Here is a 144,179-nt window from a genome sequence, read left to right on the forward strand (position 1 = left end):
CTCTCTCGATTTATTGGCCTGTCATGCAGTGAGCAGTACAAGCTTGGACTTGGTAACAAGACTTTATTCACCTTACAGCTGGAAGTTCGTTCCCTTTTACCAACCCCGCCCTATTTCCCCCACACCCCAGCCCCTAGCAACCACTTTTCTACTCTGTTTCTATGAGTCTGACTTTTTTTAAGATTCCACATAGAAGTGATTCATTGATTCCATGTGGTATTAGTCTTTCTCTGTCTGGCTTGTTTCACGAAGAAGGTATCCTTTCTTGATGCATCCTGACTGCATCCTGAAAACAGCCCCTTGGGGCTGTGCAGGGGCTGCCTCTCCAGGCCCCTAGGTGGTATCCATCCCACGCCCTCCCCTCAGTATGTTCTCTCCCCTCTGGTCTCAGACCAAAGGATTCACCCAGGAAGACTGGGTTCAAGGAGGCTCCCCAGGCCTCTTAAGCTGCAGTCCCTGGAAGCAGTCAGTGGGGCAAGGCCCTGGGACACGATGATGAGGTTGAAGACACTTGGGGGCTGATCAAGGGAAAAAATATGACCACGAGGGAAGCAGTTGTGCTGGAACAAGTGTGCACATGAGGAGAAGTTCATCACGGTATAGACCGTGAGAGGCTTTTGGTGAGTGGACCACCCTCCAGAAGCGGAGGAGAACAAGGGAAGTCCCAGGGATTTGGGACTGGGAGAGGGGCTTACATGGCTCAGAGCGTGGTGAGGAGCATCCGGGTCAGAGAACTCCAAAGGTCACTTGGGGTCTTATAACTACCAGGCTCTATCTCATCTACAGCTGGCAGACGTGAAGCGAGCCACGTCTCGCAGGGTATGCAAAGTAGGCAGCCTCTAAGTGGCTAGAAATCTGCTGCTTTGGGCTCTATTTAAAATAGCTGGATGTGTAAAATTTTGAGTTTCTCACTGGCAGGCTTTGGGCAGGTCTCAGTCCTCAGTGAAGAAATAAAACACCTAGCGACCGATACGCAGGCTGTCTTTGGCCCATATATGTAACACATGAACTGAAGGAGGAGAGAAAGGTTTTTCCCGATGGCCTTGCCTTCAGGCACAACCTTGACACAGGCTCCTCTCAGATAGTAAATGAGGGCATCTCATTATGGGTAATTTCCACCCTCGGAGGACTACGAAGCCTGCTGTTCAAGGTCGTTCATGGTCTGGCCTCTGCTGGCTCTTAAACTGGCTGCGAAGTGTTTAATGGCTCACTGGGTAGCTAGTCTCCTTAAAATACAAATTTCCTCCTATTATCCCACTTGAAAACCTTAATGCTCCCTATTGCCCACTTTGTCCTACAAACTGGGTGGCTTAAAACAACAGAAATGTATCGTCTTACAGTTCTGGAGGCTGGAAGTCCAAAATCAAGGTGTCACAAGACTGCTCTCTCCCTGCGGACTCTAAGGAAGGAGTCCTTCCTTGCCTCTTCTGCCTTCTGATTTTTGCCGACAATCCTTGGGTTCCTTGGCTTGTGCAGGCATCACTTCAGTCTCTGCCTCTCTCACCACATGGCTGACCTCTCCCTGTGTGTGTCTGTGTCTCTTCCCTTCATACAGGGAACTGGTCATATCAGATCAGGGTCCACCCTTACTGACCTCATCTTAACCTGATTACATCCACAAAGGAAGTCACATTCACAGGTACGGGGGTTAGGACTTCAACCTATAGTTTTGAGGAACTCAACTCAACCCACTCAACCCATAATACCAAGTGGCTAACTTCTGGTTAAACATATGTGGTGGAAATATACAGGAGCTTCCGTAGAAAAGGAAAGAGCATGTGGGTTCCTTTGCTCTTTCTCTGTCCCCTCCTCCATCCTGCTGCCCAGGACTTGGACTCGGATGTTGAGGCCACACAAGGCGAAGCAGCAACCCGGAGGGGCTTGGGTTCTTCATGGTGTGGAGCATGTTTCCAGCCCTGGACAGTCAACCCGGACTTTAAAGAGAAATCAGGGATTTCCCTGGCGGTCCAGTGGTTAGGACTCGGAGCTTCCACTGCTGGGGGCCCGGGTTCGGTCCCTGGTTGGGGAACTTAGATCCCATAAGCCATGGGGCATGGCCAAAAAAAAAAAGAGAGAAATCAATGCCTCAGTGTATTGAGGGTTTCTATCACTTGCGGCAAACACAGTTCTGATCAACACACTTGGTGCTGTCCTGGACTTGTGGCTTCTCCATGAGGTTTGGTTTCTCCTTGGACTTACCAAGGGGAAGTGAGCACGGGTCCTTCTGCTTTTACATCTTCAGACTAACTTGGGGATTCTATCACATGCTCCCTTTCTCAGGGACACTCACCTGCGCCTGATCTCTCTGTCTTCTTTTTTTTCTCCTTTCCTCAGTCAGAGGGTCTTAATCTCTCCTAGGTCAGGAAAAAGGTATTCTCTTACATTCATCCAAATCTATGATTTCTGCCATAAACTGCCTGCTCTGAGTCCCCTGGGGCTTTGACTTTTGAGATTCAAAACCGTTATTTCATTATGTTGTCTCAAAGATGTAGCTTAAAAGTCAGAAATCTAAAAGACACTTTTGTGTTGCTGTAGCCCTCTGTTTCTGGGTCTGTGAGCCCAGAATGCTGTAGCTGAGGCCCCAATAGGGGAAGGATCACAAGGGACCAGGGATGTCGAGGAATGAAGACACGTTTTCGAATTTATCAGCTATGACCCAGCCATGTGAGCATTTACCTAGATAAGGTGCCTGAAAATGCCAATACTGGAAAAAGTCTTAAAGAATCTCCCCCCAAAGAAGAGTTCTATGTTCAAAAAGTTTGAGAAACACTCAGAACTTTTTTTCAATTGAAGTATAGTTAATTTACAACGTTGTGTTAGTTTCAAGTGTACAGCAAAGTGATCCAGCTGTGTGTGTGTGTGTGTGTATATATATTCTTATATTTTCCATTATAGGTTGTTACAAGATATTGAGTATAGTTCCCTGTGCTATACAGTAGGTCCTTGTTGTTTATCTATTTTACATATAGTAGTCTGTATATGTTAATCCCAAACTCCTAATTTGTCCCTCCCCCTTTCCCCTTTGGTAGCCATAAGTTTGTTTTCTATGTCTGTGAGTCTGTTTCTGTTTTGTAAATAAGTTCATTTGTATTATTTTTTAATATTCCACATATAAGTGATGTCATATGGTATTTGCCTTTCTCTGTTTGACTTACTTCACTTAGGATGATAATCTCTAGGTCCATCCATGTTGCTGCAAATATCATTTTTCATTCTTTTTTATGGCTGAGTAATATGCCATTGTGTGTATTTATATACCACGTCTTCTTTATCCATCCATCTGTTGATGGACATTTAGGTTGCTTCCATGTTTTGGCTAATGTAAACAGTGCTGCTGTGAACATTGGGGTACATGTATCTTTTCAAATTAGGGTTTTCGTCTTTTCTGGATATGTGCCTAGGAGTAGGATTGCTGGATCATATGACAACTCTAGTTTTAGTGTTTTTTTTTTTTTTAAAGGTCAAGTTTTTTTTTGTTTTTTGTTTTTTTAATTTATTTATGGCTGTGTTGTGTCTTCGTTTCTGTGCGAGGGCTTTCTCTAGTTGTGGCAAGTGGGGGCCACTCTTCATCACGGTGCGCGGGCCTCTCACTATCGCGGCCCCTCTTGCTGCGGAGCACAGGCTCCAGACGCGCAGGCTCAGTAATTGTGGCTCACGGGCCCAGTTGCTCCGCGGCATGTGGGATCCTCCCAGACCAGGGCTCGAACCCGTGTCCCCTGCATTGGCAGGCAGATTCTCAACCACTGCGCCACCAGGGAAGCCCTTAGTTTTAGTTTTTTAAGGAACCTCCATACTGTTCTCCATAGTGGCTGTACCAATTTACATTCCCACCAACAGAGTAGGAGGGTTCCCTTTTCTCCACACCCTCTCGAGACAGCATTTATTGTTTGTAGAGTTTTTGATGACGGCCATTCTGACCAGTGTGAGGTGATGCCTCACTGTGGTTTTGATTTCTATTTCTCTAAGGATCAGTGATGTTGAGCATCTTTTCATGTGCTTTTTGGCCATCTGTATGTCTTCTTTGGAGACATGTCTATCTAGATCTTCTGCCCATTTTTTTGAGTGGGTTGTTTGGTTTTTTGATATTGAGCAACATGAGCTGTTAGTATACTTTGGAGATTCATCCCTTGTCGGTTGTTCCGTTTGCAAATATTTTCTCCCATTCTTGGGGTTGTCTTTTCATTTTGTGTATGGTTTCCTTTACTGTGCAAAAGCTTTTAAGTTTCATTAGGTCCCATTTGTTTATTTTTGTTTTTATTTTCATTACTCAAGGAGGTGGATCAAAAAAGATCTTGCTGTGATTTATGCCAGAGAGTGTTCTGATTATGTTTTCCTCTAAGAGTTTTATAGTGTCCAGTCTTACATTTAGCTCTTTAATCCATTTTGAGTTTATTTTTGTGTATGGTGCTTTTACATGTAGCTGTCCAGTTTTCCCAGCACCACTTATTGATGGCCATTCTGACAAGTGTGAGGTGGTACCTCATTGTAGTTTTGATTTGCATTTCTCTAATAATTAGTGATATTGAGCATCTTTTCATGTGCCTATTGGCTATCTGTACGTCTTCTTTGGAGAAATGTCTATTTAGGTCTTCTGCCCATTTTTTGATTGGGTTATTTGGTTTTCTGATGTTGAGCTGCATGAGCTGTTTGTATATTTTGGACATTAATCCCATGTCAGTTGCTTCATTTGCAAATATTTTCTCCCATTCTGAGGGTTGGCTTTTCATTTTGTTTATGGTTTTCTTCTCTGTGCAAAAGCTTTTAAGTTTGATTAAGTCCAATTTGTTTATTTTTGTTTTTATTTCCGTTACTCTAGGAGACAGATCCAAAAAAATAATGCTGTGTACACTCAGAACTTTTAATATGCACTGTGCAGTAGATAGGGTGCAGTATCTGCTAAATGGATCTTGTATCTTTCTCCCCAGAACCCTTTACAAACACATTGAAGCACACGAAGGTCTGTCTTCTAAAACGCATCTCTACATAAGTATATGCGTGTGCGTTGCTGCAGGGTGTTCAGGAGGAAACATCAGCTGATACAAATGGTGGCCTCTGGGGAGCCAGGGTGGGAATTAGACTTTCTCTTCACGAGACAGCTTTTGCTGTTCTAGGCTTATGTTTACTATGTGCATGTGTTAAGATAGATACAATAAATCTGTGGAAGCTTAGATGAGCCCAAAGCTGGATGTGCAGTTGACATCATATTTAACTGAATCTTTCTTAGGAATGACAGCTGCCACCCTCCCCTTGAGAGCCAGACTAAGAAATAGCCCTCAGAAACTCATCATTCAGCCTGACGTAAGAGTAACATTGAGGACGCTATAAAATAGAAAAGCAAAAGCAAAAACGAACACCCAAAACTGATTTAACTGCTTTAGTGTGGAACTGGATCTGCCACATTTTTAAAAGCTCTGATGTGCAGCCAGAGTTGAGACCCATGGGGACTGAGTGATATTTAAGACGTGCTCCTTTGCGAACCATTCCCCTGTGTTGGGCAAGGCACTTGGCACGGGGAATCCAAAAGTGAGTGAGACTCAGTCTCTAACTTCAAATGGCTCCTGGAGCTGGAAGTTGCTTTTTATCTTAGAAAAGAATTTTCCAGAAAGAGCCTCCTCCCAATCCCCTTAGCTTCACTGCTTGTACTGGGGCTGGGTTTGCCCAGAGAGAGCCTCGGAAGGTAAAGAGCTTTGGGTCACCTGGAACCCTGAGGGCAGCCTGACCCGTCCAGGCACTTCTGAGAGCCTCTGCATTCTAGATCCCATTCTCAGGCCTAAGAACTAAAAGGGGCGCCCTGGCTTGTATAACAGCCAGATCCAGATTTGGCTGTAGAAAAAAAGTCTTTCCGATTGCCAGCCCTCTACAATTTTTAGCATCCCAGATGCAGATTCACCCAGTCCTTTTAAATTTTTAAAATTAATTTAATGTAATTTAATTTTTTATTGAAGTATAGTTGATTTACAATGTTGTGTTAGTTCCTGATGTACAGCAAAGAATCTATGTATTCTTTTTTGTGTTCTTTTTCATTATGGTTTATTACAGGGTATTGAATATAGTTCCCTGTGCTATACAGTAGGAACTTGTTTTTATCTATTTTATATGTAGTAGTCTGTATCTGTGAATCCCAAATTCCTAATTTATCCCTCCCCCAGCCCCTTTCCCATTTGGTAACCATAAGTTTCTTTTCTATGTCTATAAGTCTGTTTTTGTTTTGTAAATAACTTCATTTGTATCATATTTTAGATTCCGCATTATAAGTGGTATCACATGGTGTTTATTTTTCTCTAACTGACTTACTTCACTTAGTATGATAATCTCTAGGCGCATCCATGTTGCTGCAAATGGCATTATTTCATTCTTTTTAATGGCTGATTAGTATTCCATTGTAACAATATACCACATCTTCTTTATCCATTCGTCTGTCAATGGATAATTTAGGTTGTTTCTGTGTCTTGGCTATTGTAAATAGTGCTTCTATGAACATTAGGGTGCATGTATCTTTTTGAATTATGGTTTTGTCCATATATATGCCCAAGAGTGGGATTGCTAGATCATATGACAACTCTATTTTTTGTTTTTTAGGGAACCTCCATACTGTTCTCCATAGTGGCTGTACCAATTCTCATTCCCACCAACAGTGTAGGAGGGTTCCCTTTTCTCCATACCCTCTCTAGCATATATTAATTGTAAATTTTTAAATAATACCCAGTCTTTTTTTAAACTCTGGCAATGGAAAAATCATTTCATGGGTGAAAGCATTCCGGTTTTGGACAACTCTAATCCGATCTTAAAATGTTTATCTTGAAATAATTGCAGGCTTGTAGGAAACTGCAAAACTAGTCCAAAGAGCCTCCTGTACCCTTCACCTATCTTCCCCCAGTAGTGACATCTTATATGGGTGTAGTACAGTATCAAAGCCAGGTTACCATTCTGGACTACAGGTCTTACTCAGTTTTTATCACTTAAAAACAAAACAAAACCAAACACTGCATTCATTTGTGTGTGTGTATGTTCTATGCAGCTTGATCGCCTGTAGAAACTCCCATCACCGTCACCACAATTAAGATACAAAACTGTTCCACTGCTGAAAAAAACTCCCTCCTGCTGCCTTTTTGTATTCACGCCCACCCCCTCCCCCTCCCCTTCCTGGAAACCACTAATCCATTCTCCATCTCTAGATGGAGAATGTTACATAAATGGAATCATACAGTATGCAATCTTTATTTTAAAGATAACACCTTTATTGACATATAATTCACATACCATGCAACTCATCCATTTACAGTGTTCAAGTTCAGTGGGTTTTAATCCATTAAAAGAGTTGCACAGCCATCACCACAGTCAATTTTAGATACTTTTCATCACACCCAGAAGACACCTTATACGCATTAGCAGTCACTCCCTATTTTTCCCAAACCCCCAGCCCCCCAACCACTAATCTACTTTCTGTCTCTATAGATTTACTTATTTGGGACATTTCATATAAATGGAATCATATAACGTGTGGTCTTTTGCGACTGACTTCTTAGCATAATATTTTCAAGGTTCATCCATGTTGTAGCAGCTGCAGGACAAGATTAAACTGGTCCCACTCTGTCAGTAACAAGATACTGAGTTGTTTTTCAGACAACAGAGCAAAACCATAAATTATGCAAAGCATGCACGGAAGAGAAAATTTTGACCTCAAATAACACCTGGAACCAAAGTCCTCTCCCCCCAGCCCCGAGAACTAAACTGTGGGGACATGACTGGAACTTGAACACTGGAACCCTTTCAGAAATGAAGGGTCCATTGCCCAAGAAGATCCAGTGCCAAAGTCTCCTACCATATCTTCCCATAAATGCCAAGTTCCAAAGCCCTCCAATCGAAACCTGCCCTGCCAGCGCTTCTGCTTACCAATCCATCCTCCCCTAACTTATAAAAGTTAGACTGGGGCTTCCCTGGTGGCGCAGTGGTTAAGAATCCGCCTGCCAATGCAGGAGACACGGGTTCGAGCCCTGGTCTGGGAAGATCCCACATGCCGCGGAGCAACTAAACCCGTGAGCCACAATTACTGAAGCCCATACAAGAGAAGCCACCACAATGAGAAGCCCGTGCACCACAACAAAGAGTAGCCCCCACTCGCCGCAACTAAAGAAAGCCCACACGCAGCAACGAAGACCCAACGCAGCCAAAAATAAAAATAAACAAAATTTAGTTAATTAATTAATTAATTAATTAAAAAACCAAAAAACTTTGACTGAATCCCAGATCGAGGAGACAAATTTGACCCATGCCTCCTGTCTCCTTGCAGGTTTATGTTGCGATAAAGCCTTTTCTTTTCTTTTTTTTTAAATATAACAACTACTATTAACATTAGTTGAGCACTTACTACTGTTACTACTACTAATATTTATATAATACAATTTCTTTAACATCTTTATTGGAGTATAATTGCTTTACAATGGTGTGTTAGTTTCTGCTTTATAACAAAGTGAACCAGCTATACATATACATACAACCCCATATCTCCTCCCTCTTGCGCCTCCCTCCCACCCTCCCTATCCCACCCCTCTAGGTGGTCACAAAGCACCGAGCTGATCTCCCTGTGTTATGTGGCTGCTTCCCACTAGCTATCTATTTTACATTTGGTAGTGTATATATGTCCATGCCACTCTCTCACTTTGACACAGCTTACCCTTCCCCCTCCCCATATCCTCAGTCCATTCTCTAGTAGGTCTGCGTCTTTTTTTTTTTTTTAATCAGTCATCAATTTTATACACATCAGTGTATACATGTCAATCCCAATCGCCCAATTCAGCACACCACCATCCCCACCCCACCGCGGTTTTCCCCCCTTGGTGTCCATACGTTTGTTCTCTACATCTGTGTCTCAACTTCTGCCCTGCAAACTGGTTCATCTGTACCATTTCTCTAGGATCCACATACATGCGTTAATATACGATATTTGTTTTTCTCATTCTGACTTACTTCACTCTGTATGACAGTCTCCAGATCCATCCACGTCTCAACAAATGACTCAATTTCGTTCCTTTTTATGGCTGAGTAATATTCCATTGTATATATGTACCACATCTTCTTTATCCATTCGTCTGTCGAAGGGCATTTAGGTTGCTTCCATGACCTGGCTATTGTAAATAGTGCTGCAATGAACATTGGGGTGCATGTGTCTTTTTGAATTACGGTTTTCTCTGGGTATATGCCCAGTAGTGAGATTGCTGGATCATATGGTACTTCTATTTTTAGTTTTCTAAGGAACCTCCATATTGTTCTCCATAGTGGCTTTATCAATTTACATTCCCACCAACAGTGCAAGAGGGTTCCCTTTTCTCCACACCCTCTCCAGCATTTGTTGTTTGAAGATTTTCTGATGATGCCCATTCTAACTGGTGTGAGGTGATACCTCATTGTAGTTTTGATTTGCATTTCTCTAATAATTAGTGATGTTGAGCAACTTTTCATGTGCTTCCTGGCCATCTGTATGTCTTCTTTGGAGAAATGTCTATTTAGGTCTTCTGCCCATTTTTGGATTGGGTTGTTTGTTTCTTTAATATTGAGCTGAATGAGCTGTTTGTATATTTTGGAGATTAATCCTTTGTCTGTTGATTCATTTGCAAATATTTTCTCCCATTCTGAGGGTTGTCTTTTCGTCTTGTTTATGGTTTCCTTTGCTGTGCAAAAGCTTTGAAGTTTCATTAGGTCCCATTTGTTTATTTTTGTTTTTATTTCCATTACTCTAGGAGGTGGATCAAAAAATATCTTGCTGTGATTTATGTCAAAGAGTGTTCTTCCTATGTTTTCCTCTAAAAGTTTTATAGTGTCCGGTCTTACATTTAGGTCTTGAATCCATTTTGAGTTTATTTTTGTGTATGGTGTCAGGGAGTATTCTAATTTCATTCTTGTACATGTAGCTGTCCAGTTTTCCCAGCACCACTTACTGAAGAGACTGTCTTTTCTCCATTGTATATCTTTGCCTCCTTTGTCATAGATTAGTTGACCATAGATGTGTGGGTTTATCTCTGGGCTTTCTATCTTGTTCCATTGATCTATGTTTCTGTTTTTGTGCCAGTACCATATTGTCTTGATTACTGTAGCTTTGTAGTATAGTCTGAAGTCAGGGAGTCTGATTCCTCCAGCCCCGGTTTTTTCCCTCAAGACTGCTTTGGCTATTCGAGGTCTTTTGTGTCTCCATACAAAGTTTAAGATGATTTGTTCTAGTTCCGTAAAAAATGCCATTGGTAATTTGATAGGGATTGCATTTTATCTGTAGATTGCTTTGGGTAGTAGAGTGATTTTCACAATATTGATTCTTCCAATCCAAGAACATGGTATATCTCTCCATCTGTTGGTATCATCTTTAATTTCTTTCATCAGTGTCTTATAGTTTTCTGCATACAGGTCTTTTGTCTCCCTAGGTAGGTTTATTCCTAGGTATTTTATTCTTTTTGCTGCAATGGTAAATGGAGTGTTTCCATAATTTCTCTTTCAGATTTTTCATCATTAGTGTATAGGAATGCGAGAGATTTCTGTGCATTAATTTTGTATCCTGCAACTTTACCAAATTCATTGATTAGCTCTAGTAGTTTTCTGGTGGCATTTTTAGGATTCTGTATGTATAGTATCATGTCATCTGCAAACAGTGACAGTTTTACTTCTTCTTTTCCAATTTGTATTCCTTTTATTTCTTTTTCTTCTCTGATTGCCATGGCTAGGACTTCCAAAACAATGTTGAATAATAGTGGTGAGAGTGGACATCCTTGTCTCGTTCCTAATCTTAGATAAAATGCTTTCAGTTTTTCACCATTGAGAATAATGTTTGCTGTGGGTTTGTCATATATGGCCTTTATTATGTTGAGGTAGGTTCCCTCTATGCCCACTTTCTGGAGAGTTTTTATCATAAATGGGTGTTGAATCTTGTCAGAAGCTTTTTCTGCATCTATTGAGATGATCATATGGTTTTTCTTCTTCAATTTGTTAATATGGTGTATCACATTGATTGATTTGCGAATATTGAAGAATCCTTGCATCCCTGGGATAAATCCCACTTGATCATGGTGTATGATCCTTTTAATGTGTTGTTGGATTCTGTTTGCTAGTATTTTGTTGAGGATTTTTGCATCTATATTCATCAGTGATATTGGTCTGTAATTTTCTTTTTTTGTAGTGTCTTTGTCTGGTTTTGGTATCAGGGTGATGGTGGCCTCATAGAATGAGTTTGGGAATGTTTCTTCCTCTGCAATTTTTGGGAACAGTTTGAGAAGGATAGGTGTTAGCTTTTCTTTAATCCTGGACTTCTGTTCGTTGGAAGATTTTAAATCACAGTTTCAATTTCATTACTTGTGATTGGTCTGTTCACATTTTCTATTTCTTCCTGGTTCAGTCTTGGAAGGTTATACCTTTCTATGAATTTATCCGTTTCTTCCAGGTTGTCCATTTTATTGGCATAGAGTTGCTTGTAGTAGTGTCTTAGGATGCTTTGTATTTCTGCGGTGTCTGTTGTAACTTCTCCTTTTTCATTTGTAATTTTATTGATTTGAGTCCTCTCCTTCTTTTTCTTGATGAGTCTGCCTAATGGTTTATCAATTTTGTTTACCTTCTCAAAGAACCAGCTTTTAGTTTTATTGATCTTTGTTATTGTTTTCTTTGTTTCTATTTCATTTATTTCTGCTCTGATCTTTATGATTTCTTTCCTTCTGCTGACTTTGGTTTTGTTTGTTCTTCTTTCTGTAGTTCCTTTAGGTGTAAGGTTAGATTGTTTATTTGAGATTTTTCTTGTTTCTTGAGGTAGGCTTGTATAGCTATAAACTTCCCTCTTAGAACTGCTTTTGCTGTATCCCATAGGTTTTGGATCGTCGTGTTTTCATTGTCATTTGTCTCTAGGTATTTTTTGATTTCCTCTTTGATTTCTTCAGTGATCTCTTGGTTATTTAGTAATGTATTGTTTAGCCTCCATGTGTTTGTGCTTTTCACGTTTTTTTCCCTGGAATTCATTTCTAATCTCATAGCGTTGTGGTCAGAAAAGATGCTTGATATGATTTCAATTTTCTTAAATTTACTGAGGCTTGATTTGTGACCCAAGATGTGATCTACCCTGGAGAATGTTCCGTGCGCACTTGAGAAGAAAGTGTAATCTGCTGTTTTTGGATGGAATGTCCTATAAATATCAATTAAATGTATCAGGTCTATTGTGTCATTTAAAGCTTGTGTTTCCTTATTAATTTTCTTTTTGGATGATCTGTCCATTGGTGTAAGTGAGGTGTTAAAGTCCCCCACTATTATTGTGTTACTGTCGATTTCCTCTTTTATAGCTGTTAGCAGTTGCCTTATGTATTGAGGTGCTCCTATGTTGGGTGCATATATATTTATAATTGTTATATCTTCTTCTTGAATTGATCCCTTGATCATTACTTAGTGTCCTTCCTTGTCTCTTGTAACATTCTTTATTTTAAAGTCTATTTTATCTGATATGAGTATAGCTACTCCAGCTTTCTTTTGATTTCCATTTGCATGGAATATCTTTTTCCATCCCCTCACTTTCAGTCTGTATATGTCCCTAGGTCTGAAGTGGGTCTCTTGTAGACAGCATATATATGGGTCTTGTTTTTGTATCCATTCAGCAAGCCTGTGTCTTTTGGTTGGAGCATTTAATCCATTCACGTTTAAGGTAATTATCGATATGTATGTTCCTATGACCATTTTCTTAATTGTTTTGGGTTTGTTTTTGTAGATCCTTTTCTTCTCTTGTGTTTCTCACTTAGAGAAGTTCCTTTAGCATTTGTTGTAGAGCTGGTTTGGTGGTGCTGAATTCTCTTAGCTTTTGCTTGTCTGTAAAGCTTTTGATTTCTCCATGAAATCTAAATGAGATCCTTGCCGGGTAGAGTAATCTTGGTTGTAGGTTCTTCCCTTTCATCACTTTAAGTATATCTTGCCACTCCCTTCTGGCTTGTAGAGTTTCTGCTGAGAAATCAGCTGTTAACCTTATGGGAGTTCCCTTGTATGTTAGTTGTCATTTTTCCCTTGCTGCTTTCAATAATTTTTCTTTGTCTTTAATTTTTGCCAATTTGATTACTATGTGTCTCGGCGTGTTTCTCCTTGGGTTTATCCTGTATGGGACTCTCTGTGCCTCCTGGACTTGGGTGGCTATTTCCTTTCCCATGTTAGGGAAGTTTTCGACTATAATCTCTTCAAATATTTTCTCTGGTCCTTTCTCTCTCTCTTCTCCTTCTGGGACCCCTATAATGCGAATGTTGTTGCATTTAATGTTGTCCCAGAGGTCTCTTAGGCTGTCTTCATTTGTTTTCATTCTTTTTTCTTTATTCTGTTCCGCAGCAGTGAGTTCCACCGTTCTGTCTTCCAGGTCACTTATCCGTTCTTCTGCCTCAGTTATTCTGCTATTGATTCCTTCTAGTGTAGTTTTCATTTCAGTTATTGTATTGTTCATCTCTGTTTGTTTGTTCTTTAATTCTTCTAGGTCTTTGTTAGACATTTCTTGCATCTTCTCAATCTTTGCCTCTATTCTTATTCCGAGGTCCTGGATCATCTTCACTATCATTATTCTGAATTCTTTTTCTGGAAGGTTGCCTATGTCCACTTCATTTAGTTGTTTTTCTGGGGTTTTATCTGTTCCTTCATCTGGTATATAGCCCTCTGCCTTTTCATCTTGTCTATCTTTCTGTGAATGTGGTTTTTGTTCCACAGGCTGCAGGATTGTAGTTTTTCTTGCTTCTGCTGTCTGCCCTCTGGTGGTTGAGGCTATGTAAGAGGCTTGATGGGAGGCTCTGGTGGTCAATAAAGCCTCTTCTTTCCTCAAAAGCCACTGCCACACTATTGGCCTCTATGCACATCCGGCAGCAAGCCTTTTGCTCAGTAACATTGTAGCATGTACTTCATTCCTTTTTATTGCTGAATAATATTCCCTGTATGGATATAGCACTTTTTTTTTTAAGTTCATAATCTTAATTCTAATATGTTTTTTTAAACATCTTTATTGAAGTATAATTGCCTTACAATGGTGTATTAGCTTCTGCTTTATAACAAAGTGAATCAGTTATACATATACATATGTTCCCATATCTCTTCCCTCTTGCATCTCCCTCCCTCCCACCCTCCCTATCCCACCCCTCTAGGTGGTCACAAAGCACCGAGCTGATCTCCCTGTGCTATGCGGCTGCTTCCCACTAGCTATCTATTTTACATTTGGTAGTGTATATATGTCCATGACACTCTCTTACCCTGTCACATCTCACCCCACCCCCTCCCCATATCCTCAAGTCCATTCTCTAGTAGGTCTGTGTCTTTATTCCCGTCTTGCCACTAGGTTCTTCATGGCCTTTTTTTTTTCTCTCCTTAGATTCCGTATATATGTGTTAGCATACTGTATTTGTTTTTCTCTTTCTGACTTACTTCACTCTGTATGACAGACTCTAACTCCATCCACCTCATTACAAATACCTCCATTTCATTTCTTTTTATGGCTGAGTAATATTCCATTGTATATATGTGCCACATCTTCTTTATCCATTCATCTGTCGATGCACATTTAGGTTGCTTCCATGTCCTGGCTATTGTAAATAGAGCTGCAATGGACATTTTGGTACATGACTCTTTTTGACCTATGGTTTTCTCAGGGTATATGCCCAGTAGTGGGATTGCTGGGTCATATGGTAGTTCTATTTGTAGTTTTTTAAGGAACCTCCATACTGTTCTCCATAGTGGCTGTATCAATTTACATTCCCACCAACAGTGCAAGAGTGTTCCCTTTTCTCCACACCCTCTCCAGCATTTATTGTTTCTGGATTTTTTGATGATGGCCATTCTGACCGGTGTGAGATGATATCTCATTGTAGTTTTGATTTGCATTTCTCTAATGATTAATGATGTTGAGCATTCTTTCATGTGTCTGTAGGCCATCTGTATATCTTCTTTGGAGAAATGTCTATTTAGGTCTTCTGCCCATTTTTGGATTGGGTTGTTGGTTTTTTTGTTATTGAGCTGCATGAGCTGCTTGTAAATCTTGGAGATTAATCCTTTGTCAGTTGCTTCATTTGCAAATATTTTCTCCCATTCTGATGGTTGTCTTTTGGTCTTGTTTATGGTTTCCTTTGCTGTGCAAAAGCTTTTAAGTTTCATTAGGTCCCATTTGTTTATTTGTGTTCTTATTTCCATTTCTCTGGGAGCTGGGTCAAAAAGAATCTTGCTGTGATGTATGTCATAGAGTGTTCTGCCTATGTTTTCCTCTAAGAGTTTGATAGTGTCTGCCCTTACACTTAGGTCTTTAATCCATTTTGAGTTTATTTTTGTGCATGGTGTCAGGGAGTGTTCTAATTTCATACTTTTACATGTACCTGTCCAATTTTCCCAGCACCACTTATTGAAGAGGCTGTCTTTTCTCCACTGTATATGCTTGCCTCCTTTATCAAAGATAAGGTGACCATATGTGTGTGGGTTTATCTCTGGGCTTTCTATCCTGTTCCATTGATCTATATTTCTGTTTTTGTGCCAGTACCAAACTGTCTTGATTACTGAAGCTTTGTAATATAGTCTGAAGTCAGGGAGCCTGATTCCCCCAGCTCCATTTTTCGTTCTCAAGATTGCTTTGACTATTCGGGGTCTTTTGTGTTTCCATACAAATTGTGAAATTTTTTGTTCTAGTTCTGTGAAAATTGCCAGTGGTAGTTTGATAGGGATTGCATTGAATCTGTAGATTGCTTTGGGTAGTAGAGTCATTTTCACAATGTTGATTCTTCCAATCCAGGAACATGGTATATCTCTCCATCTATTTGTATCATCTTTAATTTCTTTCATCAGTGTCTTATAATTTTCTGCATACAGGTCTTTTGTCTCCTTAGGTAGGTTTATTCCTAGATATTTTATTCTTTTTGTTGCAGTGGTAAACGGGAGTGTTTTCTTAATTTCACTTTCAGATTTTTCGTCATTAGTGTATAGAAATGCAAGAGATTTCTGTGCATTAATTTTGTATCCTGCTACTTTACCAAATTCATTGATTAGCTCTAGGAGTTTTCTGGTAGCATCTTTAGGATTCTCTATGTATAGTATCATGTCATCTGCAAATAGTGACAGCTTTACTTCTTCTTTTCCGATTTGGATTCCTTTTATTTCTTTGTCTTCTCTGATTGCTGTGGCTAACACTTCCAAAACTATGTTGAATAATAGTGGGCAACCTTGTCTTGTTCCTGATCTTAGTGGAAATGGTTTCAGTTTTTCACCATTGAGGACAATGTTGGCTGTGGGTTTGTCATATATGGCCTTTATTATGTTGAGCAAAGTTCCCTCTATGCCTACTTTCTGCAGGGCTTTTATCATAAATGGGTGTTGAATTTTGTCGAAAGCTTTCTCTGCATCTATTGAGATGATCATATGGTTTTTCTCCTTCAATAGCACTTTGTTTATCTATCCATCACTTGATGGACATTGGGGTGTTTCCACTTTTTGGCTGTGATGCATAATGCTGCTGTGAACATTTATGTACAAGTTTTTGCATGGATGTATGTTTCCAGTACTCTTACGTATACACCTAAGAGTGAAATTGTTGGATCATATGATCACTCTATGTTTGACCTTTTCAAGAACTGCCAAACTGTTTTCCAAAGCAGCTATACTATTTTACATTTTCACTAGCAGTGTGTGAAGATTCTAATTTTTCCACATCCTCACCAATACTTATTATCTGTCTTTTGGATTATAGCCATCCTAGTGGGTGTGAAGTAGAATCTCATTGTGGTTTTGATTTGAATTTCCCTAATGACTAAAGATATTGAGCATTGTTTTTTTTTTTTTTTTTTTTTGGCTTTTAAAAAGTCTTTAATTTTATTTCCATCAGAAGTATGTGAGACTTCTAGATTCGATATAACCTTGCCAAGCCTGCATACTATATATGCATATATATGTATATATGTATGTATATATATATATATTTTAGTGTAGTTGATTTACAGTGTTGTGTTAGTTTCTGGTGTACAGCAAAGTGATCCAGTTATATAATTTTATTACAGGATATTGAATATAGTTCCCTGTGCTATACAATAGGACCCTGTTGTTCATCCATACTATATATAATAGTTTGCATCTGCTAATCCCAAACTCCCAATCCATCCCTCCCCCACCCCATCCCTTGGCAACCACAAGTCCGTTCTCTACGTCTGTGAGTCTGTTTCTGTTTCGTAGATAAGTTCATTTATTTATTTATTTACTTACTTACTTACTTTACTTACTTACTGCACTGGTGGCTTGTAGGATCTTAGTTCCCTGACCAGGGGTCAAACCTTGGCCCATGGCAGTGGAAGCGTGGAGTCTTAACCAGTGGACCACTAGGGAGTTTTGTGTCACATTTTATTTTTTTTAATGATTATTTATTTATTTTCTTATTAGTCTTCCATTTTATACACATCAGTGTATACATGTCAATCCCAATCTCCCAATTCATCACACCACCACCACCCACCCCCTGCTGCTTTCCCCCCTTGGTGTCCATACATCTGTTCTCTACATCTGTGTCTCTATTTCTGCCCTGCAAACCAGTTCATCTGTACCATTTTCTAGGTTCCACATATATGCGTTAATATACGATGTTTGTTTTTCTCTTTCTGACTTACTTCACTCTGTATGATAGTCTCTAGATCCATCCATATCTCTACAAATGACCCAATTTCGTTCTTTTTTATGGCTGAGTAATATTCCATTGTATATATGTACCACAACTTCTTTATCCATTCGTCTGTCGATGGGCATTTAGGTTGCTTCCATGACCTGGCTATTGTAAATAGCGCTGCAATGAACGTTGGGGTGCATGTGTCTTTTTTTTTTAAATTTTTTATTTTTTTTAATGCTGTTCTTGTCTGCTTACATTCTTTTTATGTATGTATGGCTGTGTTGGGTCTTCGTTTCTGTGCGAGGGCTTTCTCTAGTTGGGGCAAGTGGGGGCCACTCTTCATCGCGGTGCGGGGGCCACTCTTCATTGCAGTGCATGGGCCTCTCACTATCCTGGCCTCTCGTTGCCGAGCACAGGCTCCAGACGCACAGGCTCAGTAATTGTGGCTCACGGGCCGAGTTGCTCCGCAGCATGTGGGATCTTCCCAGACCAGGGCTCGAACCCACGTCCCCTGCATTGGCAGGCAGATTCTCAACCACTGCGCCACCAGGGAAGCCCGCATGTGTCTTTTTGAATTATGGTTTTCTCTGGGTATATGCCCAGTAGTGGGATTGCTGGGTCATATGGTAATTCTATTTCTGGTTCTTTAGGGAACCTCCATACTGTTCTCCATAGTGGCTGTATCAATTTACATTCCCACCAACAGTGCAAGAGGGTTCCTTTTTCTCCACACCCTCTCCAGCATTTGTTGTTTGAAGATTTTCTGATGATGCCCATTCTAACTGGTGTGAGGTGATACCTCATTGTAGTTTTGATTTGCATTTCTCTAATAATTAGTGATGTTGAGCAGCTTTTCATGTGCTTCTTGGCCATCTGTCTGTCTTCTATGGAGAAATGTCTATTTAGGTCTTCTGCCCATTTTTGGATTGGGTTGTTTGTTATTTTAATATTGAGCTGCATGAGCTGTTTATATATTTTGGAGATTAATCCTTTGTCCGTTGATTCATTTGCAAATATTTTCTCCCATTCTGAGGGTTGTCTTTTCGTCTTGTTTATGGTTTCCTTTGCTGTGCAAAAGCTTTGAAGTTTCATTAGGTCCCATTTGTTTATTTTTGTTTTTATTTCCATTACTCTAGGAGGTGGATCAAAAACTATCTTGCTGTGATTTATGTCAGAGTGTTCTTCCTATGTTTTCCTCTAAAAGTTTTGTAGTGCCCGGTCTTACATTTAGGTCTCTGATACATTTTGAGTTTATTTTTGTGTATGGTGTTAGGAAGTATTCTAATTTCATTCTTGTACATGTAGCTGTCCAGTTTTCCCAGCACCACTTACTGAAAAGACTGTCTTTTCTCCATTGTATATCTTTGCCTCCTTTGTCATAGATTACTTGACCATAGATGCGTGGGTTTATCTCTGGGCTTTCTATCCTGTTCCATTGATCTATGTTTCTGTTTTTGTGCCAGTACCATATTGTCTTGATTAGTGTAGCTTTGTAGTATAGTCTGAAGTCAGGGAGTCTGATTCTTCCAGCTCCATCTTTTTCCCTCAAGACTGCTTTGGCTATTCGGGGTCTTTTGTGTCTCCATACAAATTTTAAGATTTTTTGTTTTAGTTCTGTAAAAAATGCCATTGGTAATTTGATAGGGATTGCATTGAATCTGTAAATTGCTTTGGGTAGTGTAGTCATTTTCACAATATTAATTCTTCCAATCCAAGTCATTTTCACAATATTGATTCTTCCAATCCATTTTCACAGTATTGATTCTTCCAATCCAATCCAACATGTATATCTCTCCATCTGTTGATATCATCTTTAATTTCTTTCATCAGTTTCTTATAGCTTTCTGCATACAGGTCTTTTGTCTCCCTAGGTAGGTTTATTCCCAAGTATTTTATTCTTTTTGTTGCAATGGTAAATGGGAGTGTTTCCTTAATTTCTCTTTCAGATTTTTCATCATTAGTGTATAGGGATGCAAGAGATTTCTATGCATTAATTTTGTATCCTGCAACTTTACCAAATTCATTGATTAGTTCTCGTTTTCTGGTGGCATCTTTAGGATGCTGTATGTATAGTATCATGTCATCTGCAAACAGTGAAAGTTTTACTTCCTCTTTTCCAATTTGTATTCCTTTTATTTCTTTTTCTTCTCTGATAGCCATGGCTAGGAGTTCCAAAACTATGTTGAATAGTAGTGGTGAGAGTGGACATCCTTGTCTTGTTCCTGATCTTAGAGCAAATGCTTTCAGTTTTTCACCATTGAGAATGATGTTTGCTGTGGGTTTCTCGTATATGGCCTTTATTATGTTGAGGTAGGTTCCCTCTATGCCCACTTTCTGGAGAGTATCATAAATGGGTGTTGAATCTTGTCAGAAGCTTTTTCTGCATCTATTGAGATGATCATATGGTTTTTCTTCTTCAATTTGTTAATATGGTGTATCACATTGATTGATTTGCGAATATTGAAGAATCCTTGCATCCCTGGGATAAATCCCACTTGATCATGGTGTATGATCCTTTTAATGTGTTGTTGGATTCTGTTTGCTAGTATTTTGTTGAGGATTTTTGCATCTATATTCATCAGTGATATTGGTCTGTAATTTTCTTTTTTTGTAGTGTCTTTGTCTGGTTTTGGTATCAGGGTGATGGTGGCCTCATAGAATGAGTTTGGGAATGTTCCTTCCTCTGCAATTTTTGGGAACAGTTTGAGAAGGATAGGTGTTAGCTTTTCTTTAATCCTGGACTTCTGTTCGTTGGAAGATTTTAAATCACAGTTTCAATTTCATTACTTGTGATTGGTCTGTTCACATTTTCTATTTCTTCCTGGTTCAGTCTTGGAAGGTTATACCTTTCTATGAATTTATCCGTTTCTTCCAGGTTGTCCATTTTATTGGCATAGAGTTGCTTGTAGTAGTGTCTTAGGATGCTTTGTATTTCTGCGGTGTCTGTTGTAACTTCTCCTTTTTCATTTGTAATTTTATTGATTTGAGTCCTCTCCTTCTTTTTCTTGATGAGTCTGCCTAATGGTTTATCAATTTTGTTTACCTTCTCAAAGAACCAGCTTTTAGTTTTATTGATCTTTGTTATTGTTTTCTTTGTTTCTATTTCATTTATTTCTGCTCTGATCTTTATGATTTCTTTCCTTCTGCTGACTTTGGTTTTGTTTGTTCTTCTTTCTGTAGTTCCTTTAGGTGTAAGGTTAGATTGTTTATTTGAGATTTTTCTTGTTTCTTGAGGTAGGCTTGTATAGCTATAAACTTCCCTCTTAGAACTGCTTTTGCTGTATCCCATAGGTTTTGGATTGTCGTGTTTTCATTGTCATTTGTCTCTAGGTATTTTTTGATTTCCTCTTTGATTTCTTCAGTGATCTCTTGGTTATTTAGTAATGTATTGTTTAGCCTCCATGTGTTTGTGCTTTTCACGTTTTTTTCCCTGGAATTCATTTCTAATCTCATAGCGTTGTGGTCAGAAAAGATGCTTGATATGATTTCAATTTTCTTAAATTTACTGAGGCTTGATTTGTGACCCAAGATGTGATCTACCCTGGAGAATGTTCCGTGCGCACTTGAGAAGAAAGTGTAATCTGCTGTTTTTGGATGGAATGTCCTATAAATATCAATTAAATGTATCAGGTCTATTGTGTCATTTAAAGCTTGTGTTTCCTTATTAATTTTCTTTTTGGATGATCTGTCCATTGGTGTAAGTGAGGTGTTAAAGTCCCCCACTATTACTGTGTTACTGTCGATTTCCTCTTTTATAGCTGTTAGCAGTTGCCTTATGTATTGAGGTGCTCCTATGTTGGGTGCATATATATTTATAATTGTTATATCTTCTTCTTGGATTGATCCCTTGATCATTACTTAGTGTCCTTCCTTGTCTCTTGTAACATTCTTTATTTTAAAGTCTATTTTATCTGATATGAGTATAGCTACTCCAGCTTTCTTTTGATTTCCATTTGCATGGAATATCTTTTTCCATCCCCTCACTTTCAGTCTGTATATGTCCCTAGGTCTGAAGTGGGTCTCTTGTAGACAGCATATATATGGGTCTTGTTTTTGTATCCATTCAGCAAGCCTGTGTCTTTTGGTTGGAGCATTTAATCCATTCACGTTTAAGGTAATTATCGATATGTATGTTCCTATGACCATTTTCTTAATTGTTTTGGGTTTGTTTTTGTAGATCCTTTTCTTCTCTTGTGTTTCTCACTTAGAGAAGTTCCTTTAGCATTTGTTGTAGAGCTGGTTTGGTGGTGCTGAATTCTCTTAGCTTTTGCTTGTCTGTAAAGCTTTTGATTTCTCCATGAAATCTAAATGAGATCCTTGCCGGGTAGAGTAATCTTGGTTGTAGGTTCTTCCCTTTCATCACTTTAAGTATATCTTGCCACTCCCTTCTGGCTTGTAGAGTTTCTGCTGAGAAATCAGCTGTTAACCTTATGGGAGTTCCCTTGTATGTTAGTTGTCATTTTTCCCTTGCTGCTTTCAATAATTTTTCTTTGTCTTTAATTTTTGCCAATTTGATTACTATGTGTCTCGGCGTGTTTCTCCTTGGGTTTATCCTGTATGGGACTCTCTGTGCCTCCTGGACTTGGGTGGCTATTTCCTTTCCCATGTTAGGGAAGTTTTCGACTATAATCTCTTCAAATATTTTCTCTGGTCCTTTCTCTCTCTCTTCTCCTTCTGGGACCCCTATAATGCGAATGTTGTTGCATTTAATGTTGTCCCAGAGGTCTCTTAGGCTGTCTTCATTTGTTTTCATTCTTTTTTCTTTATTCTGTTCCGCAGCAGTGAGTTCCACCGTTCTGTCTTCCAGGTCACTTATCCGTTCTTCTGCCTCAGTTATTCTGCTATTGATTCCTTCTAGTGTAGTTTTCATTTCAGTTATTGTATTGTTCATCTCTGTTTGTTTGTTCTTTAATTCTTCTAGGTCTTTGTTAGACATTTCTTGCATCTTCTCAATCTTTGCCTCTATTCTTATTCTGAGTTCCTGGATCATCTTCACTATCATTATTCTGAATTCTTTTTCTGGAAGGTTGCCTATGTCCATTTCATTTAGTTGTTTTTCTGGGGTTTTATCTGTTCCTTCATCTGGTATATAGCCCTCTGCCTTTTCATCTTGTCTATCTTTCTGTGCATGTAGGTTTTGTTCCACAGGCTGCAGGGTTGTAGTTCTTCTTGCTTCTGCTGTCTGCCCTCTGGTGGATGAAGCTATCTAAGAGGCTTGTGGAAGTTTCCTGATTGGAGGGACTGGTGGAGGGTAGAGCTGGCTGTTGCTCTGGTGGACAGAGCTCAGTAAAACTTTAATCCACTTGTCTGCTGATGGGTGGGGCTGGGTTCCCTCCCTGTTGGTTGTTTGGCCTGAGGCGACCCAACACTGGAGCCTACCCGGGCTCTTTGGTGGGGCTAATGGCGGACTCCGGGAGGGCTCACGCCCAGGAGTACTTCCCGGAACTTCTGCTGCCAGTGTCCTTGTCCCTTAGTGAGCCACAGCTGCCCCCCGCCTCTGCAGGAGACCCTCCAACACTAGCAGGTAGGTCTGGTTCAGTCTCCCCTGGGGCCACTGCTCCTTCCCCTGGGTCCCAATGCTCACACACTACTTTGTGTGTGCCCTCCAAGAGTGGAGTCTCTGTTTCCCCCAGTCCTGCAGAAGTCCTGCAATCAAATCCCGGTAGCCTTCAAAGTCTGATTCTCTAGAAATTCCTCCTCCCGTTGCCAGGCCCCCAGGTTGCGAAGCCTGACGTGTGGCTCAGAACCTTCCCTCCAGTGGGTGGACTTCTGTGGTATAAGTGTTCTCCAGTTTGTTAGTCACCCACCCAGCAGTTATGGGATTTGATTTTATTGTGATAGCGCCCCTCCTACCGTCTCATTGGGGCTTCTCCTTTGTCTTTGCATGTGGGTATCTTTTTTGGTGAGTTCCAGTGTCTTCCTGTCGATGTTTGTTCAGCAGTTAGTTGTGATTCTGGTGTTCTCGAAGAGGGTGTGACAGCATGTTCTGCTACTCCGCCATCTTGAACCAATCTCTGTGTGTGTCATATTTTAGATTGCACATATGAGTGATATGATATGTATTTATCTTTCTCTTTCCGACTTTACTTAGTATGATAATCTTCAGGTCCATCCATGTTGCTGCAAATGGCATTATTTCATTCTTTTTTATGTGTGAGTAATACTCCATTGTATATACATATACCACATCTTCTTTACCATTCATCTGTCCAGGGACATTTAGGTTGTTTCCATGTCTTAGCTCTTGTAAATAGTGCTGCTATGAACGTTGGGGGGCATGTATCTTTTTGAATTATAGTTTTGTCTGGAGATATGCTCAGGAGTGGGATTGCTGGATCATATGGCAACTCTATTTTTAGTTTTCTTGAGGACCCTCCATACTGTTTTCCACAGTGGCTGCACCAGTTTACATTCTTACCAACAGTGCAGGAGGATTTCCTTTTCTCCACACCCTCTCCAGCATTTGTTGTTTGCAGACTTTTTAATGATGGCCATTCTGACTGGTGTGAAGTGGTACCTCATTGTAGTTTTGATTTGCATTTCTCTGTTAATTTGTGATGTTGAGCATCTTTTCATGTGACTATTAGGCCATCTGTCTGTCTTCTTTGGAGAAATGTCTGTTTAGGTCTTCTGCCCTTTTTTTTTGATTGGGTTAGCTGTTTTTTTGGTATTGAGCTGCATGACCTATTTGTATATTTTGGTGATTAATCCCTTGTTGGTTGCTTCATTTGCAAATATTTTCTCCCTGTCTGTAGGTTGTCTTTTCACTTTCTTTATGGTTTCCTTTGCTGTGCAAAAGCTTAGAAGTTTAAGTCCCGTTTGTTTATTTTTGCTTTTTTAAAAAATCTTTATTTTATATTGGAGTATAGTTGATTTATAATGTTGTGTTAGTTTCAGGTGCACAGCAAAGTGATTCAGCCATACATATACATATGTATGGTCAAAGGACACACATAGTTTGAAAGAGAGGAGATGGAAAAAGGTATTTCATGCAGATGGAAATGACAAAGTGGGTGTAGCAATACTCATATCAGACAAAATAGACTTCAAAACAAAGACCACAAAGAAAGATAAAGAAGGACAATGAAACAGAGAAGGAGTCTCTTGTAGGCAGCCTACTGTAGGCTCTTGTTTTTCATCCAATCTGCCACTCTGTCTTTTGACTGGAGCATGTAGTCCATTAACATTTAAGGTAATTATTGATAGATATGTATTTATTGCCATTTTAAACCTGTTTTCCAGTTGATTTTGTATTGTTTCTTTGTTCCTTTTTCATTTTGTTTCTCCTATTGCAGCTTGATAGTTTTCTTTTGTATTATGCTTGTGTTCTTTTTGATTTTTGTGTATCTATTGTATGTTTTTGATTTGTGGTTACCGTGTTTCTCAAGTATGTTAATCCCTTCCTATGGCGACTTGCTTTAGACTGATAGTCATATAGGCTCAAACAGATTCTAAAAAAACAAAATCTACATTTTCTTATTCTCCTCTCCGATGTTTTATGATTCTGATGTCCTCTTTTACATCTTCATGTTTATCCTTTCGCTGTTCATTGTGCTTATCACTGCTTTCACAAAAATATTTTTATTTTTATTTTTTTAATTTGTGTACTGTCTAATTTGAGTGATTTAGTTTCCAATTGTGATTTTCTCTTTCCCATAGATTCTTGCTGCTTTTCTATTTAGAGAAGACCTTTCGATATTTCTTTTAGGGTAGGTTTAGTACTGCTGTGTTTCTTTAGTTTTTGCTTGTCTGAGAAATTCTTTCTCTCTCCTATTCTAAATTATATTCTTGCTGTGTAGAGTATCCTAGGTTGCATATTTTTCCCTTTTAGAACTTTGAATATGTCTTACCACTCCCTTCTGGCCTGCAACGTTTCTGTAAAGAAATCAGCTGATGTCCTTATGAGGGTTCCCTTGTAATTAACTGTTCTTCTCTTGCTGCCTTTAGAATCCTCTCTTTAACTTTTGCCATTTTAATTACAATATGCCTTGGTGTAGGTCTGTTTGGGTTCATCTTGTTTGAGACCCTCTGTCCTTCCTGTGCTTGGATATCTGTTCCTTTCTTTAGGTTAGGGAAGTTTTCAGCCATAATTGCTTCAAATACATTTTTGATCCCCTTTTCTCTTTCTTCTCCTTCTGTGCCCCATATTATACATAGATTGACATGCTTTATATTATCCCATAGGACTCTTATATTGCTTTCATTTGTCTTTCTCTCTGCTGTTCTGATTGGTTTATTTCCATTATTTTATCTCCCAGATCACTTATTGATTCTTCTGCATTATTCAATCTGCTATTCATTGCCTTTAGCTTAGCTTTTGTCTTGGCAAATGAGTTTTCTAATTTTTTTTGGCTACCCTTTATATTTTCTAGTTCCTACAGTAATCTGCATTTCTACTGGTAACATTTCTTAATTACTTCAGTATTTTCATTATCTCCCTTTTGAACTCAGTATCTACTAGACTGAATAGTTCTGTTTCATTGTTCTTTCAGGAGAATTCTCTTGATCTTTTAGTTGGGAGTTGTTCCTCTGCTTCTTCATTTTACTTACATTTCTCTGACTCTATGAATTTAGGAGAAACAGTGATCTACTGTGGTCTTAAAGTGCTGTTTATATGTGGGAGTGTCCCTGTGTGGCCTCCGTGAGTCTAATATTTTTGGTGCGAGGGCTGTTTTTAGTAGGGGTGTCCGCTGCATCTTTCCTCAGTGTGTGCTGGCCATTATCCCCTTGATAGGGGGTTTGACTGGTGTTTTGATGACCACAGCCTGCACTGGCTATTGAGCAAGTCCTCCTCTTTGCTCTGTGGTTGTCACAGCCCTGTCAGGGGCAGGGTCTGCTTCCCAGCTGTTGGAGTAGAAGCCTCCACATCTGTTTCTGAGCTTCGGTTTGAGGCAGGAAGGATTGGAGTGCTCCTGCTGGGACAGGAGCCCCAAGGATTCCTCCGCTGGAGATTTCCACCCAGGAGTATTTTCTGTGCTGTCACCTGACACCTGTTGTGTGGACTCACACAGGACACTGTTGTTTGCACTGCCCTCAGCCTCACCTCTACTGTGGGGATGCAGGCAATTGGCCTGGGTGTCCCTCAGGTGCTGTGTTCCCATAGCCACCAGCACTGATCTGTAGGCGCAGATCCCCTGAAGTCAGGTATCAGGACCACAGGAGTCATGCACCTGGATTTGCTGTGGGAGCTGTGGAAGCAGCCCAGCACCCAGCCCAGCCTCCAAGTGTGTGTGCCCACAGAGCCCACAGCTGCTAAGGCCAGACCCGTCCCAGCCGAGGAAACACCCATAGTCCACTTGGATGTCCCACAGGCACTGAGCTTACAAAGCTGCTGGTGGTGGCATAAATCCATGGATGGCATGCTGTGGCGAGAGAGCTCAGATTTCAGCCCTGCTTCCTAAGTCATGCGGCCCCTCAGCTCTGATTTCAGCCCCGCCTCCATGTGTGGGCCAGCCCCTGGTGCTTGACTGATCCCAAAGCTCGTAGAGGTGGCACCATGCCAGCTGAGAGCACGCTGAGACATAGGCTGCTATGGAGGACCCCGCCCCTCCCTTCGTGTGCCCCTTAACAATGGTGCTTCGCTTCTGTGGTGGGCCTGGTCTTCTTCCACCTAAGCCACCAGTTGCGGCCTGTGCCATGCTCTAGCCCCTTCAGGCTGTTTCCATGCAGCCAACCCTGTCCTCTCCCTGGGTCTGTCCTCTGAAGCCAGAGTTTCAGCATCCCGCCCCTGCATGCACCAGCTGATGTGAGTGTCAGGCTGGGGAGTGCAGACAGGTGGCACGGACCCCCTGTGCAGGTGTCGCTCTCCTCTGCCTGCCGCAAACCGGCTGTTGCACTCTCCTTCCAGCCTCGGAAGCTCCCTTTCTATCCTGGCTGATTTCCCTTCCAGTGAGGGGCCTTCCCAGAGTGCAGGAACATTTCCTCTTTCACAGCTCCCTCCCAGGGGTGCAGATCCTGTTCTGATTTCCTTTTCTTTTTTTTTCTTTCATCCCACCCCTTATGTGGAGATTGCTTGCACTTTTGGGTGTCTGAGATATGCTGCCAGTGTTAAGTAGCTATTCTGTGAGAATTGTTCCACATGTAGATGTGTTGTTTTTTTTCTAATTTTTTTTTTTTTTAATATTTTAATTTATTTTTGGCTGCATTGGGTCTTCATTGCTGCGCACGGGCTTTTCTTCAGTTGCAGTGAGCAGGGGCTACTCTTCATAGCCCTTCTCATTGCAGTGGCTTCTCTGGTTGCTGAGCACGGGCTCCAGGTGCACGGGCTTCAGTAGTTGTGGTTCACGGGCTCTAGAGCGCAGGCTCAGTAGTTGTGGCGCATGGGCTTAGTTGCTCCGCGGCATGTGGGGTCATCCAGGACCAGGGCTCGAACCCATGTCCCCTGCACTGGCAGCTGGATTCTTAACCACAGCGCCACCAGGGAAGCCCCTGTAGATGTGTTTCTGATGTATTTGTGGGAGGAGGTGAGCTCCATGTCCTTCCACTCCACCATCTTGATTCTGTCTCTGAGCATCTTTTCATGTGCTTATTGGCTATTTGCATTTTTTTTTTTTAGGAAAAAAATGTTTTTGGATCTTTTGTCCATTTTTTTTTTAAATTTTATTTATTTATTTATTTATTTATGGCTGTGTTGGGTCTTCGTTTCTGTGCGAGGGCTTTCTCCAGTTGCGGCAAGCGGGGGCCACTCTTCATCGCGGTGCGCGGGCCTCTCACGATCGCGGCCTCTCTTGCTGCGGAGCACAGGCTCCAGATGCGCAGGCTCAGTAATCGTGGCTCACGGGCCCAGCTGCTCTGCGGCATGTGGGATCTTCCCAGACCAGGGCTCGAACCTGTGTCCCCTGCATTGGCAGGCAGATTCTCAACCACTGTGCCACCAGGGAAGCCCCTTTTGTCCATTTTAAATTGGGTTATTTGTCTTTTATTGTTGAGTTTTTAAAAATATAGTCTAGATGCAAGTTCCTTATCAGATATATTATTTGCAAATATTTTCTTTCATTCCGTGGGTTGTATTTATGCTTTCTTGATGGTATTCTCTGAAGCACAAAAGTTTTAAATTTTGATGAAGTTCAATTTTTTTCTCTTTTTTTTTTGGTGTGTGTGTTATAGCGTAGAAGGCTTTGCCTAATCTAAGGTTATAAAGATTTACTTCTCTTCTAAGAATTTTGTAGTTTAGTTCTCACATTTTAGGTCAGTGATCCATTTTGAGTTAATTTTTGTATATAGTATGAAGAAGGAATACAGTTTCATTCTCTTATTTGTTGCTATCCAGTTGTCCCAGAACCATTTTGTTGAAAAACTATTCTTTCCCATTGAATTGTCTTGGCACCCTTGTCCAAGAGGGATTGACTATAAATGTGAGGATTTGTTTTTGGACTCTCAATTCTATTCTGTTGATCTATTTGTCTGTTCTTATGCCAATACCACAGACTTGATTACTCTAGCTTTGTAGTAAGTTTTGAAATCAGGACTTTTTTTTTTTCAAGACTGTTTTGGCTATTCTGAATCCCTTGAATTTACATATAAATTTTTAAATTTTTCTTTATTTTCTTTATTTTTTTGGCTGCGTCAGGTCTTTGTTGCTGTGCACAGCCTTCTCTCTATTGGTGGCATGTGGGCTCTCTCTAGTTGTGGTGCATGGGCTCCAGGGCACGTGGGCTCCAGGGCACGTGGGCTCCGTAGTTGCGGCGCACGGGCTCCAGGGCACGTGGGCTCTGTAGTTGTGGCGCACAGGCTCCAGGGCACGTGGGCTCTGTAGTTTGCGGCACGCGGGCTCTCTCATTGAGGCATGCGAGCTCAGTAGTTGTGGTGCACGGGCTTAGTTGCCCCGCGGCATGTGGGATCTTATTTCTCCGACCAGGGATCGAACCCATGTCACCTGCATTGGAAGGCGGATTCTTTACCACTGGACCACCAGGGAAGTCCCTGTCATCTGTTAATCTTCTTTGGTGAAGTGTCTGTTAGGGTCTTTGGCCCATTTTTAAAATTGGCTTATTTTCTTATTGTTGAGATTGCAGAGTTCTTTGCATATTTTGGATAACAGTCCTCTAACAGGTGTGTCTTTTGCAAATATTTTCTCTTGGTGGGCGATTTGTCTTCTAACTCTCTTGATAGTGTATTTAATTTGCATTTCCCTAATGGCTAGTGATGATGAACATCTTTTCATGTGTTTGCCATTTAGTGAAATATCTGTTTATGTCTTTTGTCCATTTTCTAATTGTTTTTTTGTTTAATGTTGAGTTTTGAGAGTTCTCTATATATTCTAGTTATATGGCCTTTTTTGGCTACATGTAATCATATATTTAAGAAAATTAATTTCAATTATGTGCATAATACATGATTGCATTCTTCATTTAAAAACGAAGATAAAGATAGATAAAGTTTAAACCCTCAAATCCTTTCCCTTTTCACCATCCTCTCATGGGTAACCATTATTACGTATTTCAGGTATATCCATCTAGATTTTAAAAAAAATAGCTTTCTCAAGATAAACTCAGAGCATGTATATGGTGTTGTTCGTATGTGGGTTTTACAAAAAAGTTGTAATGTTTGTATCGTGGTGCAAGATGCATTTTTGACCCAAGAATATTGTAGAGATCTCTCTGTGCTGATAAATATCTCTAGTCTGTTCGTTTGAACTGCTGTATATAGCATTGATGGTCTGACTATGTTAGGTTTATTTAGCCATTCCTCAGTTCCTAGACATTTAGGTAGTTCTCAGTGTTCCTTAGTAAATAATGCCACAGTGACCCACCTTGTGCGTGACTCTGGGCACATATGCAATTGTTTTCTTAGAGAGAGAGAGAAAAAGGGAATTTTGTGAATATTGAGGTGTGTGCTTTTTATATTTGAGTAGATCCTGCCATATTGCCCCCCCAGAATGTTTTTCCCCCCACCTTGGCCAACAACTGCATATCTTTTGACTATAACACCCACCCACTATTTTGTATCCCAACTGTCTACCAACTGCAAAGAGGAGGGATATCTGAGGTGGGCCTTGAACAGGAGTGGGATTTAGACATGTTGCTGGTGAGAGTCACACTTATTGAGTGCCTTCTATGTCACAGGGTGTGTACCCACACGCTTTCGGTCCATCCCTACTTATTAGGAATTGTCATTGACTGGAGGAGACTAAGGAGGCATGGAGACTAAGTTCAAAGCGAATTCTAAGGTCCCCTCTAAGCCGACTTCTAGGGTCCAGGAAAACCATCTAAGTAGCTTTCCACCGAATCGGCGTCCTTCACAAAGATCAGTCCATAAACAACAAACAGATTTGGCATGTGATGGTGCAACACTCAGGGCGATGGCCTGCAATTCCTTGCACTTCCTCCGTAGAGAAGCCCTCTCCCAGCAAAGGCCCAGGAGAAGTTAGCTCTCATACCTGCTCCTTTCTCTTCCAATTCAACAAGGCTTGACTCTTACTTTTTGGCTGTTGCGAACATTTTGCCCTTAGGAGCATTTTCTAACTGCTAGGAGCTTGTGAGCACCTAAACGCTTCAGCTGTTTGCTTTCCTTGGAGCTTTTGATAAAAGTGATCTTGTTTTTCTGTCAGATTAGTTGTGCAAGTTATCACGGGTCTCAGGGCCTCTCTTCAACAGATTTTATTTTTTGGCCGTGCGGCTGGAGGGATCTTAGTTCCCCGACCAGGGATCGAACCCGTGCCCTCAGCAGTGAAGTGTGGAGTCCTAACCACTGGACTGTCAAGGCTTCCCTTAAACAGACGTTAGATGCTCTCTGGGCCCCTCTCTCTCCCCAGAAATGGTGCTTCTGTAGGGACTGAGAATACAGACCGCTGAATGTCCCTCCCCGCCCACCTCCTGTCTATAGGCAGTTGTCCACAACAGCTGCACTCAGGGCTGCTTGAGCAAAGGACTCGGAAATTATTTTGCAGTTAAAGAAATACGGGAGGAAGGTTTCTGGCCTGCCAAAGAATGCTGCCTCTTTACTGACGTTATGGAAAAAGCACTGTTAAGGCTGACTCCAGAGCTGAGCTCTGCACAAGGTTTTCCTTCCCGCACTTGATCTTTCTCTTAGCAACCAGGCTGTAAGCGCAAGAGGCCTCTTCTGTTCATAGCAACCTCTGCAAACTCTCTGAAGGCAATCACTGACTAGGTGGCTGCAGCCTTGGGGGAATCCTGGATATTTCCCACAATAGTACGGGCCACTGAATAATTAATTCTAGTCTCCACTCTACTCCTCTGTGCAGTGATTCAGAGCATGGACTCGGGAGCCAGACTTCTTTGCTTCCAATCCCAGTTAATAATTTTACCAGCTTTGTGGCCCTGGGCAAGTTATTCAACAGCTCTATGCCTCAGTTTTTCCATCTGCAAAATAGGGGCTAAGGACAGCACCTACCTCACAGGGTTAATAATAGGTTAAAAAATATAGGGAGGGCTTCCCTGGTGGTGCAGTGGTTGAGAATCTGCCTGCCAATGCAGGGGACACGGGTTCGAGCCCTGGTCTGGGAAGATCCCACATGCTGCGGAGCAACTGGGCCCGTGAGCCACAACTACTGAGCCTGCGCGTCTGGAGCCTGTGCTCCGCAACAAGAGAGGCTGCGATAGTGAGAGGCCCGCGCACTGCAATGAGGAGTGGCCCCCGCTCGCCGCAGCTAGAGAAAGCCCTCGCACAGAAACGAGGACCCAACACAGCCATAAATAAATAAATAAATTTATTAAAAAAAAAAAAAATAGGGAGTTCCCTGGCAGTCCAGTGGTTAGGGCTCTGTGCTTCCACTACAGGGGGCCCAGGTTTGATCCCTGGTCAGGGAACTAAGATCCTGCAAGCCGTGCATGGCGCATATAGAATACACTGTGTGTTTGCTATTATATGAATTTACAAACATAACAAATAGGGGGTCTAGCCCCGTGTAAGGAGACCTAGACTTAATCTCTAATTCTTTAAAAACTTCTTTTCCTTTCCTTATGCATGGAACACATAGGTACTTTCTTCAGTGTGAATGTCTGTACTTGTCCCAAACTCACGTCTGTCCTTCCATCTGTTGTATTCCCAGCAGTGCCCACAGTAGGTGGTCCGTAAAAACCTATCGAAAACTAAAAGGGCATGAAGGAAGACCTCCATTGACCTGCCACTCTTCACTTCCAAAGTAATTTGCTAAAGGGGACTTGGGTTCTCCATTAGCTTCAGGTGCAATTCAGACTCCTTAGCCCATGTCAACCCTTAGGACTTCATGAGCTATCTTCCCCGCCTGTGTGGGCAGCCAGGTGAATCTGCTCTAACACTGGATTAAATAAAAAGGATTACTTTGAAAACTTTAGAGGAAGTTTTGGTAAATAGTTTTACTCTTAGGGCAGTTAGATGAGGTTGCCGAATTTTTTTACATCCTTGTCACAGAATTTTGAAAATGACATTCCGATTCACTTTGAGACGACTTAATCTAAGCTTTGTTTGGTACCTAACATTTAACATCATGCCCATTATTGGTGTTAAAAATGGGTCCACACAGTGAGATTAAAATGATGCCATTTAGAACTTAAATGTGTTCATTCTGGCACTGCTTATGAGTTAAGTAGGAAATTAAAATGAATTGGATTTTGAGGGGTTGTGTTCAGTGTTGGGCCAGATCGTTTCTAACCCACAGGCCGTGTGATGATTAACAGGCCACTATTTCCCAGCAGACATCAGATGAGAGAGAACGGCCCGAAGTGTGATGAAACGGTAGGGGGGTGGTTTCTCCTGCCACAATTTGGAAATTCAAGCATCCCTGGAGATCATTCTGATTTAGAAAATGAATATAAAGCTGCCACCTACCCACTCTGGAGTGGAGTAGTATTCTAAAAGTAGTGTATACATTTGTGACTTTCGCGACAGCAGAAGAGAGTGTCTTCCGTGCAGTTCTGCACGTGGGGCTCCTCCATTTCTGAGCCTTGATTAAACCTGAGCAATGATGATCCTGACTGAGGAAATCTGGCACAGAATTCTTCTCACACAGAAGTCCTTCAACTAATGGCTCAAAAGATTTAGTTGTAGTCAAGTCTCTGGTAAGGATGCCCAGGTTGCTAAATCTGAATTTTACATGTTATATTGTAAACATCAAGTAACACCACAAACATTTAAAAAAAGAAAGTTTATTGGTCTTTAAATGGCTCAAATTGCAAATAAACCAATCGGGTAGTGGCATCAGCCTAAGACATGTGATGCATCTTTGTCATTTGGCTTCATAGCACCTCAGTACCCAGGAGAGGAAAGGTCTTAAAGCAAAGTCACAATGTTAGTGGTTAGGACCCCTGGTTAAATGAGACTGCAACAAGTACACACGGAGATCGCTGGGCCCACGGGGCCGCGCTTACATTGGTAACTTTAATTCTGCACATGGCACAGCCTATGAAAAATATGAAAGATGTACATCTCAAACCCTTTAAGGACAAATATTTAATATGACAAGCCGGATGTAATATCTAAAGAGTTCAGTTCCTAAATAGCCTATTTTTGTTAACTTTACGTACACATCTGTCACCTGGAACGCTTGAACACATCTTTGACTTGCTGAAATTAGGACTGAGCAAAAAGAAAGAAAAACTTTGTTGAATCAAACTGTCCTAGTCCCATTACAAAGAAAAGAAAAATCTGACAGTGGTAAGTTTCCCATTGAAATTATGGCCCTCCAGCGGGCACGCCATACAGTGGGGACACAGCCTACTGTTTGGTGCCAGACATGTTTTCTGCACTATCCTCGGGTTTGGTTTGGTTGTTCGATGTTAACTTCAGGAAAACGTAGAAACAGTGTTCTTCATTACGAACACAGCCTACAAATAATCCCACTAACTCCCGTACAAACTGTAACCTCGGGAATACAAATTTAGAAGTTAACAGATGGTGAGCACGACTTCTCCGAAGTGTTCTAGTGCAAAACGCGTTAGCACTGTCCACGCTTTTCCTGTGCCCTGCTCCAAGGAGATCAGAATCTTAACACAAGCTCACCACCTGCAGAAAGGGATTTCCAGGGACCAGCATCTTAAAGAAAGAGGGTTCACTGAGACATAACTGGTACTGAATGCTCATAGTCTAAAATTATCTTACAAGTAGACACTGGTCCTTCATTTTAAACTACCTTACACTTAATTAAAAGCAATCAAGAAGCTCTGGAACCTTACTTTCAAGAACCAGAGTATGGCACACAGTTTAAATTTGGACAGACTCCTCCCAGTAATTTCTTGAGAATCTTCTATACAAAAGTTGTCCTCCATCCTGACATATATTCTCTCACCAGGACACATGGGCAATGGGCCCACGGCAGAGTGAGGACACACCCAGAATGATGTAAGTGGGTATCTTTAGGTTTCTAAATTAAGGCATATTAAAAAATTTCCATGTACAAGTTTACACCACTTTTCTAAGTTAATCACCGGGTAGTTAATGCAGGTTCACAGATGAATTACTCTCAATTGAACTATATGCAACAATCATGCCAGTAACTTTTTCTTCTATATTTTGCATAACAATGGTTAAAAAAAAAGTGGTACAGTTTAACTATCATGTTCACAATTGTCATTTGTCAAGGCAGTAGAAGACCAAGACATTTTAAAATGATATAAAATTTAAGCTTTATAATAAACCAGAGGAAGTAGCCTTTCCTCCCATTGCCCACCCCCATCTCACCTCTTGATAGTTCAAGAAAGACTGCCAGCAAAACACAAGTGCCCACGCTACATTCAGGACTGTGATACATGTAGGCAATTATGAAATAAGTTGAACTTTGCTTCTTGATGAAGCCACATTAATTTCTTTTTTAAGTGAATTTGACTTTCAGTGCAGTTCCAATTCATGCTTTTAGAGATACATAACAATTTCCAAAATGTTTAAGTAATTTCAGTCAATTGAGCCTTCAGTGGCAAAGCTTATAAATTATATTTCTTAGTATGGTCAAGATAGATAAGAAAGGAGTTTGGGCTTTGATTATAAAATGCAGCATCTTTCTCTTATTCTCTTGGCTAAACTTTTCCTCTTCTTTTTCCCATTCTTTTCTTTGCTGTCTTCCATCTTTCTGGCTCGAATTTCCCTCATTAAATCAAAAAATACCTAGAAAGAAGAAAATAGGATAAATAAACCAACTAGATCATATGTGCCTGGAATTTCTCTGAATCACAACAGTAAACCTTGGGAATGTTGTATGAATATTTAGGAGCTGTTTGGGGAGTACAGAGAGAGGAAAGCACCTAAGTAAAGCCTGCTTCTCCAAGTATATTGAGAAAATGGGAAAAATGAATTTGGTAAAATGTGTTTACATAATATAACATAATCTTTCCATCTGAATTTTCAAGATAAAAATGAAAAAAGCACTACAAGTGAGGCTAGCTCCAAAGATACAAAACTCAATGGATTACATTTGAGTAATTTATAATTAGTAATGTATTTTATCAATTAAATTTTAAAGTAATTTGTGTTTAATAAAATTTACATTTAATAACCTGGTTTTCTTCAGCCCTGTTTTAAAAAACAGCTGTGGAAAATGACTGCTTCCTTTATCGTTCTGATACCAGGCACTAGAAAACAATTTTGTCTGTTGCACTATATTTGAGGATTTATCAATTCTTGTTTGATGTCTAGAAATTGGCAAATAATGGGAGATATTACCATAATAATTTAAAAATTACTACTGTAACAATTCAAAAGTTCAATATCAATAACAAATGTCTGAGTACACACTGAGAAGGGCCTAGAAGGATGTGGACTCACACTGTACACAAATAGTCATGAGTGTGTGGATGATGAGTGGATGAATAACTTCTATGGGTCACACTTTTGCATTCTGGATTAAAAAAATGATTACTTCTAGAATAAAACTTGATAAGACTAAAAACAGACAAATTCAAGAAAACTGAAATCATATCAAGCATCTTTTCTGACCACAATGCATAGAAATCAACTACAAGAAAAAAACTGTATAAAATAACAGAAACATGTGGAGGCTAAACAATATGCTACTAAAACAACCAATGGATCACTGAAGAAATCAAAGAGGAAAGCAAAAAATACCTAAAGACAAATAAAACGAAAGCATGTAGCAATAACAAAATATATCTTGTATACAAAATATAGAAAAATCTCAAACAACCTAATCTTACACTTAAAGCAACTAGAGAAAGAAAAACAAACAAAACCCAGTTAGTAGAAGGAAAGAAATCATAAAGATCAGAGCAGAAATAAATAGAAACAAAAAACAACAACAGAAAAGATCAATGAAACTAAAAGCTGGTTCTTTGAAAAGATAAACAAAATTGATAAACCTTTAGCCAGACTCATCAGGAAAAAGAGGGAGAGGGTTCAAATCAATAAAATTCGAGATGAAAAAGGAGAAGTTACAACTGATACCACAGAAATACAAAGGATTGTAAGAGACTACTACAAGCAACTATATGCCAGTAAAATGGACAACCTAGAAAAAATGGACAAATGCCTAGAAAGGTACAATCTCCCAAGACTGAACCAGGAAGAAACAGAAAATATGAACAGACCACTCACAAGTACTGAAATTGAAACTGTGATGAAAAAACTCCCCACAAAAAAGTACAGGACCAGATGGCTTCACAGGCAAATTCTATCCAACATTTAGAGAAGAGTTAACACCTATCCTTCTGAAAGCATTCCAAAAAGTTGCAGAGGAAGGAACACTCCCAAACTCATTCTATGAGGCCATCATCACCCTGATATCAAAACCAGACAAAGATATCACCAAAAAAATTACAGGCCAATATCACTGATGAACATAGATGAAAAAATCCTCAACAAAATACTCAGCAAACTAAATCCAACAATACCTTAAAAAGGATCATATACCATAATCAAGTGGGATTTATCCCAGGGATGCAATGATTCTACAATATCTGCAAATCAATCAGTGTGATACATCATATTAACAAACTAAAGAATAAAACTATATGATCATCTCAATAGATGAATCTGATCAAAAGCTTTGTCTGCACCACCGATTTATGATAAAAACTCTCCAGAAAGTGGGCCTAGAGGGAACATACCTCAACATAATAAAGGTGGTATATGACCAACCCACAGCTAACATCATACTCAATGGTGAAAAGCTGAAAGCATTTCCTCTAAGATCAGGAATGAGACAAGGATACCCACTCTTGCCATTTTTTTTCAACATAGTTTTGGAAGTCCTAGCCACAGCAATCAGAGAAGAAAAAGAAAGGGAATCCAAATTGGAAAAGAAGAAGTATCATTGTTTGCAGATGACATGATACTACACATAGAAAATCCTAAAGATGCTACAGAAAATTACTAGAGCTCATCAGTGTTCAGTAAAGTTGCAGGATACAAAATTAATACACAGAAATCTGCTGCACTTTCTGCAATTTCTATACACTAACAACGACAAATCAGAAAGAGAAATTAAAGAAGAAACCCATTTACCATCACGTCAAAAAGAATAAAATACCTAGGAATAAACCTAAGTAGGCAAAAGACCACAACTGTAAGAGGCTGATGAACGAAATCAAAGAGGACACAAACAGATGGAAAGACATCATTTTTCTTGGATTGGAAGCATCAATATTATCAAAATGACTATACTACCCAAGGCAATCTACAGATTCAATGCAACCTCTATCAAATTACCAAGGGCATTTTTCACAGAACTAGAACAAAAAAATCTTAAAATCTGTACGGAGACACGAAAGACCCCGAATTGCCAAAGCAATCTTGAGGAAGAAAAATGGAGCTGGAGGAATCAGACTCCCTGACTTCAGACTATACTACAAAGCTACGGTAATCAAAACAGTATAGTACTGGCACAAAAACAGAAATATAGATCAATGGAACAGGATAGAAAGCCCAGAAATAAACCCACACACCTATGGTCAATTAATCTATGACAAAGAAGGCAAGACTATACAATTAAGAAAAGACAGTCTCTTCAATAAATGGTGAAACTGGACAGCTACATGTAAAAGAAAGCAATTAAAACATTCTTTATCACCATACACAAAAATAAACTCAAAATGGATTAAAGACCTAAATGCAAGACCGGATACTATACAACTCCTAGAGGAAAACCTAGGCAGAACACTCTGACTTAAATCACAGCATTATCTTTTTCCATCCATCTCCTAGAGTAATGGAAATAAAAACAAAAATAAATAAATGGGGCCTGATTAAACTTAAAAGCTTTTGCACAGCAAAAGAAACCATAAACACAATAAAAGACAAGCCACAGAATGGGATAAAATAATTGCAAACCATGTGACCAACGGGATTAATCTCTAAAATTTACAAACAGCTCATGTGACTCAATATCAAAAAAACAACCCAGTGAAAAAATGGGCAGAAGACCTAAACAGACATTTCTCCAAAGAAGACATACAGATGGCTGAAAAGCACATGAAAAGATGCTCAACATTGCTAATTATTAGAGAAATGGAAATCAAAACTACATTGAGGTATCACCTCACACCAGTTAGAATGGCCACCATCAAAAAATCTACAAACAACAAATGCTAGAGAGGGTGTGGAGATAGGGAACTCTCCTACACTGTTGGTGGGAATGTAAATTGGTGCAGCTACTATGGAGAACAGTATGGTGGTTCCTTAAGAAACTACAAATAGAGGTACCATATGATCCAGCAATCCCACTCCTGGGCATATATCCAGAGAAAAACATGGTTCGAAAGGATACATGCACCCCAATGTTCACTGCAGCACTGTTTACAGTACCCAAGACATGCAAGCAACCTAAATGTCCATCAGCAGATGAATGGATAAAGATTTGGTACATGACAATGGAATATTACTCAGCCATTAAGAAGAATGAAATAGTGCCATTTGCAGCAACATGCATGGACCTGGAGATTATTATGCTAAGTCAGACAGGGAAAGACAAATATCACATGATATCGCTTAATGTGGAATCTAAAAAAATGATACAAATGAACTTATTTGCAAAAGAAACAGACTCACAGACTTAGAGGATGAACTTATGGTTACCAGTGGGGAAGGGTGGGGAGAGGGATAGATTGGGAGTTTGGGATTGACATGTACACACTGCTACATTTAAAACAGATAACCAACAAGGACCTCTGTATAGCACAGGGAACTCTGCTCAATACTCTATGATAAGCTAAATGGGAAAGGAATTGGAAAAAGAATGGATGCATGCATATGTATAACTAAATCACTTTGCTGTATACCTGACACTAACACAACATAGTTAATCAACTATACTCCAATATAAAATAAAAATTAAAAGAAAAAAGAAAACAAGGACTATCAGACTAATGGGTTGAGTTAAATGCATGCAGGACCAACAGGAAAGGACACGGATAATTAAAGAAGGGGAAGACTGAGCATAAAAACTCAGAAAGAATGCAATGTACTGAAACACGTGGGTGACAGTTCAAACCCCATGAATTCTTGCCCCACTTTCTGCAGCTTGATGGCCTGGAGACTGGGGATTTTGGAACACCTCTGCTTCAAGTCCACAGCTGACCAGCCGGGGCAGGAAGCCTCCAAACTAACTACGTGTGATTAGCAGAAAACTCCCAGTACTGCTTTCTGATGTGAATACATCACTGCAGAATGGATATTAGAAGATGGGATTTCTAATTTTAGATGAGTATCTGCAATAAACTGCTAAACGAATCCCTATTGGAAACCACCAAGGTCATCTTAACTAGCAAACCCAATGGGAAACTTTTAAACTTTACATCAGCTAACTTAATGAATTAAGGTAAAGGAGGCCTTGTTTCAACTGCCAAGTGGAAGGAAATAAGTAATTAGGAGTAAGAATGAAGAATTGGTTTTGATCAACTCAGACAAATGATAATCCCAAAAGTACAGAGCTTCTTCCAGCTGTTTAAAAATACACTTTCAAAATTTCTTCTCGCCCTCATTTCCTCCCACCCTCTTTCCTCCTGTCCCCTTCTTTCCCTTCCCCCCATTTCCCCCACTGGCATGTACAGAATTTGACTCTTCTAATTCCAGAGTAGAGATCACAGGAAATCCCTGTCCTCACGTAAATGAAAGTGAAACAAAACTAGACAGACACAGACTCAAAATGCTTAGCTCAGAATACTTACAGTTGAAAAAACATATAAAAATTATTAGAAATGACAAACATCTCTCTTAAAGCATCACAGGCCGTTAGCTTTAATTGTAAACCTTTGCCTTCACCAGTTTCTTCATTTTAAGTACTTAACAGCCCCTAGTTCACAACACAGACAATACTAAATTTTCAAAAGGACTAAAGATCTACTATAAAGGCCAACACAAAAAGGAAGCAAAAATTTTACGTTAAGTGTTTTGTTTTTTACTTTTATTTTTGGCTGTGTTGGGTCTTCGTTGCTTGCACGGGCTTTCTCTAGTTGCAGCGAGCAGGGGCTACTCTTTGTTGCGGAGCACGGGCTCTAGGTGCGCAAGCTTCAATAGTTGTGGCACGCGGGCTCAGTAGTTGTGGCTCACAGTCTCTAGAGCACAGGCTCAGCAGTCGTGGTGCACGGGCTTAGCTGCTCCGTGGCACGTGGGATCTTCCCGGGCCAGGGCTTGAACCCGTGTCCCCTGCATTGGCAGGCGGCTTCTTAACCACTGCATCACCAGGGAAGCCGTAGGTAAGTGTTTTTTAAGTTTAGGATGGGAGAGCTTTTCTAATGAAGCCACAGAACCCAGAAGTCCCAAAGGAAAAACACTGACAAATTTGACAACGTAATCTTTAATGTTTTTTCCATGGCAAAACGTAAAAATCAGCAAGTTAAAAGACATGGTATGGGGACTTGCCTGGTGGCACGGTGGTTAAGAATCTGCCTGACAATGCAGGAGACACGGGTTCGAGCCCTGGTCCAGGAAGATCCCACATGCCGCAAGGCAACGAAGCCCATGCGCCACAACTAAGCCTGCGCTCTACAGCCTGCGAGCCACAACTACTGAGCCCACACTCCACAACAAGAGAAGCCACTGCAGTGAGAAGCCTGCGTACCACAACGAACAGTGGCCCCTGCTCACTGCAACTAGAGAAAGCCCACGTGCAGCAACAAAGACCCAACGCAGCCTAAATAAATAAATAAGACATGGTATGGAGCAAATCAATCAGTGTGATTCACCACATCAACAAATTGAATAAAAACCATATGACCATCTCAATAGATGCAGAAAAAACTTTTGATAAAATTCAGCACCCATTTATGATAAAAACTCTCCAGGAACTGGGCACAGAGGGAACATACCTCAACGTAATAAAGGCTGTATATGACAAACCCACAGCTAACATCATACTCCATGGTGAAAAGCTGAAAGCATTCTCTCTAAGATCAGGAAAAAGACAAGGATGTCCCCTCTCACCACTCTTATTCAACATAGTTTTGGAAGTCCTAGCCATGGCAATCAGACAAGAAAGAGAAAAGGGATCCAAATAGGAAAAGAAGAATTAAAACTGTCATCATTTGCAGATGAACATGATACTATACATAGAAAATCCTGAAGGTGTTACCAGAACACTACAAGAGCTCATCAGTGAATTCGGTAAAGTTGCAGGATACAAAATTAATACACAGAAATCTGTTGCATTTCTATACACTAACAACGAAAGATCAGAAAGAGAAATTAAAGAAACAATCCCATTTACCACTGCATCAAAAAGAATAAAATACCTAAGAATGCAACTACCTAAGGAGGCAAAAGACCTGTACTCCAAAAACTATAAGATGCTGATAAAAGAAACTGAAGACAACACAAACAGATGGAAAGATATAACGTGTTTTTGGCTCAGAAGAATCAATATTGTCAAAAAGACTACACACTACCCAAGGCAATCTACAGATTCAGTGCAATCTCTATCAAATTACCAATGGCATTTTTCACGGAACTAGAACAAAAAAATTTTTTAATTTGTATGGAAACACAAAAGACCCTGATAGTCAAAGCAATCTTGAGGAAGAAAAATGGAACTGGAGGAATCAGGCTTCCTGACTTCAGACTATACTACAAAACTTCAGTAATCAAAACAGAAATATAGATCAATAAAACAGGATAGAAAGCCCAGAGATAAATTGACCATAGGTGCGTGGGTTTATCTACAACAAAGGAGGCAGGACTATACAATGGCGAAAAGACAGTCTCTTCAATAAGTGGTGCTGGGAAAACTGGACAGCTACATGTAAAAGAATACAATTAGAACATTCTTTATCACCATACACAAAAATAAACTCAAAACTGATTAAAGATCTAAATGTAAGACTGGATACTATACAACTCCTAGAGGAAAACCTAGACAGAACACTCTTTGACATAAATTGCAGCAATATCTTTTTGGATCTGTCTCCTAGAGTAATGGAAATAAAAACAAAAATAAACAAATGGGACCTAATTAAACTCAAAAACTTTTGCACAGCAAAGGAAACCATAAGCAAAATGAAAAGACGACCCACAGAATGGGAGAAAATAACTGCAAACCATGTGACCAACAGGGGATTAATCTCTAAAATTTACAAACAGCTCATGTGACTCAGTATCAAAAACAAACAACCCAATGAAAAAATGGGCAGAAGATCTAAATACACATTTCTCCAAAGAAGACACACAGACGGCCAATGGGCACATGAAAAGATGCTCAACACCGCTAATTATTAGAGAAATGCAAATCAAAACTACAATGCGGTATCACCTCACCCCAGTCAGAATGGCCATCATCAAAAAGTCTACAAACAATAAATGCTGGAGAGGGTGTGGAGAAAAGGGAAGCCTCCTACACTGTTGGTGGGAATGTAAATTGGTGCAGCTACTATGGAGAACAGTATGGAGGTTCCTTAAGAAACTAAAAACAGAGTTACCATATGATCCTGTAATCCTACTCCTGGGTATATATCTGGAGAAAACCATAATTCAAAAAGATACATGCACCCCAGTGTTCATTGCAGCACCATTTACAATAGCCAAGTCATGGAAGCAACCTCAATGTTCATTGACAGACGAATGGATAAAGAAGATGTGATATGTATGTGTACACACACACACACACACACACACACACACACAGAGGAATATTACTCAGCCATAAAAAAGAATGAAAGAATGCCATGTGCAGCAACATGGATGGACCTAGAGATTATCATACTAAGTGAAGTAAGCCAGACAGAGAAACATAAATATCACTTCTATGTGGAATCTAAAAAAAAAAAAGAAAGATACAAATGAACTTATTTCCAAAAAAGAATGAGACTCACAGACATAGAAAATAAACTTATGGTTACCAAAGGGGAAGGGGTGACAGACAGATAAATTAGGAGATTGGGATTAACATATACACACTACTATACATAAAACAGATAAGCGGGAACAGTGCTCAGAGCTTTCTGAGATGCTCTATGCAGTTATAATCCTCAAATTTGGCTCGAATAAAAATTTCTATTTCTTTTGTAGGAAAAAGAAAAAAGACAACTAACAAGGACCTACTGTATAGCACAGGGAACTATACTCAATATTTTGGAATAACCCATAAGGGAGAAGAATCTGGAAAAGAATATACATGTGTATAACTGAATCATTCTGCTGTACACCTGAAACTAACATGATATTGTAAATCAACTATACATTTAAAAAAAAAAAAGATAAAAAAAGATATGGTATGCATTAGGAGACACTGTCCACAACAGACATAGTGGACAAAGGATTAATGTCCTTAATATAAAGCAGACTTAGGAATCAAAAAGATAAACCCCCCATTAGATCAATGGGCAGGAGAAAGTAATTTCAGCGTTCCCAGAAGATCTACAAACGGCCAGTGAATCAACTACAAGACGCCCAGCCTCAGTAGTAATCAGGAAACACAAAAGAAATGATTTCCCCATCTTGGTGGCGACATTTAAAGGCTCCTTTAATTGGTACTGACAAGTAGTGGGGAAAGGGTTTCCTCACACTCTGTTGGTGGGAGTGTAAGGCAGCCTCTCTGGAGGGTGACTTGTCATTAAAATTTAAAATGCACCCTTGCTTTTAGTCTTGTGTGTGTGCACGTGCACACAGTTCACTGCAGTATGTTTGTAATAGCACTGAAGACAATCTAAATGTCGCTGATAGGCTTTTTTCATAATTCAGCCATTTTCCTAACTATGGAACGTTTTGTAGATTTTAAAAAGAATGTGGTATGTCTATATGCAACGAAATACAGAACATTCTTTATCACCATACACAAAAATAAACTCAAAACTGATTAAAGATCTAAATGTAAAGGAACTACAAGATCTATTTGTTGTGAAATTTAAAAAGCAAACCACAGAAATACACTATACATACACATATACACACACACAAATCCTATTTATACAGTTGGAAAACAAGCAAATACAAACTTTCCCTTAGATTCTTTTTTGTTTTTCCCCTTAGATTCTGTATGCCTGTATTTAAATGCAGGCAAATGTCTGGAAAGATACACACGTGTTAGCAGTGGTTACCTACAGGTAAAGGAGGTGAGTGGAATCTGGGTGGAATGACAGACTCACTTTTCCTCCTTATACTTTTCCTCTGTATCACGAATTTTTCTTTATACAATGAGCATACGTTCATTGTATTACTTGTATAAAGAAAAAAATTAAAAACATTTTCAAAAACAAGACACTACATTTCTAACAAAATTCTTTCCCCAACATAAAATTGGCTCTCTTGACATAATAAATCATACTTTCATTTTGACATCTACTTGCCTAATTTCTTTCCATTTCCCCCAAGATGTTCCTTAAAATTAAAAGCAACCTTGGAGTTGCGATTTAAAGAGCCAGAGCATTGAGCTAGAAGGGTACTACAGGGCCATCAAGTGACCTGGCACCCAGTAAGGACCCAAGCAGCTTTCCCAGATGGTCCTCTAGCCTCTGAGTGATTCCTCTGTGACAGGCCAGGCCTCAGCTCAACAATTCTGATGGTCATGAAGCTTTTTCACAGGGTAGTTTTAAAATCTGCTTCTTTGAAACTTCTACCCAGTGGTCTATCTGGAATCCTGGTAAGGATAAGGCATGGGCGTTTAAAAGTCTTGTGGGAGCTAGTATTTGTTTTCTGTGACAACACAAGATACCTCTCAATTTAATAGAAGGAGACAATGTTAACACTTAATCCTGGAAAATCTGATCAGACTTCTGGTAGTGGATGACACACAACATGGGAGATGCCACAGGTATTCCAACCATTGTTTTAAGTAAAAGAGAGAGGGAAGAACATTGGCTCCAGAGCCGGCCACAGCCAGAGCCAGCAGATGCCACTACAGCGGTGACATGGTGAGCTTGAGCCAGGTGTGTAATCTCTCCACACCGCCGTTTCCTCATCTAAAAAGGCGCCATGAGAGGAGTATCTATGCTTCATAGGGTTAAAGATAAAACAGTGAGAGCTCGCCACAGTGGCTCTTGCAAGCACTGAAGAGTATTCGCTCTTACAACTATGTATTACATCATTGCCTCAGCAAACAAACCCAAAAAACAAATATAATCCAAACGTAACCAAATTTAAGAAACTGAAGAGTTTGCTGCAAGTTACTTTTCCTTAGCCACTGAGGTACTTTATCTGGTAGCCACTCTTCAGGACACAGCAGTGAAAAATGCATCTGTCTGTGACTTAGTTCTCTGGTGGCAACCACAGGTACTAGAATCTTACATATTCCCCTGATATATACATACATGTGTGCTTGTGTGTGTCTAAGTGTGTTTCAAACACAGATGGCAGCAAACTACAGACACTGTTCTGTACTTTGCTTTTTCATTTACTGATGTTGAAGATCATTCCATATCAGCACATCTAGCTCTACCTTCATTTCTTTTCAACAGCTGTACAGTATTCCATTATATGGACGCACCATAATTTAAAGCAGTCTGTTACTGGACACTTGGATATTTCCCATTTTTGCTTCTACAAATAATGCTTCAATGACTATTGCTGAACATACACTTATGCATGGATGTATAATTTTATCCGTATAATAAATTTTTAGAACTTGAATTGTTGGGGTCATAATTTTGATAGATAATTGCCAAACTGCCCTTCCATGAACATATGAGAGTTCCTCTTCTTCCCATACTCCTGTCAACAGTATTATTATCAACCTTCTTGCTTTTTTCCAACTGACAGGTAAATATGTCATTATATTTTAAAATTGCACTTCCCTTTTTATAAGTAAGACTCATAAGCCTCTATGCAAGTTTAAACGCGATTTGCATTTCTTTTCTGTGACAGGGCTATCTGTTTTTCGACCATTATTTTCCCATTGGGTTGTTGGTCTTTTTCTTACTGTCTGGTGATATCTCTGATAATGCACACTACCGTACTTTCCCAGGGCCTCTGATGCCAGCAGGTGACACTACAGGACTGCTTCAAGCCTCAGAGCTTGGACAGTTATTGCTCCCCACTCCCCTTAGATCACGAAGGTTTGTTCTATAACCTGCTCAAGACATCAAACAGGAGGAAACAAAGTATACATATGCTATGACAATCTTCATTGGTGCCTTTCAAAACCCCAAACATGCTGAACCTTAAACTATATTTCATTAGTACTTTAAAAAACATTTGCCATAACTTTAGAGGAAACTGGTCTACTCAGTAGAAATCTTATAGCAATTTGTACAGATGTCTTGGACTTACAGGAATCTGACTGTGTGACTAAAAAGAAATCAATCAGTTTAAGACAGTAATAACACTGTCTTAAAACCTACAGTAAACAAGCAGAAAGAAATCTCTAAATTTTTAACATCATGATTTCTGGATCAGGGTTGCGAATCTTCAGGCACAACAGACCAGCTCACAAGCACCTGCGGCCACCTAGGGCAGTTACTCCAAGTGTGCCGCGCCGCCTCGTCTGCACACCCAGGAGCCAGCTAGACAGGCAGATTCTCAGGTCTCACCCCAGACCAAGCGAATCAAAATCTCTGGGGAAGACCCAGGAATCTGTGTTTATCAGGCTCTATAGGCAATCCTCCTGCACGTTAGTTTTTGAGAGGCACGCAGTAGAGCCTAGATACGCGGGGGCTGAAAGGGCCCCGCCTGGAGGGCTCTCAGAGCCTGTGCTGCCCCAGCGCAACGGGCAGGCTTCCTGAATACTGATGATGGCGTCCCGCAGCCGGATGAAAGGCACCTGGGAAGGCTTCTAGGAACGAGGTAAGGGTGTTCTTCACCTGGTCTCCAGGAAGGGCCAATCTGAACACAGTGTGAAGATGAGGGGAGAGGGCACAGGAGCTCCCCTTCCACTTGGGGGAGAACAGAGGCTGAGGGTGGGGAAGGCAGCTGTGCTGACAGATTTCAAAATCCTCTCCCCCGGGTCTGGGAGAACTTAAGTGAGGCTGGGCAGGTGTCAGCTCAGAGGACTTACATAGTTCCTTCTAGATTCTCCAGCCAATCAGGATAAGGAAAAAAAAAAAAAAAAAAAAAGGAGGGATTCAGGTCAGGAATCTGTCAGTGCTCTGAAAAAAAAAAAAAAAAAGGTACATCTAGCTGCAGTGTCTCATGTTTTAACGCCTCTCGGGAACCTAAGGACAAAGTGAAGTAAGAAATTCCTAACACGTTGTACTTGAGCATTCAGGGCCGATAAAAAATCAACACGTATTAAATCTCTATTCGAAAGTCTCACAGAATCTCTAGACTAAACAGAGCCGAGTTAAAGCAAATCAACCTATTTTTAACATGACGTGGTAGTAGAGCCACCTTTTACCTTGTCAACATTAGCTCGCGTTTTAGCAGACGTTTCCACGTAGTTAACGTTCCACTGATCGGCTCTGGTTTTTGCCTCTTCTACAGAAACCTGCCTCTTATCTTCCAAATCTGATTTGTTTCCAACGAGCAGAAACGGAACATTCTCATCTTCCTTTACTCTTAAAATCTGCTCCCTGGATAAGAGAAAATGAGCAAGAAATATTAACGTTATCTCTACGTGTTAAAATAACAAAACACGCAATTAGCATTTATTTATGTTTCTATACAATAACAACTAGCTCATTTATTACACAGTAGGAAACAAGCAGCACTTCTTCCTTTTTCTACCATCAATGATTTGAGCTCCACATTCACTTCATTCGGAAAAATACACCAAAGAACAGTATAAATATGGCAGTAGACGTACGAAGTGAATATCAAATGCGACTTCCTCCGAAATGCTTTTTTAAAAATAAACTTTTTATATTAGAATGATTTCAGATTTACAGAGAAGTTGTGAAGATAGGACAGAGAGTTCCCATATACCCCACATCCAGTTTCCCCTACTGTTAACATTAATGTGGTACACTTATCACAATGTATAAACCACTGTTGATACAAGTATACCTTGTTTACTGCAATCTGCTTTACTGTGCTTTGTAGATACTACTTTTTTTTTTTTTTAACAGACTGAAGGTTTGTAGTCACCCTGCGTCAAGCAAGTCTATCAGCGCCATGTTTCCAACAGCATTTGCTCTCTTTGTGTCTCTCTGTGTCACATTGTGGTAATTTTCGCAACACTTCACACTTTTCCATTATTATTATATTTGTTATGGTGATCTGTGATCAGTGGTTTCTGATGTGACGACTGTAATCATTATTGGCATTTTTGCTTGAAGTGATGCTCTCTTTAAATAGAGTTCGAGAGGCTACTACAGAATTTTAGAATAGGAAAGCACCTTTACAAACTGGTCCAACTTCATTCTTATCAGAAGGAAAGTGAGAATGAAAAAACGTAACAGAGCTTTCTAACATTTCTATCAAACACTTACTAAGCACTACAAGTTGTAGGCCAGCAACTGTGCCAAATAGGGGTACTAGGGACACTGAAATGGATAAGAAGAGTTTTTACCATATCAGGAAAAACACATATAAATCAATCTCATATAAGAGTGGGGCGAGTGTGCTGTTGCAGCTGTGGTAAGCATACCGCACACACACACGAGGGAACGACGGATCCTGCCTGGGTGATGGGAGGCCCAGGAAGGCTGCCGGGAGGAGCTGACAATCAGAGAAATGCAAATCAAAACTGCAGTGAGGTACCACCTCTCACTGCTCGGAATGGCCATCATTAAAAAGTCTATAACAAACGCTGGAGGAGGCGTGGAGAAAAAGGAACCCTCCTACACTGTTGGTGGGAATGTAAGTTGGTGCAGCCACTATGGAGAACAGTATGGAGGCTCCTTAGAAAACTAAAAAGAGAACTACCATATGATCCAGCAATCCCACTCCTGGGCTTGTATCTGGACAAAACTCTAATTCAAAAAGATACATGCACCCCAATGTTCACAGCAGCACTATTCACAATAGCCAAGACACGGAAGCAACCTCAGTGTCCATCGACAGATGAATGGATAAAGAAGATGTGGTATATATAGAGACATATATAGATATATATACACACACACACACACACACAATGGAATACTACTCAGCCATAAAAAAGAATGAAATAATGCCATTTGCAGCAATATGGATGCAACCAGAGATTATCATACTAAGTGAAGTCAGAAACAGAAAGATAAATACCATATGATATCACTTATATGTGGAATCTAAAATATGACACAAATGAACTTATCTACGAAACAGACCCACAGACATAGAGAACAGACTTGTGGTTGCCAAGGGGGAGGGGGTTGGGATTGGCAGATGTAAGCTTTTATATGTAGAACGGATAAAAAAACAAGGTCCCACTGAATAGCACAGAGATCTATACTCAATATCCTGTGATAAACCATAATGGAAAAGAATATGAAAAAATAATGTATATATATATATATATATATATATATATATGTATAACTGAATCACTTTGCTGTACAGCAGAAATTAACACAACACTGTAAATCAACTATACTTCAATAAAAAAAAAAATTAAAAAGACAGGAGCTGACACTGTGCTATACTTTGCAGGTCAGACCGTGTGGAGTGCCTACTAGAACCATTCAGACGATCTCAAAAATGGCTTTCCTATTGTTGGTCAGTTAGTAGGAGCACTTTTTATTTACGGGAGGGGCAACCATTCAGACGATCTCAAAAATGGCTTTCCTATTGTTGGTCAGTTAGTAGGAGCACTTTTTATTTACGGGAGGGGCAACACACTGGAGGTACAACAGACAAGTAATGAATGATTCACTTATTTTCTGTAACAGCAACAGCCCAAGATTCTTTCTCTTGGCATAAAAATACTTCACTCCCTTGAGATACCACTTTGGCTTTGGTGACTATGGTGACAAAATGTATTCCATTACTCAGAACAGAATCTGCTACATAATAAGCACTCAAAATATTTTTTTGAATGAATGAATAATCACTGACACTTACGTAACTTTCAACATGTCTCCCAGGATTACAAAACTCCCTTTGCACTTTATCGCACACAAAACTCCTTCCTTATAGAAGCCAACAAACTTAATGTTACGAATAAATTTACATTTTTAAAGTTTCTCAATGACATGCTTTTTTGCAAAGGAGGTGCTTTTGGAATCTTTTAAGTTCTTGAGAGTTTCATGTACACATAAAAAGGAATGCTTTGTGTAACGCTTGCTTCAGTTTCTTGCTCAACCACCAGGAATGACCTCTTTCCTCATCTGTGGAAACCCTTCTTCTCCTGCAGGGTTATCTATCTCTTGAAGGCCTCCCAGCTCCTCTCCTCTCCTGGATCCTCTGTAACCATCACTGGCCACATCTCCTACTTTGTCGCTAACTTACATTTGGTTTCATGACTTATTCAACTCAGCTGCGTGAATCTTGAAAACAGAGGATATATCACATGCTGCCTTGGTGTGCCCCACGCCAAAGCAGACAACACAGAAATAAAAATATACAAGTAAAGAATGCTTGTGATTATGCATGCCGTCCTTACGAGACGACTCAAGAACTTATTTATGCTATATTTCTCTCAAGTATAGAGAGGAAACCTCTCCCCTTTACCAGCCCCCCGACCCCGCTGCCCAAAACCAAATGGAGGACAGATTTTGATTACGCAAACAGTAAATAAGATGTAAAAAAAAATACTGCATAACAAAGCCTTGTGTGCCAATCTATGGTGGTATTATTTCTACTACAAGTCCGTGCTGTCAGTGAGGTGGATGGCAATGTGCCTCCTGGGCGTGACACAGGTGCTGAGACACCAGTGACCAACACAGCAAGAGTGACAGTCTGGGCCAGAGATCCATTATGCAACGCAAGCGTCTACTCTTACGGCAGCAGTAGTACTGTGCTTCAAAGGGAAATACTTCAGAAACGCGTGAGGAGAGTCTGGGTACGGGTGCTGCCACAAGCTCAGGCTCCAGTGCCGCTGGCACCGGCGCGCCAAGGATGTGAGCACAGGCGCGCGGCGGACAGCGTCACGCTGACATCAGAGAGGGAACAAACGCGACCAGACGCAGAGGGAAAGGCGATCCAGGTAAGAGCCTCTGGCTGCCTGCTTGTTTCTGGGGAGCAAGCTGTCGCGCGGTGTTAACGACGCGACTCCCTGACCTACCTGAAGTCGGCTGTGGCTGCGAAGGACTCCATCTCCGTGATGGAGAAGACACAGAGAAAGCCCTCGCCGCTCCGGAAGTAGTTGTCCCTGATGGCAGCGTAGTCCTCCTGCCCGGCTGTGTCCAGGATGTCGATCTGCACTTCCTCCCCGTCCAGCACCACCTTCTTCCGGTAGCTGTCGGCTTTGGTCGGCTCATAGTCCTCCACGAACTGCCAGAGACGAACAGCGCATCCACGTGAGAATTATCCTCACTTTCCAAAGCTGCTTATTTTGAAATACAGAGTCACGTGAAGTTGCCAAAATAGTACTGAGAGGTCACATGGGGCCGTCATTCAGTTTTCCCCAATGGTAAACACTACATTCATTTAAATTTCCATTTCAGGCAATTCGGTGGCTTCCTCTTTTACAAAAAGTGGGGACTGAACAGCTCTAGGCCGCGGACGGCTTGAAAACCGTGCCTTTTTTCTTACTTAGAACAAACACTACACCTGCAAAAACTATTACACAGATATTTTATCAAATGTTTAAGAACCCTTTCTGTGTGACTCTAAATAAAAATGTTCACGTCAGAACTGTGGAAATAACTTGAAAGTAAGTTAATATTTAGGTAATAAGCATTGAAAGCACGGTTAAATCTTTTCTTTCTCCAAAATGAACCGTGTCAAGCAAGTGGCTTATACTAGCCTGTAAAATGCCAGATCTTGAACTTTGAAATTTCTCCCCAAACTTCCAATTTCTTAAAATAGTACAATTAAACAACTTTATAGTGGTACTTCTATCTTTTACCCCCTAAATCTCACCTCGATATTTTTGATCAGTGTATCATTGTTGGCATACGGGTATGTATACACACATACTTTAGTGGGTTTTTTGTTAGTTCCTATAAATATTTTCATTATCTGATATTCTCTTATTTATTTGCTCAATGTCTAAATCCCCCTATTAGAATTTAACCCCTGGGGGCAGGGACCTTGATTAGTCTACTCATCACTGTATCTCCAAAGCCTGGAATATGCCTGGTACATGGAAGACACTCAACAAATAATTATTAAAAAATCAAGCACAGGGCTTCCCTGGTGGCGCAGTGGTTGGGAATCTGCCTGCCAATGCAGGGGACATGGGTTCGAGCCCTGGTATGGGAGGATCCCACATGCCGCGGAGCGGCTGGGCCCGTGAGCCACAACTGCTGAGCCTGCGCGTCTGGAGCCTGTGCTCCGTAACAGGAGGGGCCGCGACAGTGAGAGGCCCGCGCACCGCGATGAAGAGTGGCCCCTGCTTGCCACAACTAGAGAAAGCCCTTACATAGAAACGGGGACCCAACACAGACAAAAAAATAAAATACATAAATAAATAAGTCAGGAGCTCTTCTTAAAAAAAAAAAAAAAAAAAAAAATCAAGCACAGTGTATTTGTAACTGTAAAAGCTACAGAACATTCTATGACAATTACATGCTAATATTTTACAAATATTAAATATTTATGAATATTTAATGAATAGAAATATTCAGATAGCATATCTGATAATATTATGAATATTAAATATTTATGAATATTAAATGAAAGCGTAACCATTCCTCAAATGTCAGACGTGAACATTCTTACTTTTGACCTCCTATTGTCAAGAAGGGGACTGACTTAAGGATTAGTTTGAAGAAAAGCAGCTATTAAGGTGAATAGCATGAAAAACAGAACTGAACAGATAAATTAGCAATTTCATTTAAAGTACCATTTCAGTTTCTCCCTCTCTAAATTGTTTATCATAAGCAACACGACTGACGGATTTAAGAGTTCTGTGTGTATGAAAGAAATGCTGACGAGCAGGCAATGAAAAGAGACCTTAGGTGGTAAAAGTCCGCAGGATTTTTTTCTTAGAAGACTAGGTTTAATACTTACTCATCAGAGATCACTCTTCTTGGGCAGGTTGGAAAAACCTCTTTGAGGTTCTGTTTCCTCATCTGTAAGATGGGGAAACCACTGCCTACCACACAGGATTTTTTTTGAGGATTAAGAAAGAGTAACCATAAATCTTTGCTTCTATTTGGGAGGAGGAAGAATTGAGGATCAATGCTTAAATTTGATTACCAACTCTTAAATCATTTAGCCTTATTAATAGTCCTCTAGGGAAAGAATGTATTTGCTGTATATAGGCTGAGACCTTACCTCTGGGACAATAAAGTCTGATACAAATACATGCACAGAAATCTGTAACCTGTCTAGTAATTTTATTTTAGGGACACAGCCTTTTCCTGCTTAGTGTTGAGTGTGGTGCCACTCCAGTACACAATAACTGACTTTTTCACTGAAGTTATTAAAGGACAACTTATGTATATTAACGTCAAGTTTCAATTAGGTACTATATCCACCAGTTCTATTAATTCAGGTGGGACTCACCATTAAAACACTAAAAATAAAAAAGCCAGTTAGACTGCTCAAAAATAGGTACTGTTTCCAGGGTTTTTTTTAAAATTAATTAATTAATTAATTAAATTTTGGCTGCACTGGGTCTTCGCTGCTGCACGCGGACTTTCTCTAGTTGCGGCGAGCGGGGGCTACTCTTCATTGTGGTGCACGGGCTTCTCACTGCGGTGGCTTCTCTTGTTGCAGAGCACGGGCTCTGGGTGCGTGGGCTTCAGTACTTGTGGCACGTGGGCTCAGTAGTTGTGGCTCACGGGCTCTAGAGCGCAGGCTCAGTAGTTGTGGCGCACGGGCCCAGTTGCTCCACAACATGTGGGATCTTCCTGGACCAGGGCTCGAACCTGGGTCCCCTGCACTGGCAGGCAGATTCTTAACCACTGCGCCACCAGGGAAGTCCCTGTTTTGTTTTTTAAAAGCATAAGGACTTTAAGGACCTTGAGTTCTTGACTTGTTAAATCAAGTTGTATACAAATGTTGACTCTGAACAGAAGAAAAATGATCAGTAGCTTTCAAGAATTCAAGGAATCCATCCAAAACAGCACCAAAACTAAGCTAGAGAAATATTCTCTGAAAGCCCAAACTTTGATATCCATGGTAAAATCAGCACTTACCTCATCATACATGAACTGCAGAGTGAGAGCAGACTTGCCCACACCACCACTGCCTACCATGATGACTTTGTGTAAGGCCAAAGAATTCTGACCCTTCGGCTTATTTGCAGCCATCTTGTGTCACAGAATTTTCACCAAAGGATTAAGAAGAATCTGAAAAGAATGAAAGGACAAGTAATGCTCAATACATTCTTCTTCAGAATTCCAGTGTAGGAAAGAGATATGATGTCCTTAGGTGTCAAGGTATTAGTTTTCATTCTGCAGTGATTTTAAACAGATGGCAAGTGAAGTATGCTTATCTGGGGGAAGAACCACTTATCAGAGAACACCATGGCAATAAGACAAGTATATGACTCAAGGGCATTTCTCTTACAGTAGTTTTCAGTAATGAGCTTGCTGACCGAAAGTGAAAATTTCCCAGTGCAACCATATGCTGACAATAATGGAGTATTTAGTTGTTTTAGAATATGGTCACACAGATTACAAAGCAGGCTGAACGATCACTTTGTTTTCATATTATCCTCTATTGGTAATAATTAAAGAGATGTTTCTTCTAATTTCAGTAAGAAACAACTGATGAAAGAAAGAAAGAAAGAAAGGGGCGGGGAGAGAGGAAGGAAGGAAGGAAGAGAAAAGAGAAGAGAAGAGGGAGGGAAGAAGAAAAGGAAGGAAAGAAAGAAAGGAAGGAAGGACGGAAGGAAGGAAGGAAAAACCCATCCCAACTACTTGCTGGTAGAAATATAAATAGAACCGAATACCGTATACCCCAACTCCCAAGTATTATTATAGTACTGGAACACCTGTATATTTTGGGATGGATGGCTAATCTAACGTAAACACCTGAATCTAGTGTGCCCTCACTTTTGTTTACTACATTCATGTGCTCAGCGTGGAAAGACCAGGTTCCCCCAGAGGTTGTAGTGGTGATGCACACTAATGGCATCCCGTTACCTTTGGCCAGGGTACCAGGCCTTAGAAAAAGAGGCGGGGAGGTCACAGCAAACACTGCGTCTGTGTGGAGGCCCAGGAGAGGAGACTTGTTCTGCACCTTCCTTCTCAGCACCTCTGACCTGTCTCAGTCACAGCACACCTTCCTCAAGCTGCAACTTACAGAACACCCCCGCCCTGCCTACTTCTGTATCTCAGGCCATCTCTCCCAGCCTGGCCGCATCAGCCCACACTGGTCTCCTTTGATTTTTCATACGCTCTTCTCTGCCTCTTGGCCTTTACCATGCAGTTTCCTCCATTTGGCATATTCTTAATTTGGCTAACTCCTCTCAGTGTCGGGGTTTCAGCCTTACCTGAAACACTCAACCTAAATTAGGCTCTCCCCTGCCCTGTGCTCACATAGTACGTGATACTTTTCTTTCATAACCGTTATCACAAGTCGGAATTGCCTGAGTGTGTTAGCTGTTTAATACGGCTCTTCTTCCTAATATACCAGAAGCAACTTGAGTACAGGCGCCATGTCTATTGGTTTACTTCATGCTTAATGTAACTAACACGCCTTGGCAAAATCAGCCATTCAGTACGTGTGTGCGGAATGAACAAATAAATGTTCGAGTCTGACTTAACCTTGGGGAGTGCTTTAGACTGTACTGGTGTAAAGCAGCTATTGCTACTAGAGGTTCCATCACAAGCTTGTTAGGCAAGGGCAGTCTGCCGTGGGCTTGTGCGCCACACACTGGCTATGCAGGGCACCCAAGAGCTGGGCACTGCTCAGGCCGCCCCAGAAGTCAAGCCCATAAGCCTATTTGCCCAATACAGAAAAGTCGTAAGAAAAAAAGAAATCCCATAACCTTGCTCTCCATTTAACAACACGAATACATTACACTGTGTTTGAGACAGCTTCAGTCTGCACGGAGCGTAACTGAGATCACACCATATATGTGGCTTTTGATCCTGTTATTCTTACATTATGTCTAACATTTTAGTAGAGGCAGCTTAAACTGTGCAGCATATGGGAAAGAATCCACATTTGGAGGCTAGATGTTCAATTTAATTCAATAAACAAGGACTGAGACCCCCTTTTTCCTGGATACCAAGGAGATGATCATTGGATTCTGATGATTACCAGTGCTGAGAAACAGTGAAAAGTAATAGTGTACTTCAGATAAGTAACTAAAAGTCCAAACGATACCTCGTCTACGCGTTTATGGAGCAGCTGTTGCTGGCGTCCCTAAGTAAGGCAGGAAATGACTTCTTTCTCACCATTATGACCCTTACTTACTGGCAGCTGTAATCGCTTCACGGCTACGCAACTACTGTTATATTTTTAAAACAGTTAATACCACAGGAGCTCAGGGTGTGAGCATATCAATTAATACTCTACGAGTTCAGTGTGTGCGTTTTTAAAGCAAAACATTTAGCAGTTACACCAACTGGGTTAAAACACTTTCCCTTCCAGAACAATTTACAGTATAGTCTGTGACTTAGAAAAGGCAGAGATTCCCAAAGACGTTTTTCCCAAGTGCAGACTTTCTTTAATAACCATTAGCTGCACATCCCATACTTTCAAGGAAAGCTATCCAGGAAAAGAAGCCCCCGCCAAGGAGACACTCCTCTGCCCCACTGCAAAAACTTGGCTTTCCATAACTTAGGTCCCAATTCCTAGTCTAGATGTTGGAACTTAAGACAACATACATGTAAATAAGAAAATTCCATTAGTGCTAAGCGCAATGAAGAAACTAAGGGGCACCGGGATAAGGGGGGGGGGAGGGGCTACTTCAACCAGATGGTCAAGGGCGACTCCTTTGAAGAGGCAGCATTTGAGCTGAGACCTGAATTTTATAAAGGAACCAGCCAGCTCTGAGGGAAGAGCGTTCTAGACACAGGGAAGAGCAAGTGCAGAGGCCTAAGATGGGAGAGTGTTTGCCACGTTCTAGGGGCCAGAGGAGGGCCAGAGTGGATGGAGCCTACGAGTATCAGGGAGCGTTAACAGGAGGTGAGACTGAGAAGCAGGAGAGGCCAAATCATAAAAAGCCTTGAAGGCCGTGGAAAGGTGTTTGAGTTTTATTATCATTGTAATGGGAAGCCTCTGGAGAGTGTGTAAGCAGGACTGTGACATAATTTCATTTATGTTTTTAAAAAGATTACCGTGGCCAGTGTGTGCAGAATGAATGGTAGAGGTGCAAGAGCTGAAAGCAAAGGAGTCCATCCCATAGTCCATGACTAGGTTTGGCAGATGCAAGCTGCCAGTGACCTTGGGAAGAGTCACCTCACCAACGAGGTAGGAACCATAGCCTGAATGGGGTGGGTTGAGGAGAAAACAGAAGGTGTAGAAATGGACTTGACTCTGAAGATGAATGGAGAAATGGGGCCATAGATGGACACGGTTTTTTTGTTTCGGTCGCTTTTTAATTATTCTTAAGGGATGTTTATATGATAATCATCTAAAAGAGGCAGAAATTAATGAAGAAGAGAAGGTGCCTCTAGGAGTAGACCAGGGGAGTAGAGACCCAGGGCACACAGGAGCAGGGACAGCTCTTTCTTTGTAATGGGAGGTGAGGTAAAGCAAAGAACAAGGTACAGGTGCAGGCTGCAGACAGATCTGGCTCTTTCTTTATTTAACTGCATCTATTATTTCCTCCATGAAATATGATTCACACAGCAGTTTAGTGAGGAGTTGGAATTCAAAAGCACGCCTGTCTAGATAGATCAGTGGAACAGGATATACAGAAATAGATCCGAATACATACTATAGTTTAGTGTGTAATAAACGTGGCATTTCAAATGGAGGGTCGGGGAGGGAAGCATAGAGGATAATTCAGTAAATGGTACTGGGACAACTGGTGAGCTATCTGGGAAAAAATTAAGTTGGACCCATTCTCCTCACACCAATATAAATTGTAAATTTATAAAATAAATTTATATAAGTCTTTGAAAGTGGATCAAAGATTTAAATGATAAAATGAAATCACAAAAGCACCAGAAAAAAAAAAACCCACAAAATTTTTGTTTTATAATCTTAGAATGGGAAAGGCATAAAGTACTATCTAAAACTCAAGTCATAAAATAACTTTGATAAATTTTACTACTCAAAACAATTTCTACATGGCAAAATCTTCCATAAGCAAAATAAAAAGATAAAGATAAACTGAGGAAAATATTTGTGATTCATTTCAAAGAGAAGAGGTAATTTCCCTATATAAAAAGTTACTATAAATAAAACCAACAACTCTTAAGAAAATGGGCAAAAAATACAAATAGTCATAGGAAAGGAAATACAAAGGGCTCTAATATGCTCAACCTTGCTGATAAGCGAAATACAAATAAGATTAGACTGGATCTCAATTGTTTTACCCATCAGATTGGTATCAGTATGTTTGCAAGGACCAGCAAACTATAGCCCCCTTGGCCTGCTTTTTGTATGGCCTGTGGCTAAGAACGGTTTTGTGTTTTTGAAGGGTTGTAAACAAAACAAAACAAAATAAAACCAAGAAAAATATGCAACAGAGAACGTATGTGGCCCACAAGTCTAAATAATGTTTTCTTTCCACCCTCTACAGAAAAAGCTTGTCCCTCCCTGGTAGACAAACAGGCACATTCCTTCACTGCAGTGGAAGCGTAAATTGGAAACATGGACTAATTAGCAACCATAAAAAAAACAGATGCTCTTTACCCATTGATATGGACGGAGTTAAAACATATTGTTTTTTTAAACTAATTAATTAATTAATTAATTGGCTGCATTGGGTCTTCGTTGCTGCGTGTGGGCTTTCTCTACCTGTGGTGAGCGGGGGCTACTCTTCGTTGAGGTGCAACAGCCTCTCATGGCAGTGGCTTCTCTTGCTGCGGAGCACGGGCTCTAGGCGTGCGGGCTCAGTAGTTGTGGCTCATGGGCTGTAGAGCGCAGGCTCAGTAGTTGTGGTGCACGGGCTTAGTTGCTCCGTGGCATGTGGGATCTTCCCAGACCAGGGCTCGAACCCGTGTCCCCTGCATTGGCAGACGGATTCCTAACCACTGCGCCACCACATATTGTTAAAGTGAAAAAAGTAAGATATAGACCAGTATAACTTGTATGCTATGAACTGCATAAAAAGATGAGAAAAAAGGGATTTAGAGGTTTATTTGTTTATATACCGGAAACGATATAAAAAATGGTAACACAGGGTTGCCTGTGAGGATGGAAACTAAGTCACTGGTGGACAGAAGCGGGGTAATGGCTTTTTGCTAACTACCAGTTTCATTTTTGTATAATGTGAACATATAACTTGTTTTTAAAATTAAAATTAGTCATAAAATAAATAACATTACCCTGTTTATTTCCTGCACTCGCTTGGTAAAAATACAATTAACTACTTTCCTGGCACCTTATACAAACTAGGAATTGGAGGACTGAACCTGAATTTTAATTGAAATACTTCTCCATGTATGTGTATGCATTTGTGTTTTCCTCCTTCAAGTAACGAGATAGGGATCCTTGAACTTCAAATTGTTTGGTTTGTAGGGTTCCTCAATTATTTTCTATCTTTTGCTGTTCAAACAAACATTTTTTAATTACACAATGGCCTCCTCCCCCCTCCCCCCACCTTTTGGGTAACATTACATCCCTGTGACTTACTTATTTTATAGCTGGAAGTGTGTGTGCACCTTTTGACCCCCTTCACCCATTTTGCTGCCTCACCCCCATCCTGGCAACCACCAGTCTGTTCTCTGTATCTATAAGCTTGGTTTTCTTTCCTTTTTTTTTTTTTAGATTCCACATATAAGTGAAATCATATGGTATTTATCTTTCTCTGTCTGACTTATTTCTCTTAGGATAATGCCCTCAAGGTCCATCCATGTCACAAAGGGCAAGATTTCATTTTTTTTCATGGCTGAATAATACTCCATTGTACATATATGCCACATTTTCTTCAACCATTAACATGCTGATGGACACTTAGGTTGTCTCCATGTCTTGGCCACTATAAATAATGCTGCAATGACATGGGGGTACATGTATCTTTTTGTGTTAGTGTGGATCATATGGTAGTTCTATTTTTAAAAAGCGATGTCCTAGAACAATACTATAGAATCTATTTGGTTATGGGTGGGCTTCAAGTTTTCAACCTTACTGTTTTTCTCTGCTTCACCCAGAAGCTAGACACCTACACCATGCTCACCATGTTGATTTAAGTTATGAATTACCTGATTTTTCCTTCCTCTCTCCCTCCCATCCTCCATTAACAAATATACTGTGCCTTATTATGTAAGGCACAGTTCTAGGCACTGGGGATATGGAGTTGAATTCCATAGGCCTAGGTCCCTGCCCTCATATGTTTAGTTAACAGGTACCCATACTGTATTGTTTCCTGTTGCCACTATAACAAACACTATAAATTTATAGGGGCTTAAAACAACACAAAATTTATCATCCTGTTGTCAGAAGTCCAAAATGAATCTTAAGAGGCTAAAATCAAGGTGTCAGCAGGGTGGGTTCCTTCTGGACACTCCAGAGGAGAATCTGTTCCCTACTTCTCCCACTTCTAGAGACTGGCTTTCCTTGGCCCCTGGCTGCATCACTACCATCTCTGCTTCCGTAGTCAAACCTCTCTCTGCCTCCCTCTTATGAGGAGACCTGTGATTACATGTAAGGCCCACAAGGATAATCCAGAAAATCATCCCCCAATCCTTAACTTAATCACACCTGCAAAGTCCCTTTGGCCACAGGAAGTAACATTCAAAGATTATGGGGATGAGGACTTGGATATCTTGTCGTTGGGTCATTAATCAGCCTACCACACATGGGAGGAAGTGGGTCAAGGCGCTTCAGACCACAAATCTCCAACCCAAACTCTAGGCTCTCTATTTTACACTTTATGAAAATTTCTAAGACGTGATCAATCTAGTTCTCCAATACGTAATAAGGAATACTCTACCAAGTAAGATCTCAAACACTCCCTGTCCACTAAAAACAATAAACCCAACGATCTTTATATTTCCAGAGTTCATTATTACCTTTTTTAGACTTTCATAATAAAGACACTTACTATTAGGCTTTAGTTTAATAAAACTATTAGCTGGCAGAAGTTCTTACTGAGAGATTCCTTGTTAATAAAGAGATTAAATGGAGCACGCCTCTCCCCTCCAATTTGAACAGCGCATTAAAGGCTATGATCACTAAAGTTCAGTTCCTATCAAATCATTATAAACCATTACTAAGCACAAGCAGGTAGAGGCCCCAGTAGTGGGGGCCTCATTTTCAACCTTCAAAATGAAAAATAGTTCATATGGATAACTCACAAATGACACTCCCTATCTGCATTAAGAATACCTGCTCAATAAAGGAATTTAGTATAAAGTGAACAATTTTAGAACAGTTAGAATATACCTGACCAAGAAAGCAAGATACACAATTCTATTTGAAAGGGATTTGAGACTATTTCAGGTTATTACTAGGCACAGATACAGGTAATATCACTGGCGCATTTTTCCAACCATTTAAAGAGCAGGTATTATTAGTACTATTTAATGTTTTGCAACATAGAGAAAGCCTCCAAATTCTTTTTTGAGAGCTAGCTTAACATTGATGCAAAGTTCCTAACAAAGAGAGACTAAAGGAAAAACAGACTGACTGACCTATCATGTAAATATGGTGCAAAAATTCTAAATAAAAAATGTTAGAATCCAGCACATTAAAAGAATAAACCAAAGTGACCAGGTGGGATTCAACCAGATATGCAAGAATGTCTTATATTTTAGGAAGTCAATGTAATTCTTCATATTAATAGAAAAGTCATAGATTATCTCTACATGATCTGGAATGATATTTGATAAAATTCAAAGTCCACTGCTTATACCAATAATGATTTCATACTTAGGCCAAAGGAATCAACTGAAAAATTACTGTAAACAAGAGATTTCAAAGATAATGGTTATATAATCAATATATTATATAAAAAATAAATTTCTTTTCAAATAACCAGTTAGAGTATATAATGGAAAGAAAGACTCAATTTACAACAAGACTCACAAAGAATACATAATTAAGAATAAAATTAACACAAACTGTAAGATATTCATGAAGACAATTCAATAATGATATTTAGGTAACAGAAAGGGTGACTTTATGAACATAAATGAAGGTAGAGCCTGTTCTTGGGACAAGAAGATTGTATACTGGTAAAGGCATAAAACTCTGATAATAAGAAAGACTATTAATTTCTAATATATAAAAATCTCTTCACAATAAAAAAAATTTTTGACCACTGAGGACTTGACTTTGGAGTCATCTGATCTATCGCCTAGTTTTCTTTACCCTTAAATTTGTGAAGATAATTTCTGATGTTGGTAACTGGCTTTAACTTTTTCTTTAAAGGCAGGTTGATTTATATACAATAAAATCACCCTTTTAATGAGTTTTGATAAATGTATACAGTCATATAACACCACCACAATCAAGACACAGAATAGTTCCATCACCTCCAAAGGTTTCCCCTTACCTCTTTGCAGTCAATCTCCTCCCATCACCCCATCCCATGGCAGCCACTGATCTGATTTCAGTTCCTATTGTTTTGCCTTTTCCAGAATGTTATATAAATGGATCATATTGTACATAGCCTTTTGTGCCTGTTTCTTTTCACCTAGCTAAGGCTTTTGAGATATATTCATATAGTTACATGGATCAGTGGCACGTGCTTTTTTTTTTTTTTTAAACTGTTTGATAGTATTCCGTTGTCTGGAAGTAGCATAATTTGTTTATCCATTCACATTTGTTTGGGGTGTTTCCATTTTTACAATTTTATAAATAAAGAAGCTATAAAGAGTCGTGTACAGGTCTGTGTGTGTGTGTGTATATATATATATATGTTTTCATTTCTCTTGGATAAATACCTAGGGGTGAGACTGCTAAACTGTATGATAAGTATGTGTTGAAATGTTTTTCGAAGTGGCTATACCTTTCTGTATTTCCACGATGTATGAGATTACCAGTTGCTCCACATCCTGGTACAGTCACAGCCACAGTCTTTTCATGCTAAGCGGTCTACTGGATGTGTAGTGGTATTACACTGTGGTTTTAATTTGCATTTTCCTAATGACTAATCATGTTGGGCATCTTTTAGTGTGGTTATTTACCATCTATGTGTCTTGGAGTTCAAATCTTTTACCCATTTTTAAAAACTGGGTTTTAAGAGTTCTTTAGGTATTCTGGAATCAAATCCTTTATCAGAGACATACCTTGAAAATATTTTCCCCCAGTCTGTGGCTTATCTGTCCATTTTCTTAACAAGTTTTTTGAAGAGTAGAAGCTTTTGATTTTGATGAAGTGCAATTTATCAATTTTTTCTTTATGTTTCAATGCTTTTGGGGTCCTAATCTTTGACAAATTTTAAATGATGAAGAAGCTACTGTAATTTGAATATTTATAAACAAAACCTTACTATTTAGCTATTATTAAAAATAGAAAATGGAAGGAAGTCCATGTGAAACATAACTTGTAACTGACACCCTGAACTCTTGGAAGGTCCTCCTTTATTTCAAGATATGCAATCAGCTCAAAAGGAGCAATAGTCAAAGTCAGAAAGTCCCTGAGGCAATGTTTTACTTCTAAAATGTAATAACCTAATATTTTCCAATTACCCAGACTTCACTGAAGAAGGACAACACAAGATTATAACAAAGACTGAGCTAAAGAAAATAACGTTCTGTTTTAAGGGTACAATAGTTGAAAGCTGCTTAAAGATGGCTTAACAATTTGCCTGGTCTGCATAATAAAATGTATTTATATGACTTGCCAGACATGTTGTCAGACATCAAAGCACAGACTTTTAAAATCATGGGAACGCTCAAATTACTTTACCTCTTTGGGTCTCGGCTTGTTTGTAAAACTAAGGTTAAGATGAATAATTTAGCACGTGGAAGATGTCTAAATACACATAGTAAGTACGGGTAATGTAAACATTCAGGCATCTTTTTAGAAGACCCTACCTTTATATGCAGCGTATATTCAGTCCCCAGTCAGTGCAAAATTATTGATATTACCAGCAGCACAAAAGTAAAGCCCTCACCACGGTTAAAACTAACAAAATATTTCTAGAACTCAGGAGGAAGTCATGACTAAGCTGAGACTTGAAAGACAAAGCATTTTAGCAGACCAGGTGAACCTGGGGGTGTTGGTGAGAGATGAAGCTGTAAGAAGTAAAAAGGGTCAGAAACAGACGTTTACATGCCAGCAATTGAGATTTTTTTATCCTTAGAGCAAAGAGAATTACCAGGAGTTTTTAAGTGAGTGATTATGACTCAGAAGGCAGGAAGAGCAGCCGCAGGCTACAGGGCAATGGTGACTAGGGAGAAGATGGGGATGGATTTGAGACATTAAGAAAAAAGCATCAACCAAATCTGGGGACAGATTAGATATGAGAGGTGAAGGGACAATTCAAGCCAAAGTACCCAACTTCCTGGCTTGAGTGGATATGGGTAAGTAAAGGAAGAGGAACAAGCAGCCTTTTTAGGAGGGGTGGTGGTGAAAAGAGTTGGTGCAAGGAAATGATGGAAATCTACACCGATTTTTTTTTTTTTTTTTTTTTTTTTTTTTTTTTTTTTTTTAAATAATTGAAAGATTTTTTTTTTTTTTTTTAAGAAATTCACGTTCTTTTATTTATTTATTTATGACTGTGTTGAGTCTTCGTTTCTGTGCGAGGGCTTTCTCTAGTTGCGGCAAGTGGGGACCACTCTTCATCGCGGTGCGCGGGCCTCTCACCATCGCGGCCTCTCTTGTTGCGGAGCACAGGCTCCAGACGCGCAGGCTCAGTAATTGTGGCTCACGGGCCCAGTTGCTCCGTGGCATGTGGGATCTTCCCAGACCAGGGCTCGAACCCGTGTCCCCTGCATTGGCAGGCAGATTCTCAACCACTGCGCCACCAGGGAAGCCCCTACACCGATTTTTTAATGGATCAAAATATTTTAAAAGAAGACTCTAAGTATAGCCTAAGTATAAGCAGTTTTCTTACCCCAGTCACAGAGGTTCTGCTACCACACTATGACTTGATTTCAGCAATGTTGAGAAATAAGCAACAGGGCAGAACCTGAAAGGTGGAAGATAAAAAGACCGATAAACTACTATTCATGGCTATTTTAACATTTTTCTTTGAACCCCTATGTAGAAAAATATTTAATAATTATTAATTATAAAGAATATACATTTTGCTTCTGTATTCCTATGCTAACTATGGCAAGACACATAACAATAATCTTTTGAATTTTGAACCATGTGAGTCTTTTACCTATTTGAAAATTCAATACATGTTATTTACTGAACATAGCAGCTACAAAATTGGATGAAGAAGTAATATTCAAGCGCGAATTTAACAGAACTACTAAAAAAGTATGATTTATGTAATTTATACCTGCTTTAGAGTCTACTGCATCCAAGCTATAAATTAGGTGTATAAATACTGTTGACTTTCTCTTATTGATATATTTATAAATCTGATATTGCCTGTGAAAACTCTGCTGATTTAAGAAGCGGAACCAGAAAAAAATAATTGAATTAACCATGCCTGGGGCTTCCCTGGTGGCGCAGTGGTTAAGAGTCCGCCTGCCAATGCAGGGGACACGGGTTCGATCCCTGGTCTGGGAAGATACCACATGCCGCGGAGCAACTAAGCCCGTGCGCCACAACTACTGAGCCTGCGCTCTAGAGCCCACAAGCCACAACTACTGAGCCTGCGCTCTAGAGCCCACGAGCCACAACTACTGAGCCCACGTGCCTACAGCCCGTGCTCTGCAACAAGAGGAGCCACTGCAACGAAAAGCCCGCGCACCGCAATGAAGACCCAACACAGCCAAAAATAAATAAATAAATAAAAATGAAAACAAAAAACATGCCTGAATGATCCAACTTAAAAATGAACAGGGCATTTGATTAACTGAATAAGACATATCAAACTACATATTACAAGAAATACTGACAAAAAGTTTAACAGTAAACAGTCATTAGCAAATGAAATATTTTAAAAGAATCTAAGTATGACCTCTGGTTTACATGAAGACATCTGTTAAATCCCACTTTGGGATGCACGTTTCATTTAAGTTAGCTCTCTCTTTGTGTAGTGGCTTCCCTGATCTTTTGGTTTGCTTTTGGATTTCTTTTGTGTTTCTTACGCCCATATTCTGAGTCAACATATATTTATTAAGAGTCAGATACCGTGCTAGGCACTGGGAGGGGGGAGGGGGAGGGGGAGGGGGGAGGGGGGGGTACACAGATGAGCAAGTCAGAATCCCTGACTTTGAGACCTTACAACAAAGTAACAGAGGTGTGGGGGAGGACGGTATTAAGTTGTAACACACCAGTCTGCCTCCTGCATCCCTTTCCACTTAAGCCACACTTGCTTTTTCTATGTTGTTTTGTTGACTTCATAGCTTCAATTTTTATTTTTTAATTTAATCATCCTGTAGATGTAGAGCAGTCTATTTACCAACTCTTGTAATAGAAGACATCATAGCTGTTTGGAGTTCTTCTAAATTCTAAATGAATAACCATCTATTTCTATATTTAAAATGCTTTTCATGAGGTAGATTTTAAGGAATTGTAATGAATGAACGGATTGTTTAAGGTTTATTAGACATACTGTCCAACGCTTTTCAAAACTGCTATACAACTGTTCACGACATTCCTATTAGCAATGGGCATTCTTTTAAAAAATCTGCTAATTATATATTGGGAAAAAGATCTCATTTTTTCTAATTACGTCTTTGATTACATGATGAGGGTGACCATTTTTTCCATGTATTTATTTATTTTGTGAATTGTTAATTCACATCCTTTACTAATCTAGCAATAGTATCTCCTATTATACTTTTTATACTCTCATGTCACCATTGGCTAGGCTTTCTTTCTTGCTTTCCCAGTCCACTGTAGCAGGTTTCTTCTGTTGCTGGGTAGATCTACTTCCCATGACAGATCAGGAGAGGTAACAGACTATGTTCACTGGCATTTTAGTGGACGGGCTTTACTTCAGGGTTCATGGGCAAGGAACAGGTTGACAAGGTAGGATCTTTCTCCAAACATCAAAATAAGGAGAGTATCCCCTGGAACACTAACTCTTGCATTAGAACGCCTAGTCCTCCTCAGGCTGAGAGTTTAAAAACAAGGTTTGTTTGAAAGTAGATTTCCAAAATTAGCATGGTAACCAATGTTGTGTAATCTTTGTATGGGCTGAGTGAGTGGGTAGCATATCCAATTAGCTCTTGATATATCCTCCTTTAATTACTACCATGTCCTATCATCTCTTCTGCTCTCTGTTGCTACTGACTCAAGCTTAGAGTCTCTTCAGGACTCTAAGGGGAAAAATAGATTCCACGTGTAGTTTCCCTCATGGGTATGCTGGGCTGGGGCTTCCTCCACCCTGGTTCAGCCATCAACGCCATCTGTTTTCTGTCTTCTGGAACCTGAAAGTGTCTGCTTTGCTGATGGTCACTCCATCTGTTCCCATTCTCCGTTATGGATTTACAAATTTCCGCCTCTACATTTTTTTCCTCTCTGTCATTTCACAGGGAGTCGGGGCTACAGAGGAGTAGGACACATTAATTTAGTCTATTGGCTTTCCCTGTAGATGAGTTAAAATCCAGAGCTGACTTGATTTGGAATGCCAAAATATTTCAGATTTAGAAACTATGAAAATCTCTATTAAAGAGATCTAATTAAAATTAGCCTCAGCTTTTTTGCACAGCAAAGGAAACCACTGACAAAATGAAAAGACAACCTACTGAATAGGAGAAAATATTTGCAAATGGTATGACCGATAAGGGATTAATATCCAACATATATAAATAGCTCATACAACTCAATATGAACAGCTCATACAACTCAACATCCAAAAAAGCAAACAACCCAATTTAAAAAATGAGAAGAACTGAATAGACATTTTCCCAAAGAGGAAATGCAGATGGCCAACAGGCACATGAAAAGATGCTTGACATTGCTAATCATCAAGGAAATGAAAATCAAAACCATAATGACATCACCTCACACCTGTCAGAATGGCCATCATCAAAAAGACAACAAATAAATGTTAGTGAGGATGTGGAGAAAAGGAAACCCTTGTACCTTGTTGGTGAGGATGTAAACTGGTGCAGCTACTATGGAAAACAGTACAAAGGTTTCTCAAAAAACTAAAAATAGAACTACCATATGACCAAACAATTCCACTCCCGGGTATATATCCAAATAAAAACAAAAAAACTAATTTGAAAAGATACATGCACCCCAATGTTCATAGCAACATTATTTACAATCGCCAAGATACAGAAGCAACCTACACACACACTGGAATATTACTCAGCCATAAAAAAGAACGAAATCTTGCCATTGCAGCAACATGGATGGATGTGGGGAGCATTATGCTAAGTGAAGTCAGACAGAGAAAGATAAATACTGTAAAAAAAAAAAAAAAAAAGCAACAAACTAGTGAATATAACAAAAAGAAGCAGACTCACAGATATAAAGAACAAACTAGTGGTTACCAGTGGGGAGAGGGAAGGGGGAGGGGTAATATAGGGGTAGGGGAATAAGAGATAAAAGTATTAGGTATAAAGTAAGCTATAAGGACATATTGTACAACACGGGGAATATAGTCAGTATTTTAGAATAACAATAAATGGAGTATGACCTTTAAATATTGTGAATCACTACACTGTATACTTGTAACTTATTTAATACTGTACAGCAACTATACTTCAATTAAAAAAAACAGCCTGAGTTTTAAAGAATACAATTTATTCAGTACCAGTTATGAGAATAAATCCGTTTCCTGATGTCAACCGAAGGAAAATGCACAACCTTAAAGCTGCATGTTATGTTTTATCTGGGGACCTTCTTGAGGATGACAGCCCAGGAGACAGCCTCTCAGATAGCTCTGAGGAACTGTTCCAAAGAGGCAAGGGAGGATATATAGGAGTTTTTGCTGGGGGGGGGGGGGGGGGGCGGGAAACAACTACTGCTAATCACAAAAACCAGACATCTCAAGTTAATGATTTTAGTGCTTTTCTATGTATGGGAAGATGCAAGAGTCTGGGCTCACTGAAATTATTCCTTACATATGCACCTTAGCTATCTAGGGCCAGTATCGTGTTTTTCTCCACCCTGAATTCCTCTCAGGGCGCACCGTCAGGGTGGCCGCAGTGGCTGAGAGCTTGATGGCGGGCAACAGTCACTGTCTACCAGAATGGCAATCTTTGTTTACTGAAATGACAAGGCAACTTTTTTTTGTCCCCACCGATGCGGGTGAGCAAAGAATCACAAATAAGGAAGCAGCTAGGACTAGGCAATATCTGGCATAAAAAGGAGTTAAGAGTGAGGCACAAGTGGGAGAGAAGAGAAAGGAGAGCCAGTAGTGTTCGTTGCTATAGAGAAGGGTTGAAATGATTTATCTTTAACGTTTTCTTTACAGCATTGGGACTGGTTAGCTAAAACTCAATTTATAAGGTAACATATTGATCAGTCATGGCCCTGCAAATTAAGCACTGAAACCATTTTAACAAACCAGGAATTTAAGGCTAAAGTTTAACTCCACAGCAACAAAGAAAATCTCCCTTTGTACCAATTAAGCTTTACTACAGTTCTTTCATAGACGACCTGCTGAGTTTCTACTTTGTGGAATTGTGGCTGAACAGCCAATTCTTTTCAAAGGAATAACAAGGAGCTGCTAAAAAACCAGAAAGAAAGAAAATATAAACTAGTAACCTTTGAAATTCTGACTTGCTATGCCTGGCACCCCGTACCACTCCAGTCAGGTTAACCTCTTGGTATGTACTGTAAGATGCTCACTGTTAAGTATGGCATAGCAAATATACAGAAAATATCATTTTAAATTAAAAACCTCCTCTGACAATGAATATATTATCTGAACTTACATTTAATGACAACTTGAATATTATCAATTAAATTCTCCATTGCAAACCTGTTTACCACGGGTTCACTTCCAAGGGCTATGCTGAATGCTGTTGAATAGTCCTAATCTTACGGTTAGTGTTGATCACTACGCCATACACGCATGCAGCATACATGCATGCATGCATGGGACTTGAGCTCCCTCCCCCCTCAACAATTTTTCATGATCCTAAAAGTAACATGTGCTCATCGTATATAATGTGGAGAATAAAGAGAAGAAGGGAAAAGTCACCTGTGTCGTCCTATCATCCACTGTTAATATTTTTGAATTTTTATCTTCTTCTAGGACTATCTTATACAAAGCATTCAACCAGTCATATGGCTCAAGAAACTGGAGAAAAATTCTGAGGAGAGCAGAAAAGAAGAGAAAAAAGGAGATTTAAAAAATCATAATACCTGGAGATGGGACAACAACATTGGAGGAAAATAAACAATATTTTCATTTATTGAGATACTTTTTCAACTACTAATTATCTCATGAAACTCTCAAGGCTTCTTTATAACTATTATCCACATTTTACAGGTGAAAAAATTGAGCCACACAGAGCTTTTTAAAAGGTGCCCCAGGGCTTCCCTGGTGGCGCAGTGGTTGGAAATCTGCCTGCCAATGCAGGGGACATGGGTTCGAGCCCTGGTCTGGGAAGATCCCACATGCCGCGGAGCAACTAAGCCCGTGAGCCACAACTACTGAGCCTGCGCGTCTGGAGCCTGTGCTCCGCAACGGGAGAGGCCGCGATAGTGAGAGGCCCGCGCACCGCGATGAAGAGTGGCCCCCGCTGGCCACAACTAGAGAAAGCCCTCGCACGGAAATGAAGACCCAACACAGCCGTAAGTAAGTAAGTAAGTTAAGTAAGGTAAGTAAGTAAGTAAGTAAGTAAGTAAAGTAAGTAAAGTAAGTAAAGTAAGTAAAATAAATAAATAAATAAATAAATAAATAAATAAATAAATAAATAAATTTATTTATTTATTTATTTATTTATTTAAAAAAAAAAGGTGCCCCAAATCACACTGCTGATGTGGAGCCAGGATTTTTAAAAACCCAGATCCTAAGTGTTTACCACCTAAACTTCACTACCACTATGGAAGAAAATGGTTAAGAATGAGCTTTTCTACAAGGCTTAGGGCACAGATCGCTTTAGACACAATTTCTTTTAAATATAAAAAGATAATTCTCAAGGGTGGCACAGAAAAGCTACACAAATCATTTTATTTGGGTAATAACAACCTAAATGGGAAAAGAATTTGAAGAAAGAATAGATACATGTATATGTATAACTGAATCACTCTGCTGTACACCTGAAACTAACACAACATTGTTAATCAACAATACTCCAATATAAAATAAAAAGTTAAAAAAAAAGTCAGTGGTACTGAAAGAGCAATAGTCATACCAAAAGAAGCCATATTATAATTGCATTTATGAACACAGAAATTTCATAAAATACAAACACCCGAATTTTACTTCTTAATAAAAGAATAATTCGTTAGAGTTAAATGTGTTTTATCCCAGGAATACAGTAATAACTTAATATTAAGAATGGCATAAAATAATATAATCACATGATTAGGCCCAATGAGAAAAGCCACATAATCAACAAAAGAGAAAAGAAAAAGGCATCAGAAAAATTCAGTACTCCCTCCTGATAAAAACTTTTCTAAGGCAGACACCAGAGGCTGCCCACTGTTCGTGTATATACGTGCTTCTAATGAAATGCTTCACACACAGATTTGAGAGCCATTCTTTACAGGAGCCACACTAAACTTCTCTGTATTTTAAAAAAGTATATATGCCACTAAAGCAAGCACATTTCATGTGTAGGGAATGCAAATTAGAGAGAAGGTGATAGTGGGAGGAAGAAAAATAGCTCTGAATTCTCTTTTCTGGGTTTTAATATTCTTGTCTATGGCTGCCAGTGAATGAAGCGAAAAATTCTGCTCATAATTTTGGGCTTATCTAGCACCTACTTACCCAGAGATTTCAAAACACTGGTTAACAGTAAAAGCACAATACACAAGTTAACATCAGCAAAGGGAGATAGCTACTGTTCAAAGAAACTGATCCCATTTTCTCTCGGCTACATTACAATTATGAATCATGTAGGTAAGCTGCATTGTGAGTCATGTGAGTCAGGGTAAGTTAGTACTGAACTGTAGCCAGCTTACTACTGTTCATTCTCTTCTTCATGAAAAGGCAAAAGTGTATTTGAAAAGTACAAAATTCTAAGTTTAAGTTATATGAAAGATAATGTGAAGTTACAAACTAGGAGAGGAAAAAAAAAGACTTTGGAATTCCCTGAAAATCATGAAAACATCTTGTAGCACCTAGATTTTTCTTCCCAAGATTGAGTACTGATAAATCTTAATTTGAGATTTGATCATATCTTAAAGTTAAAAATGACAGTAATTTGTAGAGTCATAAAACTAAAGTTTCAGTTCATGACGAGACAACGGACTATATAAAAAACGTACAAGTCTGTATTTAAAACAAAACAAAACAAAACAAAACAAAACAAAACTTCTACGGTAAAAGAAAAATGACCTGAAGGGAAGATTCTCTTCACAGGTGGTTTTAAGCAGGAATTCCGATTCACTGGTCTAAGACGGGGACAGTGTCTATGTATTTTGTAAAAAGCTGCCTAGATAATTCTAATTGCATCCTGGTTAGGAATCATCACTCTGTATGTATATCTATAAAGTTGAACCATATCAAACTGCCAACATGAGATTTCCTTTTTTACATACAAAAATAGCAATTTCATATGATTCACCTAATAGAAAGTGGCCAAGGATTAAAAACAGCGAACACTTACTGAATGCTGTATGACTTTGTACCAGGCACTAAGTTCTTTATACCTGTTGTTGAAAGTCTGATAACACCAGGCAACAGGTGGGCAGAAATAAACCTAGACTCTGCATGGGGAGGTGAGGGGGACAGAGAGGCAGTTGAGAAAGAGGAGAGCTGAATCAGGGGTGATGCCATAGGGCAAATTATTGTTATGCTTGGGATCAAGACCACTGGGGGTTACAGATGGATTGATGGTGGCAGGAGAAGAGACTGGAGAACGTTAATTTAAAACAATTTCCGCATTTAGCAATTTATGTGGTCAAGGAAGGGACCACCCTTCTCAGTAATTTCCAACAAGTCTTTAACTGCAGGAAAACGGACTAGAACGCAAGTCCTATTCCTCTGAGGGGGGGGAGGTGTTGGGGGTCGGGGGGGGGGGGGGTGGAGAGAAAGGGAGTGCGCTCTCTCTTTAAGGAGTTTTTTGAGTACAGTCATGGCTCGTCAGGAATGGTCAGGAATCGGAGGCTGGGCAGCAGCCTCATGCACAAGGAAACCTCCAGTCTTTTCAAACTGTATCACTAAACACCCAATCATACATTTAAAATTAAAACATTAAACATGCGCACCTAAAGTCAAACCAGTGGTTAGAAGCACAGTTGTAATATCTCAATATCATTTAAGGTTACAGGCTTCAGCTAATAGAGAGGACAATTTCATGATCAAAGAGAGAACATCTGGAAGGTCCAGGCCCCAGAGAAAGTGAGATTTTCCTGGAGACCTCATCCAATACAATATCCTTTGGTATACTAGTCTATTTCTTCCAATTTTACATGTGATATGATTTTAACAAGTTACTTTCATTTTTACCTAAAAGTTTTACTGCAAGATATTTTTTAAAGTCAGGTAAATATAATGCAACTGAAGAACCACGGAAGAAGTCTTAATAATAACCCAGCCCTCTTATTTTTCAGATGAGGAAACAAGGGCTTGAGGAGAGTTAAGTCATTTGCCAGAAATTCAACAGAAATTTGTGGTAGAGTTAAAACTGGAACTGACCCAGGATGGTATGATCCAGCAGATTCTACGTATCTGTGCCAGTGTAGTTAGACCAGATGTGAAATCACTGTGTACTCGCAAATGACTTTTGAAGCAAATACCCCTTACCCGCTCTCACTGTTTTGCTCTATCCCCAGATCCGGGGTTCAGTTCAAGGGATGGGCTGAGCATGTCTGCTCTCCTCAGTAAATGGTACCGACTTGTCGGTCTCCACACCCACCAACCCACCATACTGGAGGGCCGTTCAACGAATGGAGTCAGTTTAACTAACCTCCTGAGGGACTGGCTTCAATGTGATCTAGTAGTTTTATGTTACGCCAGGTGTTCAAAAACGTGGTCTTGGTTACTCAGTGACAGGTGCTGAATGAAGACAAAGAGACCTGTTACAACAGACCCTCTGTAACAACAAAGCATTCATAAATCACCTTTTTTCCTTTTTGGGTTCTTGCTGTCATCAAGAATCAGTAGTGGCCTCACAGAGGTTATACAGTTATGGTTATAACTAACCAAATTGGTGAACCTTAACTCTAAAGGTTTGAAAAGAAAAAAAAAAAAAAAAAAATTAAAGCTCTTACATGCTATTTTATAAGATTTCATATTGAGAAACAGCCAGCATGAACAGATGAGGCCTGTATTTGTTTAATTCCAGCAGACTAAATTCTTAGGCCTAAATATAGTTGTCATTCTCATAAAGCCAAGAAATAGAAGCAAGAAAATTCAAGTAGTTCTGAACTCTGAATTGCTAGTTATATTTTGGTTGACAGGATGCAACTATAATGTACAAAGCATGAGAACAAATTTAAGATATCAGAATAGAGGTTTTGATCTTGCCATGCCCCCCAAAACCTATATACATACGAACTAAAATACCAAAGGGACTGACACAAATCCCCTTATTATTAACACCGCCTGCCTTTTATATAAGCACCACCTATCACAATAAAAAGTAAAATCAGTTTGACATGGCTTACTTAAAATTCGTCAGACTCCATATTGCTCTTGGGTTAAAATTTAAATTCCTTAATATTGTCTACCTATGTTATCTGCCCCTTTACTACGCTTGTCCCTTAAACCTTATATACCTCAATCCTGATGCATTTTTCAAGTTCTACTAACGAAATATGTGTAGACAATTTGGGGAAGTTTGGATTAAATGATAACAGGTAAAGTGGATTTGTAGGTAGCTGAACAACGTGGTACCAAGGAAGGTTAATAGAGTCTATAGGGACTGGCATGACATATTAATGACTTGAATATAGAAATAACAGGTATGGTTGAAATGAGTTTACAGTCATCACAACATTTTATGGATGCTATGTTCAGACCCACACATCTTTTTTCAAATAGGAATAATAAACTGCAATTACAGCATGAAGAAAAGATTAAGGAATGGGAAAAGAAAAACTCTGGCTATCAAAAGTTTATCTAACTACTGTGTTAGTCTATATACTTTTTAGAATTTTATCTGTAACAGCTTTGAGGTATAACATAATAAACCGCACGTATTCAAACGTTTGCCCCATTATAATCCCCTCTCTTCCACTCCCCCGCCAATACATCAATCTGCTTTCTGTAACTATAAATAAGTTAGCATTTTCTAGAGTTTCTACAATTATGTAATATGTACTCTATCTGGCTTCTTTCTCAGCATAATTTTGAGATGCATCCCTGTTGCTGCTGTATCAATAGCTCATTTCTTGCATTGTTGCACAGTATTCCATTGTATGGATACACTACGCTCTGTTTATCCATTCACCTGCTGATGGACATGTGAATTTAGTTTTTGACACCTGTTGACAAAGGTGCAAAAGGCAATGCAGAAAAGAAAGAATAGTCTGTCAACAATGATACTGGGACAACTAGATATCCATATGCCAAAAAAATGAACTTAGATCCATATCTTCCACCATATACAAAAATTAAGTCAGAATGGACCATTCCTATATTTAAAACCTAAAACTACAAAACTTCAAGAAGAAAGCATAGAGTTAGGCATATGATCTTGAGTTAGACAATTTTCTTAGATATAATACCAGAAGTAAAATCCAGAAGAACTGGTACTAAATTGAACTACATCAAGTACTAGTTTTTCTGGGTTTTTTCTGTCTGGGTAATTTGGATCAGTACTAGTTTTGTTCTGTTGTTTAAATTTTTTTTCTTGTGTGTTTAAAAGCAAGGCATGCTTGTGATGACTGTAACAGACTAATTTGGATTGCTGAAGCTGGTTCTGCTCTGGAGAGTAGTGGTTTTTTTTCCCTTTTCTTGTTTTTGAGGGGAGGGAGGAGTATGGGGTTTGTTTTTAGTCTTTTTTTTTTTTTAAACAATTGGACAGCCTTTAAGGGGAGGACAGAAAGATTCCCTATTCCACGTCCTAGACGTTTCTAGTTTAGAAAACATGTTCTCCACCTGGTGCTCTTAGGAAGAAGTATAGGAAACGCTGCATGTAACACTGTCCTTTTTGAAAATTGCCTCTTCTCCCCACCCTCGAGTAGGTCCAATATTTGATGAAACTCATGAAAATTGGTGGAACTTGACTAGCCTGTTTTCTAGGATGCATTCTCTATGTGACTTTCAAGGAAATCTGTTTGCCATTTGATGATTTTTTTAAAGTTAATTTCGAACTTCTTCCACCGATAAATGAAGAAAAGTATTGAGCCTTTTGAAATACATCAAATGGATTAAGTTAATAATTTTTTTTAAATTTCCCTGTCAAAAAGAAAATGGAAGGTAAGCCACAGATGGGGAGAAAATTTTTAGAATTTAAAACTAAAATTACTGAGGAAAAGAGAAAGAAAGATGATTTTGGCTCACTGGCAGGATCTCAAAAATGAAATGAAGTGTCTGCAAGCTCCCATCAAAGAATTCAAACAGAGAAAGAAAGGGAGGTGGTGGAGACTGAGCTGATTAAATTTAAATTCCTTCTTAATCTATAAATACACATTTTAGCTATTTCTAGGATGACCGATTTCATCATATTTGATATCATATTAAATCAATGGTGAAAGAAGTTCCTGATCCATACAACTCAATAAAAACATCTTCAGTTAAAACATTTTTGCTTCATAGGGTGATGTAAATGTGTAAGGAAAGGATGCTACCTAAACAGAACCTTTCTTTGTTTCTTCTTTTGGGGGGCCGCGCCACTCTGCATGTTCCACTGACCAGGGATCAAACCCGCGTCCCCTGCATTGGAAGCGCAGAGTCTTAACCACTGGACCGCCAGGGAAGTCCCTAAACAGAACCTCTTCTGTGTAGCATTCCCAGCCTTCCAACTGCTATCCAGGCCTGGGTGGGCGATTCCTCGTTGGTTCCAGAGCATTCTGGACAAAACTTCTTCCAGTGCTTCTCATCACATTAATTATTGGGAGCTTTTCAGTAGCGAAGAGCTCCCCCCCTCCCCCAATTCTGTAATCCCACCATTTAGCCCAGGATCTAGCAGATAACTAGTATGTACATACACATTTGAAAAAGAAATTAAACTCTTGAAAATGACTTTGGAGAACAGGTAATCAGTATTGATAAAATTCTGAGGCATTCCTGGAGGAAGAATAGGAACCCCAGTTAAGAACTGTTGATTGAGGGGATGGGCAGGGAAAGGAGAGACAGCAAAGGAGACAGGCAGACTGCTCCCATATCTGATAACGCTTTGTTGTATTACCTGGAATTACAATGTATTATGCATTATGGACAAATTGAACACTGGTCTCAGAGGCTAAGTTAACTTTTACGAGACTAATGTTGAAAAGAAACCCTGAAAAAAATAAAATGGAGTTGTCAGAGATAATTCTGCTGAGCTGAGCTGATACTTCATGCAATTTTCTTAATAAATTAATACGACCATGTCAATGTTATATAACATTTGACTACAAAGGAATTTAATCTTCTGATAATAAGGTCATTTACTAAAATCACTATAGCAAGTTGCAAATCTCTACAAAACTTCTTGCTTCTTACCGTATATATGTATTAAGAGGTTATATATGTACTAGACGTGCTCTGTTCTTATACCCAGCCCAGTAGGTTTACTTATGTAAGCTATGTTTATAGTGACTGAACTATTTTCACAAATTAACCAAGGAGGTAAATATCCCAGTCCACTTTGAGAACCCGATAAAGTCCATGGACCCTCAGTACAGAAGCCCCACCACGGTTCTAGTTAAAAACTAATATAAAAACTACAAAGCTATACCTACAGTTATTGCTTTTGCTGGGGTTTTTTTTGTGAATTATTAGTAAAAACCGATATTGGTTTTAAAAAATGGTTAACATAACCATGGTTGTCATAGAGAATTAATGACAAGGATATTTACTGTCACATCCATAATAATAAAAAATGAAGGATTAAATTATGACTAACCATATTATGGAATTACAAAGCAATCATTAAAAAGTGACACTGAGTACTGAATGACACTGAAAAATGTTCACAAAATATGCGAAGTAGCTTACACACAGTATTTATGTATGAGCTTTTTAAACAGATATGTATTAGTACAAACAGGAAAAACATTAGATAGCAAAATAATTGAATAAGAGTAATCTAAACAGGGGAACATGAAAGATTAATTTCCAGGGCTTTTCATTTATTTCTATTCATAGTATTTTACTATGAAGATTACTCTTGTAATCAGAAATGAAAAGCTTAGTAAAAAAGAAAAAATATTTAAAACAGTGTGGATGGGCTTTAATAGAATCAAACTGCTGAAAACTGCTGTGGGCAATCGTGAAGACATTGGTCACACACAGCGAAGTTGGAAGTACACAGCATAATGCACAGGATTCTGTGGACACTCAAGTGGGTCTACGGTAGTCAGCCTCCAGGCTGAGTCCCAACAGCCCCCTCCCCCCATAGTCACACCCCCGTGTTGTCTTCCTGTATCGTACCAGCCTTGATCTGTGTGATCAATGTAATCAGCAGAAATGAAGGCCTGTCCCTTCCTAGAAAAGGTAATAAAAGACTGGGAACTGCATCCTGGACAGCCTCTCTCATTACCGTCTACGTGGGAAACCATGCCGTGAGCAGTCCTATATGTGAGAAGCCCACGTGGCAAGGAACTGAAGCCGCCTACCAACAACCATGTGAGCAGGATAGGAAGCTGACCCTCTAGACCTAGACAAGCCTCAGGTGCCCGCAGTCCTGGCTGACACCTTGATTACAGCCTCATGACAGACTCTTGAGTCAGAACCATACAGCTAAGCTACTTCTGATGCCTGTCCCACAGAAACTGTGAGATAATAAATGTTTGTTGTTTTAAAGTTGCAGTCATTTGTAACGCAGCAATAGCTGACTACATACAGCTTACAGCTTTGGAGACTGGAGCCCTTTAAAGAACCTACCTTAGGGAAAAAGCACCTAGGCTATAACTCATTTTGCTCAAATTCAAGATTCTGATTTCCTTCTTGGTCTGACCCAAACCAGAAAAGATATTTGAGTACCTTTGCAAAATGTTCAGTTCCTTAGATGTGCCTTCTACTTCTTCCCCTCTCTCACTCATATTTCATCCCATCTTCTCTTTCAGCTATTGTAAAGCTAGGGTCAGCAAACTCCTGTAAAGAGCCAGATAGTAAATATTCTAGGCTTCTCTGGAGCAACTACTCAACCCTGCTGCTGTAGTTTGAAAGCAGCCATAGACAATATCTAAATAATTGGGTGTGGCTGTGTTCCAATAAAACTTTATTTCAAAAACAGGCAGTAGACTGAATTTGGCTCCAGAACTGTGGCTTGCCAACCCCTGCTATAAAGGAAACTGATCCAAGACCCCAGTAAGCTCGTGCAGGATATCCCATTCCCTCTAGCTGACTCAACAGATACTGTTCCAGAAATCCCCCACCCTTCCATGCATCAATTTGTCCCTCTCTACTGGATGCAAACATGTTATTCTCCTATCTTAAAAAACAAGACAAAAATTCTCAACCCTGCTTCCATTTCTTGAGCTCACTGTATCGAATTCTGCTTCTTTCCTCTCCTAAGCCTGCTCTTATCAGGCTTGGTCACCAATGATCTTCAAATCACTAAATTCAACCATCAATTCTCAATCTTCATTATACTTCACTTAGCAGCAGCAGTTGACCCAGATGATCACTCCCTCTTTCTTAAAATAAAATTTTTTTTTTGACTTCCGAGATACCTTGATCACTTTTGGGGTTTTTTTTTCCTCTTTATCAGTAAATGGCAACCCATTCTTCGAGTTGCTCAGACCAAAACCACTGGAATCATTCGACTCCTCTTTCACAGGCCACGTCTGATCTGCTGGCAAATTTGTAGGCTCTACCCTCAAAATATATCCACTCCTGAGAATACTCCCCATGTTACTCGGAATAAAATTCTCACAATGGTCGATAAGGTCCTAAATTATCTTGCCATTCCTTCTACTAGAAGATAAACACATGGTTCACTCCCTCATATCCATTAGGACTCCCCTCTGTAGAATATAATATCCATGAGGACAGGGAATTTTTCTTTGTTTACTGTTACATCTCCATTAACTTAGTACCTGACACATAGTTAAGTCCTTAAGAAATATTTGTTGAATGAATGAGTTAACTGTGAAAAGAGACCAAAAACAAAAACCCCCCCAAAACAAACAAACAAAACCCGCAAACCAAAAAACAAACCATTTTCAAAGTTGATGGGAAACTTATTAGCAAAACAAATTGTGTATATTAACTTCTCTATTTCCATTACCATAGTGTTTGTAAAACATAATCAAAGCCCCTGATAACTTACAGCAAAAAGACTGGAATACGAGTCAATGCACCTAGATTTTGCCGCATACTAGCCTCTGAAGACTTTAGATTTTCTGACACTTACTAACCTCTGACGACCATGGTTTTCAGATCTGTAAAATGACGACTGAACCAGGAGTCTTGGACCCCTTTAAAATCTACAAGCTTCCAAAATTTTACATATAACTTCAGAGGCTTATGCGATGACAGATGCTCCCCAAACCCACAGGGATCTGACCACAGCTTCCATAAAGGTGTGTTGATGGGGAAGTACAAGTTTGACTTCCTGGAAAAAATGTCATGCTTTATAGGAGTGTCATACCAGCTGATAAGCTGGTGACACAGAAGTGAAACAAACACTTATTTAAGGGCTTAAAATGTCCAAGGTGTTATGCTAGATATGGAAAAAGTTATCTTCTGGTCTCCAACAATAACAATGGAAAGTAAGTAGGAATTTTCATCTTTTCAGATTTTTGTAGAAGACCATGTAAATGAGTCCCTAAAAGTTATGTAACATGTATAAGGTCACACAGCTAATAAATGGCTGAGCAAGAATTCAAATATAAGTCTATGAAACCCCAAACCTACACTATTTCCAATGTACCATATACCGCAAGTTTTAGTTCAAGGACACAACATATCTGAGATTGCCACAGAAACCGAAGGAATCTTGATTAGACAGACAACTAGCTGTACTCTACCTCTAGTATAGTTATAAAAAATTATCTTTATAGCTGAGTCATAGGTCATTATGAAGGATATTTCTAGAATTCACAGGTAAGTCCCATAAGGGCAGAGGCTATGTAGATTTCCTACTAGAAAAAATCTGCTCATAAGCTAATAGGAATACTCAGTTATATTTCTGAATATAAACTAATAGCTATTCCTGCATATTTTTTAAAGGAAAAGATGCTAAAATTTGTGGATGAATGCCTACTGTATTCTAATATTTTATGGTATTTATCAAAATGATTCTGTAAGACAGGCATCAGATAGATTAAAAAAAAAACAAGACTCAAGACTGAGCAAGGCATTATGCATCTTGAATATTAACCAGCTGAGTAGAGATGTGAATAGAGCCCATCTGCTTCCAACTGCTGCAGCTCATATCCACTTGGATATTCACAGAGAACCCCAACTCCAAATGATTAAAATAACCTGTTCTTTCTCCTATTTTCCTCATTCCAGTGAATGGCAACATCATCCACTTGGGCTCAAGAATAACTGAATAACTTCATACCTACTAGGACAGCTGCTACTACAATCCCCCCTCCCCCCAAACCAAAAAACAAAAACAGAAAATAAGTGTTGGTGAGGATGTGGAGAGATTGAAACCCTGTGCACTCTTCTTGGGAATGTAACATGGTACAGCTACTATGGAAAACTGTATGGTGGTTCCTAAAAAAATTAAAAATAGAATTAGCATATGATCCAGCAATTCTACTTGTGGGTATATATACCCAAAAGAATTGAAAGCAGGGTCTTACTCCCTGCCATCTCTGCCGAAAAAAAAAAAAAAAAAAAAAAAAAGAAAAAAAGAAAGCAGGGTCTCAAAGAGGTATCTGTACACCCATGTTCATAGCAGCATTGTTCATAATAGCTAAAGCATGGAAGGAACCCAAGTGTTCATCAGTGGATGAACGGATAAGCAAAATGTGGTGTATACATACAATGGAATAATATTCAACACGAAAAGCAAGGAAATTCTGCAGTCTGTTACACCATGGATGAACCTTGAGGACACTGGGCTAAGTGAAATAAGCTAGTCACAAAAAGACAAATACTGTATGATTCCACTTATATGAGATACTTAGAATAGTCAAAATCATAAAGACAGAAGGTAGAATGGTGGTTACCAGGGGCTAGGGGGAGGGGAGAATGGAGAGTTATTGTTTAAGGAATACACACTTTCAGTTTTGCAAGATGAAAAGAGTTACGAGGATGGACGGTTCGTGGTGATGGTTGCACAACAATGTGAACGTATTTAATACCACTAAACTGTACACTTAAAAATGGTCAAGATGGTAAATGTTATGTTAGTGTATTTCACCACAAAAATGGTGGAAACAAAAAAATAATTACATAGAATTTAAAAATTAAAAAACAATGTACATATCTATACTAGTTATCTATTGCTCCATAAAAATTACTCTAAAACTTAGTGGCTTAAAATAAGAAACCTTCATTATCTTAGAGTTTGAGCCGCTTAGCTTAGCTAGGTGGTGCTAGCTCAGGGACTCTCATGAGGCTGCAGTCAGGATGCTGGCAGGCTGCAGTTATCTGAAGGCTTAGCGCTGGAGGCTCTGCTCCCAAAAGGGCTCACTCACGAGGCTGTTGGCGGGAGGCCTCAGAGTTCCTCACCAGCTGGGCCTCTTCACTGGGCTGCTTGAATGTCCTCATAACATGATAGCTGGCTTCCTCCAGGTGGATGATCCCAAGACAGCAAGGCTGAAGCTGCAGTGTCTTTTATGATCTAGTCTTGGAAGGCACGCACTGTCATTTGGTCAGCCTTATTCAACGTGAAAGAGAACCCTATACAAACGGGTGTGTGTGAATACCAAGAGGCAGAAATCTCTGGTGGGCATTTTAGAGGATGGCAACCACAAAGAACTTTACATAGAAAACTACAAAACATTGCTAAGAAAATTTAAAGAAGACCTAAGTACTGCTTTAGGTCATGTTTACGCACTGGAACTCTCATTACTGCAAAAATGTCAGTCCTCCCCAAATTTATCTATAGAGTCAATGCAATTCCAATAAAAATCCAAGCAGGGTTTTTTGTGGAAGTTGATAAACTGATTTTAAAATTTGTATGGAAACAGTAACACCAAGAACATCCAAAACAGCATCAAAGTATGTAGGAGGTTGTCAAACTAGACTGCCTGCTTTTTTTTTTTTTTTTCTGGAACAAATCTATTTTATTTACTTTTAATGATATATATATATTTTAAAATGTTGAAACAGTCTCAAATTTATAGAAAAGTTGCAAGTTCAACACAAAAACATTTTTTCCCTGAGCCATTTGAGAGTAAGCTGCTGATAGCGATACTCAATCTCATCTGAACACCTTTGCATTTATTTCCAACAAACAAGGACAGTCTCCTACAAACCATAATATAGCCATCACCATTGGGAAATAAGCATTAACACATTTCTACCAGAGAATCCTCAGACCCTATCCAAGATTCTGCACTGGGTTAAAATCACGTGTTGCATTTAGTTGTCACTTCTCTTTGGTCACCTTCAGTTTAGAACAATTCCTCAGACTTTCTTTGACTTTCATGAACTTGACAGTTTTGAAGATTACTGGCCAATTATTTCGTAGTACGTCCCTTAACTGAGTTGCCTGATGATTAGATTCAGGTTACACATCTTCGGCAGGAAGAACAAAAAAGTGATGCTGTTTCTTCTGCCTTTGCTTCTTTTTAACAGACTTTATTTTTTTAGAGCAGTTTAGGTTCACAGCAAAATGCCTCTTTTTGTAAATAAAGTTTTACTGGGACATGGTCACCTCAAATTATTTATGTATTGTCTATGGCAGCTTTCTGTTTACAATAGCTGAGGTGCGTAGTTGTAACAGACCATTTGGCCTGCAAAGCCTGTAACATTTAATGTTTGGCCCTTTAAGAAAATGTTTGCTGACTCCTACTCAACTGACTAGGAAGACTTATTACAGAGCTACAGTAATTAAGACAGTGTGGTATTAGTGAATGGATACACGAGGACTTGGCAAGCTTCTACTGTTGTAAATGTGCCCACTTTAAAAAGATAATCTCACCTGAACACCAATTTGAAAACTAATTCCTAACCTGTTTAAAACTGCAGTTTCACTGGATTTTGAAAACATTTATTAAAAATACAGACACAAAAAAAGGGAAGACATTTTGATGCGTTTCAAGAACTGACTGACATCAGGGTAAAAGAAAATTAGCAAGACATATTTCATTAAAAATCTGTTTTAATTAACTGTTGGATAAAATTGAAAACTGAGGACTATTATTAAGAAAACACAACCGGGCTTCCCTGGTGGCGCAGTGGTTAAGAATCTGCCTGCCAATGCAGGGGACACGGGTTCGAGTCCCGGTCTGGGAAGATCCCACATGCCGCGGAGCAACTAGGCCCGTGAGCCACAACTACTGAGCCTGCGCGTCTGGAGCCTGTGCTCCGCAACAAGAGAGGCTGCGACGGCGAGAGGCCCGCGCACCGCGATGAAGAGTGGCCCCCGCTCTCCGCAACTGGAGAAAGCCCTCGCACAGAAATGAAGACCCAACACAGCCAAAAAATAAAAATATAAATAAATAAATAAATTTATTAAAAGAAAACACAACCAACAACATAATTCTCCCATTTTGATCTATATACTTTATAAGGCATTTATTTCAACTATGGCGGCCATTAAAACAAATATCAAACAAACTCAACCCTAAAACCAGGCCTTTGAATCCCCGCATCACAAAGTGTTAACCTACGCTAGAAAGAAGACTCCATGTCTGCAGGGATTTTTGTATATATTATGGTCTGGCAGCATCAGGAAGAGGGCCTAGATAATTTATTCTTTAATTTTTCCAGCTTTATTGAAGTATAATTGACAAATAGAAATTGTATGTATTTAAAATATTATATATATGATGATTTAATATACTAATTATTTGTTTTATTGAATGAACCAAGAAAAGCTGTAACGAAGCATATTCAACTACACCGCTCTCACTAAACAGTATTTTGGTGCAAAGTATATTTTTACTAGTAAAAATAAAAATTTTTAATTTAAAATAGCTTATACAATCTCTTTGTATCTTTGTATTTATTTACAGTGTACAGTGCATATCATATAACTGCACAGTAGTACATTATATGATTTAAAAGTAAATACACACACAGGAGTTTCTAGAATTCTGTACTGATGGGGTACATGATCAAACAGAGATTACTCCTCTGCAGGAGAGGTGCTCAAAGCATAACCAGTTCATGAATAGGAAAGAAAAAATTTGAGAGTATACATTTAGAAACTTATAGAGGAACTTGACAGTAATTTTATGTTCGTTCAATTTAGTTTTTAAAATGGGCTTGTTTTCTGTCTTTTTTAAATTTCATTTTTCTAGTAATTTATTTTTTATTGTAATTTATAAAAGTATCAGTCTGCTATGTATAGAAAATTTTAAAAATGGTCCTTCATCAGAGATAATCACAGAAGCACTGCTGCAGAGAACAGTCAAAAGGCAAATCTGATCATGATGTTTCTTATATGTTTTCAGTGGCTCCCAAGGGGCCTGAGGTGAGGGGCTTTAAGATCTGCCCACAACCCTCCCAACCTTCTCCCCTCGGGCCCTTTTTACTTCCTTTCCTCACACCTCACAAATACACCTCACTCACTCTAAAGGCACAGGATGAATTTTATTCCCTGGTCTGAACACTCAATGTCCAACTCAACCTGACAGATCTCTTTTACCAAACTCCTACTCATCCTCGTTGCGGTCACTTCTGGAAAGCGCTGCCTGTTCCTTAAGCCTAGGTTAAGTGCCTGTCCTCGTACGTGTCTAGCACAGTGCCTGGTTATTCATTCAATAAACATTTTTTTAAACTTGATTGTGGCAATCTTTTTTTAAAAAATAAATTTATTTATTTATTTATTTTTGGCTGCACCTAGCTGCGGCGAGCAGGGGCTACTCTTCATTGTGGTGCGTGGGCTTCTCATCGTGGTGGCTTCTCTTGTTGCGGAGCACGGGCTCTAGGCACGCGGGCTCAGTAGTCGTGGCTCACGGACTCTAGAGCGCAGGCTCAGTAGTTGTGGCGGACGGGCTTAGCTGCTCTGCGGCATGTGGGATCTTCCCGGACCAGGGATCGAACCCGTGTCCCCTGCATTGGCAGGTGGATTCTTAACCACTGCGCCACCAGGGAAGTCCCCATTCAATAAACATTTCATCAAACAAAATCTATGTTCCTATCACGACACCGACTGTCTCCCCCAAAATAAACTCTACTGAGAATAAATGGATGTCTATCAGCTTCAAATATTAAACAAAAAACAAACAAAACAAATGATAATTTCTAAAGGAAAAAAACCTCTCAATTACTATCTTTCTTCCCTTTCTCACTTCATTTATGAGACCATTATTGCCATCATGTCCCAATTTCCGAATGAAGAAAACACGTACTAGTAACAACTTTCATCTCAAAATTTCTTTCATATGACTGCCTTAAAAGGGAATGCTTCTTCCTGAACCCAACTGCCCGACCTCCCACACTGTGACACAGATTTAAAACACAGGTTTATTGACTAATATAACAAAAATAAGCTACAAAAAGGAAATCTGCTGCTGTTTATCCTTGGCCCAAGCATTTTATTGTAACTGATAACATTTTATACTGACATGAAGTTAAAAAAAGAGTTCTGAACCCAAATGATGTTACAACTATAATCAGTATTTTAAACCAAAGAGCACTTCACATTTTTAAGATTTAAGGAAGCCTGGTAATATCATACTTCTTGATTTATCAATAAAGAAACAGCAAAAAGTAATTTATAAGCAGAAATTGGGTTTCCTACATTTTGCACAAATCTGTCAGGTGACGATATACATTCTATACTGCACGACAAAACTGTTCTTCAGGGGGACTTCCCTGGTGGCGCAGTGGTTAAGAATCCGCCTGCCAATGCAGGGGACAAGGGTTCGAGCCCCGGTCCGGGAAGATCCCACATGCCGCGGAGCAGCTAAGCTCGTGCGCCACAACTACTGAGCCTGCACTCTAGAGCCCGCGAGCCACAACTACTGAGCCCGCGAGCCACAACTACTGAAGCCCACGCGCCTAGAGCCCATGCTCGGCAACAAGAGAAGCCACCGCAATGAGAAGCCTACGCACCGCAACGAAGAGTAGCCCCTGCTCGCCGCAACTAGAGAAAGCCCGTGTGCAGCAACAAAGACCCAACGCAGCAAAAAAAATAATAAATAAAAATAAATTTATAAAAAAAAACTTCTTCATTTGAAGTTACTAAAATTTCACTAAGATAAGCTTACTGTCTTACAGTTCTCTGTGGTAGTAATGCTCTGACAAGGACTACTACTAGGTTTTAAACAACCAAAAAAAGACCCCATAAATATTCTGGACTGTGCATTTTAACTCATCTTTTTTGATTGAAGAACAAATTGTCAATATTTGTATCAAAGCTTTAAAGATGTAATAAAATTAGATACAGTTTAAACTCATGAGAATAACGGACAGTAGTTATGTCACTACTTATAGCCAAAGAGCAACCAAGTGAACAGCTGGGATTTGGAGGAAAATCAGATGAAGGCTGAAACCTAAACTACTTCTGGAGTAATACAATCCTCTTCTTTTACTTCCTAATTTAAGAGAAAGCAAGCAACTGTTAACTAGATAATCTTAAAAGTATTCACATACATTTTTATATGAAAATTTAAACTATGTTTCACTTAGCCTAATAACAACATTCTTAAAATACTTAACAACTGATAGCAGGGGAAGTGGACCAGAATGTGCTAGTCAAGTTGTGATAAAACTTAACACATCCAAGGTAGGAAAACCCTGGTAATTCAGCTAAAGTTATAAGAGATGATAAGTTCTAACTGCATAGATTACCTCCCAAAATCATCAGTGAGTGATACCTACTGTTTACCAAGTACCTTATTATACTTACCACTCAATATACACACATCAAAAAAAATAATAACCACGGGAATTTCTCAACAAGACAATAATCAATGAGAAATAAGCAACTCAGCCACCAGAAGCAGTATTAGAATAGGATGGTATTTTAATTTTTGAGTTGTATTCGACAAAGTTATTTTTTTAAAATTTTATCAGCAAAATGAGTTTATTCGTCGATGAGGATTTTGAGTTCAGAATTTTATGTCTCACAAAAAATTGTTTTTTCTTGATAACGCAGTATCATAATGATCAACTATTATCCTGTGCTCAGAGCCTGAATTATGAATTCAGGGCAGTTTTCCCTGGATTCAATAGCCCTAGAAGGTAGAACTCTGAACTCTCCTATCATCATTTTATAGTCTTTCTGCCTCTTCCCTTCCTTTCATAGTTGTCCCTCACTGATCACTACTGCCTGTGTGCCTTCAGGGCACCCCTTCAGCCCCCAAAATTGTTTGGAAGCCAACTACCAGGCTTACTGTAATTAGATATAAAGTAAGAGTTAAGTAGGTTCTGAAAGATTTACTACTCTCTTGAGCGCTGGGTGGATAATAGCCTTTAGTGCTGAGACCTTACGTTTCTACTTTGGATGTTCAAAGGTATGCTGCTGCTGTTGTTGTTGTTGTTGTTTTCGATTTGTTTGCTTTTAAACTTTACTTCCTTATTCTTAATGAGTAGCCTTAAGTTGCCTCACCTTCTACCTCATAGGGTTGTGTTTGGATGATTAAATGGAAATAATGAATCAAATTGCTTGGGTCAGGGCCTGGTCATGGAAGGAAATCTACAGATTTTAGTCGTTTCCTCCTCCCTCTTTAAGTGCATTTCATATTTCAAGCTGTAAAATCTGACCTCCAAATAAGTGAATGTTACTGTATTATTTTTAGAAGCTTGTGACCAAGATGGTTAGGGAACTAACTAAAGACATGAAGGATGTGTCTGAACAGGCGGACACTGGGGAAGCTGGCAAGGGAGTTGTCTGACTGCCATCTTCAATTATTTGAAGAAAGGTATATGTAAAAATGACTATTCTTAATTCTGTCAACAGATGCACTGTTTAACAAGGGCTCAAAGACATATTTGTGCTTGCATAAGTGCTTCTCCGGAGAAAACAGGAATAAAGAGAAGTCACAGGATAATAGACTTCAGTTCAAAACAAGGATGGAATTTTAATTTGAAACGTCCAAAAATAACACAGATTTCCACACTATCACTACAAGTTTTTAAGCAACGGCTAGTGGCCAGGTAGTTTTGAGGGGATTTTTGTGAAAGGTGGAAGAATATATTAGCTGCCCTTTGAAGGCCCGTTCTAACTCTGCAAGAGACGATACATTTTACACAGATAGTCCCAAACCAGAAGTTCTTGTTTCTGCATTTAATTTTCACACTAAAAGATAAATCCTGAAGAATACGAGAAGAGTATGGAAGCAACCCAAGAGCCACGCAGTATCCAAAGTTCTTTGTTCAACTTAATTATACAGTAGTACTTACATATCAGTTGTATCTGTCTACAAAGAGTTTAGATTAGAAACACTCCAGGTGATTAAAAGTATTTTCTTTTTTGAGCAGGAAAATCCAACTACATCAACAGCATCGTCACCATCACCATACACACTCGATGTCATGAAAAGGAACTGGGAACTAGCCTTACTTTTTAAAAAGTCACTTCGAAGATGAATCATGTAACATATGGACACTGACAGAGCTTGAGAATCCAAGTAAATGAAAGAAGAGAGGAAGGAAACTAATTATAAAAATGGATTTCAGCAATCCGCAGGAATGTAGGAACTCCAAGACAGCTGGCTATAACCCCCACTCACAGAGCTAAAGAAAACTACATAAAAGAAAGCTCAAGAGGAGTACAGAAAAATCAGCCAAAGTACCAAGTTGTTATCATTGTTAACGTAGGTCCTCCCCTCACTTGCATGGGAGGTAGGAAGAGGTACGTGGAACGTTTTAGCTTAAACCAAATATCACCTGAGTTTGTTTAGGTAAGAAAAGTGCTACTAGTAAATGCTAATTTAGAGTTAAAATTAATCATAAAACAAATGTGATTTCCCCCCCAAAACTCCAGATATTAATCTCCTATTACTTTTGGTTTAATTTCATAAAAGTGGGCAAAAAATGACCCAGTGCCCCTAAAGAGGCATACCTATGATTTGTCGGCCAAACTTCTTCTAGTGGGAACCACCCTCTCCTACTGCATTACAACAGGACTATAAATCAGGGCCCGACTATAAAGCAGGACAAGAGACCCAGGCTGGCCAGAGTATTCTATTCCTTAAACTAGTGAGGAAGATTGGCTCTTTGATGAATCTGGAGATGAAAGTGGCCACCACACAGTCTGCCAGTTTAAAAAAAGCAGCAGAGCTGGGGAAGGAGAGAAAGCCAGCACGTTTCTGTTTCACTTAAGGTAGCCTCAACTGGATTTCTGAGTCTTACAATTGAAAGAACTCTAATATCTATAGGTTCTCTATTTGCTTCTTGTGCTTCAGAAAGGAAGAGTTTCTCACTGCTTAACTGCAGAATGAAGATGAAGGTGACTACACGGTCTTTAATTAATTAGTCTTTCATTAATCCAGTACTTCAGTACTAGACATGTGAAGGAATTATGAACAGAAGATTTAGCTTTTATTCCAACCCTCCAAAAAAGCCCCGTGGCAAACTAGAGAAATTAAGCAAAGCTCATGGTTAACATCGCTACAAAAAAATAGCACTCTGAGAGAAAAATCTCTGCAAATCACACATCTCATTGACTTGTATCCAGAACACACAAAGAACTCTTATGACTCAATGAGAAGAAAAATAACCCAATTTTTAAAAGATGGGCAAAAGATTTCAGTAGACATTTCACCAGAGAAAACAAGTGAAAGACTTATTAATAAGCACATGAAAAGGTGCTCAACACTATTATTCATTAGAGAAATACAAATTAAAACCACGAGATACTTACTTATATACACCAGAATGGATATAAATTTTTTTTAAAAAGACTCTAACAACTGCTGGTAAAGATGCAGAGAAATGAGAATCTCCAAACATTGCCGTTGGGAATGCAAAATAAGGTATAGCCACTTTGGAAAACAGTTTAGCAGTTTCTTAAAAGATTACACATAAATCTGCCATACAACCTGGAGATTTCACTCCATGATACTCATGAGAAATGAAAACATACGTCCATGCAAAGACTTGCACATGAATGTTCACAACAGGATTATTCATAATAACCGAAAAGGGGAAGCAATCCAAATGTCCATCAATTGTAAAAGGAGAAGCAAAATGTGGTCTATCCATAGAATGGAATACTGAGCTCCTGTCCGTCCATAAAAAGGAAAGAACTACTGACACATGCCACTACACGATAACCAAAAAATATTATGCTAAGTAAAAAGAAACTCAAAAGGAATACATCTTGTATATTTCTATTTATACATAATGTCCAGAAAAGGGAAATCTATAGAGACAGAATATCAACTAACGGCTGCCTGGGGATGGGGATGGGAATGGGAATTAACTAAAAAGGGGAGTAAGAGATTTTATACTGAAGTGATGAAAATGTTTTAAAACTGGATTATGGTAATGATTTACATGTCAGTAAAGTTACTAAAAATCACCGTAAACCTAAAATGGGTGAATTTTATGATATGTAAATTATGCCTCGAAAAAGTTTAATTAGAAAAAGTGAAATAAAAGAGACTAGAGAAGACATAATAAGCAAGCAGAAATTATGAACCTTGACTGGATCCTGGATTGGGGGAAAAAACAGCTATTAAAGACAATAGGCGACAACTAACGAAATCTGAATTTGGGCTAGATATTAAATGATATTATGAAACTGTTGCTGATTTTCTTAGGTGTTACAATAGTATTATGGCTATACAGGAGAATGTCTTCATTCTCAGAAGATGTAAGCTCAAGTACACAGAGGTGAAGTTTCACGTCTCCAAACTTCTTTCAAATAACTCAGAGAAATAAAAGCATCTATACATAGAAAGTTAAAGCAGGGACTTCCCTGGTGGTCCAGTGGTTAAGAATCCACCTTCCAATGCAGGGGAGGCCGGTTTCATCCCTGGTCTGGGAACTAAGATCCCACATGCTGCGGGGAGCCCCGCGCGCTGCAACGGAGACCTGATGCAGCCAAAAATAAGTAAATAAACAATAAAAAAAAAAAAAAAAAGAAAGATAAAGCAAACGTGGCAAAACAATAATTGGTAATTGGTGAATTTAGGGTGATTAGTAACTACCGGCATTCAATATAATACTCTTTTTTAACTTTTTTGTAGGTCTGAAACATTTGAAGGCAACAAGGACCTACTGTATAGCACAGGAAACTATAGCCAATGTACTGGGATAAACCATAATGGAAAAAAATATATATAAAAGCGTATATGTATGTATAAGTGAGTCACTTTGCTGTACGGCAGAAATTAAAACAACATTGTAAATCAACTATACTTCAATGTTAAAAAAATGTTTCAAAACACAAAGTTGGGGGGAAAAGAGGACTCCTTTTATTTTCTGAAAAAGTTTTTAATTGAGGTAAATACTGGTTTACAACATAAGTTTCACGTGTAAACTTTATATTTCTACTTCTGTACCTACAATGTGCTCACCGAAAATTTACTTTTCATCTGTCCCCATACAGTTGATCCCCTTTATCCATTTTGCCCTCCCCTCTGCCCCGTCCCCTCTGATAACTACTACCTCTGTTCTCTGTATCTATGTATTTGTTTTTGTTTGGTTTCTTCATGTTTTCTTTTTATAGTCCACATATGAGCAAGACCAAGAGGTATTTATCTTTCTCTGACTTAATTTCACTTGGCATTAATACCCTCAAGGTCCATGTTGTCACAAATGGCAAGATTTCATCTTTTTTTATGGCTGAGTAGTATTCTGTTGTGCGTGCGTGCGTGCGCGCGTGCGCGCGTGTGTGCGCGTGTGTGCGTGTGTATATATATATATATATATATATGTATGCACACCACATCTTCTTTACCCGTTCATCCGCTGATGGGTAGTAAGGCTGCTTCCAAATCTTGACTCTGATAAATAAGGCTGTGATGGACACAGGGGTACATACGTGTTTTCGAATCGGTGTTTTCACTTTCTTTGGATAAACACCCTGCCGTGCAACGGCTAGATCATAGGGTAGTTCTATTCTAGACTTTTTAAGGAGCCTCCATACCGTTTCTCCACAGCGGCTGCGCCAGCTTACGTTCCCACCCACAGTGCCGGAGGGCCCCTTTCTCCACACCTCGACGACACCTGGTTGTTTCTTTGCCTTTTTGATAACAGCCATTCTAACGGGTGCGTGAGGTGATACCTAACTGCCGTTTTGGTTTGCATTTCCCTGAACGCTGGGGACGTTGCACATCTTTACGTGGAGCACTCTCATTTTAAAGTGGAACCAACTGTAAAAGGACTCAGCAGTGTAGTTCTCTGGACATTTCAGAAAGAGGCGCACGGTTGAGGGTTAGAGACTGTCACGTCTTCGGTCTATGACTGTTAATATTCAGCAAATAATGGGGGGAAGAAACGAGAACTCAAAGCGTGAAATAACTATGCACAGACTCAGCAAATTAGAGCTTTCTAGAAATGCTACTGCCAACTAATACGTTTTGAAGCAGTCATTTAAGACAAAGCAACATAGTTATTAGTTGGTGCGGAAATCTTTACTCATATAGCAGTGCCCGAGAAAGCAGTTTTCAATGAAGGTCAATAAATTTTCCCACCTGAAAGAGCACCCATGCCCACCTATATCTCCTGGCTGATAGAAAGATCAAATGAAATCATATGCACAAAAGTGCTAAATTCTGATTTTAAAAAATTTATTCACTTATACTTTGTACCTTCCTAATAAGAACAGGAATAAAACAGATTAAACCTAGCATCATATTTGGTTACTCTTGTCTATAATTGGATTTCCTCGATTTTGTAGCCAACACTGCACTAACAATTCTTCAAAGCATTGTCAGTGTTCATTATGAATAATTCCCTTTCACTACTCTAACTTGGGCATTTTGTCTTACTACTTACTATGCCATAATTTGTTAACAGTGTACTTTTGCTGTTGGTGGTGGGTTTTTTTGCTTTTGTTTTTGCTTTTACATATACATGTATCTATTCTTTTTCAAATTCTTTTCCCGTTTAGGTTGTTACATAATATTGAGCAGAGTTCCCTGTGTTATACAGTAGGTTTTCGTTGGTTATCCATTCTAAATATAGCAGTGTGTACATGTCAGTCCCAAACTGCCCAACTATCCCTTTCCCCCAGCTAACTCTAACAGTGTACTTTTGTTGTTGTTGTTTTTGGCCGTGATCCTAGTTCCCCAACCAGGGATTGAACCCGTGCCCCCTGCAGCGGGAGTGTGGAGTCAACCACTGGACTACCAGGGAAATCCCTTTAACAGTGTACTTTTTTTTTTTAAATACATTTATTTATTTTGTTTTTGGCTGCGTTGGGTCTTCACTGCTGCACGCGGACCTTCTCTAGTTGCGTCGAACGGGGGCTACTCTTCATTGTTGCAGTGCACAGGCTTCTCACTGAGGTGGCTTCTCTTGTTGCAGAGCATGGGCTCTAGGCGCGCGGGCTTCAGTAGTTGTGGCGTGTGGGCTCAGTAGTTGTGGCTTGCAGGTTCTAGAGTGCAGGCTCAGTAGTTGTGGCACACGGGCTTAAGTTGCTCCACTGTATGTGGGATCTTCCCAGGCCAGGGCTCGAACCCATGTCCCCTTCATTGGCAAGTGGATTCTTAACCACTGCGCCACCAGGGAAGCCCAACAAGTGTACTTTTAACAATTTATAGTTGTAACAGCTTAAGCTCATCAGACACTAATGTAAAACAGGAATCTTGTTATGAATCAAAAGGAATGTTCACCTGGAAGTTCAAACAAAAAGTCACATTTATAGTTTTTACAATAAAGAAAACATTCTTGGAATTGGACCTTGAAATAAAATATCTAAGAAGAAAAAAAGATATGCTAAGATGTACATAGGACAGCTTAGACAAAGTACTCTAGCAGATGGCAGAAGACAGAAATTGTACCCACTATGATAGCTATAATCAAAAAGAGGGGCAATAACATACACTGGTGAGGCTGTGGAGAAACTGTAAGATGATCGTGGGGATGTAAAATGGCACAAGTACCTCAGAAAGCAGTTTGGCAGTTACTCAAAATGTTAAACATGGAGTTATCATGTGACCTAGTAATTTCACTCCTAGATACATACCCAAGAGGAATGAAAACACATGTCCATGCAAAAACATGTACATCTACGCTTATGGCAGCATTATCCAATATAAGCCAAAAAGTAGAAACATCCAAATGTCCATCAACTGACGAAAGGATAAACAAAATGTGATATATTCATTGAATGGAACATTATTCAGCCATGAGAAGGAATGAAGAACTGATACATGCTAGAACATGGATGAACCTTGAAGCATTATGTTAAATGAAAGAAGCCAGAAACAAAAGACCACATGTTGTATGATCTGTTTACGGTATCCAGGAATGACCAGAATGGGCAAATCTCCACAGATGGGAAGTAGATTTGTAGCTGTCTGGGGCTGGGGGGGGTGGAGGGAATCAGGAGTGATGGTTAATGAGCATAGGGTTTCTTTTGGGGGTAATGAAAACGTTCTCAAACTAGATAGAGGTGATGGTTGCACAACTCTGCGACTATACTAAGAACCACTGAACTAATACATTTTAAAAGTAAATTTTATGGTATGTGAATTATATCTCAACAAATCCGTCATTTAAAAAAAATCCAGCCTCCTCACCACCCCCCCAAATAAGCAAAGGACATAAAAAGACAACTCACAGAATAAAAAATATAAATGACTAATGAACCTACAAAAAGTTCAAATAGTTGTAACCAAAAAAACATAAACTTTAACAAAACACAAAAACGAGAATGGGTTAATGATCTGGGCCAAAGCAAGGACAAAGAAGAGATAGGCAGAGCAAATGATCAAGTTTTATTTTATTCTGAGGGATCAAGAAAGCTACTGAAAACCACAATCAGCAAATAAGAATCAATGAAGTAACAGACATAGAGAATTATCTTAGGTGTAGTGTACAGCCATATGAAATAGGGAGATCTTAGAGACTAATAGCGTAGTGGGAAAGTTACCGATAATCCAAGCACTAAGAGACTATGGTTGGTGTCCAGAAACTTAAGACCTCGGGGGATAGGGATTTTCTGTCACAGACAAAATGTCTTAGGGATAAAGGTGAAGGAAGACAAAATGTCCTCAGACTGAAAAGGTGGGGGTAGGAGAAGTAAGGCAAAAAAGAGGCAACAGAAAAGATCAGCCTCCTGCAAGCCCAGACATCAGGGTGGCAGCATGCAGCAGAGGGTGAGACCTGAGGATCATCAAGGCAGGAGAGTCCCCAACCACCAACCGCCGAAGACTGAACTGTGGGCCAAGACCCAGATAGAAAAAGGCAACATGCGTCCCAGGAAAAGTGGAGATGAACAACTGGCCACAGACCAAGAGTACTACCTGGTGAGTGAGAGCTCCTCAACCTAGAGACCTATCAGCATTTACGGGACAATGAAGATGGACTATAGGTTACAGACTGGGAGCTGTAGGGACTTCTAGGGAGGAGCTCCTTGGCATAAGGGACAAGAAATTAATACATATCATACCACCCAGCACTCCTGGAAAAGGAAATATTTAGAATGACTGAGACAGCAAACGGGATGTGGACTGGGAGTTCACAAAATGGACCTAGATAACCTTGAAATTATAAGAATCTACAGAAAATATGCTACTTGAACTTTCTGGGTGAATTAGATGGCAGTGACATGAAAATACTCTGCAGAACATGGGAGACTGAGCACTGGTGTGTGTCTGTAATTGCCGTGTGGAGGGAATGTGTGCAGGATGCTGGGCCACACCTGATTCCACACCAACATGTACCACCAGCCAGAGGACTAGATCTTTATAAATGAATTCTGGACAAAGAACTGCCTCAAGGCCAGATGCACCCAGGCCCTACAAACTTGTCTAGAACTACCCCATATCTGTGTACCACGGGCCACCCCATCGATAATAAACTCATCTAATTACAAGCCTGACTTGCTATGTGACCTACAGACACGAGGACTCAAGCCATAATCGCATCAATACAAGGTGAGCCTAATTCATCTGCAAAGCACAGAAACCACTTAAAGACTATGAAAGCCTAGAAGGAAATAGATTTTCATAGACCTATGGCTGCTTTAGCCTGGAGGAGAAATGGAGGTCACCCCGTGGCACCCACGACTGGCTGAGTAAAGATTACAATGAAATTCGGGAGAGGCAGGAACAAAATTCAGGAATGGTTGTATGAACTGGGAAACTACGGATCAATACCTTATCTTGATTATCATTATATCAATACTTTGCTGCTGCCCACTAGGAAATTCAACCTTCCTGCCTCTTACCATATCTATCTCTTACAGAAATAGTGAAGGACTGCAGTCTTTGAAAGGTATTTCCCCAGTTAAATTAACATCTAGTACAATGTATATCCACAGAGAAGATAATACAATAAAACAATCAGCATCTCTATTAAAGATACTGTTATATCACTATTTAACATTGTTCTGGAGATAGTAATCCATGCAATTAGATAAGACAAACACTTCGATGCAAAAACACTGGAAAAGAAGAGGATAAAATCTCTATTTACAGGTGACATAACTATATATCTGGGCCACAGAGAAGCAATGATAAAAGTACTGAAATAATAAAAGTACTTAAACAATAACAATAATTCAGCAAGGGGGACATCCCTGGTGGCGCAGTGGTTAAGAGTCCGCCTGCCAATGCAGGGGACACGGGTTCGAGCCCTGGTACGGGAAGATCTCACATGCTGCAGAGCAACTAAACCCATGCACCACAACTACTGAGCCTGCGCTCTACAGCCCGCGAGCCACAACTACTGAGCTCACGTGCCACAACTACTGAAGCCCATGTGCCTAGAGCTCTGCAACAAGAGAAGCCACCTCAGTGAGAAACCCGTGCAGCGCAATGAAGAGTAGCCCCTGCTCAACACCACCACTAGAGAAAGCCCGTGCGCAGCAAAGAAGACTCAACGCAGCCAAAAATAAATAAATAAATAAAAATTTAAAAAAAAAAAGGTAACAAAAAAACATGCAGAAATTAGCAATATTCATATACATGAATAATAATCAGTTGGTAAATATAACTAATAAGAAAATTCTATTTATAATAGTAACAACAAAAGATAAAATACAAAATACATAGGAATAAACAAGAAATGTTCAAAACTTGTATGAAGTAAATATAAACCATTCCACAGAGACACAAAAGTAGATTTAAGAAAATGAAAAGACATCGCTTGTTCTAGATTAAGATGTTCCAACACCATCAAGAGATCAGTTCTAAGTTATATAGTAAGTTTAATGCGACCTCAATAAAAGTAGTAGTGAGCTTTCTAAAGGACTTGGACAAACTGATGCTAGAGTTCATACGGAAAAATGAAACACACAAGACTAGTACGGAAAACACTGAAGAAGAGGAGCAATAATGGGGAACTAGCCCTACCAGATATTAAATCATATACAAAGCCTCTATGATTAAAACAGTGTAGTACTGGTACATGAATAGTCAGACCATCCAAAAGTATAAAACATACCCAACTACATATAGAAATCTAGTATATGATAAAGGGGGCCAAGATTTTTTTTTTAATTACATGGTATAGGGACAACTGGACAGCCATGTGGAAAAGATAAAATTAGACCCATTCACACCATATACAGAAATGTACTCCAAATGGATCAGAGGACTGAATGTGCTCTATATTATAAATGAAACTGTATTAGTACTAGAAGAAAGCATGGCTGAATTCCTCTATAACCTGTGGGAAGTGAAAGGCTCTCTATGACTAAAAATCCAGATGCAATAAATTTAAGATTAATATACTTGACTACACAGAAACAAACTTTTGCAAGTCAAAAAAACACACACCACAAGCAATGCCAAAAGATAACTGGGCAAAGTATTTGCAATACATATCAAAGTTAAATGACTAATATTCTTAAATAGAAAGAACTTTTTAACTCTGAGGGGAAAAGACCAAAATTTATTTAGAAAGTGAGCAAATAACATGAACGCTTTAAAAAATGTAAAAAATGGCCCTGAAAACATATGAAAGAAATGTTCAATTCACTTGTGATAAGAGAAATACAAATTAAAACTAGGCTGAGATACAATTTCTCACCTCTTAGATTAGCAGAAATTCAGCAGCTTGACAACATGCTCTGCTGCTGAAGCTGTAGCACTCATATACCACTGGTGGGGATTCAAAATAGTACAACCCCACAGGAAGAAAAATTTGGCAAATCTAACAAATCTTATATATACATTTATCCTGAAGACATACTTGCAACAATACAAAGAAACAAAGATTTGCATTACAACACCACTTGTAATTGAAAAATATTGGGTATTACTTAAGTGTCCAAATACAGGAGAATTGGTTGACTAAACCATGGAGTACTATGTAGTTAAAAATTAAAGTTACTCAATTTGTGTATTACTTTTTTCAAATAGTTACTAAATTGTCAGTACATAAATACTTATTAAGTTGTTTGGACCTCAACTAATAAATTAAACCTTTAGGTGTTTCTCCTGACCTAGGGATGCTGTGAAAAAATTACTGATATAATAAGGATGTCATGAAGTGAGAAAGTTTGGGAACTTCTGATAAAGTCCTGTGAAGACTTTTAAGAGGGCATGTGTACCTGGAGATATGCGGTTACTATAGACTGTGGTCAATATAATTTACAATAGGCTAATGAAGGCACTGTCCATAGTAGTAAGTGCTATGGTAGATTTTATGGCAGCTCGCAAGGGGAGCAACTAGCTCAGTCTTTTTTTAAAAATTTATTTTATTTATTTATTTTTGGCTGTGTCGGGTCTTCGTTGCTGCGCGCGGGCTTTCTCTAGCTGCGGCGAGCGGGGACTACTCTTCACTGGGGTGCACGGGCTTCTCATTGTAGTGGCTCCTCTTGTTGCGGAGCACGGGCTCTAGGCGCGTGGGCTCAGTAGTTGTGGCACGCGGGCTCAGCAGTTGTGGCTCGGGGGCTCTAGACCAGAGGCTCAGTAGTTGTGGCACACAGGCTTAGCTGCTCCGCAGCATGTGGGATCTTCCCGGACCAGGGCTCGAACCCATGTCCCCTGGGTGGATTCTTAACCACTGTGCCACCAGGGAAGCCCTAGCCCAGTCTTGAAAGTTGTTTTTTATTGTTGTTGTTTTGTTTTGTTTTTTTGGAAGGATGGAGTTGAGAGAAAAAATCAAATCAAGATACAATTTTTGGAGAGGTATAAGCTAAACTAAGTTCTGAAGGGCAAGTAGGGGTATATTAGACTGAGGGAAGGAGGAGTGGTTAAAAATCACAGGAAGAGGAAATGAGGGACTGAAAAAACGCTAGCATTCCAGAAGCCTGGATTGCTGGAACTGAAGACCCTGGAAAAAAAGAAATGAGGCTACAGAATTAGTTAGGTAAGGAGCAGACCTTAAAAGTTTTATATATGAAATTAAGAATAAAAGGAATTTGGATTGTATTAATTAGCAAGGAGGAGCTGTGAAAGGGTATCAAGCAGGGGAGTATCGTGAATACTCTAACCAAGTGTGGAAAAAAGATTGGGTGAGGGGGACCCAACCAGAGGCTAAAAAGGCTGCTACAATAATCCAGAATAGATCTAGACAGGGCAGCTGAACTAAAGCGTCTGCAATCACTCAGTAGTGGGGCAACCTCATTTTCAATGGATTACTATGCTAGCTAGCATCTCAACCGCAAAAGAAAGCAACAGATCCCGTGGCTTCGAAGACTACAGTCATGATCTTTGTGGAAACTGGGGATCTTTGCCCCACCTTCACAATGTGTCTGGGAGTAGAAGTCATTTCATAATCTTGCTGTGTTTTATTCTCCAAGATGACATTGACAAACCCTGATATTTAGTTTCAATAAGTGAATTCTGCAATGAAATTAGATCCCAGACTTCAAAGAGATTATGTGTGTCAAGCATTATGTCTGTCTACTGAACCTAATACAGGACTCTAGCTGTGAGGGCCTCTAAGAATACTAACATGTTTTATGGAAGCTTGCTTCTTGGCTTGTACAGAATGCCCTCTTGATGTCTAGGAATAAGTTTTCACCTTCAGGTATAATTAAATCAAAGATGCAAATTCTCTCCTAAAATTTACTCAAACATCTTTTAAGAACTCACAGAGCTTTAACTGAATTTTTTCTATATTGTAACCAAATTCTTATGAGTGCAATAGGGTAGTAAGAAAGGTGTTTTAGAGCTAAAAAACAAAAAACAAACAAACAGAAAAGCACAAAGAATAACTGTTACTAATGGGGGCTGGAGAATAAGCTATTTTTTACTTGAGCTCTACACTTCTTTTTTAAACCAAGAGATGAACACATCCTTAGAATTAAGCCCACTGAAAAGGGCATTTTTTAAAAAAAAGTGCACAGCCTGGGGAAGAGTGAAGAGAATTCTATTGGCACCGAAGAGCAGTTAGACCCTTACAAGAATTCTGCCACCTTTAAGCCTCCATACTAAACCCAAAGAGAAAATAATATATGGTCTGAAATGGTAAAAACAGACCCAGTACACCTCTGCTTTTTTACCATTCTTTCCACTCTCCCACAACCTCTCCCCCATGTCCTTCAGTCCAAGAAAGAACTAAAAAAACAACAAGATTGCAGGAAAGGTCACTACAAACAGGTCTCCAACAGTCCTCTCAAATAGGGACTATTCAGGTACTTGAAAGGTAAAAAGTAATAATCAAACACCAAAGTTGAGTTCCTTATACTCTACTCTCCCGGGACACTTATATGAAAAATGCCCATCCATTTTTTCATCGTGGCACACGCAGGAGGTGATAACGTGTGGAAGGTCATAAACAGAAGACTGGCTGCTATCTGAGGCCACCTGGCCAGGGTCACTGGTTACCCCAGGCCCCATGTGGACAAGACTACAGAGGAGATCAGTATCTTTGCTTTCTTAAAGCTCAGCTCAATCAGAATCGAATTCTTTTCTCAGTCCTTTAGGATTAATTGCAATAGCCAATGCTCTCAGAGATTGTTACTTTAAAATCCAGACCCTATTACGTACTAGCGGCCCAGCTTCCAGCAAATAACTTCCATTAGCCTCAGTAAAGTATGGAAAAACTACCTATCTTGCAGAAGTAGTGTGGAGATTAAAAATTATAAGCTCTTATCACAGTGCTTGGCAGGAAATCAATGTAGGAGGACTGTTATTACCAAGAGAGTTGTTGAAATAAGGGAAATCTGACCTCTGTATAGTGGTTACGTCACTGAGATAAGAAATTACAGGCTTCACTCTCCCTAGTGTCTAAAATTAAAACATTTTATAGAACAGTGAAAACCACGAACTGTCTCCCTACTTCCTCAAAATCATAATCTTTTCCCCCATTAATATTCACAGCCTCTTATTCCAGTATTTTAAAAGTGATTGTCTTCGCAACCCATGTACAAATGCATATTACACTGACACACACATATACAAGAAGTGATACTGGTACATTTATCTATGTTCTGTAGAAGCTGAACTTGGAAAACCAGTGTAGGACCAGACATTCGGAGAGGAAAGAAGATATCAGCACTTTTTTATTTGAACCTCACTACAGTGAAAATAACCCAACCATCTATAGACAAAAATTATCTCCCCACACAAATGGTAGACAAGTTTCTTTCCTGTAATAAGCCCCTTTTCCCTGAAAAGAGTTGTATGAAGAATTAACTGCAAAGAAAGTGTTGTATGAAGAATTACTTCAAAATAATTGATACAGATGACTGCACACTCAGCAGACACACTGGAGAACAGCATCTGGATCGCTGGAAAAAAGTGTTAAAGTGGCTCCTGGTAAATCACGTCAAGGTCATAAGAGGATGTCAGAGGACTTCATGTACCCGTGGAAAAAAAATGAGCCACTATAAGCAATTCTGCGATGTACCACGTTATCTCAACAGTGGTAACTCCCAATTTCCTCTATTTGATTAAGATAGGGTATGGTTATAAACTTCCTATCACCAGGAAATCTCTTCTTGATAACCCTGGGCAAAAAAGCTGAAGTAGTAAACATTTAACACTGGAATATAAGTTGTTATAATGCCCAATCACAATACCCCAAATATAATTTTAATCTTTCAGGGGAGGATAGTTTTGGAAGGATGGCAAAGGATTCTTCTTGATTTGTCCTTTGACCATGCTAAAGAACAGAAAGACAAAGCAAAATCTGCAATCAAACTGAAACAAAAACACAAACAAAAAAACCTTAGCCCCCCCAAATAAATGACTACTGGAAGGCAACTGTGAGATCACCTACACATTCATTCATTCACTGAAGAGCTGTGTGAATAACTTCTATGTTCTGGCCACATCGCATGGAAACACAGGGATGAGTAAGACATGGCTCCTGCCCTGAAGAAATTCATAATCTAAATATAATGTTTTAAGAGTCACAGGAGTCATTTTATAATAATATTGCGTTAATAGAGACAGAAACATAAGCGAATAAGGCATATTTAAATACCTTAGTAAACATAAGCTAAAAGGAATACCTTTGGTGAAAACTGAGTTCACTAACGACATTTAGTATATACTTTTTGGAGCATGATTAAAGTTGTAATTTACTTCCAGGACAAGAATTAACTCATGACACATATTTTATAATGATCTCCCCCCCCCCGCCCCCCTCCCCGCGGCCCCCAAACACAATTTGTAAATTAGGTGCTTTTCAGCTTGACAGGCAGGGCGTGGCCCTGGAGTTCTCATACAACCTCAATGACACTTGGGTGAGCTCTCGCAAGTCTGGACATTCAGGTTTCCGAGAAAAAGCCAGTCAACTCCCTAATTCTCCCTAAACCTTGAAACAACACTGCCACCTCTCTGCGCCGTCACCCCCGCCCACTTACACACATATCCCCAGCCTAAAGCACGCAAATCACATCTTCCACTTCTGGAAAACCTTCAGGAACGAACCACGGAAGAAACACCTCCCTCACTCAAAACATCCATATTCTCGTTCTCGTTTCAGAGGCTTGATTCCCGATTATTGGTTAAACCTGTGCAAGAGCCCAGGACCGGCTATTCAGTTCAGTGCGGACCATCTAATGACTTCAACCTGAAAAAGCTATTCCTTTAACTGGCACAAAACCCTACCGGAGACGCTTAAAAAGCAACTGCTCGCACACAGACAAGGAGTGAAAGAAAGGGAAGGAGGGGAGAGGGGCGGAGTGAGGCGCGGGGACTGCGGCGACCGGTCCCCCCAGGTTGCGGGCACCGCCCAGGCGGGGACCTCGGCGCGGCGGGCCAGAGATGCGGGGTGACCTTCCGACGAGGCCAACTCGAGGGGGTGCCGGGGTCGGGAGACCTCGCCGCAACTGTCCGCTCTCGGGAGTGCACTCGCCCGCACAGCGGCGAACCCGGCGCCCCGGATTCCAGCCCGGGCTCGTCCCGCAGCTGGTTCCCGGGCAGAACGCGAGAGGTGCAATTTCGGCGTCCGGGCCCGGCGCCTGGGCCTCGGCCCGCCGCCGCCCAGACACACCCCCGCCGCCGCCCCGGCGGCCCCAGCCCCTCCCCAGGCGACCCGAGCGGGCATCGCTCACCTGCACCGCAAGCCGGTCCACCGCCCCGCGGGCTCCGGAAGCCGCGGCTGAGCTGGCTCCAGCTGGAGAGTGCTCGGCCCTTGTCGTCCAGGAGGCTCCGCGTCGGGAGCGGCAGAAGGAGGAGTCCGACAGGAGGCGGTGGAGTCTGGGCGGCAGGAGGAGGCGGAGGAGGGCTCGGGGCGCCCCGCTCTCGGGAGATCCACCCTCCTGCTGGCCGCTCTGCAGCAGCAGCAGCCGTCGCAGATCACTTCCGGGGCGCTGGGAGCGGGGCGGAGCCTGCTGGGAAGCAACTTCCTGTCCGCGGGCTGAGAGGAGGATGTAGGGGCCGGGGCTGGAGAACAATGGCCGGAGGGAGCGGGCCAGCTGGCTTCCACCCTCCGCGCCCTGAGGGCGGGCTGCACTGCCTCTCGGGCGACCCCACCCCCGGCTCTCTGCTCCCGGAGAGGTGAAGTCACCTCCCCGGGGCCCGGGAGGGGCCGCGGGCCTCGCAGAGTTTCCCGGATCTCGGCGCCGGCGCCACGACGTCCTTGTCTCTCTTCTGGGGACCAGGAGGGGGTTCTTGGGGAAGGAGGGGGAGAGCGGAGGCCGCCATCTTGCTTCCAGGGGGCGGCCTCTTCTCCCGGGGCGTCCTCGGCCACTCCGTCCTGTGGTCGGGATTTTCCCGAGTGGAACCGGCGACGTGGCTCGTCGCGGGCTGAATCCCTGGAGACGGGTCAGTCGCCTGCCCTGGCTGGAGGATCTCGGTGGCCGCCCTGGGCCTTCTAACAGCTGATCCCGGGAGAACTCGCATCGGCGGATAGTCGGGGATCCTTTTCTGAGGATTCTCGAACCCCCTACGACACTGCGGGTCTGATGTCTGGTGTGGCACTGAGATCATCCCGCGCCCCCATCCTGTGATTTGGGAGCCTAAACTGGAAGTAGTTCCACTAAATCTTTTGCTTTATTTAATCCTTCCACAGGTTCGAAATCGATCGTTAGACTAACATGCGTTAGCAGCTGCCCTCTTAACTCTAGATATTTATTCCCTTATCCTCCTCCCTCCCCACCTCGCACCTGAGTAGCAACACTCATTGCTTGACACAGTCCATTCCAGGGATGCCCAGACTAATGGAAGCAAATAATTACGGTTGGAAGTATGGCATATCAAGGTGTAAAGAGAAAGGAATGGATGAGTTTACTAAAACTGGGTCAGATTTTCAAGATAAACAGGGATTTTACAGCACCAAAAAGGGATTTTACAGCACCAAAAAGGGATTTTACAGCACATCCAGATCCTGACAAAAAGGACATGAAACAAAGGAACAAATAAAGAGTACTGAGAAGTCTGAGTAGTAATTACAGGACTTAAAAGTTCAAGCCTGGGCTGCTGAAAAAGATGAATCTGAAGAAGCAGTCAGGAGTCAAACATGAACTGTCTTTCATTCCGTGGTGAGGCAATGAATAGAGGAATGACCCTGGACAGACTGACAATTTAAGCTGTTGGTGGAGGACAGGTTACTTGAGGGGAGGAGCAGGGTAAGCAGAGAGCTTGTAGACAAGGAGCCATTACAGAAATCAAGGGAAAGGATAACCATAATATGAGTGGCAGTGTGCATCCGAAGAAGATGGATTCCTAAAATGTTCAGGATGCCAAATCAACTAGTTATGATAATAGATTCTTGGGAAGCAAGTGCCTGCTGGATAAAAGAATGGAAGTGAAAATACTGATGTCTTGTTCTGCTTTCGGGGGAGGATAAAGGTGTATTTTACCAAATGAAATAAGGAAGGATTGGGATGGGGTTAGGGCAGAAAATGAATGCCATTTTGGACCTGGCGAGTTTTAAGTACCGATGGTGGTGTCTAATGGCAGTTGCTGTGTGGGTCTACAGCTCTGGGTAGGATGGGGTATGAAGTTGCAAACACCACAGGCTTGTATTACCACACCCGAGCCAACTGCAGTCTCACTTTATTGAGCACAGATTCAAAGCCACTTCTCCTTTCTCCCTAATTTTTCTTGGGAAAAATGCTGAAATATTACATTTTAAAAAATCCCCATGTGGTAATATATGCATAATGGTCTTCTAAGGACCATGTTTCTTCTAAGGGCCATAAAGTTTAGGCTTACAAGAAACTGAATATGACAAAAGCATAACTAGTATAGCATCATAAAATAATATCATTGTTACCTTAATTAAAATTTTTAAAATTTAATTATTGACGAGACAGATTAGTTAAACTGGCCACAGATGGAGGATTGAGGATGGTAGGTTACACAAATACCTGTTGAATGGAGAACTAGAAGGAGGATAGCTTTAAGAAGAGTGAGCAATGGGAACGCAATGAAAGACAACCTCAAGTTCATTAGCCTGTCTCAGCTGATTCTTGTTGGTTCACAGCTATGCTAACCTAGCTTAAAGCAGTCAGAAATAGAATGGATCATTTTTGAGCAGAAGCTTCAGAAAGCCACATATAGCAAAAGCCCTGATAATAGGTACAGTGGCAAACCAAAGACTAATTATTAGTTGTTATTCTATATTCCTGTATAGCAGGATTTTTTGAACACAAAAAATGAGGTACTCTCACCTTTAGTTCTTAGATTATTCAAATACATTTATTCTCAATTTTCCTAGAATAGAATTACATTTAGGTGTATTGACCAACCATGTAATGGATAATATACTGAACTAGAAATGAGAGCAATGATCTTGAGTCCCAAAGTTCTTTTCACCATATGACCCAAGCAAAGTCATTTAACCTCTCTATGCCCTAGCTTCTTTGACTATAAAATAGAGATTATAATAACTTTCTACCAGCCTGCCTCTTGGAGATAAGAAATAACAAATTAATGCTTTAAAAGCTCTTTGAGGTACTTGGATGAAAGGGCATAATTGTAAGTATATATTATTAATAATTAGCACTAGTATCCAGTAGAACTCATGAGCATTTCAAAATTTCCTGCCTGGGCACCTCAAAGAACATGAAGTGTTCTGTTTTAAAATATACTTAGATTTGGGAATTCACTGGCAGTCCAGTGGTTAAAACTGGCTCTTTAACTGCTATGGACCCAGGTTAGATCGCTTGTCGGGGCACTAAGATCCCACAAGCTGTGTGTTGTTGCCAAAAAAATTTTTTTTAATAATAATAATAAATACACACACACACACACACACACACACACACTTAGGTTTCTTGTTGACTTGTTAATTTTTATTATTTATAAACCAACCTTATGTACTAACATATGGTATGAGTAAAAAGTAAGGGAAGAGTTTTAGTAACTACAATTCTTATGTTTGCTGCTACTTATAGCTAATATATACTTTGGGGAGACGTATGAGATAGGTATGCTTTTGTCAGAATCATGTTTTAGAATTAATGATTAGTCTACTACAGTCATTTAACTGGAATTTTGTATTAAAGCATTACGTCCCCATAGAATAATAAGACTTAGCATGCAGTTACATGTTTGTCTGTAGCATGAAGGTGAGCATTCCTATAAATCTTCTGTCATTCTCATCGTTGTTTAATCAGAAATACAAAATAAAATACATAGTCCTCTGAGGTTTTGTCCAGTGTCTATCCCTAAAGTAGATGAAATTTTGCCTCTTAGATTGGTTTCTTCAGTATTTCTCTTTTGAAAGGTGTATGCGTATATAAACACATACATTTAAATATATTCATGGCTATATAATGTACATATTTATTTTTATATACGTGCTTATCGTATACCAATTTATAAACATATCAATATACAAAAGCTATACATATAGTAGTAACTGGTAACAACAAAAGCCTCCTAGATGTATTGGGGGTCAGATGAGAAAGTAGTTGGTTATTAGCAATTTATCTCTAAACTACTTGAAATACATGTTTTATTACTAGTAGTGTTATAAGCATTGTCCATAATACCCATGGTACCTTAACATTTGTATTATTTGATTTTATTTTCACAACAACTTTATAAGACATGCATTGTTCAAAAAAAATAGGTTCAGAGGGCTTAAAGACTTGCCTAAGGGCTGAAAAGACTTGCTACAAATTGTCAAGTAGCAGAGTCAAACTCAAATCTCTGATCCTGAGGCTCTCAAATTACTGTTCCTTCTAGTTCTTTATATGATGGTTACCAGCTTGATATGACAGTTATGCCAGAACATATTTATAATATGGGCATTTCTGGCTTATGATTGATTGCCTGTAGAATCTGTAAAATTCAGCCAAACTTAAGTTTTTAAAACTTAAACTGCTGTTCTTATGTTTATGGCTGTGTCTATCACCTTGAAGACAGGCACTTAGTTTTATTCATCTTCATGGTGTCAGGCATTAGTACTCAAAATATTTTAGGGATGAAAATAAAAAGTGTATTGTGATGATTAGTTGAATAAGGGGAGAAAAAACAATCACCTTGGAAACTTTTAGGTGTGTGAATATGTGTGTGTGTGTGGCCGTTTTCTGTACATCCAGGTAAAGATAATTTGTTTTGGTTTGTTTTATAATTTAAATCAGTGAGACCATTGCCTCCATTTCCTGCTTCACTTTTATGGCCATCAGGCCTAAAGCGGTAGATTTACATAGGTGCTGTAAGTGACAGTCACTTGTATGATACCATTCCTAATGTTTCTGTTTGGACTTAAATATTCTAGATGGCCCTTTTGTTGTGGCCACTGTAGTGAGAATGCATAAAGAATGGAGGTCTGACATTTAGGCTTTACAATCCTGCCCTTCATGTCCACTCTTGTGAACCACATATTTCCATACTTTTTCTGTTGGGATTAAAGGATAAGGCTACTAGATCAATGGTTCCCGAGTATTGCTGCTCACCAGAATTTGTACAGACAGTCCCTGACTTTACGATGGTATGAAAGCAATACCCGTTCAGTAGAAGCCATGCTTCGAGTTTTGAATTTTGAACTTTTCCTGGGCTAGCCATATGGGCACGATTCTCCCTCTCTCTCTCTCTCTCTTTCTCTTTCTTTCTTTTTTTTTTTTTTTTTGAGTTTAAATGCATTTTATTTTATTTTATTTTATTTTTTAAATTTATTTATTTATTTTTTGGCTGTGTTGGGTCTTCGTTTCTGTGCGAGGGCTTTCTCTAGTTGCGGCAAGCAGGGGCCACTCTTCATCGCGGTGCGCGGGCCTCGCACTGTCGCGGCCTCTCTTGTTGCGGAGCACAGGCTCCAGACGCGCAGGCTCAGTGGTTGTGGCTCACGGGCTTAGTCGCTCCGCGGCATGTGGGATCTTCCCGGACCAGGGCTCGAACCCGTGTCCCCTGCATTGGCAGGCAGATTCTTAACCACTGCGCCACCAGGGAAGCCCGCATTTTATTTTTAGACAACCTACATGACACGTTTTTTTTTCCTCAAAATCAATGCCTCCGCTCCAGACAAATCAGCATCAAAACGAAGAGCTCAAGATGCCATCAGTCCCATTTGTCTAAGTCCTGGTGTTGTGCGGATGAAAAGCAGCAGCCAGCCAGTTACGACGAGCAAGGGATCCAAACAGCCAAATTCGTTAACACTTTTCCATTTCTAGACCATCCTTAAAGAAAATCATACATGGGGTCACACCATCCTCACGGTAGTCCAGCAGAGAAACCATGCCATCTGGATTCATGTTTTCACCAATAAAGAACTGACAGTTTTTGAAATTAGCAAGGATATGCTTGATTTGTTCTGCAGCCCCTGTCATAAAAGGTTTTACTCTTTCTGGTCTCTGTTCTTCAAGCTTCCCTTTGATTGACTTCATGTAATCTTTGATGTACTTCTCGTAGGCTTCTTTTGTGAAGCTGGTTTCCTGCAAGTGATGGTTCATGACAATATCCACACCAGTGATTACTGTGCTTTGGGTACCTTCACCCTCGGGGCCTTCAGCGGAGGCATTTCCACCAATGAGCGAGTCATCAATGTTACCCTCTGTCCTACTGACCATCTTCCCCTCCACCTCCAGACACAGCCCGTCCACGACCTCCCGGATCTTGTAGATGTCGGAGAACATCTCATCATGGCTGATGAGGTCCCGGTAGATGATCATGATGGCGACTGGAGGGAGACAACGGTGGCACTAGCTTAGGAGCACGGAGCTCAGAGCGAGCACGGAGCTCAGAGCGAGCGCGGTGCGGCCGGAGCGGCGCTCAGGGGAAGGCGGGAGCGGGCGGAAAAGGCCGACTCTGCCGCTTCCCAACCTCATACAGAGGGCACCTCTCTTTCTCTCTTGATGAAATGCCAGCTCCCAGTCCAATACACTTCCAATCACCCTGCACCCAGACAACCATTCACTTGTGCATTTGGAGAACAGTATTCACTAAATTACATGAGATAGTCAATACTTTATTACAAAACAGTTTTTTGTGTCAGATGATTTTGTCCATCTGTAGGCTAGTGTAAGCGTTCTGAGCACATTTAAAGTAGGCTTGGCTCGGCTATGATGTTCAGTAGGTTAGGTGTATTAAATGCATTTTTGACTTACAATATTTTCAATTTATGATGGATTTATTGAGACGTAACCTCATCATAGGTTGAGGAAGATCTGTAAAGCTTTAAAGGAAATTCAGATTCTTGAGTCCCACTCTAAACAAAGTCAATTAGAAAGTCTTGGGTGAAGCCTTATATGTATATAAATTTAAAAATATAACAAATATAAATAGTTACATTTGTAGCTATAACACCCTCCTTCAAATTCTGATCATCAGTTAGGTTTGGGAAGTTCTGGTTTCAGTAACTTATCCAATGTCACACATAACCCTAAATAGAGCCAGAAATGAACTCAAATCTTATAAGTCCAAGTTAAATGCTTTTCACTGGACTTCTGCTGTCCTTTTACTGATTACATATGATGGGGTAGGATGGAAAAGTGGAGAAAAAACAGCAATTTCAATTAAAATTTTTTACCATATTCTGTTACATGGTTTTAAGATTAAAAGAGCTAGTATCCTAGTGAACTTAGAACAATATCTGGCACATGGCAAGTACATGTAAGTGATAAATGTTAAATGAGTAGCTTAAATGTTAAATGTTAAGTGAATGCTGTTGTCTAATTACAGCGTTCACTTTGCCCAGGGTTAAAGTGAAATTGAATTAGATATGAACATTTTTACATTATTTTATGTTCACAGATATAAACATTTTCTATGTAGAAAAAAGATGTATGTAAATAACAGTGGCATCCTCAGTATTTTTTTTTTGTCTTGGAAGCCCTGAATTTGTATAGCTGAAAATATTTCTATGTTGTTTCTTTTCATCTTTTTGACATTAAGAGAAATGTTAATAATATACTTATTAAATGAAGTTTTGGATTTGCAGCTGTGTAGTATTCTTTTGTGTGTGTGTGTGTGTGTGTGTGTAGTATTCTTATTTTATTTAAGATATAATTATAGCTAAGGTGCATGGGATGATGTATTTTACATTGTCCTTCTACCACTGAACTAGCTCCAAAATTGATTTTTACTGCTATGAAATCAAGTATTCATTTTTCAGAAGCCATTGTCTGCCTGGATTGATCATCCAAATGAAATATTTCCTTTGAATGAGGTAATAGATATGCTTGGTTCTATCTAATTTCCCTACCTCTCTACAGGTTTCTTCAGAGTCTTTCAACCTTGAGTAAGTTTTTACACTTATTAACTATAAATAAAATTGTACATTTTCATCACCAGTAAATGAAGAACCCACTTTGATATTTTAAAGGGCTCTTTGATACATTTTGACAAAGTCTGTGAAAATATGCCTTTGGTCAGAATCTATCATTGTGAAAATTGATACCCATTTTAGTTTTGTTCATTTTATAAGTTGTATTATTTTTCAGAGGAATCACCACATACCCAGCATCGATTTCTAGTGGCTCCTGATTTTTGCGTGTGTGTGTGTACACATACACAGAATACCTTCATATCTTCAAGTAGAATACAAATTTAGTCTTTAATATACTTCATTAAAATGAATTATTCTATCATAAATGAATTGATTTGTCCTGGAAAAGGTAGAGGTAGGGATAGACTAGAACAGAAGGTATTTATAAAGTCAGGAGGACTCTGGTAGGTAGCGAGGATTAGACCAGAAAGTACCAGATCTGAGAAACCAGAAGGAAGAATTAGATGCCATCAGTAGGGAAACAGCTGACTATTTGAGTCCAGAGTTAGCCAAGGAAAGGGAATTAAATTAGCATTTATTAAATATTTACTATATTTCAAATGTTGTCCCGGGCACCTTACAAAAGAAGGAATGTCTGGCTAGGTCCCATAAATCTAGATGTTTTGAGTCTCGGGGAGTCAGAGAAAATAGTATTAATAAGTAAGGTACTTGAACAAATTATATTATTGTCTGCATCTTATTTTTTATTTATTTATTTTAGGTTATAAATCACATCTTTTTTTTTTTTTTTTTAAATTATTTATTTATTTATTTTTATTTATGGCTGCGTTGTGTCTTCGTTTCTGTGCGAGGGCTTTTTCCAGCCGTGGCAAGCGGGGTCCACTCTTCATCGCGGTGCGCGGGCCTCTCGCCATCGCGGCCTCTCCCGTTGCGGGGCACAGGCTCCAGACGCGCAGGCTCAGCAGTTGTGGCTCACGGGCCCAGTTGCTCCGCGGCGTGTGGGATCTTCCCGGACCAGGAGCTCGAACCCGTGCCCCCTGCATTGGCAGGCAGCTTCTCAACCACTGCGCCACCAGGGAAGCCTAATCACATCTTTTTATTAAATAATATTAGTACTTGAACTTAGGCTTTTAATTAATTGATTTTAATAGCAGTACTTAGATAGTCCCTGATCATTCTCACTACCTTTGAAAACTCTTATTGTCTGCATTTTAAAATACTTACACTGTGTTGTAATAATTAAAAATTACATGAGAACTATATATTCGTTATTATAATCAAACCTGTAACTTTTGAACCATGACCATCCCTTCCTTCATTCTTTTCACAATAGAAAGCCATCGTTCTGTCTGGATTCTGGATCTCGGCTCCTCCTGTCTACTTAAGGACCTTGCTCCATCAGTTACTCTCTTTTTGTTGTGTCTTCAACCTCTCACTCTACTGGTTCCTTGCCATTAGCATTCTCATTTGTGTAAAGTGTCTCCCTCATACATATCCTCTCTCCCTCCGGCTTCTACCCAAATTCTCCTTCCTTTCACTAGAGAAAAATTTTCAGAGAATTTTCTGTGCTTGCTATCTCCACTTCCTCACCTCCAGGTTACTCCTCAATCGTAGGTAGTCAGGCTTTCATTCCCAACATTGTTGTGAAACGACACAATAAAGTCACCAATGTCATCCCTATTATAAGATGTCCCTTAGTTCTTAATGTTTCAGCAGCATTTGAAGTTGTTGACCGTTCGTTCCTTTTTGAAACAATCTCTTCTCTCAGCTTCTGGAAAGCCACACTTCATGTTTGTTTCCTTTCTGGCCACTCATCATTGTCCTTTGGACACTGCTGTCTTTGCTTAAATACTGCCATTTCAAGGAACTCTAAGGCTCTATCACTCTAGTCTAGTCTACACATTCCTCTTGGATTATCTCATCTATGCCATGGTTTTATTTCTATAGGTTGATGACTTCTAGCCATGAACTCACTCCTAAGCTTGAAACCTATGTATTCAATTCGCTAGTTGATACCTCTTGGATGTTTTATAGCAAACTAACTCAAACACAGCATGTCCAAACTGAGCTGATGCAATCACCCACCCAAACGCCTGAAGCCAGAAATCTACATGTTTACTTTGAATTTTCTCTTTTCCTCAACATCCACTCCATCATCAGGCTCTGTTAAAACTTCCTCCTTAGCACATCTCAAATCATCCATTCCACTCCATTTCTTCTTCCTTTTTTTTTTTTTTTTGAAGTTGCCTTTTAAAAAGATTTTTTTTTTATTGACGTATAGTTGATTTACAATGTTGTGTTAGTTTCTGCTGTACAGCAAAGTGAATCAGTTATGAGTATACATATATCCACTCTTTTTAAGATTCCTTTCCCATATAGGTCATTACAGAGTATTGAGTAGAGTTCCCTGTGCTATACAGTAGGTCATGATTAGTTATCTATTTTATATATAGTAGTGTGTATGTGCCAATCCCAATCTCCCAATTTATCCCTTACCCCTGGTAACCATAACTTATTTAAAAACAGAAATAGAGTCACAGATGTAAAATAGTCTTTGAAGCCATTACATTTTGGTGTTTTGTTAGCAGCAGTAGTAACCAGAACACCAGTGTTCTTTGTTGTTAGTTATAAAATGATTCCTATCCTCTCCATATCAGTTGAACAGGTGGCGGTATTGGCACAACTGTGAAAATTTGCAAAAAAGAATTCTGTCTGGAGAAATGAACAGTTTTCTCACTTCTGTATAAAGGTAATGTGCCGTGGGGAACTAGGGCCAGCTCACACTGGCTTATGATGTACCCATTCTCAATGTGTACATCTCTTCCCAACCAGCCAAGGTGGAAGTAATTACACCATGGAAATTGGCAAGCATTATAAATCAGGGCTATCCACACCCCCTCCACACCCCCTCCGCCCCCGCCCCAGAGAACTGGCTTACCAGCCCACCTCTGGGAATCCACTCCATTTCTACTGCCACTTCCCTAATCCAAGGCATTATTACCTGCTTACTATAATTGCAGTACAGATCAAACAGGTTCAGTCTCCTCCCCACCCCACCCAAATCCACTCTTCCCATTGCAACCATCATGATCTTCTGAAGGAGAATACGATCATATAATTCCTCTGCCTAAACTCCTTCAACACTCCTATTAATCTCAGGATAGTCTGAATTCCTTTATGTGTCTTATGCAGCTTTACGCAATCTAATGTCTGCTTATCTCTGTAGTCTCATCTCTGATCACTTACTGTTTTCCCCTCACCACACACACACACACACACACACTCATGCACACAGCTCTAGCTCCAAGAATATAAGTAGCTGCCTGCTTTGCAAAAAGAAGTATGAATGTTAAGTAAGCAAAAGTTAAGACATATTATACCAGGTTTTTAAGATTATAATGTAAATAGTATAAAATTCTGAATATAAATTTTAGTTTTATAATATAGATTTAGTATATAGATTACTATATATAGATTATATATAGTATAGTAAATCCAGTATATAGATTTAGTTTTTAGTATATAGATTTTAGTTTTTAAACACCTGTCATATGTATATGTATATACTTAAAACATAGATTAAACATTAAATATGATTAATTTAACTCACATTCTAATTCTCTCACTCATTTGTGGTGACATTTGGTAGACAAAAGTTGGTTATGTATATTTGCAAGGTATTGATCATTTTTGCTAATGTCACACTCTTTGGAAAATTACTGACAGAAATTTGAATTCCAGCTTTTCCTGATAACAGATTCTTTAGTAAGTTGCATTTGTATTCCCATTTATACCATGTTCTTTCTGTGTTTGGATCATTGGAATACTTATGGATGGTAATTATCAATTCATAATTTTAACAGTCTCTCCATTTCCTTTGTCATTGTGGTTTATATGTTTTAGATACAGTGGTCAAGGATAAATTTCCAGTATTTCCTAAATGTGCTTTAATATAGTTCTTTTCCTTCACATTTGAACTCACAGGCAGTCAACTTCAAGTCCAATGAACATCTGAACTGGGCTAAAGTTTCACAACTTTAGGCAAATCTGATGATTCTTTTTGTCTTTGTCTAAATTATACTGTTGTTAATAGCAGCACTTTCATTTTTCATTTTTTCATTAATTTTTATAAAATATTAAGTTCAAATGAAGTAAAATATTCAAATAATTGTATAAACACTGTTGTACAAAGATGGCATTGCTCTGAAGTTAAGCTGCTAGTTGGCAATTAATGCCGTTATGTGATAACAGCTTCACATTTTTATCAGTGGATATACTTCGATCCCAGTTCAGCCTAGAAAAAGTGGATGATGGGGTGGGAGGGGATTAATGGGTAACGTCCAATATCACCTCTCTCTGTGTTCTTATCCCTGCGTTTCTTCTGCCTGGGGAAAATCTCTCCATGCCTCTCCCTCAACCTCCAACTTCCCCTTTGTTCATCTCTCACATCACATCAGGCTTTCACATAGCAACTGCCCATCACTACCTCTTACTCTTTTTTCACGTCATAACTTTGATGTGCCTTCATCCAGCAAGCCTTTGCACACCTTCCCTGACTACTGTAGGTGACTCTTTTTCCAAATCTGGTCTCTGTTTCTGTAGGTTGGTTTCACGCTCTTCCAGTACAGAATGACTGACTGTTCATATGGCCACTGATGTCTTCCAATCCTCACATCTCATGGCTCTCATCACACCAGAGAGGGCCAAATGTGGTCTTTTATCCAGGTTCCTTAGTAAGTCTTAGGCAAGGCCTCTGAATGGTCTAGTGGGAATGGTGTGTCCACCCTTGAACCAGCCAGCCATCTGTAAGTCAGAGTCAGAACAAACATGGTGCCTGCTACCCACCTCTGAAGAGTTGGGGACTCTGATGGTTAATTTTATGTGTTAACCTGGCTACACTATAGTATTTAATTATTTAATTAAACTCTATTCTAGGTGTTGCTGTGAAGGCATTTTGTAGATGTAGTTAACATCTGCAATCAGTTGATTTTAAGTAAAAGAGATTACTCTTGATAATGTGGGTGGGCCTCATCCAATCAGTTGAAGGCCTTAAGAGCAAACCAGGTTTCCTGGCAAAGAGGAAATTGTCTCAAGTCTGCAGTGTCACCTCCTGCTGAGTTTACAGCCTGCCTGATGGATCTGTGGATTTGGGGCTTGCCAGCCCCACAATCATGTGAGCCAATTCATTAAAATAAATCTCTCTCTATATGATTGGTTCTGTTTCTCTGGAGAACCCTGACTGATACAGGGACCTTCTAGGATATGATAGAATCACTGGACTGGGAGCCGGGCAGCTACCCCAACAGTGCATCAGTAACAGGAAGAAAAGATACACAGAGAAATGGGGAAAAAAAGGGGCGGGGGGGAGGAAGGGGAATGAAAAGTACACAGGGTAAAGAGTATTAGAATATGGCTAAGCACTGACTCATATACAGCTATCCTTAAGTTACCTAACCCTGTCCTAATGCATAATAAGGAGACATATAATTATAAGTACATGAAATTATCATCCCTTTCTAATTCAGATTAATTTATTCCTTCATTTTGAACTACCTTTGTCAATAGACGGTAAGTTTTCTATAATTCATGTCTTACCATGTTTTACTTTTTCTTATTTAACATTCCTAGACCTTATTTTCTAAGTAACTGTATTCGTTTCCTATTGCTGCCGTAACAAATTACTACAAATTTAGCGGCTTAAACCAAAAGTAAATATATTATTTTACAGTTCTGGAGGTCAGAAGTCTAACATGGTTTGGCGGCACTGTGTTCCTTCTGGAGGCTTTAGGGGAGAATCCTATTCTTCGCCTTTTCCAGCTTTTAGAGGCTGCTCACATTCCTGGGCTCATGGCCCTCTTCTGTCTTCAGTCAGCAATCGCAGCACTTCAGCCTCTGCTTCATATCTCCTCTCTGACTCTGCCCCTCCTGCCTCCTCTCTCTTATAAGGACCAGTATCACTTCCTGATCTTAAGAGCCCTGAATTAGGGGCTTCGCTGGTGGCGCAGTGGTTGGGAGTCCGCCTGCCAATGCGGGGGACACGGGTTCGGGCCCTGGTCCAGGAGGATCCCACATGCCGCGGAGCAGCTGAACCCGTGCGCCGCAACCACTGAGCCTGCGCTGCAGAGCCCGTGAGCCACAACTGCTGAGGCGCGCGTGCCTGGAGCCCCTGCTCCGCAGAGAGAGAAGCCACTGCAATGAGAGGCCTTCACACCACAGCGAAGAGTGGCCCCCGCTCGCCCCAACTGGAGAGGGCCCGCACGCAGCAATGAAGACCCGACGCAGCCAAAAATAATAAATAAATAAAATAAATTTTAAAAAAAAAGAGCCCTGAATTAATCATATCTGTCAGTTTTTTTTCTTTTTTATTTTTTTGCTATGTGAAGTAACACATTCACAGGTTCCAAGGATTTAGGACATGAGCATCTTTGGGTCGAGGCATTATTCAGCCTACCACAATAAATAATTATCAAACTGATACACATAAATAAAAATCAAATAATATTGAAAGTCTCTGTCGTCTCTGCTATAGGTGTGGGCAGTGTGTGTACATATGTGTATTTGTATATATCACCCAGCAGCGTGACTGCTGCCGTCCGGGGCAAAGCGACAGTACAATAAAAGTGGGCTCCAAAACAAAACAAAACAAAACAAAACAAAAATATTCAAAGTCTCTCTCTCCCAGGCTAGAATTTTTAGCTTTTATATCTGTTTCTTCTAGTATTTATCTTTATCTTTCTCAATAATGGGCCTTCACTGTCATTTCTTACTTTTTCAGTTGTAGGCATTAACTGTTGACTTACAATTTAATAGATAAAGATTTGGCTCTATTGTAAACACCCCTTCAACTTTCTCAATCCTCGCAATGGGGTAACATCATTACTTTTGATAAACTAATAGTGAATGTTGATATCATTATGATGTTATAAATATTATTTCCTATAGATCCAAATAGAGAAGTATGATTGTATTGTCTTTTCTAAACACTTATTTGTCTTTGGGTATTTGCCTGGTTGTTTCACTTACATAATTTGCTATCCAAATATTCTTAATGCTTTCAAAATGTTTCATCATATTATCTATCAGGTTTCCTTTTTCCTGGAGCCCTTCCTCCTGGGCCTTCTGTCCTCTTGATCTCTGGCCTGGCTATTCTCTAGGTCTGTGGCAGAGCTCTCATCCTGTGATTTCTATTCGTTGCCTTCTTGGATACCTTGCATTGAAAAAACAGTGGAGAGGGAGCAAAAAAGGTGACAACTTTTCTGAAAGTTCTATTTCTGATATGTTGGACTATTTTCTATATGTTCTACTGAGATGAGAAGAATTTTTAAATCAGACTTAATCACTAGAATCATACATCAGGCTTGACTTGGGTATAAAATGAATCCTGACTCAGTATTTCTGACAACCAAGTAATACTCAGAATGAGTACTGGTTGTTTTTGTCCCAGCTTTATTGAAATATAATTGTTACATAATATTGTGTAAGTTTAAGGCAGACACCTAGTGATTTGATATATGTATGACAATATTACAAAATGATTACTACAATAAGATTAGTTAACTCATTCATCACCTCACATAGTTAATAGTTTTTGTGTGTGTGGTGAGAACTTTTAAGGTCTACTCTGTTAGCAACTTTCAAATATACAACACAGTATTGTTAACTAAGGTCACCATGTTGCACATTACATCCCCAGAACTTATTCATCTTATAACTGAAAGGTTGTACCCTTTGATTGCTTCACCCATCACCCTCCTTCCCCCACCAGCAACCACCAATCTGCCCTCTGTTTCTGAGTTTGTTTGTTTTAGATTTCCCATATGTGAGATCATACAGTACTTGTCTCTGTCTGACGTATTTCACTCAGCATAATGCCCTCAAGGTTCATCCACACTGTGACAAATGGTAGGATTTACTTCTTTTTCAATGGCTGAATAATTTTCCTTTTTGTGTGTGTGTGTGTATCACATTTTCTTCACCCCTTCGTCCTTAGATGGACATTTAGGCTGTTGCCATGTTTGGCTATTTTAAATAATGCTGCAATGAATATGTGGGCACAGATCTCTCTTCAAGATAATGATTTCATTTCCTTTAGATATATACCCAGAAGTGAAATTGCTGATATGGTGATTCTATTTTTTCTTCAGTTACAAGCCCCAAGTCTTTTATATAATGAATGAAAGAATTGTTGAAAAACATTTGTTTACATTCGAAATCTGATTGCTTTCTGAAGAGTAGATAGATCCCTTATCAGTAATACTGAGAATTAATTATTGCACAATTATTAAAATCCTGTAACGTAGAATGAAATTCCAGAAAATGTAAAATTTTAATTAGACCTCACTAATGTCTAATATGTATGCTAAATAACATAAGCCTCTTTCCTGGCTTTCCACTGAGAAGGAATCACAGCACACAAGTCAGTCCTTCTGTAAAGTTTTGTTGGGTATTTAATACAGTCAAGATAGAAGTGTCCTGAGAGTTCTTATTTTTGCCACATTCTCCTCTCTCAGTCTTCTTTCTCTTTTTCTCCATTCTAAAAATCACCCATCGAACTTCCTCTACCTCCCATTCCATCTACCTTTCACTTCCTGTCTCTCCATCTCTACCTCTTCTCTCAGCTGTCATTTGCTCAACACAGGTGCCTTCTATGTATTCCCAGGGACTTTGCCATATGTATCACCCTGATTTTTAACTTATCCAGAGTGCTGTGCTAAATATTTTATAGGCATTCAAGATATTATTGGCTATTGAAAGATTTTAGAACTATAGGCAAATGGTATTTCACTTATATCCTTGCATCTAAGTCAACTTTAAAAAGCTGCATATCTTTATACCCTTATAACAATAGGCATCTTCGTTGACTTCAGGATTATTCCGTAGTTTCATTAATTAATTTTCTGACAGAAAGAGAAATCAGGGAGGATGAATAGATACTGTGATCTTTGGATTTGGCCTGAAGGTTATTAAGGATTTCAATGGAGATGGAATCCGTGCAGAGGAAAGGCCAAAAACAAAACAAAACAGATGTATTAGTTTTCTAATGCTGCTATGACAAGTTATCATAAAATTAATCTCTTAAAACAACACAAACTTATTTCTTTTTTCTTTTTTGGCCACGTTGCACCCCATGTGGGATCTTAGTTCCCGGCCCAGGGATCGACCCACTCCCGCTGCAGTGGAAGCGCAGTCTTAACCACTGGACCCCTGGGGAAGTCCCCAAACAACACAGACTTATTATCTTACAGTTCTGCAGATCAGAAGTCCTACCCAGCTTTCAGTGAATTAAGGTCAAATTGTCAGCCAGGTGCATTCTAGAGGCTGCCTGGTTTCTATGACTAGTGGCCTCCTTCCTTCACCTTCAAAGCCAGCAGCATCATGCTGTCTGCCATCTCTATGCTTCTCACAATTCTCTCTTCCACTTCTAAGGACTCTGGTGATTACATTGAGCCCATGTGGATAATTAAGGGTAGCTTCCCTATCTTAAAATCAGCTGACTAACTGATTAATTCCTTCTGCAACCTTAATTTCCCTTTGCTATGTAACCTAACACATTCAGAGGTTCCAGAGATTAGGATATAGACATCTTTGGGGAGATGGGTATTATTATTTTTTATGTATGTATATATTTATTTTAATTGAAGTATAGTTGACTTACAGAGAGGGGTATTATTCTATCTGCCACAATGAACAAAGGAGAGGACCCAGGCAGTCCTAAAAAAGGGACAAATTATGGCATTAAGTAAACACCATAATTTGGAGGAGTAGGTGGTAACAAAGAAGCGCTGAAGACAGGATAGTTCATGATGTTGGGAATACTTAACATTTTCATAGGCTGGAGAGAACTTGGATATGCCATGTAATTGTTGACAGAAAATAAAACACCAAAGTCAATTTGAACTGGCAAAAAAAATGTTAAAATTTCAGAAAAGAATAAAAAGTGTACCACTTAGCTCTTGAAAGACTCAAACTTAAAATAATGACAATAGGCAACTTAATGCAAAACACTGAAACAAGAAAGCCTATTTCTCTCAAGTTCAATAAAAATTACAAAAGGCTTATACTCCACAATTGCACAATTTGATGAATTTTGGATTGTAAATTGCTAAACAATTTTATATGACTTCTCATGACTGCTATATAATTCTTTCTTGGAGTTTGATTTTTTTCGTGGTATTTTGGTATTATGTCTGGGATCTTCTAATTTGCTTCTAAACCTAGAGAGAAAATCCTGGGCATATCTTCATGTATGCACAGACACAGCAACTGGGGTGTTCTCTGTTTCCCACCATTTACCCCATTCTACGTCCATGCTCAGAAAAAGCCACAAGGGTGGAGTAGGTTTATGCAGCATGGAATAACAGCTTCACTTTTTCCTGCCGTTCTCACTGTGAGCCACAAACTAATCACTGTCAAAGAGAGTGAGATTAAAAGTCTCTGTTCCTTTTCAATTTGCCTGAGGTTTTCTTTTTTTTTTCTTTTTAACATCTTTATTGGAGTATAATTGCTTTACAATGGTGTGTTAGTTTCTGGTTTATAACAAAGTGAATCAGTTATACATATACATATGTTCCCATATCTCTTCCCTCTTGCGTCTCCCTCCTTCCCAGCCTCCCTATCCCACCCCTCTAGGTGGTCACAGAGCACCGAGCTGATCTCCCCGTGCTATGCGGCTGCTTCCCACTAGCTAGCTATTTTACACTTGGTAGTGTATATATGTCCATGCCACTCTCTCACCCTGTCACATCTTACCCTTCCAAAAAAAAAAGCTTCACCACAGGTGGAATTTAATACACTAGCATTCTCTTAGTTGCTAAAATTTTATTAAATGAAAAACGAAGTCTAAAACCTAAATTTCTGGGCTTCCCTGGTGGCGCAGTGGTTGAGAATCTGCCTGCCAATGCAGGGGACACGGGTTCGAGCCCTGGTCTGGGAAGATCCCACATGCCGCGGAGCAACTAGGCCCGTGAGCCACAACTACTGAGCCTGCGCATCTGGAGCCTGTGCCCCGCAACAAGAGAGGCCACGATAGTGAGAGGCCCGCGCACCGCGATGAAGTGTGGCCCCCACTTGCCACAACTAGAGAAAGCCCTCGCACAGAAACGAAGACCCAACACAGCCATAAATAAATAAATAAATAAATAAATAAATTAAAAAAATAAAAATAAAAATAAAACCTAAATTTCTGTGTATTTTTGAAATGGCTATTTTAAAAATACAATCTATAGCTCTCTTCTCTCTCTTCTGCTTCTGAGTCATTGTGCTTACATTTTCTCTTTTCTGAGCACAAAAAAAGCAAATCTAGACATCCCAAAGAAATAAATATGGAAGCAATAGATTAATATAATAATGGAATTTTAAAGTCGTAGGAGACGTTGGAAGTAGTCTAGACCAGAGAATTTCTCAAAAATTCTTTTACTATGATCCCTGAAGGAAGGGCAAAAGCTCCTGAAGCCCACCTATTTCCATTTTCTAATGAAAACAGATAGTGATGGTGAATGGATCCATAGAAGTTGAAGTAGAACCAGAATTCTAGTCGTCCTCAAACCAGCAATATGTAAAAAGGATAATCTACAGAATATGAATCACTCACTTGTAAGAACTGAAGAAAGGACTTGCTTTCTGGGGACCCACAGGAGCCAATGGTGTAGTTCCAGTCCAAGTCCAAAGGCCTGAGTACCAGCAGAGCTAATGATGCAAGTTCAGTCTGAAAGCCAGCAGAGTAAATACTCAAGAAGAGCCAACCTTTCAGTTTGACTCTGAAGGCAGGAAAAAAAGCTGATGTCCCAGTTCAAAGGCAGTCAGGCAGGAGGAGTTCCCTCTTACTCGCAGGAGGGTCAGCCTTTTTATTCTATTCAGGTCTTCATCTGATTGGATGAGGGCCGCCCACATTAGGGAGGGCAATCTGCTTTACTCAGTCTATTGATTGAAAGGTTAATCTCATTCAAAAACACTCTCACAGACACACTCAGAATACTGTTTGACCAAGTATCTGGGGACCTTGTGGTCCAGTCAAGGTGACACATAAAATTAACGATCACAGCCCATAAGGTAGGGTGACATCTCACAATAGGTTGCAGACTATGCCTATAAAGTTACTTTCACCTGGTCTGGTTTCCCACCAAAGCAATCTCTCAACAAAATTGCTGCTGCAGGGCCATGTTACATTGACCTGAAGAGTGTCTCACTGTAATTTCAATTTGTCCTACTTCTAACCTGTGGAACTACTCAGAATAAGTCTATACTTTATTCCACATACTAGCCTTTCAAATAAATGAAGACCCCTGTTATATTCTCCCTAGTGTTTTTTTCCCAAGTTAAATATCCCCAGTCTATTCCTCTAATCCTCACAGAATATATTTCTTTGATGCACTGCAGTTTTGTCAGTTTTCATAAAATATGATGCCTTAAACTGAACACATTCTAAATGCGTTCTAACTCCTTTATACTGAAAAATAACAACTTTGAGTCTCCATTTATGTTCTTCCCATAAAACAAGAGGAACTTTTGTTGAGAGAACTGCTGAAACCATTATTCTTAGGTATCTACCCATCCCTCTTGTGACTCAGGTGAAGGTGACTCATCCCCAGCCCAGGAGTAAATCCTGATTGGTCTAAGCCAATTAGGGTGTTTCCAAATGGGAGCAATCCCCCTTTCAATATTGGTTTAATGGCAGGCATGTGATACATTTCTGGCCAATTAGACATGTAGAAAAGTCTGCTGGAGTTGCTTCTTGGAAAGATTTCCTCATTTATAAACAGGAGATCCCAAGAAATGGCCTCTTTCCTGCCTCTGGATGTTATAACTGGATGTATTGCCTGGAACTGCTATAGCCATTTTGCTATCAGCTGAAAATGTCAGAGTGAAGACATCGAAAGAACCTGAGACCCTGATACTACCCAACCTCTTCTCCAAGTTTTCTGCCCTTCCTCTGTAACTTCCTATTATACAAGATAATGAAGTCCCTTATTGTTTAAGTCAAACTGAACCAGGGTTTTCTGGTACTTGCAGCCAAAGTCATCTTAATTGACAAATTCTGCCCCTGAACATTTCAAAGACTGAGTTAACCTTCAACTCACAATTGGTGGGAAATCCAATATCCTCCCAATATTTCTTTGAATTTCCTTGGGTTGACATTCTCCAAGTCCAACTTATTGATTCTACTGAACTCTTGCTCTCTCATCTCATACCCTTTGGCAAAATGTTTCCTTACACAGCCATGGAGCATGACTTCTTTTCCTCAATATAAAAAAAAATCCACTCGCATAAAACACACAGAGTTGTGTGTATGTGTGTGTGTGTGTGTGTGTGTGTGTGCGTGTGTGCGTGTCAAACTTTATTGAAGGTTTAGGGTAAGGGAATAGAGTTTACATCACTCCAGTAAAACATCTTAAAGTGGATTATTAGACATTCTTGTTTTTAAACATCCTCAGCAATTCTATCTATTGGAATTTTTCACTGGTCGCCTTCCATAGTCACTAGTCTCTGCTTTCATTCTTCAGGCTAATCTCTTCAGGAAGAAGCACTTCATCACAATCCTCAGACCTTGTTTTCAAATCAGTTTAGTTTTCCACCTACTTAGGGGCTCCAGTTTTGCATACTTTTGCATATCAAGACATATCAAAACTCAGTACATGCACTGCTAAGTTAAGAGCCATCTATCTACTCTGGGTCTTACTTTTGAGGGGCATGGAAAAATTGGCAGATGCTTAAAAATTTCAGTCTCTCCGTTCTTCCTCTTCTACCAGACTTTGCAAAAGGAAGGAAACAACATAGTGAGTAATTTCCCCACTGATATGGATTCTGCCACCCCACCTTAGACGAAAGAAGCAGCTATAGTCACTCTGAGTTTTAAATAACATTTTCTTTCCTGTGATACACAAGAATGCTAATATAAGAGTAATTGTGCTAGAATATTTGCAAAGTGAACCCCCTTAGAAACTTTGGATTTTTTGTGTGTTGCCAAAGAGCTCTGCAACTTGGAAATTCCTCATTTCACTGGTTTTTACTCGGGGTAAAACTTTGAATAAAATCAAATTCTACTTTTAAAACATCTCAGAAATTTATTGTCTAATGAGCTATGCAAGTCTCTTAGGTATCAAAGAAGCCAAACTGTGTCACTGTTTTTGCTTCAGTGGTCCATTGGCTGTATTGGGCTGGAGGGTGATGTCTTTCTGGCATCAGCAGATTGATGAATTTTCAGGGAGAGACTATAAAGGCTTAGTCAGTGCTAAATTTAATTGTGCATCTTTAACCAGATATTCTTTTAGTTTTCTTATGTTTTTTCTGACTGGCTGTCTCTTTGAGTCCCTCTAGTCTGCTCTCAAAAAGGATGGCGGTGGCAAACATGATCCCAGGACAATTACTACTCCATAAAAATTCCTGTTAATTACTCCTCTGTGGTTCAGTTTTCAAAGGAAATCTGTTCTCTTAATCCATTCATTTTTTCCTTCATTCCTTCATTTAATATTTATTGAGTGTCTTCTGTGTGTAGCTAGTTGCTGGGTACTCTTCATCATTACTCTCCTTGAAGCTAGAATATTCATGAAAATACTTCAAACTCTTCTCATTTCATATTAATGTCAAATATAATGCTCCACCTAAGTGCCTGCTTAATTTAAATGAGATTCAATGCCACAAAGACCAGCTAAGTCAAGGAGTTGGACTGTTCTTTATAGTTTGTTACACTTATTGTCAGTTATTCTTGAGAATTCAAAAGAAATACTACTATAAGCAGAAGATTTGTTTACCAGTGTTCTTGGCTCTATAAACCTTTTATAGTGTTTTTGTAAAAATGTTAAAGGTGATTACAGAACTTCAACTTGAGTAATATTAGACAATAAGAATTATTCTCTTGCTGATCTCAGCCTGCTTACTGCAGTACCAACTTAGTCAGATGTAATGTCAGAAATTAAACATGCTCCTGGTTTAGAATTTAGTAGTATGATGCTGTTTCCAAAAAACTGACTTAGATAACTTTTCAGAACTATGCCTACCCAAAAAGCTATTTCATTTTGCCCTTGATTATGTTTGGTTTGAATAGTGTTTGCTTATACAAAATAATACTAACTAAAGTCTCTCGTTCAGAATGGATTCAAACCATGAAAAACTCTACTTATAATATTAGTATATATGGTTATTTTCAAGATGATGATGCAACTAACTTATTGAATTGGTTTCCTGAGGCTACTGTAACAAAATACCATAAACTGAGTGGCTTAAACAATGTAAATTTGTTGTCTCATGCTTCTGGAGGCTACAAGTCCAAGTTCAAGGTGCTGGCAGGGTTGGTTTTTCTGAGGGTCTGTGAGAAAGAATCTGTTCTAGGCCTCTCCCCTAGCTTCTGGTGGTTTGCTGGCAATCTTTGGCCTTCTTTGGCTTATAGATATATCACTCCAATATCTGCCTTCATCTTCACATGGTGTTCTCCCTGGTGTATGTCTGTCCCCACATTCCCCTTTTTAATAAGGACACCAGTAATACTGGATTAGTGTCCTACCCTTCTCTGGTGTGACCTCATCTTTAAGCAATTTATTTTTATTTTTTATTGAAGTATAGTTGATTTACAATGTTATGTTAGTTTCTGGTGTACAGCAAAATGATTTGGTTATCAATGTATCTATCTAGCTATCTATCTGTTATCTATCTATCTATAGAGATAGATATAGATATTCTTTTTCAAATTCTTTTCCATTATGGCTTATTACAGGACACTGAATATAGTTTCCTGTGCTATACAGTAGGACCTTGTTGTTCATTTTATATATAGTAGTTCGTATCTGCTAATTCCAAACTCCTAATTTATCCCTCCCCCCTTTCCCCTTTGGTAACCATGAGTCTGTTTTCTATGTCTGTGTGTCTGTTTCTGTTTTGTGAATAAGTTCATTTTGTTGTATTTTAGATTCCACAAATAAGTGACATCATATGGTATTTGTCTTTCTCTTTCTGACTTACTTCACTTAGCATGATATTCTCTAGGTCCATCCATGTTGCTTCAAATGTATTATTTCATTCCTTTTTATGGCTGAGTAGTATTCCATTGTATATATGTACCACATCTTCTTTATCCATTCATCTGTTGATGGACATTTAGGTTGTTTCCATGTGGTATGACCTCATCTTAACTACATCTGCACCAATCTTATTTCCAAACAATGTCACATTCTGAAGTACAGGGGGTTAGGACTTCAACACATGCATTTGGGATGTACACAATTCAACTTGTAACACTTGTAATTAAAATTATGTTTTGTAATAAATATTCTTCCATTCCTTCAACAAATGTTTATAGTCTATGTGCCAAACACTATGCTAGGTACTGTGAATATGATAATAAGTAAGACACAGTTGTTATCCTCAAGAAAGTTCAGTTCATGGATTCATGTCTCTTCATCTAGAGCTTTTTCACTTTCAAGGAAATGAAATAAAAGGTACTATAAATAATTAAACACCATATGGCAGATAGTTAAAAACAATAATAATGACCAATATTTACTGAACTCTACAACATCATGCAAATTATCTCATTTAATCCTTAAAACAACACTACAAGGTAGGAACTATTATTATCACTTCTATTTACTGATGAGGAAACTCAAGCTCTGAGAAGCCTATCAAATGGCAGAGTGAGGATTTAAACCTAAATGGTCTGGCACCTGAGCTGGATTCCTCACCTATATAATTCTTACATTATACATCTTTTTTTTTTTTTTTTAATTTTTGGCCATGCCGCGCGGCATGTGGGATCTTAGCTCCCCCACCAGGGATTGAACCCGTGCCCCCTGCAGTGGAAGCGTGGAGTCTTAACCATTGGACCACCAGGGAAGTCCCTATACATATTCTAATGGTGGGAAGAATTGAAAGAATGTCCTTCCTTTGTTTTTGAACAGTGACGTAAAGTAATACCTGTGGTCAATCCCAGGGTAGAGTTATAATTCCTTTCTCCTTGCTGCTTTCTTTTTTACTGGCCAACATTCACAAGCCCACTTGTTTCTTCCGTCAGCATTGCTTCCTCTGTATCTCACATCTCCTTTCCTTCTCCTTTCCTTAGAGGGCTTTCCCTTCTATCCAGAAACTGAATTTCCACCAGAGAATATGCTAATTCCAGGTTCTTTACTGGGAAATTGAGTGGAAAGGGAGTTGGTCTACTATTCTAGGACAAGGAACAGAAAGCATTTCACCTTTTAGAGATTAACCTTTTGGAAAGTGGAGGGGTGGGGTTTTTTCCAGAAGAGAAAACAATCCTACTTTCCAACCATATCTATTAACCCACCCGTCCCCCTATCACAACCCCAGCATCCATGCTGCTGATGACACTGGTTTCCCATTGACATGTGACGGTAGATAAGGGTTTGCTGGCTGATCAGAGGTACATTTTTTCAAAGGGTATCTAGACTAAATTAAAAAAATATATATTTCTAAAGACTTTAATAGGATCCTTTCTACTGTGAAGAACTACAGTTCAAAAGTGACTCCATTTTAGTGACAAGCCTTGCGTTTCCCATCTGTTAAATAATGGCAAATGGCACAGTTACCATGAGTTATCCCAGAAATATCTTTTAGGAGTCTACGTACAAATTGCCATTGGAAGCACAAGCTGAAAGAAGGTAAATGCCAGTGATGTAGAATCAGATTTGTTACTAAAATCTTTCTCTTGAAATTTTTATAGACCTGGCCGGTTTGTTTAACACAACATTAATATTCCTGCATGAGCTGTGTCTTGGGCACCATCATTCATTTATTCAACAAACATGTATCGAGTATTTTATTTCAAGCGCTGACCTAAGTAAGGGCCAAGGATACAAAGTGAAATGAGAGATAGGGCATGTCTCCAGGAGCAGACTGTCTGAAGGGGGAGACAGTAAGTAAGTGGGCCATTTCAATGCAATGTGGTAAATTATAGGGTCCAAATGTGCAAAGGGAGCATATAAGTCACAACCTAAGCCAAGTTGTGAGGTCAGGAAAGCGGTCCAGGAGATGGAAACACTGAAGCTACTGCATGAGTAATAACTATTGTTAGGAATGACTTACGGATTGCTGCAGCTGGTAAGATTTTGTTTTGTCAACTCCTAAATATTCCGAGTAAAAAGTGCCTCTCTTTTGCAAACTCTAAAAGAACTATCATTTTGGTGATGGAGAATTTAGCCATGTGCGACTGCCTTTGTCTTTTCTAGCTCAACTATTAAGGCCAGACATCGAGAAAAAATGTAGTCAATGGAGAAAATTAACAACTGGGCAGGAACATAGCTGCTTGAGTTAGAGAAAGAAATATGCCGTATATAGACTTGACCAGAAAAAAACAGGTGATTCCTTGTTATCTCAGGGGGGCTTGATGCAAGGCAGTTTCCAAATGAGTTCCTTGAGTACTGAATTTCTGTTCTTTCCATTTTTAAAAGCTATCATTCCAGGCTTGAATTCTCCCGTGTATCTCTTTGTTGCTACCACAGAACAGCTTTCAGGAGGTCTGAGGATGTCTCCAAAAATTGTACTTGGGAGTAGGAGGTGAGGGCACCATTTCCCTCTTCATCTGTAATATAGTAGTAGTTACTGAGAAAGTTGTTTAGGAACTAGGTATTTATTCAGATATTATTCATTCTTAAATATTTATAATATGGTATATAAATTATATATTAATAAAGCTGTTTTTAAAAAGACATTTATAGTGTGCTCCAATGTCTCTTCCCCACCGAGACCAGCATAGTTTGGCACATAAAGGTTTCTTGCATTGAGTTGACCGTGTGGCCTGGCTGTGCCCCTCTGTGGTGTTCTCCATCTCCTCTGGAACATGGCCCGGGGTGATAATCCTTTCTCCTTTCATGGTTGTGCCACTGGATGTGAACTTAAATCCCCTTTATTCAGAAATTTCCTGTGCAACCCTCCAGAAACATTCTATATAAATATCCTCGTCAATAAAAAGAAAATAATTGAATGGAATGCTTGGAAATGTTCCAAGGTACTTCCTCAACCTCAGGAAAAACATCCCCAGTCTATAATGTTTCTACTCACTCATCCCCAGGAATAGAATTGGAAGGGTAAGTCAGGACAAGTAGCAGTCCTATTAGAAGGGAGATTCTGGAGAAAAAGTAACTTGACAGCTCCTTTTCAACAGAGAAATGAGATAGGAGCGCCAGAAGAGGAGAAGGGAGACAGTCCTTTTTCTTTCTTTCTTAAAAAATAATCATTTATTTATTTATTAATTATTTATTTTGGCTGCGCCGGGTCTTAGTTGCAGCACACAGGATCTTAGTTGCGGCATGCATGCAGGATCTAGTTCCCCGCCCACAGATCGAACCCGGGCCCCCTGCATTGGGAGCGTGGAGTCTTACCCACTGGACCACCAGGGAAGTCCCGAGGCAGTCCACTTTCTAAAAAGTTTATCTCTAAAAGATAAAAAACATTCAAAACATGTTTTGATGGGGAGAAACAGGGATGGTATAAATAAACACAATACAGATGTCTAGATATGGAGCAGATTTTTCTTGGTTAAAGAAAAAGTGAGGTTCCACTTCCATTAATGGTGAGTAGCTTGTATCAGACCAACCATCCCACAGGTAACACTTATAAAGTCTGGGTAAAATGCAAGAAAACAACTATAGGAAGGCATTGAAAAGTGACCAAAGCAGGCAGAAATTGGAGGGTAATCAACACTTGGAAGAAAGGAAGGACGTTGGGTGAGTTTTCCATTTTTTTATAACTCTTTACAAGAGGGCAGGCTCCAGGCAGCATCATACAGGAAGCTAAGGCTCAGAAATTTGTAACCTTACAAATAAGTATTCAGAGTGAATACTTAGAGCAACCACAGCTGAAAATGTGAAGGAGAATATTACAGAAAAGAGAGAGCCATAAAGAGACCCCCAATTTAGGAGTATAAACGCTGCCTGAAAATCTGGCTCAACCTTGTACTATGTATGTGCAGGGCAGAATCCAAGCAACCTATATACAGCTAAAAGAACTGAACAGATTTTTCAGCTGCTGCCCAACATGGAGAGACAGAGTTTGGAGGTTGAGTTCTACCAAATTAATTGTCAACTAAAACAAAAATCAATCTTCTTGAGAAGAACAAAACAGAGTTTAGAGTCTCTGCAATGTATTTAATTCACCATGTCCAGGATACAGTCCAAAATTACTATACAAAAGAAGAACCAGGAAAATGTGACCAGTGCTCAAAGGAAAAGACAATCAAGAGATCAACCCCAGGATATCTCACATGTTGTAATTAGCCGACAGGGATTTTAAGGCAATTATTATGATTATACTTAAGGATGTAAAAGAAAATTTAATTTTAATGGGTGAATATATAGGACATATCAGCAGAGAATCAGAAACTAAAAAGAAATAACCAGGGCTTCCCTGGTGGTGCAGTGGTTAAGAATCTGCCTGCCAATGCAGGGGACACGGGTTCGAGCCCTGGTCTGGGAAGATCCCACATGCTGTGGAGCAGCTAGGCCTGTGAGCTCACAACTACTGAGCCTGCGCGTCTGGAGCCTGTGCTCCGCAATGGGAGAGGCTGTGACAGTGAGAGGCCTGCGCACCGCGATGAAGAGTGGCCCCCGCTCGCCGCAACTGGAGAAAGCCCTCACACAGAAATGAAGACCCAACACAGCCAAAAATAAATAAATAAATTTTAAAAGAAATAACCAAGTGAAAATTCTAGACCTAGATATTAAAATATCTGATATAAAAAATTTGACCGGATGGGCTTAACTGCAGATGGAGATGGCAGAAGAAAGAATTAGTACCCTTAAGGATAGGTCAGTTGAAGTAGTCCAATCTGTAACAACAGTAGAAAGCCTGGGGAAAAAAATGAGCAGAGCCGCAATGCCTTTTTGCACAATATTAAGAGGTCTAACATTATAATTGGAGTCCCATAAAGGGAGAGAGAGAGAGAGAGAATAAGTGACCAAAAATTTGAAGAATCAATGGCCAAAGTGTTTCCAAATTTGGTGAAATATCTAAGATACTCGGCCAACACCAAGAAGGGTAAGTACAAAGAGAACCACATGTAGGCACATCATACTCAAACTACTGAAATTCAAAATTAAAGACAACGTATTTAAAGCAGCCAGAGAAAAACAGTACATTGTGAATGGGGCAGCAATGATACATAATTGACAGCTGACTTCTTATCAGAAGCCAGAAGGCAACTGAATGGCATGTGTAAAGGGCTGAAAGAAAGAAAACACTAGAACTTTATACCTATTTTATACCTAGGAAAAGTATCTAAAATTTTACATCGAGCAAAAATACCCTTCAAGAATGAAAGTGAAATAAAGGCATTTTAATATAAATGAAAACTAAGAGAATTCATTGCCAGCAGACCAGGACTACAAAAAATGCTAAAGAAATATTTAGTACTATGTAGCAAACAGTAGCCTTCATGTTTTATGCAGTAGCTTGTGCTTGCCAAAAAGTTGAACTTGGAAAGAAGTTTCAGTTGAAGTAGTTTATTTGGTAATGTTCTGTGCTGAATTGTGTGTCCCCTGACAAATTTGTATGTTGAAGTCCTAATCCCCAGCACCTCAGAATGTAATCTGCGTGGAGATAAGGGCTTTAAAGTGTTGGTTAAGTTAAAATGAGGTCTTTATGGTGGGCTCTAATCCAGTATGATGAATGTCTTTATAAGAAGAGAAAATTTGGACATGTGGAGAGATAGCAGGAATGTGTATGCATAGAGAGATGACCATGTGAGGACACAGCAAGAAGGTGGCCGTCTACAAGCCAAGGAGAGAGGCCTCAGAAGGAACTAAATCTGCTGACACCTTGATCTCAGATTTCTAATCTCCAGAAAGTGAAAAATAAATTTCTGTTGTTTAAGCTATCCAGACTGTTGTATTTTATTATGGCAGCCCTAGCAAACAAATACATTTAGGTGATACCAGGGAACATGGTAGAGAAGTTGGGATGGAAGAGAGGGAAGGAAAGGCAGCCAATAAAAGGTGTATTGTTAAGCTCTGTGGGCACTCCCTTGTAAAGCCCTGAGGGAATGGTGCTAAAGATCATAGCAATTAAGGGGACAGACTTTGGAGTCCAGCAGATATGGATTCAATCTTCCTAGCTCTTTATTTTTCTGTAAAATAGGGATAATATCTCACGTAATGAGAATAAAATAACACAGTCCACGTAAAACCCTTAGCCAGTGTTTGACATATTTTAAGTGTTCAATTAGTATCATTATTTTATCATCTGATTCCACGACAGCGCTATGAGATTAGTGTACATGATGATAATTTCTTTTAAAGTATTTCCAGTAAGGAAAATAATTAAAATTTAAGTTATGTTGGAAATCTTAACAGTATTATTGTGACTTATAGTGTTTGGTACAGCGTGTTAGTAAATACTTAATATATTAAATACTTAAATATATAGTATATATTCAATAATAATTCATTTATATACACATGATTTTCATGTTGGTGGAGCTCAACCTGTACTGAAATTATATTCCTCTGTGTTCTGAGTTTCCTGCTTCTACAATCATATTCTGTAAAGTATAATACATACATATTTTATTAGTGAGGCATGTCAGGTGTTTTCTTCCTCTAAGACCCAAGATTTGGAAGGGGACTTTTGGTGAGTCATCATCTTGGTGTCTTGTGGTGATGTGTGACCTTATCATCTGCCTACTGCCTCTGAGCGTGGCTTCCTGAAATAAGGCTGCAGTTCCCTAAACGCTGACTGGTTGCAGCGGTTTTGTCATTGCTGTAGACACTGCCATGGCATTCCTGGAATTACCCTTGATAGGTCTCCTGGGGCCTCCTGGCAAACAGGAGAGTATATTGTAACAGAGATGTCAGGTACTTAATAAGTAAATTACCTTTAATTATGAAAAACACAAAGGCTCATAACAGAATTAGTGATCAAAATAGAGTATTTTTTATTAGCAGTAGTTAAGAAATAAAAATTTAAAGACAGAGTTCTATCTTCACATTAAAAAAAATTTCAGATCATGTAACTGAGACCGAAAGAGCCAATTTACTTCAAAATTTTATTCTTTAAGAGACTGTTGAGAACACATTTTTAATAGTTTTATTTTTATTAAAAGCATGATAAGCATTTTATTGATTTCAGTAAAAAAAAAAATCAGTTTATGTGTGTATTACAACCAGTACTAGGAACTAGGAGATTAAAAAAAAAAGAAAAGGATTTGATTTAAAATGTTCACTCATTCATTGAACAGATATTTATTAAGCAGTAAACATTACCAAACACTAGTCTAGGTACTATGGTCATAGGTATGAATAAAATACACTGAAACAAAAGAAAGATAGAAAAAATTACTACCTTTACATTTGAAAGAAATACTTAACACATCCAGAAAAATTATGAAAGAATAATGACCAAAAACAGTTCCTTACATCAGCAAATGTCAAAGAAACAATCATTTAAACCCCAGATGATGAGTCAGTGATAGCTAAATTGTTTCCAATTTGGAAAATGATTTACCAAAAACAAAACAAAAATAAAAATAGAAACAATCACACACTACAAATAACTAAGAAAACAGCTAAGGCCATAATTGAACAGAATAGTCAAAGAATGGCGGCCACTTAAAACCATGCACTGGGGCTTCCCTGGGGGCACAGTGGTTAAGAATCCGCCTGCCAATGCAGGGGACACGGGTTCGAGCCCTGGTCTGGGAAGATCCCACATGCCGTGGAGCAACTAAGCCCATGCACCACAACTACTGAGCCTGCGCTCTAGAGCCCACGAGCCACAACTATTGAGCCCACGTGCCACAACTACTAAAGCCCACGCACCTAGAGCTCCTGCTCTGCAACAAGAGAAGCCACTGCAATGAGAAGCCCATGCTCCGCAACAAAGAGTAGCCCCCGCTCGCCACAACTAGAGAAAGCCCATAAACAGCAACGAAGACCCAATGCAGCCAAAAATAAATAAATAAAATAAATACATTTATTAAAAAAATAAAAATAAAACCATGTACCAATAAGCAATCCCAGATGTATCTATATATCTATCAGTTCCAAACAGATAAGATTCCAGGGATAGAATAAAATGAAAGTTAAGGTAAGAGAAAAATATAACAGTCATCCGAATGTTCCCACAAGGCCTATGTCTTTGTGGGTTCCCTTGGGTACTTGTTAGGCCCCTACTGTGTGTTCAGGAATTCTCTTTCTTCTGTTTAATCAGAGTAACCAGGTTCTGGCAAACTGAGTCATATAAACTAAATTCAAGAGACCTAAACAAACCAGACTGATTGTGTCACTTTATTTGTTAATAGATTTACAGAGGACAAAATCCTCATAGACATTCAAGACACCCTTCCCCAGAAAAAAAGGCACTTGGATGAATTTAAGGAAGTCTCATTTAGACTGTGGGAGAACTAAATGAATTATCCTGTGGAATGCTGTTCATTCAACACATGTCTGTTGAGCATTTACTATGTGTCCAGCACTGTACTAAATGCTGTGGAGCCAGATTTTAATAAAATCTGTTCAGTCCTTCAAAGAGCTCACAAGCTAATGGGGCAACACTGAGGAATAACTGTAACACACTCTGTGGTATGTAGGAGGTACTAGGGAAACACAGAGGAAAAGGTTATTACCTTAGCCTTGGGAGAATGAGTAATGGTTTCCCGGAGATGATACTTTAGTTGAATTTAAAGGAGGAGACAGTGGAAAAACTTCATCCCAGCCACAGCAACAAACACTTACAAGGACATGGAGTATTTAGGAAACAGCATATTTTACTATCACTGATGTGTGAGGTCATCTGACGGATGATGACATTGGAAATGAAGGCTGGGACCGTTGTTTCAGTCGTGAGTAGACATGGAAGAGAACTATGAGATCAAACTTGTGTTTTAGAAAGATCCTTCTGGCAATGTTGTGGAGGACAGGGGAGCTACGGGAAGTAAGGAGGGAAGTTAAGAGGGTATTCCAATAGCTCAGGCAAAAATTTTAAGGCAGTGGAAGTCAAAATCCATGGATTTTACAGCTTCTTTGAGCATGATTGAGGGTTCAGCTAAAGGAAACTTTCCCCCCACTAGGACAGTGTTGGATACACACCAACAAATATATCAGCACTGATTCTTTTTGGAAAATCCATCCAAACAATAAGCAAATGATTAACTCCATATGTTTATCTTTTATTAGACATTAGATTTCTGTCTCTCCATGGAGCTCAGGAAATAACCTAAATCACTGACAAGATTTTAAGAGAGAGTAGGCCGTAATAATACTACTACCTATTATGTATTTAAGTCTAACAGTCACCTGACTGGATAGGTCGGAAACAGACCTTTTGTTACACCAGCATTCCTCAGGAGTCTGGGAGTCACAGAGATTACTCCAGGGCTGGGGGTGGAGTAGGGGGTGTGGGATGGGTTGGGGAGGAGTGGGGCATTTGAACCAAGGTGGTTAACAGCTATGGAGGAGAAAATAGGATTTCTCATACAGCTAAGGACTGGGTTTGAGCTATATACCCTGACGGATATGGGGATTTTTTTACTAAGACCCAATAGGATTTGGGATCCCCAATTACATAAAAAAGATAATTTATCTGTAAATACTTTTATATACATCAATAAGTTAGAATACTGCTGATTCTAATTAAGCAACCCAGGTACTGCAAAACTGATGTCACAGCTGAAGGACACATTTCAGATTTGGAACACCAGCACTCCTTTGTTTGTTTAAGAATGTTCAAGCAGGGGCTTCCCTGGTGGTGCAGTGGTTGAGAATCTGCCTGCCAATGCAGGGGACACGGGTTCGAGCCCTGGTCAGGGAAGATCCCACATGCCGCGGAGCAACTGGGCCCGTGAGCCACAACTACTGAGCCTGCGCGTCTGGAGCCTGTGTTCCGCAACAAGAGAGGCCACGAAAGTGAGAGGCTCGCGCACCGCGATGAAGAGTGGCCCCCGCTCGCCACAACTAGAGAAAGTCCTCGCACAGAAACGAAGACCCAACACACCCACAAATAAATCAAAGAAAAAAAAAAAAAAAAGAATGTTCAATCAACAATCAATAAGCAGGGCTTCCCTGGTGGTGCAGTGGTTAAGAATCCGCCTGCCAATGCAGGGGACACGGGTTCGAGCCCTGCTCCGGGATGATCCCACATGCCGCGGAGCAACTAAGCCCGTGAGCCACAACTACTGAGCCCATTAACCACAACTACTGAGCCTGCGTGCCACAACTACTGAACACGCGCCTAGAGCCTGTGCTCCGCAACAAGAGAAGCCACTGCAATGAGAAGCCCGTGCGTCGCAACAAAGAGCAGCCGCCGCTCGCCACAACTAGAGAAAACCCACGTGCAGCAACAAAGACCCAACGCAGCCAAAAATAAATAAATAAATTTATATTTAAAAAAACAAAACCAACAATCAATAAGCAGCTTAAATTTTAGATTTCAGATTCTAAACTACATGTGCTCTTGAGGTTACTGAGCTAGCTATATAGAAAGCTAAATAGGAACTCATCTACTGCTATCTCTTTTCAGTGTTCATCAATTTAAAAGGTAAATTTGTTTCTATTGCTTCTAAAATTACAAGTGACTTATTTTTGTAATAAAAGCCCTTTATTTTAAACTAAAACTAAAATTGTGTAATGTTTACATTTTTAAAGTAAATTCTAGAAACACAGTGTGATTTCTTTAAATGTCAGAAGCTGGCAAGGGAACAGATAGGAAGCCTTGTTTAATCTGTTAATAAGATCAAGTAAATGGATGTAATAAGTGAACAACTTCTAACCAAATAGCCACATACTTGATATAAGTGGGGAAGCTTTCTCCTTTCAGAGGAGACTATTATTATCAGAAAAGAAACACTGTGGAAATTCCTGCCACTGCTGTATACTAGGTGGGGTAGCTATAATTTTTCCTTCTTCCAAGCTTTGCCAAGCTTACGAACTCCTTACATGTACAAAGGACTAAGAGACACCAGCTATTCAAAACAAAGAAGTCCACAGTAATGTGTTAATTAAATCTAGGCTGGAGTAAAAGAAAGGTTGGAGAAATTTTAACATCTCTAAGGAACAAGTAGAGCATTTTGGAGCTTTTAAAAGTCTTGGAAACCAGCAGAGACTGAGATAAATTGGAGCCAATTAGCCAAGAAAATGAAATAACGAAACTAACAGTGATTAAAAAAATAGTGAGGAAGATACATACAGAAGTTAGTGTTTTAAAAATTTTATTCTAAGTTTTTATCCTTAAAGCAGTGTTTTTTAGACACAACAGCCTTTTCCAGAACTAATATGTTGTAATACTTCCTTTATTACCTTGAAGTGAAATTTATAGATAACTTACCTACTCACGTAATTTAAAAAATTATGATAGGGCCCTAATTATAAAGGAGAAATAAAAGGAAGAATATTAACAGCAAAAGAATCTGTATTTTGATATGTAAATGCTTGGGCACAACTGCACTAAGACATAACAGAGGAGTCTGACGCAGGCAAGGGGCAGCCTGGCAGGTGAGTTACATTGGTGACTTGATACCAGGAACAGTGTTATCAATTGGCAGAGTTCCAAACACAACATAGTACAACATTCCCTCCATAAGGCAGTAGTTGTATCCCCAGAAGATCAGTGTGTATTAAACTGTACACCTCCCTGGCCCCAAATACAGATATTTCATGTTTTTAAAGAAACCAGGGTACAAGGAAGGTAAAGAAAAGCGTTGTAGAAAAAAGACTGAACTAAAAGTTAGGACAGCTGACTTCAAGTCCTGAATTTTCCCCTCTGTAGTGGATCCTGGCCCTTTGGGTGCCCAGCATTTGAGTCTCCTTCCTTGATTTGGGGGTCCCCCCGCAATGTGAGGCTTGCTGGGAGACATGACTCTTCCTCCTAGTGTAAGGTACCGGATATTCCCTCTCCCTGTCCCTGGCAGAACAATTAATTGGACACTCTTGCCTGGGACTTAGAAGGGACTAGACAAAACCTTGGAGTAGTTATAGATTATCGGCAGCTGCAGCCGTGTTGCCGAGAGTCCAAGTGGACAGTAGTAGCTGAGGGAGCTGCTGCCCCCTGCCTTAACTTTCCCAGCTTGGCTCTCCCTTGGCTCCCCAAGATCCTGCAAGAAATTATTCTTTTGGCTTCTGCTGTCCAGAGTCAATTTGTTGATCACAGCCAAGAGCCCCGACAGGTGCCATTTTCACTGGGCCTCAGTTTCCTCACATGCACAGTGATTAGAATCCCTGGCTTATTAAGGCTCTTTCCAGGCTTGATGGCTACTAGTCAGTGAATCTCTGAAGGCCGCAGATGCGGGTAAATCCTTTATATGTAGCTTGAGCTTCAGCATTTCCAAAGGGCTTTCAAGTCTATCATCTCATTTGGCTTGGAGTGACAAGTGGTACTCTAACACGTGGTGAGCAAAGTGTTTACCCCAGTGCCTGGAGATTACAAAGCACTTAATAAATTATAGTTATCATTACTGACACAGATGTAATTTAATTGAAAAAATAAAACTGCTTTTAGTATATTTGGTATGATCTCATTTCAGTAGGGATTTGTTTTGCACACCAGTGAATCCTCTCTGAATATAGTAGGTACTCAATAAAGATCTGTTGAAACAATGAATTTCTGTAAAATAAAATTGTGCCATTTGCTAGGATGTGCATAGAAAGATTCTGGAAGAATCTGGAGGGGTGGTTTATTAGTTTGCTAGGGCTGCCATAACAAGATACCACAGATTGGATGTTAAAGAATAGAAATTTATTTTCTCATAGTTCTGGAGATTAGATATCTGATGTCAGCAGGTGTGGTTCTTTCTGAGGCCTCACTCCTTGGCTTGCAGATGGGCTGCCTTCTTGCTGTGTATTCACATGGTCTTTCCTCTGTGCGTGCACTTACATGTCTGATGTCTCTTTGTGTGTCCAAATTTCTTCTTCTTGTAAGGGTACTGGTCAGATTGGATTAGGGCCCATCTTAACAGCCTCATTTTAACTTCATCATCTCTTAAAAGGCCCTGTCTCCAAATACAGTCACATTCTGAGGTACTTGGGGCTAAGGTTTCAACGTGAATTTTTGCGGGACACAATTCAGTCCATAACTGGTGGCAATATGGAAGATTTACTTTTCCTAAATAATATTTTCTACAATGTTTCTGTAATGTTTAAATATTTTACAAGGAGCCTAATTATTTTATAATTTGGAAAAACAATAATTTTAGAACAAAAAATACTTTGTGTTTATAGTTAAAATATAGTTAGATTCTAGGCTTAGATCATTACAAACAGAGTCTTCATTTACATGAATGTCTCCTGGGGCATTTGAAAGTTGAGGGATGAAGGACTTTCTTAAAATTAATTAATTAATTTTAATTTTTGGCTGCATCGGGTCTTCATTGCTGCACGCGGGCTTTCTCTAGTTGCGGCGAGCGGAGGCTACTCTTCGTTGCAGTGCGTGGGCCTCTCATTGCGGTGGCTTTTCCTGTTGCGGAGCAAGGGCTCTAGGTGCATGGACTTCAGTAGTTGTGGCACGCGGGCTCAGTAGTTGTGGTTCTCGGGCTCTAGAGCGCAGACTCACTAGTTGTGGCACATGGGCTCAGCTGCTCTGTGGCATGTGGGATCTTCCCGGACCAGGGATTGAACCCATGTCCCCTGCACTGGCAGGTGGATTCTTAACCACTGCACCACCGGGAAAGTCCCTGAAGGACAATTCTTTGTTGCAGGACTGACCTGGGCAGTGCAGGATGTACAGCATCTCCTCCTCATAACTATTGCCAGGAGCGCCCTTCCTTCATCACTCTGGCAACTAAAAAAGTGCTCCACCCACCCCCCAATTTCCAAAAACTTCGTTGATCATCACCACTATAAAGTATAATTTTATACTAATATTTGCAAATGTTTAGAAGTGCTTTCTTCTTTCTGTCTCCCTTTTTCTTTTAAAATAACATAGGGAGAAATCATGCTAATGACCTCTAGCTATGTCAGTGGGAAGCTTGGCTATGTCTGAGTCATGGCGGAGTATCATGATAACTAAAGTTGCCCAAAGACAGTTGAACCTCTTGCTGCAGTTTATGTAAATTGCAGGCATGTGCTCAGGAGAAAATATAATAATAGCTAATGTGTCGTGAGCACTGAATATGTGCCAGGCACTGTCCTAAATGCTTTACATGTACAAGTTCATTTATTCTTTACAATAATCCTATGACAGGCACTAATATTTGATAGATGAAGAAACGGGCACAGTAAGGGGCAGTGACTTGCAAATGATGGAGCTGTGCTTCAAAGCACACAATCTGGCTTCAGGGCTGCCATGCTTAGCCACCATAGGGTACTAACCTTCCTTTATCGAGTGCCTACCAGGTGCTCAAAACCTAGTAAGCACTGTACTTTCATACATTATGGCATGTGATCCTTACAGAAACAATCTACCTCCATTTTACAGACTTGGAAACTAAGAGGCTCAAATCTGTTTTGCAAAGTAGACAGCTTATATGCATACAGTTTATTAACATGTACAAAATAGTGGCAAACTTATCCAAAGTTATTGCCACAATCAAATCAATATTGAGAAACAAAGAAATTATATGAATATATATCCCCTTTCAAATCTATTTAATTTAGCAGTCACTTCTCATTGAATTTTCTGAGGCTCTGAGTGTCTTATTATTGGATACTGTATATTGTGTAGAAGTGATTTATATGTATGGTATTGGTTTCCCCTAGGGGTGAGTGCAGAATAACTCAATTGGGCTAATAGTAGTCCCAATTTTATGAACTGATTGATAGAAGCAATACTGTAACAAATTCAGTAGACTTTATTTTTATTTGTTTTATTTTATTTTGTTAAGAGAAGGCAGTCCCAGAGATTTTTAAGGAAGCCAGCTTACTCATGTTACCAAGAATGTACCCACATTTGGGGGCACCACTCCAATTA

The 144,179-nt window shown here is 39.6% G+C and overlaps 1 protein-coding gene and 1 pseudogene across 3 annotated transcripts; both read right to left on the reverse strand.

Annotated features, from left to right (window-relative positions):
* Positions 1 to 33,674: 33,674 nt before the first annotated feature.
* RALA (RAS like proto-oncogene A) lies at positions 33,675 to 106,016 on the reverse strand. 3 transcript variants are annotated; one of them, XM_068550350.1, is made up of 7 exons: positions 105,787 to 106,016; positions 75,004 to 75,092; positions 65,952 to 66,026; positions 55,018 to 55,170; positions 51,993 to 52,201; positions 48,243 to 48,417; positions 33,675 to 35,641 (listed from the first exon to the last, which is right to left on the reverse strand). In XM_068550350.1, the coding sequence occupies exons 4-7, from the start codon at positions 55,129 to 55,131 to the stop codon at positions 35,519 to 35,521; spliced, it is 621 nt and encodes a 206-aa protein (XP_068406451.1). In that variant the 5' UTR covers positions 55,132 to 55,170; positions 65,952 to 66,026; positions 75,004 to 75,092; positions 105,787 to 106,016; the 3' UTR covers positions 33,675 to 35,518. The 3 variants fall into 3 exon arrangements, with proteins under 3 accessions (XP_068406451.1, XP_068406450.1, XP_068406452.1); XM_068550349.1 differs by lacking the exon at positions 75,004 to 75,092; XM_068550351.1 differs by lacking the exons at positions 65,952 to 66,026; positions 75,004 to 75,092.
* Positions 106,017 to 111,259: 5,243 nt separating this feature from the next.
* On the reverse strand, positions 111,260 to 111,855 carry LOC137768394 (translationally-controlled tumor protein pseudogene; annotated as a pseudogene).
* Between the last annotated feature and the right edge of the window lie 32,324 nt (positions 111,856 to 144,179).

This window comes from Eschrichtius robustus, chromosome 8 (genome assembly GCF_028021215.1).
Source record: "Eschrichtius robustus isolate mEscRob2 chromosome 8, mEscRob2.pri, whole genome shotgun sequence".
Lineage (NCBI taxonomy): Eukaryota > Metazoa > Chordata > Mammalia > Artiodactyla > Eschrichtiidae > Eschrichtius > Eschrichtius robustus.

Bases quoted from the DNA above. Each gene is read 5' to 3' on its own strand.
- RALA (XM_068550351.1), bottom strand. From the start codon at position 55,131: ATGGCTGCAAATAAGCCGAAGGGTCAGAATTCTTTGGCCTTACACAAA. The intron at 52,202-55,017 runs GTAAGTGCTGAT...CGTCTCTGGCAG, and splicing joins TGCAGTTCATGTATGATGAG to TTCGTGGAGGACTATGAGCC. The intron at 48,418-51,992 runs GTAGGTCAGGGA...TCTCTTATCCAG, and splicing joins GCAGCCACAGCCGACTTCAG to GGAGCAGATTTTAAGAGTAA.